General features: G+C 32.2%; 1 protein-coding gene across 1 annotated transcript; it reads right to left on the bottom strand.

Annotated features, from left to right (window-relative positions):
- Positions 1–18,147: 18,147 nt before the first annotated feature.
- Positions 18,148–85,298, bottom strand: LOC137923080 (uncharacterized). Its single transcript, XM_068766211.1, has 13 exons — positions 85,163–85,298; positions 65,392–66,526; positions 45,190–46,030; positions 44,907–45,037; positions 44,201–44,418; positions 41,922–43,351; positions 41,059–41,111; positions 39,856–40,119; positions 35,747–35,904; positions 34,487–34,773; positions 21,473–21,636; positions 20,513–20,591; positions 18,148–19,668 (listed from the first exon to the last, which is right to left on the bottom strand). Exons 2-13 carry the CDS (start codon positions 66,520–66,522, stop codon positions 18,833–18,835), a joined length of 5,592 nt encoding a protein of 1,863 aa, XP_068622312.1. The 5' UTR covers positions 66,523–66,526; positions 85,163–85,298; the 3' UTR covers positions 18,148–18,832.
- Positions 85,299–122,887: the final 37,589 nt, after the last annotated feature.

The following is a 122,887-nucleotide window of genomic DNA, read 5'->3' as shown; positions in this document are numbered from 1 at the left end:
ATAAAGCAGTTTAGGGTAACTTTGTCAAGTTGGTAATGGCAGAAGTTTTTCACTACCAACTTGACAGTGACAATAGTTATTTTAAAAGAAAATGTAGTTTTGATTAGTCATTTTATTTTTTCAGCACTGAAACGCTATTGATTCAGATGTTTAAGAATTTCGAAATTTATTTAACACAACCTGTCACTACGTATGTCTTATCTTAGCAATGTATATTTAAATCTAATCATAAATAAAGAAATGTTTATTTTAACATTGTTTCTTTTAATGCTGTATGATATACAACATTGTTCTGTTTATGCTGTGTAAATAAAAAATGTAGATGCTTTTTTAAAACGGGCACAGGCGACATAATTTAAGCAAAGAAGTATAAATTACATGAGATTAATCAGGTTCTGGCTTACTAACCCTTTGATTTGTATGTTACGTAGTCATCTATGGGGGGGATATACCATAGTCTGGAGAGGGTTATGCTCGGAGTTTTGCTGCGAGATCGAATCAGAAATGATGAGTTCCACAGAAAAACTAAGGTTTTCAATGTATCTCGAAGAATTGCTTGTCTGAAGTGGCAATTGGCAGAAAGGCACTTGAGTAGCGATCACGAGCCGGTAGACGTGGCGTGAGACGTGCCCAAGGTGCCACAAAATGCCACAAGATGCCACAAGGTGCCACAAGATGCCAAAAGGTGCCACAAGGTGGACCGACGAAATAGTTAAGGTCACAGGAAGTCGCTGAGATCGGTGATCGCGGCAATCTTTGGAATAATAGAAATTGTGAAGGATGAGAGAGGGAAGGTGAAAGTAGATGAGTGTAACCCTGTCCCGAAAACAAGAGAGGGAAAGAGTTTAAAAAAAAAAGACAAAAAAATGTTTGGAATACGGTCTAGGTCTTGTATTGGGCGTCGTCTATCGGTTGAAAAGAATCAACACATTTTTTTCTCATAAACAATTTTTAAACGCATTTTTAAACATTTTTATATATTTTATGGTAAAGTAAATAAATAATTTTGCTAATACAGTAAATATTGGTAACACACGAATAATCATTTTCCAAGACAGCTAAAGACAGCATGCAATCGGCCTTGTAAAAATATGGATTATCGAGATAGATGCCACAAACATTTAATGACTGTCCTTGCGTTATTTGTGGAAATTGTAAACGCAAGCCTTTGTGGAAATTTCAATAAGAACCTTCTACAATGTATAACTTAATGTAATAAGTTTAGATGGAAACATGTTATTGGTGTCAATTTATTAAAACATTGTCATTACTGTGTTGCCATAAAATAAATAATAAGTAAAATAAAAAACGTTAAGAAATCAGTTAAGCGCCGCTATCATTAATGGCGTGACGAATAGAAATGTATTCAATTTTATACACATACAGATAAATAAACAGAATTGTTTTTTTATACTTTAAATTATATATAATTTTAAAAATACATTTTATTCTATATTGAAGTAAATAAAACTTAGTTCGCATGATCGTTTGTCATCATGTATTTATAACTTATGACAACACAATATCTCTTTAAAAAACAAACAAAATGAATTTTGTAGGTTATAAAGGACAGATAATATATCTCTTAAATTGAGGAAAAGGATCGCAAGAAAAAAAATTATACGTATATATAATGACACAAAAATAAAGTTTTAAATACAGGCTGGCACCCAAAAACGAAGAAAATCGAACACAACTCGGATCGAAAGGTAAAAAAGTGAATAACAAAAACCATGCTTTTTGTGCAGCCCATTTCTTACAATGTTTATATTTTTTTATCAAATTTAAAATGATCAACACTGACGTTGCAGTACAGTTTAGCAAATGATAAAAAATACACGTTCAAATTGGATTAAAAAAATAATTGCTACATTTTTTTTTCGTTGTTCGGCCGTAATATGTTGTTGTCAACATGGTGGATGAACCATAGACACAACTTTAAAAAAAAAATTAATGAAAGTTTGACATTTAAAACTTTTCTTCGTAGAAGTGGCTGTTCTGGGTTGTCTTTATCGTGTTAACTGAAAAACGCTCACAGTAAGGCAAGGCTTCCCCCAAAAATTGTCACGATGTTCGGTCTAGCGCTGCCCGCATTCAGCGATTCCGCTCGACTTTATATGGTCGGTCCATTTAATGGAGGCCTCGTGGTCGCCACTTGAGAACCTTTCGGCCCCAACGACCATCGGTTACATGAGCGATGTGATCTGCCCAATGCCACTTCAGATGTGAAATACTTCGTACATAGCACACACAGTAGCCAGGCCATTGTGACCGAGCATAGCCGAGCATAGCCCTCTCCATGGTTACCTTGAATTATCGTTAATGAACACGTCTCAGATCCTTACGTCATCACCGGTAAAACACACTGGTCAAAGACCTTCATCAAATGCTGCCCATCCGAGTTGGATTCGGGGAGTGATCTCTGTCACAAAGCTGGACGTACCAAGCTGGATAGTTGGTTCCAGGTGTATATAGACGTCTACAACTACCTGCGTAGCCTCTACAACAACTAATTGAGTGAGAACGACGTGTACATTAGACAACAGCTTTATCTTGTCCATCTTTATTTTAAAATTTCCTTTATTTAATGGAATCAGGCGTTACCTCGCGGAAGTCCATCCTAAGTAAGAAAAGGACTAATATTTAGCCACTTCCGCACATGCAGTGGTAGTCATGCAATAAAGTAGACGTAGATATAGATTAGTTACATAGACTTTGTGTTTGGCACTAATCGGTGTAACATAACTCCTGAAGTGTGAGCGTGTTGAGTAATTTGGCGGTGGCGGTTGTATGATTCGCATTGTTTGCCGCATACGCATTCATCAGCGGGCTGGCGGGCGGTGAACTTTATTGCACGACTACCACTGCATGTGCAGAAGTGGCTAAATATCGGTCCCTTTCTTACTTAAAATCTCCTTGTCCAATACTCAATAAATCTGTGTATTTTCAATTGAAAGTTTGGCTACCAATTCTAGTATTTTCAGTCAGTCACCCAATAGATTTGTTCAAGGACATATCTAACAAAAGACCCGGAACCCAATAAAAGTCACCGTAAAAACTAGATACTATTGTGTATCACAAAAAATATACCATAGCTACTCTGTTTACATTTTTTTTGCACCCGAGCCTTTGTTAACGGGAATGAGAATTTGCTAGCAAAAAAAAGACAGCTTGCTTTTGGTTACTCTTAGATTTCAAATGACAAAACCAAAACAGTATATCATCGCCTTCATGTCAGCCGATATACGTCCACTACAAGGCATAGGTCTCCTCATAGATTGACACTATATCGGCTCTTGTATTGCCTCCATCTAGGTACATCAAGAATCTCGACTATGTTGTCGGTTCATCAAATATTGGCCTATCCACGTCGCACGAATGTGATGTAAATTAATGCATTGAGAATGATATAAAAGACGAAGAATGAAAGAGGGCAAGAAAGAGAGAAATTGTAAAGAATGAGAGAGAGAGAGAGAGAGAGAAAAATTGAAAGGTTAATATCCTTGTCTCAAAAATAAAATGGGGGAACAAGACGCCTGCAATGTCGGGGGTCTATAAAAATAACCTTCGTCGCATCTACCGATTAGTGGTCGCTACTCGAGAACCTTCAACGGTTTTGATATGTGTATTTTTAGAGCTACGTCGGCGACATTCTTCTGCGATCCTTCTTATTTCTACTTCGATCTCACAGCGTAATTCCTATCAGAGCCCTACCAATGTCGTCTGGGTGCTTTCTTATAAGTTTGATTGTCCATAGGTAATAATAGTTGCCGTAGATTTTGCTCTACACGGCACTTTAAGTAATTCGTGTCATCGTTATGGAGTATATAGCATGGGTGGCCAGCGAGCCACAGGCAGCGCATTGTAGAATTATTTCAATATTTAAATTTGTATTGGAAATTGAAACAAAGTACTTTTCTGAATTATAGTATTGTATATTATTATATAATATAATATATACTGTATATATATGTATATATATTACCATAAAATTCGTGAAATCAAAATATTGATCAGAATTAACTAATCAGCGTCTGAAATAAATACTGAGGAGTGCTGTCGTTACCATTCATCAAACTTGAAATAATAATCAGTGTCAATTTTTATATCTAAATTCAATACACGTATTTTGTTCTTTCGACTATAAAATTTCGGTAAAAAAATTATACCCTTTTCGATTTTAAATGCGTATTTAATTGCGGCTCGTAAAAATTTCGAGTAATGGCTCCGACTACCAAAGAACTTGGCCTCCTCTGGTATATAGCAAGACTGATTACAGGTGTAAGAGCTTTAACGGAGGTAAATGTATAAAGTGATCAACCAGAAATATGTAAATTTTTTTTCTTTTCGAATGAGACAGGCTAATAGCTTATGGTAGTACAGTCTGCAAGTACAGATTATAAACAATAATTAATCTTACACAGTAATCCGAATTAAAGAAAAAAAATCTTTTCTTTGTTATCATTACGTTATTTATTATTTCTCAAAATATACATAATTTGGATAGGGTTAACCATATATCCTTTATATACTATATTTCTTGTTTCATCTTTTTGATCTGTATAAGTTAATTATGACACAGTCTTAGAAGTAACATTTGTAATTTGTGCCATTTTTTAAAGATTAAAAAGAAGTTTCTTTTGTATAAATAAATTACTGTCAATTAGATGTTTAACATTAAAATTTATATTTCATCGTCCATTGTCAAGTTCTATATATGTAAAAAATTGTAATTAATTAAAAGTATGAAGTTACAGGAGTAAAATATTTAAAAATTTTACCTTTGCGTCATGTCGCGTCTTGCCGGAGAGGAGCCTGTTTTTCTCGATAATGGAAGCATATTTAGTCTCGGTCTGAAATAGAAACAAATATGTTAATAGATATAAAAACGAAATGTCAAACACGGTAAATTAAAAAAAAACCTATGTAGAGAGATGCGGGGTATTGGCACACATGCGTATATGATTTGTCGTCTCACTTGCACAAACAGTTATAGAAAACCAATTAACTAAGAAATTCCAGATTTTTTCAATTACAACATTCTTTTAAATATCAATTTGTTTGTATAAACGCCATCTATCGGTGACATTAACCTAATAGTAAATAGCAAACGACTACAATGTTTTAATATATATTTATTATATAGCGTTGACACCTATAAATAATGCCAATTATAGCTATATACATTGCTATACAACATTTAAACAATCAAATCACAATATAGATTATTAATTATAATTATTAAACGTAACAGTGACAAATGTAAACATATAAATTTTCTCGCTTGCAAAATCAATAAATTGTTATTTACTCAACGATATGCTTTGTCTAGAGGTCTTTGTGTCGAGTATAAAATAAACAGTAGGTACATATTTAATTGTGATAAATGTAATAAAAAGAAATAAGAGTCAATAATCTAAGAAAAGTGTAAGTAAAATAAAACAAATGCAAGCAAAATAATAAGTATATAAATAAATTATGATAAAAAAATTAAAACTGGGAAACGAGGTGATGGATGAAAGGCATGGGAAAAGGGGGAAAATTTAATGAAAGGGCAAGACAAATGAAATGTAGAATATTAGTAAAGAATGAAAAATCTTAAGACGCATGGAAGAGGAGCGCAATAATAAAATATAAGTGCAAAAAATATTAATAAGAAATAAATGTCCCTAACCCATAAATAAATTAGGGATACGAGAGGCCTCCAATAACGGCGGCCATAAAAAAATGGTACATATTAAACAAACCTTGGTAGAAGTCACTTATTTCTTTGTAATACTAAAAACAAAAAGGTTTTTAGTCTCAGCGGACAGAGTTTACCTACTCTTTCAACCGCACTTTTGCAAGCAAGTGAAAGAGACAGATAGTTTTAGCAGGCGTCTATAATTTTAATTAAATCTAAAGATGTGCTTACACGTAGCTACATTTTTAAAAGGTGTCCAAATGACTGTTTTAAATGTAATCGCAGAATTCGTCATTATCTGCTCTCTCGCTCTTTTAAAGTCATTTAGTTTCTGGATTTTCCTAGATTATTACTTAAGTTCAGTATTTGTTCCAACGTGTAGCCCTTTCATGAATTTTCATATTTTATCGTCCAATTGCGAATTTGCGAGACCCAAAGTACGGACATAAATTGTAAAATAAAATCTGAATTAAAAAATTATATAATCTATATAAAAGATATGCCATTTGGCGGCAGAGGATTTCAGGTGGATTTAAAAACAAAAGAAACTCGTGAATCCCGAAAGACGCCAGAACAACCATCTTGTTGATCGACGACGAACTTCGAGTAACAGCCAAAATGGAACAGGAGTATAGATGTAAGGCCGGTTTAAAACGAATTAAACCAATCGGTTTAAAACGAAAAAAACCGTTTAAAACCGAAAAAACCCATTTTTTTCGATTTTAAACGTTTAGTGTTGACGACTATGTTTTTCTTAAATATAAACACATTATCTATTCCAAGCATAGACATTACCTAGCTAAGTTGAAAAACTATTACCTAGTTAACTATATTGGTTATTTTGAAAAGATTTATCAATCAGTTTCATTCGGTTTAAAACCAAACTCACACACTTGCACTTCTCACGCGGAGAGACGTCAAGATGCAACGTTGCCAGCTCGCCTACTTCACACCACACACACACATACATAGCGTGTTGCGTGCGGACATGTCAGTGTTGCCAGTATTGTAAAAAAATGTACAAATTTGGATTCAATATAAAGGTACTCGTACCAAATATGCCAAACATTACTAAATAACTAAAATTAATAATAAATATAATGAGCTGTTATAAAATTAGATTATTAGGTACCCGACTTTTTCTTGAAAGGTAGCTACATATTTTAATCTATTGTATGTAATATTTAATATATATATAATTATAGTACTTTATATGAAATATACTTACCTACATAGGTATAAACTGCATAGGTAACTAACACAAGACCAAGTATTGTCGATAATGATGTGTAAAAACACTGTTCTTATATTTTAGTAGGCGAGTTTTAAACCGTTTAAAAAGATTTATTTGGGGTTTTAAACCGCCACTTTTGGTTTTAAACGTTTTAAATCGGCTTTTTTACATCTATAAACAGGAGTCATGCGCCGCGCGACTGCGCAGGGCAGAAGTGTAAGCCAGGAAACAAAAAGTCAATACAAGCAATCCGTAATAGCGTTCTGTATGGAACACATTACTTTATACATATATAGTCTCTTATATTTTAGTATAGCAACGTCTCTACATATAGTATTTTGTAGCCCAAAGCATGTTATGTTGGCAATAATTTCGTTTTAAGAATTTCAAAAAATGTTACATCCACAGATGAAAAATAAATACAAATACATTTAATACACTTTTAAGTTAAACGGTTTTTTGATACTCATATTGTGGTGGTTGTGGAAAAATATGTACCAAGTAAAATATGGCGGCATATTGGAACGGCGTCCATCTTGAATTTTAAATTTTGACATAATCATCGTGTTTTACTAGTGTAGCCCTTTCATTTGATACCCATATTGAGGGGGTTAAGGAAAAATACGTAATCCGCCATTGTGTTTCGGCGGCCATCTTAGATTTATAATGTTATTGATTTTATTATATTGTATTGTCATCTAAATTAAATGTGTGTACCAAATTTCAGATCAATCTAACAACGGGAAGGTGCTTAAATTTCAATTTCTAATTTTGATCCAAACAAATTCCGTACGGGTCGAACTAACCATTTAATAAAAATATTTCAAGTTGTATGTTTAAATCAAAATATCGCAAGAGAACGAGTTTTAAGCCTATATAAAGGTGCTTTGCTCATTATTCCCAACTAATGCGATTAAATGGACAATTTTCTGGTATTACATAGTTAATCCTGTTAACATATTATAATTATGACATTTCGTTGTCACTTCAAGCAATGTTCGAATAAAGAATATATATATTCTGTATTAGAATATACATGATAAATATTACAAAAATTAATTAATAATTTCTTACTTGAAACGATTGAAAAACACAAACCTACACTTTACTTTGATAATAAAATCATGGCTTTAAAAAGTCAAGTCCGCCATTTTTAATATTATCATCTTAAAGGATATAGATAAAAATTGTGAAATGTCATGTCATATTTTTATATAACTTATATATTTTCAATAAATTTTAGCAAAAAACATGTAGTTTTTTTTTCAATTAAGGCAAAAGTCACTACTATTTTCAGCCCAGTTTTCGAGAAGGAAAAGCGTAAAAACATCAAAAACTGTAAAGATTTAGACGCGGAATGTTAATAAATTCTTAATAACAGAACTATATGTATGAATATATAACATATATATGAGAAGACGCCGATCTGGTTAGGTTGTTAAGCCAAGTTACCGTCTGAGATAAATAGAGACGTATGTAAACAAACAGGTCCCTGCATAAATCAAATGTCTCTCAGACCTATCTAATCTCAGTATTTAATGTTTGCCTACATTTCTATTTGTTGCACATGTGCCAGAGAGAGATAAATTCCAGTATCAATGACGTAAGTTATGATACATACATAACTAGGTGTAACCATTCACGTGTTGATTTGATATGCATCTAATTAAAAATGTAATAAAAAAAGATTCTTCAAAATTAAAGTTATAAAAAAAACAATTGTTTAATAACCTACCCGGGGACATAGCTAATAATTTACTAAATTTTCACAGTGATTAGATGTATGGTTTTTGTATTTATAGACTATTTTGTATCTAGACAGACACGTATTCATTTTCACATATATAGACAAGGAGTTGCAATGTTATATAAAACTGTAGTCTAGTCTGTAAAGGTTGGTCATTTTAGATTCTGTCACTTTATGTAAGTTATCACAATCTCTCCTAAACGATGAAAGTAAACATCATTATTAAACGGATATTTTCTAAAACTAACAGTTCAAAAGATAACTGATTTTCAGATTTATTTTTATGTCTGTACGTATGCTGTTGCCTATTTACATTAACAGATTTTGTGGACTTTAGGAGACGGAACATAGAAATAATTAGTCTAAATCTCGTCTACATAACTAAGTTCGAAGGCCCTGTAAGAAAACATAAGAATTGCGTAAGTTTTCGCCATACAATATTGTTTTATAGTCATTATACACTCATTTATCTTTAGGCTTCGCATTCAAACGTCATATACTCTTTGTTATTACAATAAATAACTTATGTACACAAATATTAAATACTCAAATAAATAATTTAAACCTTATTTACAATTATCAAGTCTTAAATGACACTTAAAACATGTAATCAATAAATTTAAAATAAATAATGGAAACTAAAAACCGAAACACGAAAAAAAAAATTATATTTATCTATTCATATTTTAATAGTTAAACTTAACGTAAATTGTAAAAGTAATTAAGTTTATTGTGAAACTGTACTTGTGTAATAATGAGAGCTATATTACGTCATCGTCAGTCGCATCGAAAAGGGGGAATTCGACAGAAATATATTTTTTTATATACATCAGTTTGAATATGGGCAAAAGTCGAATAAATATAAACACTGTTACTTCGGATTTCGTGTTGTTATTACTGTAGTGTACGTGTATGCAGCGTAGACAAATAGGAAGGACAGACTTGGATGCTCTATGGCAGTGATTCCCAAAGTGGTCTATATCGACCCCCAGGGGTCTATGACAATCTGCAAGGGGTCTACGTCAGCGGAAAAAAAATTGGGGGTCCATGAAATGAAAATGGGGGTCCACGATAGTGGATCTCAACACATACACTGATAGTACCTATTTACTTACACCATACTATCTTATAATATCAAAACATTTACATTATTTATAAAAGTACCTATGAAGTAAAAAGTTTATTATATATGTTTATAAAATTGTGTAAGTTGTAGGATGTTGGTATTCGCTTTTTGGTCGCAATACATTTTGAACTTGTAAAATTAAAAATAAGTTAAATTCAATTAATAAATGTATAAATTAACTTGTGTTTTTACTTTAAGTTTTTAACACTAAACTTCACTATAGTTACAAATTTACAGGAAATCAATATCAGGTAAGTAGGGGGTCTACCCAACACGGGAAAACATGGCAAGGGGTCTACGACACAAAGTTTGGGGAACTCTGCTCTATGGCAAAGCGGCGCTCACAAGATGTCGATTCAGTGAGGTTGAGACAATTGTAAAACATATAATTAATAACGTAATGAAAGTTGTGTTACTCCGAGAAGTGTTTAATTAACATTACAATTACCTGCATGACTTACTGACCCTAGGAAGAATCCCAAAAATGTATCACTTTTTAATGTAAGTAAAGATCGTGTACTGTGCACAGTCGAGCTGGGCGGGTGTCTGGCACAAATGTTAGTGGGGCACGAGGGATCCTCAGAGTACCTGTATAGGTTTAAGCTCAAAATAAAGAATAAAAAAATGTACCAAGCCACCTAAGAGTAATAAGATGATGGAGGGAAGGCGATGAAAGCAAGAAGGAATGAAAGAACAAAATGAAAGATCTGAAAAACTTAATTGTAAACAAAGACCCTGATCTCAACTAATTAGGGGTACGAGAGGCCTCCAATAGCGGAGGACAAAAAAAAAAAGCTCAAACGGAGTCCCTAGTTCACCAGTGACCATGTGGTCCAGACTGTGGTGCATGCAATTACTTGCTGTCCCGTATATGGAGGGCTCAGAGTGGCTTGCGAATTGAAAATGGGTAGGATTTGGGGAAGCATCGCTTCCCTTTTGGAACAGGAAGAAAGTCGCTACACTTTCTTGCGGTTTTGTTGCAGGGTGGTGGGTGACGTAATCAGACAAAACAAAACCGTGTTACAGGAAGTGTGGTGAGGGATGGAAGGCGATGCGTAAATGTATGCTGTATGTATGTGTGAATGCTGTATGTTGAATGTATGCTGAATGATAGAAAATATAAAGGATGAAAGAGGGAAGAACAACAGATATTGTAAAGGACGAGAGTGTGTGTGTGTGTGTGTGTGTGTGAGAGAGAGAGAGAGAGACAGAGAGAGAGAGAGAGAGAGGGAGAGAGAGGGAGGGAGAGAGAGAGAAAGAGGGTGTATATTTCTGTCCCGAAAACAAGAAAAAATGTATGTAAAGATGTTAGTGAATGTGGGCACCAAAACAAACGAATAGTATAATAGTGCAATATTAAAAACTATGTTTTTCGTGAACTGAAATTAAATAAAAAAATCTCTAATTTTTATATGAATACATGCTGTTTCGATACAATAAACAATTTATGTTTTATTTCCAATACGCTGTGAATTACATATGAACTGTTAAACCTATATTTTCTTAATTATTTATTGCTTTGTTATAATTTCCCTGGTAAATTTCCAATGAAATTCACCCAATCTATTAATATTTCAGTTCATTACGTATATTTGTTTAGTGATAAGTTAGTCTTATCTCGGCACTCAATCTCATATAACAAGTTGTACTTTGTGTACTTATTTTAAATAACTATTCTTTATATAGTCGACTTAATAATTTACTGCGTAACAGCTCCTTGGACCCTAGACTGCTATATATTACTTAACACTAATTATACCAACACTTACTAGGCACTTATTTCTATCATAACGGGTAAAATGACTCGATTATACATTTCTTACTTGAATGTATGAAATATAGTTACTAGGAACGAAAGGAAAATAAAATTTATTATAGTTAAACAGAATAGTATAATGACAATTTCTATTACAAACGCAGAGAAATAAAAATTCTTGATACTGAGTTAAAATGGATCATTTGACCCGTTATGGTATGTTTAGTGTTAAATTCTGAACAGCAGTCCCTGACTGTCGACTTCTGACATCGTTCAAATAGAGGCGCCATGGAGTAACATATGCTGTTAGTACACGCTCAACTTTCCAGCATTTGCAGTAAATAAGCAATTCTTATGCATTTTAAAGTTAGTCGTGTTTATTACTCTCGAACCATTGCTATATGTCCTAGAGATAATGAAAGCCTTGCCGGTTAACATACGCAAAGACCTGACTGACGTATGTGAGGAGGGCTACGTAGAATGTAACTTTATTTGGCAGCGACATTTTGTAAACAGCATTTCATCAATATTATGGTGGCTGATATACGCCCACCGCAAGGCATGGACCTCCCAATGATCGCCACTATGACCAGTCTTGCGACAGTCCACCTAGTGGGAGGAGTACCCACATCTCCATTCTAGAACCTTCGGCTCCAACAGCTGTTGGTTGCATGAACAATATGCCTCACCCAATGTCACTTCGGCAAGTAATTCTCCGAGCGACGGTTACCTTCAAGGCATGGACCTCCCAAAGATCGCCACTATGACCAGTCTTGCGACAGTCCACCTAGTGGGAGGAGTACCCACATCTCCATTCTAGAACCTTCGGCTCCAACAGCTGTTGGTTGCATGAACAATATGCCTCACCCAATGTCACTTCGGCAAGTAATTCTCCGAGCGACGGTTACCTTCAAGGCATGGACCTCCCAAAGATCGCCACTATGACCAGTCTTGCGACAGTCCACCTAGTGGGAGGAGTACCCACATCTCCATTCTAGAACCTTCGGCTCCAACAGCTGTTGGTTGCATGAACAATATGCCTCACCCAATGTCACTTCGGCAAGTAATTCTCCGAGCGACGGTTACCTTCAAGGCATGGACCTCCCAAAGATCGCCACTATGACCAGTCTTGCGACAGTCCACCTAGTGGGAGGAGTACCCACATCTCCATTCTAGAACCTTCGGCTCCAACAGCTGTTGGTTGCATGAACAATATGTCTCACCCAATTTCACTTCAGACGAGTAATTCTCCGAGCTACATCGATTACCTTCATTCTCCTGCGAATATCTTTATTTCTGATCTAACAGCGTTTATCCAAAGAAGTCCTGATTATTTTACACACGTAAACTAAACTTACCCACACACGCTGTCGGTTCTCCAAGTTCGTGAGCCTCGTGTCCATGGTGGTCAGCTTCTCGCCGAAGTCCTTAGCGATACAGCGGCACAGGCTCAGGGATTCCCCGAATATAGTCATTTTGTTTTGCATCTCGTTGAAGTCGTCGCGGAATCTGTGAATATTAACCGTATAAATTGCATGGACGAAATCTACATCTTCTTCCACTCTAAATTTTCAACAGAACTGTTAAGAAGCAGCTGGTACGCTTAGTTTTTCGACGGCTTTAATGTAGTCTGTCCATGTTGCGCGATGACGTCATATGCTGCGCTGACAAGTCTGTAGTTTCCACCAGAGAGTTTACAACATTAACATTAACCAAGCCATCTGTATTGTGTCGTGTCCACTAGTATTTGAAGTTGCCAATATGTAGACGATCGAAATTAATCAATGTAGCTGAGTGAAATGATCTCATTTAAAACTATTTTGACTTTGACTTTTAATAAAATTCATCATCATCATTACAGCTGTAGGAGTTCCACTACGTGACATAGATCTCTACTGTAGATTTTCAACATGAGCGTTTGTAAGCGACTTGCATCCAGCGTTTTTCGACGTCTCCAATAAGGTTGTATGTCCAGCTTGCGTATGTACGTTCTATATTGCATTTGGTTTTAGGTTTCCATTCCAAAAACATAATGCCGTAGTGGTCATCAGTTATGAGCGCCACGTGTCATGCCCACTGCTTTCAACTAGCCAATCCGCTGAGCTATATGGGTCACTTTCGTTCGTCTACGGCAGTGATTCCCAAAGGGGTCTATATCGACCCCTAGGGGTCTATGACAATCTGAAAGGGATCTACGTCAGCGAAAAAAATTATGGGGGTCCATGAAATGAAAATGGGGGTCCACGATAGTGGATCTCAACACATACACTGATAGTACCTATTTACTTTCATCATACTACCTTATAATATGAAAACATTTACATTATTTATAAAAGTACCTATGAAGTAAAAAAATTATTATATATGTTTATAAAATTGTGTAAGTTGTAGGATTTTGGTATTCGCTTTGTAGTCGCAATACATTTTAAACTTGTAAAAACCTTAGAGTTTTTTCTAATTCAATTAACAAATGTAAAAATTAACATGTGTTTTTACTTTAAGTTTTTAACACTAAATTTCACTATAGTTACAAATTTACAGGAAATCAATATCAGGTAAGTAAGGTAATCTACCCAACACGGAAAAACATGGCAAGGGGTCTACGACACAAAAAAGTTTGGGGAACTCTGGTCTACGGGTTTCTTAATATAAAATAAGTGTAATTTAGATTTAAACATTGTATTTTAATACTTACCGTGTTATTGAGTGAGTAAGAAGGGTTCTTGATGGGCTGACGGATAAAATGTCAGTTGAAAGTCTTTTCTTGTAATAAGGGTCCCTCACTGACGATTCAATGTCTTCGAGACTGCTTGATGTTTCTGTGCTTTCTTCATCAGAGCTAAGGTCTTTCATAGCTTTGTATGGAATTTATAATTTTCCTGGAAATGTAAATAAGTCGACACTGTTGGATAAATTTTAGAAAATCTCCCACCATATAGTCCAGGCGTGAATTAAAAAAACAAAAACGTGTTTGTCATCAATACACAGTTTTAGATTTTTAACGAAGATAATATGGTTCTTTTACAAAAAAATTTCTTTATACGACTGTTTTTAATTTTAAACACGGATAACATTAAAATGATCGTTTATATATTATCATTAACTTTCTTGTCAATATTTAAAAGCATATTTAAATATTGACAAGAAGATTTTAGTTTGTTTAGCTAAAGGAATCTGACAGACTTTTGAGTTGGGTGATGATAGACAAAATATTAAGTACTGTGAAGGTTTGTTGGGTGTATATGTCGAATTTAAGAAAAAAACAATATTATTCAAAATAACGACAAAAGTTTATAACAGTGACATCTACAATTTACATGAAACAACATATGAATTTGTGCATCAAAATTGGCGGAATTTTTATTATTTTATGATAATTACAATAGATGGCGCTATAGTATATAAAATAATTTTTATTGTTCTCTTAATATTGTATTTATTTATTTATACAATGGTAGTATTTATTATAATTATTGTACAAATTTTAGAGCAGAAAGTGTTTTTAACTTATAATGCTGTTAATCTATTTTAGTTTTTGCTATCTTTCATTGTTGTAGAGTTATACGTAATATTATTTGTTACATCTTCTCCTCAGTTGTGTACTCGTTGATAAGAACACGGCACATGGAACATGAACATGACCACTCTGTTGAATGAATCGTTCGAGCCGAGGTGCCCCGAGTGTGGTTACAAGCTAAGTTATATAAGCATGGTGTAGGCATGGTTGCACAGACTGATTAAGACTAGGGGACACTCGGGCAAATCATGAACTGATGGCGGGCCGGCCGCCAGAAGTACAGGTAATTAAAATTTTTTGGTTTTATTCTGGAATAGAATCCAATATTTTTTGAATGTACGAGAGTATTATTTTTGCTGTCGGTGGGCCACCAGTATTCGACCGGCGGGCCGCAGTCTGTGTATCCATGATGTAGGTTAAGCGCCTTCCACGCTCTGTCTGTAAAACAAAATGCCTCTGAAATCCGTAAATAATGCGACAGTGTAGATGATTCTGCAAATAGCACCATCCATTGACTTATTGACTTTGTAGGAGCCAGGGGCGGCTCTAGCTCGTGTAGCGCCCGTATGCAATGAAACCCTGGCACCCCCTAGGCCTGACTCCCCCCCCCCCCCACGGCTATAACTATTAACTTTGCCGTCGGAATAAGAAAGTTTTTCATTTTTCAAATATTATTTTGATTATCTGGCCGCTTTTAAACTTTAAATACATTAAATAAGGTTTATTTCGAGTTGAAACAAAATGTTCGGAAAAGAAGCCGTCTATAGGGCGCTCGCGTTTGATAACTGCCGCCACCGCACTGGTTGGCCGCTTCTGTCATATCGTTGTTGTACCATGATGGTCCAAGACGATGCTCTTAGCTGTTTCAGGGGGCGACTCGGCGCCCGTGTGTATTGCACACCCTGCACTATAGGTTATGCCACCCCTGGTAGGTGCTACAACACGTCTTAATCAGCTGCGTATCGAGCAGGAGAATCCCACACCAGAGCGCTTTATATTTACGTCGGCCGAAAGAGAGCGCTCTACAAAACTTATTGCCTTGTAATTAACTGAGTGTTTTTATAAGTTGATAATTTTCATAGTTTTATGGATCAGTATAAATATAAGCTAAGTTTATTCAATATAGTTTCAACCTCGTGTAATATGTAGGCTCTGAAACACTATGCTTTAGTTTTTAGAATAGTTCACGGACCCTTCCGCTCATGTCAGACGAAGCTGTAAAAGCCTTGGTACTAGCAACATTAACATCTTCGAAACAGTACAGTCGTTATCAACACACGCACTTATACTTTGGACTTTGTGTAGTCATTACCTCCGCAACTCACCGGCTCTAGGAAGAATCCCACAACTTACTTATATATTAGCTATATTTAGCCTTGATAATAAAAATAATTTGTAATACTTGATATCGTGTGGTTCACTAACATCATTAGAACTTTGTAACTATAGGTGTGCATCAGTGTTTTAAGTAATGGACATCATAGCAAATGATAATAAAAAAGATAAAGGTTCTATTTGCATTTTATGGACATTTTTTATTAAAAAAAGAGATTACTTTAACCCTTAAACAAACACCGGCGATTTTGCATGATTTACGAAAAAAAACAGTAGATTCTGTGTAAATCAGTACTGTAGATTTCATTTTTCAGTGGAAAATCCGGAAAACGGAGAGGGAAATAGGAGTTTTCTCGGTGGTAAATATGTTACCATTATCCGTTAAGAAATTATTTAAGTGGTAAAATACTTACCATTGTCCATTAAAGTTATTTTTTTTTAACTGCACTAGTTATTTGCGGTGGCTTTACTTACTGAATTTTTATCTTATGTTGCTTATGAAAAACATAGTATAAAAGGGCTATAAATCACTTGTTCTTTTAGGTTCAAAAATAAGTTAGGGTATACATGGAGGTGGAAAAAAAACATGTGAAAATCAGTAGAAAGTTTTATTAAAAAAGATTAGAACTTACGATTATAATACTATTTTTATTTTTTAATTTTTATTTCCACGGTGTGGAAAAGCCTAAAGCAAGGATTGGCACAAAGTGTCACTTTGCACATTGTGCTGTAAATTTTTGTTCTCTTTTGAATTTTTTTTTGTACTGCAAAAGCGACATCTCTTATACGTCTCGCCCTCGTCAGGTAAATGCATTCCAGCATTAAGCAGGCGTATTTCGTCTGGTACACCAAAACACTCCCCTTTTTTATTTATAAAAATTTTTGCTTAATATTGTGCTAAACACAAACAGACGAAGGTAACTATTTTACCACTTCTTTAGACCACCAAATATTACATAAAAATATATTTAAATGCGGAACTGTTGAGAGGAAAATGCACCAAATTATGTTTAGTTATCATATCTGTATGTAAATATCACTTACCAAAATTTTTCTTGAACAATGTGCTACAATATTTTCAAAGTGGCCTAATTATTTGAATTTTTTCATATCGCCATTCGACCGGACGACTTTGACGTCGCCTAAAATTGACAGATGATGTCTCGAACTTAAATGTTGCCATCATTAACATTAAATATTTTTCTATTAATAGGTTTTCATTGATGCCATAAGTATCAACATTGCCATATGTAAAATATTGTACGTTTTTGGTAAGAAAACAAAGTGGTAAGTATTTTACCTTTATTTTATTAAGGGTTAAGACGTTGTATTCGATATTGTTTATACAGGGTGACTTGTTGATGATTTACAAAAACTTGTAAGGAATCCATAAAATGTACATGACATTTCATGGAGTCAGCATAATATGCGACGCGTGAACGGCGGATGGTCTAATTTTTTAATTAAACTATTTTCAAAAACTTTTATTCCGTTTTTCATGAATCTCTCTGTATGGAGCCAGTAAACATTCGAAACTCCTTTATCCTATAAACTCATTGTCAACGACAAAGTCAACATTACGAGGCAATGTAATGATCGGAATAAATCTGCACCGCTCTCAAGATGTTTCTGAGTGCATATATGTCGCGGAAATCCGAAACAGATAGGCAAACATTGTACGAGGTAAGATCGCTGACGACCTCCAGCGTTGGGAAAATGAAGCAAGGTAGAGAAAATGAATAAAAAACATTTTTTTAATTAAAATACCTTCATTTTATTTCGATCGTTTGATCCTAATTACAACAATTAGAAATTACATCAATACGCATATTGACTAAATACTTATTTTATATATAATATATGATACTTAAATACATAAAAATCTTATTTTTAAAACTATCCAATTGTATTAGAGAGTCGACCACATTGGTTCCTAATTATGCCCAAAATGGCCAAAAGTCTAATTTCATTTCAATCTTGAAAAATACCTTTCGTTTTATTATACGAATTAATATAAAAATCGTCTGTTATACCACAGATTACATATACTGAAATAGACAGATATAAAAAACTGGCAGTTTCAATTTAAAGCCATTTTATAAACGACTAACTGAAAAATAAAATCGTAGATTACATAGATTATGTAAACCGATAAAAATAAATGTACGAATAAAAAAAATATATTAAATAAATCCTATCTATTTACACATTTCGATATTTATAAATAGAGAAAAAAAATTGTTATTTTTTTTAAATTTCGAAGTGTGTGACATGGGCACGAAATAAGATAATCATTTTTAGGAACTGAATTAATTATGGTCTGGAATTTTCGATTTTAGTGAATTGTACTGCGAATGTTTTGAAAAGAAAATGTGTTATGGCACTGGTAGTCCATTTTGGGGTTGATATTGTTAATGGTGCTTCAGTTGTGTGATTATTTTCCGCTTTCGAGGCACTTGCATTGACTGTTGTGTTTGTGTTGGGCTCCAACCAGCTCCGAAAACGATGGGTTGAAGGTGACTCCAGGTGCAACGTACTGCGGATTAGTTCCACTGCCTGATGTTTCGTATGTAATGAACTGTGGTTTCGTCGTATATGTGATTATCTTGGGTTTAGTCGTATATGTAATTATTTTGGGTTTAGTCGTATATGTTACAATTTTAGGTTTGGTTGTGTAGGTGATAATCTTCGGTTTTGTGGTGTAGGTGTATATCTCCGGTTTGGTGGTATAGGTAACGATTTCTGGTTTGGTGGTGAATGTTACGATTTCTGGTTTGGTTGTGAACGTAACGTATTTCGGTTCGGTTTGGAAGTATTTCTTTTCGGTGTATGTTGCGCTGAAAGTGTTTGAAACAGGTCCTTTGATGTCTGTGCCGAGGTTGAGAGATCCTGTTCCGATTTGTTGTTTGTCTGTGTTGAATTGGCTGAAGTTGGCGGAAGTGAGACCCTGTTCCAAGAGTTTCTTGAGTTCAGCGACGGCGAGTTGTTCTTGACCTGCTGTGAGTTCGTTTTGACCGACTCCGAAATGGGTTTGTCCGATGTTGGTTTCACCTACACCGGTTTGTCCGACGACGGTGTAACCTTTCACACCGGTTGTGTACTTAGTGCCTTTAGTTCCTGTAATCACTCCTCCGGTGTACTTGGTTTGGGTGATGACGGTGCCGCGGGTGTACTGACTGTACTTGACGCTCTCCGATACTCCGATGGCCCACTCGTACCACTCGATGTCGAACTTGTAGAAAGCAGCGAGCTGGTTACCAGTTTGACAACCTAAACCACCAAAAATTTCTTTATTAATATTTTGTGAAAATGTTCCTTCCCCCCTAAGGACAAACACTCATCTTAAGGTCGTCGGAAGGCTCTGGTATTAAGCCACTTCCAACCGGATTAAGTGGAAAATAATGGGGGAGGTATTTGTCCAATAGTGGACGTTATACGGCTGAAATGACAATGATGATAATACGTAATAAAAAATGTAAATAGAATGGCGTCAGACGCGCCGTGGGCAAGTCCTTCGTTATGTAGACCAACGGCATAGTAAAGTACGCTGAATGTGGGCAACGTAAGACCCGTGAAGGCGATCTATGGAAGATGCATATGCCTATATAGTCATGCACTTGTATAATTCTTACAATTCTTAGGATTATTGACACTACTCATACAGATGAATTAGAAAACCTATAATAATCGAATAGTGGGTGAATGGCTTTCATTTAGATGTGTTTTAATATATCCTTCTTTAATGAGAATTTTTTTTTACCAGATCATCATTTACAATCCAGCACAAAACATATCTACATATGTGTTTAAACCTTTTTTGTATCATGCAACACCAAAGCTTTTCTAAAAGCCTTACGCCTCCCTTATCTAATTAGAAAGGATTAAACACGTGTCGAGTTTATTTTCGAATTGCACCCTTAACAATAATTTCGTTTGTAAATTCGTTAGTTACATAGATGATTTTATATTTATAAATAGAAAATACGTATTTTTTTTAACAATTAAATTGATTCTCTGTGGGGCGTGGGCTTACGTTGGGAAACAATGATCTAGATTGATCGAGAAATAATCAATTAGTTTTATGCCGCCATGACAAGTGATTGTATTTTCAGACCTGAGTCCCAGGAGTAGATGCCTTGCATTACGTAGTAGCCATCGCCGGTGTTGCAAGCCAGAGCGCTGCCAATGTCCACCTGGAGAAGCGGAATCAATTTTTTAAAACATTTAAAAATAAACAATATTTCATTATTAATTACAATAAAAATAAAGCTTATAACAGTCGTTATAATATGGACATTTTACTTTTTTCATTACAATATAATATTTAAATACATTTTAAAACAAAGTTTTAGTTATGGAAGTCATTAATACATTCATTAATGATCTTGATCATCATTATAATGATATCTTATCGGCGTTAAAGTTTTTCTAAGGGGCGAAAGTGAGTTCAAAAGTCTCTTGTCTTTATTTTATATTCCATTTATAACAATTGAACCGCCAGACTGATGTGTATTTAATTAATAAATATCACAGAAATGGTAAAACTTGGTCCAGCCGTTATAAATGATGTAACTAACACTTTGTTTTATACAGAGTGATTGATTATACGTGTACAAGGCTTTAAAGGAGATGTAAAGCTTCATCATACATAAATCAAATGGTTTTGGAAATAATTAACGTTTTTAAAACTCGTATTACTACATATAAAAATTAAAATTTATTTATTATCTGTCCCAGCAAACTTTGTACAGCTAGAAGATATCAGCCTGTCGCATTCCAATATCAACCTCTTTACAATTTTTACATTTAACTCATACCTTTAAAAAAATTACTTGATTTTCTATTTTAAATGTTAATAAATATAAGACAGGTGTTTAAATATAAATCATTGGTTTTATATTTTTTTTTGTTTATCATAAACAATACATTTGTGACGAGTCACTATGCAAGCGTCAGAGAAATAATTTTTTTTTATTTTAAAATTTTTGTACTTTTGCCATAATTTCATATGAAGACAGGCTATATATCTATTCTTGTCGTATTCAAACTTATCTGATAAACAATATAGGTTTACCTTGCAGACGTTGTTGAGAGGGTTGGTAGGTTGACCACACGCGCAGCTGTTCTGGTCGTAGTTGTCCAGGAGGTGAGGATAGTCCTGCTGGAGTTTAGCTTCGCATTCGTTCGGCTCAATAAGTGACATGTTCACGCTGTGCATGATGCTGCCAGAAATATGGGCTGGAAAAGAAATCATTGTTAGTAATTTTACTATTTAAAATTCACACGAAAAAATTCCAGGAACTGGAATGTAATATCGCTTTCTTAAGTTAAATTCACACGACTACATTTCTAACAAGTTTTTATTTCTAATCAATAATATATTCGCCTTCCTTATCAAGAAACTTTTGCCATCAGGTATACAAATTTTCATTCATACATTTGCGGAAAAATCTATAGGTTTTTCTATAAAATATATCGACAGAAACGATATTACTTTCCGGTATGTCCCATAGGGATGTTTTAAGTCCGACAATTTTGACTTTGAGCTAAACGTGTCAAGTGTCAGCATAAGTCGAGACTTATAAATCCGAGGATATCATCATCAATATTCCAGCTGTAAGACGCCCATTGCAGGGTCCAGGCCAACACCATTTATTTCCTATGAAACTGTTTGGAAGCATCCTGTATCTAGATGCAGGATGCTTTCAACGACCTTGTAGGATGTCCTACCCTGCGCTTGCCGATCCATGGTGTCTACTTCAAAATCTTAAGGCTCCAGCGACAATAATGACTAACATTGGGAATGAATGAATCTGACATCAGGTTAAAGTGGCACTACAAGCAAATGTGTATTCAAGTTTGTCATTAATTATATTATTTAAGAACAAAGCCTGAAGCCTATGTTTGATGTTTAACTATGTCGTGATTTTGTAGGCAGTTATTGTCTACACGTATCGCGACATCAACCTTAGTCATTGTTTTGTGCCTTTGATATTTATTAAAAAAAAAAAGAAAAACTGCTAAGCTATTCTAGTATGCGATTTTATGTTATAAATAATAATAAATATAAGTAATATATGCATGAGTTTTTAATGTAATAAATAAAATAAATTTATTCGATTTGACAACAGGGTCAATAGGTTAGAATTTAATGGAGGTAAAACTATGTAAGTTCGTGGCCTTCAGAGACCTCAATGGCGGATGGACGCACACATAACAGTATGATAACAAGTTATTAATAATTTATTGATTAAATTCCTACGTTTTATTCGACCTCATATCGGCCCGCGCTCACACCGAAGCATTGAATCGTGTAATAAAATTTGATAACGGTGTATATTGTACTAAAATAATAATTAACAATTTTTAATTAAAAAAAAAACTTTTGTTAGAATGCACATATTAAAACTAATAATAAAAAAAATGAAAAATGTTCTTTGGCAATTATAAAGGTAAGTTAATGTTAATTTACTGTATATTTTGCATATGACATTATCTTTATGTTTTGCTTCCAGTTTCTAGGATTAGGATAGTGTTTAATGTATCTATTTAAAAAGAAGTTGTGCACATTTGTCAGTAACGTATATATTAAAATCAGTTGTTATGGTTTTCCTATATATCACGGAAGAGATTGAATTATTTATATGGATGCTCTGTGAGTTGCTACAAAAATATCCATCGAAGGGATACAAATGGGTTAAAGTTTCACACAGCCCGGATTTTTTTAGAAGACGGGGTTATTTTTGTTTCGTTTTTTTTTATTTATTTACGCATAAGTTAGCAACCACATGAAAACTTCAAAGAGAAATCTTTTTTAATTATTACTATATTCCTAATATCATTAAATATTACTATTATTATTATCGTCATTTATGTAGGAATGAACAAAAATGCCATAAAAGTCTAATTTAATAGAAAGAAGAATCAATTTGAGCCATATTAGTAGCCAAATTTATGTCAATTAACTTAAAATAAAGGAAAGAGTTTTCAAATTATTTGACCAGCAAAGAGCACATGACAAACACAGTTGTGTTTTATGTGATTACTTTTTCAAAGATATCTATTATATTAAACAAATTTATTACAACAAATTCCTTTACACTATAATAGGACTTTTTTCTTTAATAATTTATCGCCTTTACAGAGTTGTATTAAATCGAATACATTTGCTCACAAACAGATAATGCGTAAAAAAGAATGTATTATCAATTCGGCTCTTAGCTGTATTTTCATGTATTTTTTTTAAGCGTACGTATTTATGTATACCCAGATATACGTAGTACGTATATATATATATATATATATATATATATATATTTTATGTATGTATATATAGATAAATATTAGTATGAAACAAAATATGCGAATGTTCGTACTTCTTTTTTACAGACGTCCCAAATATATTGCAAGTTTTATACACACGTACAAATATTGAATTCGTCAACGTTACGTTACGGTGTGATCGGCGGCCACGTCAACTCCGACCTTGCCAAATCCGTTGTATCGTTAGCGCTCACACGTGAATTAAGCTAAAGTATTGGACGCGCAGCTAAATGTCAACAATCCGACGTGAAAACGACAAGATGGCGGACGGGGTGTCGTAATAAATTCCGTTAGGATTTGAAAGTTGTCATAAATGCGTCGCATTCGTCGTAATAAATACTTTCATTGTTTAGTCATTATTAGCAAAATGTGTTTATTACGTAGCCAGATGCATACATGAGTTATTTATCGTAAATAATGCCTGTAAACTTTTAAAAATGAAGTTCTCAACATTTACGCGTCCTGCGTTCTTCAAATAATCTTCTCCTTCATTGTCCTTCTCACTGTACTGACTTTCTTCACTGTTCTTTTTTGTGAAATCTATTCTTCTATGGAATAAGCTACCTTTGTAGGTCAGGATGGTAAAAAGCCGTTACAGTTTCAAACGGAAACTTCGGGAACACATGCTTAAGAAATTAGCAGAATTTACACAACGTATTATATTATATGTATACATTATTTATGTATTGTAAATTAATATTTATACGATGTTTATATGTAACTATTATAGTTTTTTATATTTTATTATAGTTTAAGCATCTGACTCGATTATTTCCTCTCTGCCCTAAGGTTGACTGGTAGAGAACGCATATGGCGTAAGGTCCGCCATTGTACATTTTTTATGTGCATAAAAAAATAAAAAAAATAAAAAAAAATCATAATAAACATCGTCATTTTAGGTGTAGTAGGTAGCAGTCCGCATCCAAAGTCTTCCGACGTTCTTAACAATATCGTCTGTCTACGTCTGAACATCCTTCGCTGCGTTTGCCAATAATATCTTATGGTAATTACTCATCAATCACAAACTAATTAAAAGAAAATCATTGATCAAGTAGACATATTAAATAAGCATCTTAAAATATATTAAAGACAATGATAAATAAAAAAAGAATAGCTTAGTATAATAATCATGACTAGAAGACGTAATTTTGTAAATATATTAAAATTATAAATCTATATCAAGTCACTAATTATACGTACGATATTATTTAATAAAAAATGTTTATGAAGAATAAAAATTAACTTGAATAAAAAAGATTACAAAGGAGCTAGAGATACAACAGTGAAATCTCTCGATATCTTCAGAAGAATTTAGGCCTTTCAATAGCGAACATCAACACAATTATAGAAAGGTCTTTAAAAGTACTATAGGTAGGATCATTACAAATTGGCTTGGGTAGAGGACTTTGGTCATTGTATTAAAGCCTCCGGAAGGCTGCTTAGGGGTTGCCTTCCTTAAGTTCGCTATCTACCTGAAATACTTGTTAGTACAGAGGATACTGGTCTCACCACGCGTCTTGAGTGCCTATTAGATATTGATTTTAGACATTGTTTTCTCATAGGATATGCAGGTTTTATTACGATATATGCTATATTCTAGTGGAATGGGAAATTGAATTGACAGTTAACAGGTCACTTTTACTATTTCTTTCTTTCACTATTACTTGCAGAACAATCAGAACCTTTTTAAGGTTGTCTGAAGGCTCTGGATGCGGGCTGTATCTTACTGGCCTTATTGGAATGTTACAGATAATATATATCAATAAAGTTTACTGAATTGTTTTAAAACCGTCTGTGTAAATTATGAATAATATTTTATTAATCGAAATAGTTAAAAAATATATGACCTTTGTGTATAAATAAAATTAAATAAAAAATATGTAAATCGATATATTTGTAAGTCTAAGTTTAAGTTTTATTTTTATTTATAAATCCCGCACTTTGTCGGCACGCAAAGTAATAAATGTCAAACGTATATGTTTTATGTATTATTAGTTTAATAGTAAATTCCGAACGCAATCGAAGCTTTGGCCTTTTAGGATTAGAAAAAAAAAACTAGTCAAAAGACATCGAGTGGAACTGGTTTTGTACAAATTTGCATAAGAGTACATCGCGAGCTAGCACCAACTCAGTTTCGGGAAAACTTCAAATGAGTACACATTGTGGTGACCATGATATTTGCTAGATATAAAGTACATGTTATTTTCTGACGAATTTATTTTCCTATCATCGCAAATTCAATTTGAATTTTAATTCGAATCTTTAGGTGTGTATGTTTTGGAGATACCATTATATTACAAACTATTCAAGCTTTTGGCTTTTAAATCTCTTTGATTTAAACATATTATAGTAATTTTTTTTGCTACAAATTCGCATTTAAAAATCCTAAACAATTTCATATCTATGGCAATGTATATTATAATCAATCGGCTTTAAATTATTAATAATATTTTTTTTGTTAATTCTTTTATTAAAGCCGGACTGTATAACATCACAGTCATACTGAAGTGTTAATTGTTATCTATATAAGAGATTTTTTACTTATGTTCAGTACTCATCACGATATCTTTGAAACCATAATGATTAATGATATGAAATTTAAATGAAAATATTTATCTTAATAAGTAGATGTCAGCTAAGAGATTGATTTGAATTGATAGAAGATGATGGAGAAGAATGGTTTAACGAACTTCTACCCATGAGTACGATTGAAAGGGTGTTCATTTTATAAAAATGCAACTTTTTAAGTATGTTTCGTTTAGGTATAAAAATTGGACAGAATAATTTTTTGTATGTTAAAAATTACCTAATAATAACTAAGAATTGCGCGTCACGCAAAACGATAGATAGCTAGTTCATCAATATAATTCAAACAAATTTTATGAAAAGTTTTTTCGCTTCGTGATTCATTCATACATTAGCCAGAGCAAATTTTGCAGAAAAACCTTTATTTAGTTTTCAGAGGTTTATATTTATAACCTGTGTGAATAATATTACGCATATATTGTTTAAACACAAACAAAAATCACATCATTACTTGTATATTTAAAGATTTTCACTTCTTGCATGACACATATTCGCGATTACCAAATGGACAAGATTTCTAAATTCCCAAAACAGTTTATTAGCAAGTCATTTATTGCAAATGCTGCTCGTTACTGTACTTAGTTACCTATGTAGTTAAAAGCCACATCTTTTAGGTGTTTTAGTTTGTAAACCTATATTCTGTATCAATTTCTCTGAATCGTATTTGCCTTTTCCTTTTCTGTAATACTTTTGGTCTTTTTTTTAATTTTTGATTATATTTAATATTTTAGGTATATATTATAATTAACTATATTATGCATCGGTTCCCAGACAATTTTACAATAGCTACAATTCTATCATATTTACAAAATTAGAGAAAAACATATGTTGGTTACTATTTTCTGTTAAAAATACCTTATTTTCAAAATTTTTGTAATAAAAGTTGCTGAGTTTCTTAAAATACAACTAAGCCGACATTTTAGATCCACACTATCGAAAGCTGATAAATTTTCGTGGACCACCGTTTTTTTGTCATGTCAGTGTAGACCCTTGTCGAGTCCTGGATCACTTTAGGAACTAAGCGTTCATACGTTTTATTCATTTTTTTTATCGACATATGTCGACGTATGTATGCTGTTAATATTAAAAAATCCTTTTCAATCTTTTCAAAGTTATATAAGAAATCGCGGAATGCGATAAGAGAGTTAATCCTTCTGTATTGTTATTGTAATGTACAGTGAATATATTAAAAAATCAGAAATGATATTTATTTAATAAAAGAAAATGTCCATGGAAAATTTGGTCGTATGTTTACTGAAACTGTTTAGTATATTTATTTCTTTGGCGCCGTCTAGCATGCAGAAGTCTATTTCATAATATTAAAAGTCGTGGAACGTCTAAAAATAACGATTACTTAGCATTTCTAGATAAATTTAGTCGTCAATTGTCAAGTTGTTTTTTAATCAACATTGTTAGAGGACTTCGACTATTGTTTCTTATGGAATTTTAGGTTGGAAAGTTAAGTTTCGATAATGAAATAGAGTTAGGTATTTTCAAGATGGCCGCCTAGATGGATGACAACGACAAGTCTTTCAGGGTGCCAATAATAAATTCTTATAGAACGGGTAATAAAAGACCATCAACAATGGCGTCTATCAAAATTATATGTATAGAGATGAATATAAAAGATTATTGGTTATAGGTGTAAAAGAAGTGAATGCGTGGCGACTTTCTCGCATAATTAATATTGAACGTTTTATATTCGACGTCGTTCCCTCAGACACCCTATTTGTAGACATGATGTCTCTTGGAAATAGTGATCTGTTCGATTTTCTTGTGAATCTATGTCAGGAAACCAAGAGAGCAATGGAGAGGGCTATGCTCGGAATTTCGGTGCGAAATCAATCATAAATAGAATCTGCAGAAGAATCAATATTACCGACGTAGCTCAAAAAATTGCTAGTAGGCTTGTTTCTTAATATACTGTGTATTATACAACGAAAAATCAAGGGAGGTATATCGATATTTAGACAGTAACGATCAAGCTTTAACCTAGTTCAGAAGTTGGTTAAATATAACACTAAATATTACATAACCTCAAGTGAAGAGTTTGACAGTGGGCGTGTGCGGTCAACGCCGGGATTCCAAACCAGTTTGCGTTGGAGCGTTCGCAAAAAAAGCTTACAATTAAAAAAATAAATGACAAAATTTAACTGCGGAGAAAAATCATATTCTAAACTGACATGTAAGTATAATGTCAAATTTGGCGGGAACAAATATGTTTATTACGGGATACTGTTGGCTCTTGTTTTGTTTTTTAATAATTAGGAACGATGTAAAAAAGACATTCAGACATAAGGCCATTAGGCCATTATTTATTACACTAATTAATAACCTTCGAAAAAAAACTAGAATCTGTGGATTAACAGGGGTGTAAAAAATACGGCGGGAAAATATCCGCAATGATTCAGACTGTTTATTATAAAAGTATGTAAATAAGAGACGATTAAACAATTTGGTTTTCCTAACCTTGACAGCTGACGTGTTGACAGACGTACCGGTTTCACATAAATTGTGAAGGATGACGTAATTTTTTTGTATTATAATCATCGTTACTCACCATAATCTTATGGTATTCACAGGTTTTTTTTATGTCATATGTGACAAACAAGTAGAGAATAATCGAATCTGCATCCGGGTAATTAGCATAGGGAATACAAGAATGTATTTAAGATGTTTATTTTAGAATATTTATATGTATAAGGGATTTTACTTGAATTTTGAGAGAACGTTTATTTGAACTACATTAATATTAATCATGTATATGTTCCAAACATACGAAAGGCATTAATATTTTTAAGACTCTTGAGTTTCTTGTCAGATTTTTCTCGATAGAATCAATATTCCGATTCTGACAGTTATATATGTCAATGTTTCAGTCCAAAGACGTCCACTATAAGGCACAGGCCTCCCCCTAAAGATATCTATTGGATGATATGCTATAATCACCACACCTGTCTTGAAACTTGTTTCTTAACAGTGGCATTCCCATATAAATAATGCACGAATAAAACCAAAATAATGTAATATAGAATAAAAATAGAATATAAGTAAAAAATGTGATATAGAATATAAAAAAATGTAAAGGAAAGAGGAATGAATGAAAGGCGATACAGAGAGAAAGAGAAAAATAGTGGAATTGTGGAAAGAAAGAAATGAACGACAGATAATAGGAAGTATGAAAGAAGAGAAAGAAAATAAAAAATAAATAAAAAGTATGTGAAAAAAATAAAATAAATGTAAACAAAAAGTCCCTGTCCCACACCAGATAGGGGGTACGAGAGGCTCCCAATAACAGAAGCCATAAAAAAAATAATGCACGAAGTGTGAATTTAGCCACTGTTTCCCGGGAATTGAAACAGCTAGCTACAATCGCAAATCAAAGCAAGTGCTTACCGCCGGGCATCACTGCTCAATATTAGTTAGTAAAGTAATATATGTAAAATATAAATACATATTTAAACCTCTTGACCTGTCGATAGTCCTTAAAAAAGTCTGCCACAAAAGAATATAGTTATTTTATTGCTTTTCAGTATATTCCTAATTAATAAATGCTATGAGGAAAGTTTTGCGAAATATATTTAGTGTATTATTACAGAATTGTTTTGATGAATGTGTCAATATATAATAAAATTTAAATTTAAAGCCATCATCGTCTTTAATGCCAATGTTCCCTTAAAAATGTTCACATAATTTATTAAATAAAAATATCTTCTTTAAAATTTAAAATACATTCGTATAAATTTACAAAATTGTTTATTTATATCACTAAAAGCTTATAATAAATTATACGGGAATTCAATTATTAATTTGTTATTATTTGTGATTAATCTTTTATTAAACAAAAATGTTTTATGATTAAGTCGACCTTGTAGTTTGAAAATAATAATTCAAAATGGCCGCATATGAATAGTTCAAATAATTAAAATTCAATGTTGAGTATTATCTACGATTGAACAAATATATTTGACGAACAAAGAATATGTTTACATCGTAGGTTTTTAAAATGGTTAACACGGATGTGATTAATTTTTTTAAAATCATTGAAGCAGATTAGTTGGCTCGCCTAATGAAAATGGGTATTTGCGCGAAGCTTCTGAATTTGAAAATTGGCGGGAATTCGCGTAATTTTTTTCGTTATAAATTTATTTTATCTATGATCCTTATTTTCAGAGTAAATTTTTTCGATTTCGTGCTCTTTATTTTATGGTAGCATAAAATATAGTTAACCTTAAAATTTTAATATATCAGTTTATGATTCCGCTGTTAAACAATTTGAAAATAAGATTTAAAATTCTAGGAAATGTCAAAACATTCCTAATTTAAACTAGATATTATCAATTATATCTCATTGTTAATTTGGCAATATTGTTAGCTTCAGTTTACAATAAAAACTATATGAAGATGCAATTAAAAATTAAAATGCGCATGATTTTTTTATATAAAAACTAAGGTCAAACAAAAACCTTTGTGAAACACAAAATATAATTTAAACTGTAAATATACAAGGAAATACCAGATTTTGGACAACGTCCATCTTTTTGTTTAATTATTTAAATATTCCGCGAACGCTTCGAGACTTTTTTTTTATAAACGTTTTGAAATCAGCAGCTTAATTTTAGAACGTTAGCGATTAGATATGTTTGCAACAGGTTTCTTTAAGGCCGACTAATTGTTATCAAAGATAAATTGTATTCTTAAGAAAAATTTTTGGGTTTCGTAATAATACCGCGTCATTAAGTGATTTATGTCTGGCAATAAATAAGACGTTTGTTATTTTTAAATTGTATTCTTTAAAACGTTTTCCGTAAGTTTCTCTTCTAAATATACGATTTTATTTTTTTATTGCTCATAACAGCATATGGTGTAGAACTTCCATATACAGACAGACAATCTTATTAAAGCAGGTTGCTTCCAAATGGTTCTATTGGAAATCTATAGGCCAGACCTATATTCAGCAGTGGACTTCTCCCAGTTGAAATGAAGGCGACGTTGATGATGATGATTAATGTATAAAATACTTTTAATTTAAATATATTCATTTCTACCAGCTATATATAATCTGTGGGGACACATGAGGTTCGATAAGTGATTCCAAAATTATATTGAAAATGGCGGATATATTTTTTAGTTAAAACAGTTAACGTACATAGTGAAACTCTTACGGTAACTCTCTATTTATGACAATTTTCTAGAAACAGTACTAGGTATTTTTATAGCGAATATTGACAATAGCCAGACTTTAAGAGAAACGATAAAAATTATTAGGAGTAGGTATGTAGTAATCAAGTAAGGCTAAAAGTTTTGTTAAGGAATCCGGAACGAAAAAGGTTGAGAGCCACTGGACTAATTCATGACTTTTAGAGAAAATTCAAAATTCATGTGAAACTTTTAATTTTTTTGCCACTCAATGATGGTATATTTTTGTCAGTGGCCGTGATTATATAAGGTTTTTTACATCCCTTTCTAAATAGTAGAAATAGAGATAGATAGAAATATTTAGGAACAATTTAACTTTAGCCATGCTATCGCTACCACACCGGCAATGACCTCAAAATGGCCGACACTTAAGCGCGTACACTTTCCTTTTTCCATATCTCGTGTTTACGAGTTTTCGCTGGCTCAATAAGTATTTTATTAATTCAACAGGTTTATCGCTTTCGTTGCCAAATTAAAAAAAAAACTCAAAACTAACTATTTTGTTTACCACGTATTTTTTTGTTTAGCAAAAATTTGGAAACCATTTTCTTTACAATATATTTTGTGTATTTACCCTAATTTCTTAACTATTGTATTCTGTAGTCCAGACTATTAACGTCTTACGTGGCATTACATGTTGGCCGCCATATTGATTTATGTAAAAATCAATATCGACACCAATCTTACGATTTCGCCAAAAAATTTGGATGTCAAATATCAAAAAAAAAATCATATGTAGATATAAAGCATTTGGTGTTTTCTTAAATAAAAATATGAAAGTTTTTACGAATTACCAACATAACTTTTTGTATAGGAGATTTTAGACTAAATTTTTCGACGTAATTGGAAGAATATTTTACTTTTTTTTAACCCTGGATATATATATTTTAGAGGTTATGTAGATGTCTGTGTCAAAAATTACAAATAGTTTTTTTTTTAAATTTTATGTGTATGCAAAAGAATTTTTATTTTCGAACACACGGTTTTATCTAGTTATATAATATTAACTAATTTATTACAAAGAAACTTGCATTAAGCCTGCTATTCCGGGGTCACTGTGTCAATTTATATAAAATATGTTTAAGCGTTTAGCGAATCGTATGATACTGGGTCACGGCTATAGTTGTCACGTATTCATTGAAAATTTAAAAAATAATACTGTTTACTGAAATGTCTAAATATTATAATCTTTGTTATGAATTTTTTGTAAGGTTATTTTTAAAACATGCGTGATTTTATGGTTTGTAAAGTTTATACGACTTGTTAGATAAACTTTAACCAAATAATTACGACTTTTTTATATTATATGTTGTCATAAATTAAATTAATTATTAGGTGCTGTCATATGAAACAAGTTTAATGGAATCTTGTCTAACCATTTTTGGGATTTTAAGATCGTAAAAGTCACTAGAAATAATACATTATATAACACACATTTTTAGTGAGTGTTTTAAACATATCTCTTCCTAGCGATTAATTATTAGTTTAGACATACTATTATATTTATTTGTTATTCCATATACGGAAAGAAATTATTATAAATAATTACACTGCTTATGATTTAAAATTCATATTGAAAAAAAAATTACATCTTCATATATGGTCAATTTAAGTAAATTGGTGGATGTAAATTGAAATAATAATAAATTTTATAACAAGATTGACTTTTTTATCCTTTTATTACTGATATTTATGTCTATGAAAGCAATTTAATATTACTTTTAAATTAAAATTTTATTTTTTAGTCTTTTCCCTTTTTTAGTTTCGAGTATGCCTGTCACATAATTTCGCGGTTCTATAGATTGTGAGTTTGCATAATAACGTTAAGTTCCATCCTTCAAGTACATAAAGACCTTGTGATACACCAAAATATTCACGCATGTGTTTTAATAAAACCAATTCAAGGAAAAACTAGTTAGGTATGGTATCCCATGTATAAGGTTATTGCTCTGCGGTTACAGATGCGATAAATAAATGTTTGAATATTTTTAACATCACGTAACTCTGTACACCCCGATCGGACGGTGAAACTATATTTACATTCCAATTAGTAGATTCTCGGCTTTGACACTACAATGTAAGATTTTTTTTGTCTTCGCTAAATTGTTAGATTCGTGTTATATAAAAAAATGATTTTAGATTACATAATTTAAATAAAGAACACTAAAACGATGAAATAAGAATTTGGTTTAATTAAAAAATACACATATATAAAGGGTGATAGATTATAAGTTTAAAAGCTTAAAAGATGTGAATTTTTTTCACGTGTGAGCAAAGAACTTAATTTTTTTTTAAATCTATTTCCAATAATATATAATGTGACTCTGAAAAATGTTGTATTATTTTTCTTTATTGGATTGCCACAGACCAATAGCATCTAGCAGCTTAAGTATGTAGTTATTCTAATTTTAAATAACATTTTAGAATTACGTTATGTATTTTTTTTTAAATAATTGACGTTTAGATAAGATGTACCATACATTAGCGGTCAGCAAATGAAATACGCATTCATTTCTTTAAGGCTTTTACATCTATAATCAATGACCCGGTATAGAATGTTTTCAATAATTAAATTGAAAAAAAAATTATTAGAAATTGTTTGCAATGTGTTTAAGAGAAAACTACCTAAATACTGTTAACCTCATGTTAAAGAATTTTTAACCAAATTTTGGCAATGTGCCACGCGACAGAACCCCACGCCCAAAATATGACCGCATCGCGATCTTCACTGGTGTTTGAATTATGTTAATATAAGCTACTGAACGAAAAAAATTAGAGTCAAATATAAATAAGGTAAAGATGACTTTACAGGAACAGATTTTAGTTATTGATCGCACGACTAGATATATTTTAAATCAATGCCTAACATATTCTATACATTCCACAGATAAACAATATCTATATGAAATACGCTAAATAGTTTTCGTAATTATAGTCTATAAAGTGTGCTAGGTGTTGAGATAAATATTTTTTTTCTTACCTTGCAGAACCACTTTGCCCCAACCGGTAACTATACACTCTCCAGCTCCTCCGTAAAATTGGTTGATGGAGTCCGTGGACTCAGGCATGCAGATGGGTTGGATATTATTAGCAAAGCGCAGATTCTCGGAGAGGTAGAGTATTGCAACGTCGTCCTGAAGGCTGCCAGATTTGTAGCCTGGGTGGAAGATGATAGTCTTGACCTGGACAATCTGGAACGGCAAGGGTTCCTCGTCGATTCCGAGCTTCCATTCTCCACCTTTGACCAGGACATTCTTGGCATCCAAGCTGTAAATAAATGGTACTTATTGTTTCTGTGGATTTATGACTTAAAATTAAATATATAGACTGGTATATGTTCCTATTCTTCTAGGATTCAATGTACGAATCATAGCATGTACTTTTTTGTGCTACTGCAGGATATCCAGGTGGATACCATCATTGCGTCTACGTCTATCACCAAAGAGAACTTAATACACATGTTTCGGTTTCAGAACACTGAAGGACTAGTGCTTGTTTCTAGAAGAAGAGCATAGGTAGTTTTTAATAAGGAGGCTTGATTTATCACCTTCTAGTACATAGAAAAGCTTGGAGAAATATATTTCAGCTTCGAGTGAATGTTTCATGATCACATAGTTTTAGGATGATGAAGTAGAAAAAGATCAAGAATGATGGCCGATTGAGTGAAGAGTCATGCGATAATCAACATGACCACGGCTGCTTTGTACGAATACTGAACGATTAAAAAGAAAGTGTTTCAAAAAATATAAGTTTGATATTAGAATATTGACTGTTCTTTCTCAATATAAAAATATGTTGTACGTATACAAATATTTTAGTATAAGTTAGTAAGTAGTAAGTTTCCTCAGGAAATATGACATATACTATATAAATACCAGATGCAATAAAAAATTTTGTGTACCTAACATAAAATTTCTATGAACACTATAGACGCGTTTACAATAAGTTCCTAGATAATGTTCAGCAAGCTTCAAGCAAGATTGCTGGATTATTAAAATGACAAAGAACATTCGTATGTTAAGACTTCATTGAACATAGAACCTTGGAAATGATGTGTTTCTCTTTAGTCTATTTCAATGTTATATATACTTTGATATAATTTACGAAAAACACATAGTCCTATTGAATTTCTTTCACTTGTTCTTCTGAGAAGAGACAATGATGAACAAGAGATCATCTCCATAATATATTATTGAAAAATTGAATTTGTATCAATAGTTTGATAGAGTGTTAAATTTACCCGTCAACGCAGGAAGCTGATGTAAGGACGACATCGGGTCTGGTGATCACACCACCGCAGAGCAGACTCTTGTTCGTTTGCAGAAGTACCATGGCTTGCCAAGGGATTTCAGCGAAGTCCACCTCCAGTTTGTCGTGGTTTCCATACGGCCTTTGAGGCTGGATAAAAGAACATTATACATGAGCTAAGATATTATGTCTTGCTTTAGACTAAGTGCTCTGAAAATAATTGGTAAAGCCAAGCGGATTGACAGGTTGAAGTAGCAGAATACCACAGCGTGCAGAACAGGTGGCCGCTAGGGAATTAGGGTGTTTGATTGTCGCGGATAGACCGGCAAACAAAGGAGGTCATCGGAAGATATCGAATGGACGCCGCTTCCAACCGATGCTATTAAAAATAGGGAGAGGCTTATATTCACCAGTGGATATACTATGACTAAAATAATGACGAATGAAATATTTTTGCACAAAATTAAATCATATTTTTTAAAAAAAAATCGGTCACGAAATAACTTTAAGAATTTGTCTATATACTTTTTTTTTAAATTACTTTGTGATCCTATATTTAAGAATGACGAAACCAGAATAGCACTTCACTAGTAAACAGTTTTTAATATGCAAATTTAACTTTTAGTTATTGTTTAATATAAAAACATATACATATTATTTTAGTTTGCAAAATTCAAGATCACGTAAATTTAATTATCGACTTAAAATGCAAAACATTTGAATGAAACATTGGTCATATATCATAATTATTAAGAATTAACTTTTTTAACAGAGTACTGGTTGGTTTACACCCACTAATAATCATAAATTAAATATACCAGAATTTAATTTTTAAAAGCAACGTTTATGTATTCCATTAATATGTTAATATTAATTATTAATAAAACGAGATATATGATAAGGAAAACAGCATGGGATAATGATTGATCTTCAAAAAATCCTAACATAGAAACAAGTTTAATTACATTATGATATTTAAAAAAAAATTATGTAATATTAAAATTGTTTATGCTTCTTGAGTAGGCATATGTATTTTAACGTTCATCTGTTCCGCAAATAAGTCGGACTATTTATCAAAACTGTCAAACATTTTACACAAATTAGTTTTTTTTGTGTCGTTCTTTTAATAGTAAGCTTCTGTTGGTACAGGCTGTGTGTGATCATGTCAATATATTATGTTGTCTGATCATTTGTGCTTAAGACTTTTTTTTAAATCATACCACATTTTTTTTATTATGCCAAAATAAAATATATTTTTTTAACATCAAAGTAGGGGGTTGTCATTAATCTAGAAATATCTACAAAATCAAATCAAAGTCAAAATATCCTTTATCGGTAAAGGCTGTTACAAGCGCTTTCGATTCGTCAATCAACATAAAATATCGGCATTGTTGTGCCTATAGGAAGCTACCACCAGCTCGGAAGGCAGTTGTGTTAACAGCCAGCTAGAAACACAAGAGATGCTCTTTACAAATATATTTTTATAAAGAGTTCGCGACAAAAATTAGCTTCCTGAGTGAGCATTGACAATATTTAATTCCATGCATTAACATCAGTATAGTATTCTTGTATAGAATAATACAATATTTTCAATAATATTTTTTAAAAAAATTTGTTTAAATTTTTTTCAGTAGCAGATGTGAAATCGATTGTGTAATTTTATTGTACATATGTGCTTTTAACGCACTTTTTTTGAGAATCCGAAAAACAGAGGACGTCACGTTTTCAAATTTCATTGCATTAAAAAAATAAAGAAAGTCATAGAAAAAAATATGTAATTTTCTTTTTAATAATATTATAAGATTTTTTATATAAATCTATGTAGTAAATATATATATTTTTTTCTAATTTAAAGCTACGTTTAGGTATGTTGATAACTTTTTTCATAGAAAACATAAAGTTACTATCATCTCCGTCCGAACGCAACATAACAGAAGAAACAAGCATATTTGTGGTTCTTTAATTGATTTTTAATTTCAAATTAATAGTTTGGGAAAGTCCTGCGTTTCATTTGTCAGTTTGTGGTCTCTCGGAACATTGAAGTTCCAGCGGCTATCTGTTCTACGCGATTCGGTTTAAAATTACTGGCACATTATTGATATCACATCTCATGATAAACAAAAAAAAAACGTGAGAGTTGAAAAGTGAGAGAAAAACGTGAGAGTTTTCCATGTATCACGATTTTCATTACCTGATTGCAGGAAAATATTCAAATTAGTGAACATTTATTGAATATTTATATCGATGTATCTTTATTAGTCAATCGTCTTTCAAAGAATTTACCGGTTTGTATAGGCAATGAAATTTATTAAAGAATTTAATGTGTAGATGTTTCTTAATTTGAGGTTGACGGTTTTATTCAACACCGAAAAAATTGTTAATTAGATCATTTATAATTAATTGCTTATGCGTTGATTAAGCTGTAAAAATATTATTGATTTTTAATCGATCTATTTATATAAAGTTCATTGACCGATTGATTTTAAAAATAACTTAATGATATTTATTTTATATCTGTACATTATTAATTATAACTAATTGAAACAAAATTAACTTAATTTTTATTACGTTAAAACTTAATGTCATATTTAATCTATTATTGCTTACTTTTACTATATTAATCGGTTTTTTTTGGGAAATCTTGGGGGGAGGCCTATGTCAAGCAATCGCCGACCTATGACTGGTTTGATGGTGATGATGATGAATCTACTGTATTATGATAATAATAAACAAATATATATATGCAAAGAATTTTTATGATTTTTAATTTAGGTTATGTTTTACAATATTCGTCCGAGAGAGTTAACAGCGTGCAAACGGACTTTTGTCAGTAAATTAAAGTCACCGAAGAGATATTATTAAGAATTGTAAGTAAATGTAAAACCGTGTTTACATGCGGTTGTATTTAAAAAAAGTGTGCAATTACTATTAGTAAAAATGATACGAAATACGAAAATTATTGTAAATTAAATGTAAATTAATCATTTATGATAATTTTCAAATATTCCTTCATTCAATGTATCGATTTACATAAATTTATTAATTAACCAAAAAAGTATACACGTATGGCAATAAAGATAATCGTTATTCATGCGTCGTTTGCCAAACTTATGACCATAGATAATAAACGGAATAAATAATTGCTAGTTTAATAAGATTTTTTTCTTTTTAATTTACTTAAGACTATGCTACTATAATAGCTTGCCAAGCTATTATAAACTGTCTAAACCTCTATCTTTAATGATTTGTAATTATAACGATAAAATTTTTACTTGTGTTTTTGACTACTGTGAGTATTTGGATACATTATCAGTTTTTTACATATATATGCATATGTATGTAAATACAAATCTCATTATGTGGAAATATGCTAAAATATGTAATTTATATGAAATTCATTGAATGTAATCAATTAATCAAGGTGGATTGACTTTGAACCGTAAATCGATGTTGAAATCATTCGAGTTTCGAAATTTAAACAGATTTGTTTTTTTTTTATATTATTTGATTACAAGCTGTTTCTGTAGACTTTATGCTGTCAAAGGTTCATCATTTCGGCTATAGTAAGTCAATGAAAAGTTATTGTAAATAAATTAGAAAATATACCGAAGATAAATTTGAGACGACTTTTTCATTAACGTCAAATGTTTGACAGTTAACCACAGATTATATTATTTGTACATTAGCTGTAATGGTGGACTAAAGTGTGTCTTAACTTTTACTTTTTTCGTTAGTTATTGGTATTTTTAATTTTTAACTTTAATCCTTTAATACGACTGTGCTTTTTTATAATAAACAAATCGCATGGGCTTGACGAATATTTATTATATTCTTTAGGGTGTAGCCGCCTTCTCATTTCAATTTATGATTTATAGGAGAATAGAGAATTTTACTGCTTTTACTATTTTTCGAGCAAATTTTTCGGATATTGTGATAAACAAGTTTTCCAAATCGTCAGGGATGGCCCCTTTCGATTCGTAAAAACCGAGATTTACGCGTGGCAACATATATTTCGTTTCATATATAATATTTACTGACTTAATTACATTTACACACAGATGTCTAGATGTTAATTATCAAATAGCGATTTAAGATACTTACATGCTTAACACCACATTGTCCAGTACCATCGTACCGTTGCAAGTAGATTCTGTGAGTTGACTCGCTGGTCTCCCTGTCCACTGACGCTTGTGATCCGACGAAACCAATTCCTTGTTGTACACCAACGCCGCTACCCTGAATTATACCCTGTCCTACGCCCTGCTCAACATATTCTCCTTGTCCATTCTCAATCAGCTGGGTGATGCCTTGGGAGACGAGGCCGAATTTGTTTTTCTGCCCAACTCCTTGACTGACGTATGTTCCCTGGTAACAATTTTATAGATATTGACAACAAATATTGAATTCATACGTAGGTACAAGATAATGTATCAACTTTCGTGTTGTCATCAACATAACCAACTTAGTCGTAAGACTTCCAATGTCAGATATAGATTTCTTTCATATTTCCAAATGAACAAGCGGGAGGTAGTCTGCATCTATGCTAATCTCCCTTGTACTGCCTATGCATTATGATGCAATAAGTATAAAATTTTAATTAAACATAAACAACTACTAATATAAGGTTTACCTTGAGTAAGGTTAACCCTGATGCAAAATGAGTGTAGTGCCGTTTAGTTGCGGAAAATAGTCTGAAGAGGCAATACAAGACAAGATTACTAAAGTAAGTAAGTAAGAGCAATTCTTATTGATATAATACAACTAGAATTGCTGCAACAATTCACTTAAAGATTTTTGGAAGTGTTCACAAAAAAACCCGATTGAATTAGTTTGGGTCCCTCGTATTGTAAATTGAAAATGCCATAACAGGTGTAGCTATATTTGATTTCAATCTTTATTAAATTAGGTTCTGACATACATATTATATTCGTTTTATAAATGTAAAAGGCTGGGAAGGAACAAATAACATAAGTAAAGCTTGACACGGAGAAAACCTAACACAATCGTAAATAAGAAAGGGACTAATATATAGCTACTCAGTGTTTGGCACTGGTCGGTCTAACATCTCCTGAGGATGCCCCGTGGAGGGGTGAAAGAGGTGTAGAGTAGATTAACGGTGGTAGTTGTGTTCCGCATTGTTTACCGCACGCGCATTTATCAGCGGGTTGGCGGGCGGTGCACTTCATTGTACGACTACTGCTGCATAGCGGATGTAGCTATATATTAGTCCCATTATAAGTTAGGATGGACTTCCGCAAGGTAACGCCTGAATCTAGTAGAAAGAATCGTAAATATTAAACTTACCTCTCCCTGCTTGATACCAAATCCTTGCCCCTGGATGCCAACCTGTCTCTGTTCTGTAGGGACAAATAGTATATTAGAAGGTTGTTTTTTATCACATCATTCACTTTACAATCTGCACGATTTTGCTCACTGGATTTAGCATTAGAAGATTCATATAAGTTTTACTTTACAGGATATTTTGATAACTGTCTTAATTGCACTGTTTCCGTCACTGTACAGATTTTAAAACGTATTTTTGATAAGACTTACTTTATATTGTAATACTGGTCAACGGTAAGAAACTTATTATATCTTTAATGCTATTTCCATAATTGAGCCTCAGACTAAACACTTCTAAATTCATTTAAGTTATTTTTAAAAACTACGTATGTTAAGTTAATCCAAGTAAGTCACATTTATGTTAAACACAGAAGCACTTCGTAAGAACGTTTATCATTTTGGATTAGCACAAATTTTCAATCAAGCAACACATGTTACACACATAAAACATTTAAAGCTAATAACGATAAGTATGATATGGATTATAATCTGTTTAAAATACTAAAAAGATACCAAAAAGCATTATAAGCACAGAACAGCTTTTTTATCAATAATTGTTGCATGGCATTCAATATTTTTAGCCAAAAGCTAATTTGGATCGGTCTGCTGTTAGATCAGATCATACGGAATATATTAACAATAAATTATAGAAAAACAATACTAAAAAGGAATAAGTAAGTTATGAGCAAAAACAACACAACAAATCATTTTGAATTGACACGTTTGAAAGATTTTCATCTTGTTTAACCATTTTCGTAAGCAATATTGAAAGTTCTTTAAGTATTTTAATCAGATTATTGTAGTAATTGGTTAGTAAAGATTACCTTGACTACCAATTTGTCCTTGACCATATTGTCCAATTCCATTTTGTGTGTATTGTCCAATTCCATTCTGAGTATACTGTCCAGTTCCTCCCACTTCGTATTGCCCTACACCCACTACGCCCACTCCACCGATTCCTGTTTGGTCAATACCAGTTTGTCCTACTTGGCCGACACCAATTTCTCCTTGCTGACCAACGCCGACTTGTCCGATTTGACCAACACCAACTTCACCTCGTTGTCCAATGCCGACTTGTCCGATTTGACCAACACCAACTTCACCACGTTGTCCAACGCCTGTTTGGCCAACTTGTCCAACACCGAACTGTTCTCTTTGTCCAACTCCTACTAGGCCAATTTGTCCTACTCCTACTTGGCCCCTCTGTCCTACTCCTACTTGGCCCCTCTGTCCTACACCTACTTCTCCAGTTTGTCCTACACCAGTTTGTCCAATTAGTCCAACGCCTGTCTGGCCAACTTGTCCAACACCGACTTGTTCCCTTTGTCCAACACCAACTTGGCCTCTTTGTCCGACTCCGACTAGGCCTATTTGTCCCACTCCCACTTGGCCCCTTTGTCCTACACCGACTTCCCCGATTTGACCAACACCAGTTTGTTCTATCTGTCCGACACCTGTTTGACCTACTTGACCGACGCCTGTTTGGCCAACTAGCCCTACTCCGACTTGGCCTCTTTGTCCGACTCCGACTTGTTCTCTTTGTCCAACACCGAACTGTTCTCTTTGTCCAACTCCTACTAGGCCAATTTGTCCTACTCCTACTTGGCCCCTCTGTCCTACTCCTACTTGGCCCCTCTGTCCTACACCTACTTCACCAGTTTGTCCAATTAGACCGACACCTGTTTGTCCAACTTGTCCAACACCGAATTGTTCTCTTTGTCCAACACCCACTTGGCCTCTTTGTCCAACTCCGACTTGGCCTATTTGTCCCACTCCCACTTGGCCCCTTTGTCCTACACCGACTTCCCCGATTTGACCAACACCAGTTTGTCCTATCTGTCCCACACCTGTTTGTCCTACTTGACCGATGCCTGTTTGGCCAACTTGCCCCACACCGATTTGGCCTCTTTGTCCAACTCCCACTTGGCCTATTTGTCCCACTCCCACTTGGCCCCTTTGTCCTACACCGACTTCCCCGATTTGACCAACACCAGTTTGTCCTATCTGTCCCACACCTGTTTGTCCTACTTGACCGATGCCTGTTTGGCCAACTTGCCCCACACCGATTTGGCCTCTTTGTCCAACTCCCACTTGGCCTCTTTGTCCTACTCCGACTACACCAATTTGTCCAACGCCCGTTTGGCCAATTTGTCCAACACCGACTTGTCCTCTCTGTCCAACACCGACTTGGCCTCTCTGTCCAACACCTACTTGAGTTCTTTGATCGATACCAATTGGAGTTGGCTGTGTTGTCCTAGAAAAAACATTAAAATTTAAAAACGAAATGAAAAATATTATGTTATTAAGTACAGTTTATGTATATAAAAATTAAAATCGAAAAATTTGGGACTTACTTAAGTTTTATTTAATAAATACTGTTAAAAAACTACATCTGTGTTCGTTATCAATATTTCAGAATTAAAATTGAGGTCGTATTGTAACATCATAATTAAATCACTTATTGAAAGCGACATTAGGTTTCAAAATGATAAATTTGTATGCCATGCTATAGACCTTTATGCATTTAAAAATATCAATTTTTTTGTCTAATGCGTATGATATATTTTTAAACTTAAGCTAGATTTACTTTACTGTCATAAAGTTAAAAATTAAGGTATCTCTTACATGGACTACCTATGATATTATTGAAAATAAAAGTTTTATTATTTAAATAGATTTAAATTAATTTTGCGCGTTCGAATTCAAATTAGAACTCCGATTTGAATTTGAACTTCGGCAAAGAGATGGTAGCTGAAATTGTGTTGGGATCTAAATTGTACCGGCGAATATTTTACCCTCGTAATGTATAAGAAAATTTTAAATGTTCTATACTAGTTTCATTACATCTTGAAGTTACCTTATAAATTAATAATTTTTAAGTCTTAATCATCATTTATTTCTTTTTCCAGAATACCGATGTCACTGTCATTTTTTAAAAATCTGTTTAGCTCAACTAATTTATGCAAGATGTTTTTGATGTACCAGCTTATCGTATTATCTTTTTAAATCCCAAAAATGGAAATTTCATGAATTATTTTTTTTCGAACACGTATTTTAAAAACTGATAATGAGAATAGAGATAATAAACAATGAAAAGTTTTACCTGAAGTTATTTAAAATAGTGCTTCCACTGATAAAAGGTCGGTTTGAGACTTGAGTTTTTACATTGTTGGCGCTACCGCGGTTATCAGGAACGTATTTGCCATCGTTGCCAAAGGCACCGGGAATCCATTTGCCGAGCTGGTTAGTTGGCCAGGGGTCAGTGTAGAATGGATCACGGCAGCATTTTCCGATGCGGCCAGTTTCCAAATCTTTACAGTCCTGTTTTAAAATCAATTCATAGTGAGAATCAATGTATATTATAAAACAGATACATGATACAACAAATTAAAAAACACGCTTTAATTTCGTCTTGATAAAGGTAACAAATATCTAACGCGTCTTGTACGCAAATACCATAAAATTCCACAAGGTATCGTAGATCTTCTCTTTGTTTTAAATCTATAATTAAAAGTATACTATCAAATAAATTTTGTTATAGCATTCAAGAGTTTTTAATTGGTCGAAATGCGTGGAATTTAGTTTGTTGACTCATTTATATGGTTGATATTATAATGTACATATCAAACATTGTTAAACTTCATTTCAGAAGAGCAACAGAATTTTTGGCCGCTCTTCTTAGAAGATCAGAATTCCGAGCTGGTGGTAGTTTGCTCAGGGACAAACTACATGGACCTTTTAATAATGTTAAAAATAATAAATGGTTCAAAAGTAAAGAAAATGTAGAAATTGTTTAAGACTATACTTACAGTAAGAGGTACTCTGTAAGCATCTTGATCTCTGGAGAGGATGACGGTGGTGTTGGAGATAATGCCATCAGCGGTACAGAACTCGATGGGTGTGCATTTCAAAGCAGCAGCACAACCAGCAGGGATTTCGCCTGATAATGTAATGTTTTCTGCTTTAGCAATAATGTATTTACTTTAAAGATTTGTGTAAGTGCTAATAAGCAGTGATCATCATACATTTAAAATGATGACGATGATAGTAAATCTAAAAAAGGTTAAGTCAAAAGTGATAAAGGCAACTTACTTATAACAGGTACAGTTGGTCGACGAGTTGTGGATCCGAATCTTGATTCATCCAAAATGATTCCACCCTCATTGTAGTTAGGTGTAGGAACGAAAGTTTCCCTGTTGTTTGAAGGTTGACCGTCTGGTGGTAAGTAACCAGGGGCAGAGGTTGAGGTCACAGGTGGTAAGTAAGTCGGTCTGTAGGTGGTGAAAGGTCGGCGTGTGGTTACTGGACGCTGGGTGAAGTAAGGATTGGGGGTGGTTACTGGACGAGGGGTGGTTACTGGACGAGGGGTGGTTACTGGACGAGGAGTGCTGAATGGACGTGGAGTGGTGGCAAAAGTATTTGGTACTACAGTCGTGCTGACAATGTTTGTTCCACTGTTCACGTTATCAACGGGAGGTAGGTAAGGAATTCCGGGCTTGAGTCCAGATCCGACAGCGCCAGGCCTGTAGATGTTCGTGTTTTGACTTTGAGATGAGTACGCATCGGTGTCAACGAAATTGTTTCCTGACGGACGCAGTGTGGATCCGTATGAGCCGGTAGATCCTGTGCCGGCTACGAAACCACCGGTTGAGCCAACTGGTACTGGTGTTACGGTCGGTACGTAGCCCGCGCCAGTTACGCGATTGGCGTCGTAGCTCGAAGCACCGTTTAATTCGCTTTGTACACCGAAAGATCCTGTTGCAGCGCCGTAATTATTTTGTGCTCCGTACGCGTTTTGTGCGTCCCCAGCTGCGGTGTTGATAGCCAGGCCTGACCCTTGAGTGTTTGCACCAAAACCGCCCTGTGATATTCCGGCACCGGCAGAAGTATCCAATCTGCAGCAGACTTCGGTTCTGGTGTTGCAGTATTGTTTCTGTAACAAACGTGATAATGATTATTTCATAAAGTACACTCTTAAATTTACATTGTCTTCTAAATAACCCCTACTGTGTACATCTAACTATAGAGATCTGAATTTGTACATATAACTGATTACGTGAAATTTCTATATAATTATACACTGGAAGGAAGAAGTGATTCTTCCTTGTACTCTTTGCTTCAGTCCTCAGACGTCCACTCCAAGGCATAAGCTTCCAAAGACATTTATTATTGATGGTGATCACAGTGTATTATGTTACGCAGAGAACGCTACTGCAATTGAAACTTGTTTGTGACCAGTAACAATCTTATTTAATTAATGCACAAAGTGTGAATTATACAAGATCTGAATACTCTACCACTAGGCTACTACTACTCTACTTCATTGTACTACTAGAAGCTATTTATCCTTCGCATTTCAATATAAATTAACATAAATGTAATATATAGTGATACCGTTATTTATTAATTAAATGTGAAGTAAATATATTAATTTTCCCTGTGAAAGGCATATAAATGGGCAACGAGTAAACTGTTGTCTAAAATTTAAAGTTCGGCACACATACGTATAATCAAGCACTCTGTATATGTAGAAAAGGTATTTTTTAATGTTTTCAAAGACTATCCAATGTTTTTTTTAGTACTGTTAAATAATGTTTGCCCATTGGCATTTACAGTATTTTAAATATCAGGGTGCTGAAGTCGATCAGCCTTTTTAATAATAATAATATAAATTTATTGCACAAACAAAAAAAAAGTATATGCGTACATACGCATACATGTGTGTGTGGATGCGTGTTACGTTGTTTTGCTTATGTGTGCGAAGGGTGGAGACGCGCCAGTCATCCACAGGCCCGAGGTGTTTAATGCGTAGTTATGATTATAATATATATGTATCTGTGCTTTTAGAAAATTTTTATTGGTTTATTAACAAGAATTGCGACTTATTTTCTTACATTATTTATTGCACTGCATATTGCTAAGCTTTCGTCTAAAAGAGACACATACAGAGACTGGTCAATAGATTCCCCGATAAGGACTTTATGTAAATGACGGAATAATAAAGTGTTTTGCACATACACATTCGTACACTGCAATCGTGTATATTAAAATTCTTTTTGATCATTATCAAATTGGATAAATTTATAAATAAACTGGCATAATTACATTCATATAAATCATATTGACAGTAATCATTAATCACGTATTGTACTGGACGCAGTCATTGCTATATGTCGTCATATAGCATTCTATGTGACGACAGAAACGTTACATGCGTTGAGTACTATCAGTGTTGCTATTTCATAAAACTGATGTATACGGATAATGTTTTGTTAAACTGTTTCTTCATTGTTTAATAAACGAGTGTTGCCAATTTATGTTGACCTTATTATCGTTGATTCATTTCGAAAATTATTCCGGAATTTAATTATATGAAATTGTCAACGAAGATATTTGCAATTTGAATATTGGAAGACGAAGTGACCATTTGTGTATGTGAGGAGAACATTGTAAGAAGGTTTCAATTTGATTGAAACAATCAGATTGGTCTACCCTAAAAGGCCAACCTTCAATTTAGAAATAAGGTTATAAACGCACCAAGATTTGTAAAGAACCCACAACAAAATCAGACAATAAACATAAATATTTAATACTTTAATATTTTATTCAGGGATACTCAACATTTTATTTTCAGGACTAATTATGATATACAAGAAATGGATATTTTACCTCTATTCCATTTTTAAATTTGTCATTATCTCACGTTTCTTTCACATATTTGAAAAAAATTATCAATATTTGTATCTAGTAAGATTTTTCGTTTATTTTCTATAATAATTTGTATCGCAAGTGTGTTTTCCTAACAGCAAAGGATTGCCACTATTTGTTATGGGAAGAGAAGGCATTGAATTGACTCGACTTTCCCTCGGCTCAGGATCACAAATTATTAAATAAAAGTGAGTTTGCTTAGTACTTAAGGAATTTCCTTCAAACTTAATATATCCATGATCTAAAATTAGACAGCTCTGTAGAATATAAGTACCTTCTTCTTCTTTTTAGCCCATAAACTCTCACTGCAAGGCATAGACCTAGAGATATTTAAGGGGAGATAAACCATAATTGGCATGCATGGCAGGCGTGTTTTTTTTTTATGGTCCCCTGTATTTAGGAGTCTCTCGTTCTTCTATATATTTTTAGACAGGGCTTAATGCTTTCGATAATATTTTTTTCAATTTATTATTTATTGTCATTCTCTTTCTTTCATCATTCATAATTACTTTCACTTTTTTCTTCTTACATTCCTCACAATATTTTTCACAATCGCGACAACCTCGCGAGGTACGCAAAGGACGCATATACTTGGAATATAAGTATTTAAACGGAAAACTTGAAGACTTTGAGTACTTGTTTAGGTCTACCTAACAAGAAGCCTGAGTCTACCGGTTCGTGAACCTTTTGTCCCTAAAAGCCTTCCATTGAGAGATGTGAAGATAATATGTCGGTGATCTAGATCCATCTGCAGATATTATTTCTGATTCGATCTTAGAGAAGATATTAAAAATTAAATATGATATTATAGTTTTTAATTATCAAGACAAGAAGACATGTAATGAAAGAGTAGGAGATCGTATTCCCAGTAACTGCATTATTGAAGAGGTAATCTGGCAAGAACCCTGATGGCGTGAACCCGGCCCTCTTGCGTTGGGTCAACCACTATCCATCACTCATACTTCGGTTGCGCATGCGTACATTCGCGCACACAAGTATTAATGATTTATTTATTTTTTTATTCTATTTTTAAATTTATAATCTGGCACTGCATGAATCCTAATAAATAATTAAATATAAATAAAGAAAATCAGTTTATTTTGGCGGAATTAATGTTTTTGTATTACGATTTTGTACTCTAAACTATAGGTTAAATACTTAACAGATTAGTGTATTCTCTAGTGCTGATATAAATATATTATTTAAAAACTTGTTGATAAAAGCAAAACTTGAAAGTGGCTACACAAAATCGGCCAATTTTATTCCATATTTTAGTTAATACTAATCGTAAGGATACTTACTATGTACCTATTTCTATCATAGCCGGTCAAATGAACCGAATGTACGAAATATACTAGTTAGGAATAAAATAAAAATTAAATATGATATAATTAAACAAAATAGTATATTGATCATTTCTATTACGTACGCAAAAAATAGAATTTATTTGACATGTCAGAATTTATTGCATTTTTTTACATTTTCAACGCAAAAGTTTAAAATGGGTCATTTGATCCGCTTTGGTGTGTTTAATGTTAAAGTTCTTTTTTTTAATTTTACTACTGAACTACGCCATGCCTATAGCTTTTATATATATTAATTAAAACTTTATATTAAATTGTTAAGACTTGCATCTAAGATATTCTGTAGTCATTTGTTCTATTGTTCGTAGAAGGAGAAATAATTCATTAAAAACTGATTATTTTTGTTGAACTTATCATTGTCAAGGTAGACGGGTTGTAATTATATGTTCATTATATTGTTACCGAGGTACCGAGGAACTTAAATGGCATTGGATAATACAATCTTTTCTTTACAATCATCATCATTTTAGCTGTGGGGCGTCTACTGCTATTGCTCGTTGGTAAAACAATAAAAAAGAAAATAAAAAAAAATGTCACACTTTTTTATGCCGTACAATAAGGGATTTAAGTCGTGTTGTCCACAGATAATAAATAAGTTATTGCTCGTTTAAAAATATAACTATTTTGTCTATAGTTAGTTGTTGATTAAAATATTACCCGGCGATAAATATTGCACATCGATCTTTGGAAAGAGACAATCGCTACCTATGTGACGTTTTGTTGTGCGACAGAGATATCGCTCTACGAAGCCGAAATTAGCCCATTGTCTCTGTCCAAAGATCGACATGCAATATTTATCGCCAGGTACTGTAATTTGTATTTAGTTCACTTTATTTTTTGGTAAATATGATACTTGTTATAAGGGGCACTGTACGCGAATGTACCCAAAGTCAACAAGCGTCGATGTAACCCAAAAATGTGTGTCACCGTCCGACCTCTGTGTATTGGTTTTCTGCAAAGTAAACTTTAAACGCGTGCCGTTTAAAATTACATTCCGAAGTCGCGATGCAATTGCGAAACGGCTTATCTCTTTATCCTCTTCAGTGATACGCCGTGATGTTCTGTATTATAAGGATTACGGAAGATATATACGAACTTTTTTTGGGTTACGAATATCTCGCGTCGCAATTCGATTGTTGGACGAACTAAATGATCATGTGTCAAACGAAAATTGTAAAGATTAAAAAAAATATTTTGACAGCTGCAGATAACTTTAGTAATTGGCTTTATCGATTATTTTCCTTTGCCTAATTCATCAGAACACGTGAAAAAAATAACTGATTTCACGTTAAATATATTCCTAATATTTATCCATACATCATCATCATATCTGCCGATAGACGCCCCCCAGGATTGGCCTTCCCCAAGTTCTCCACGATGATTAGTTTTACGCTGTCCAATTCCAGTGATATCCTGCCATTTTAACTATATCGTCGATCTATTTCTACATAATTATTATTGTTTTTAATTAGGAATACATATTAATATCTGCCTTAGAAGGAACAGTAGAAGAAGTTCTTTTTAGGCGATATTTCTCGCCTCTTATTTCGTTCAAGATATACTTTCTCTTATTGACTCTCTGTAACTCCTTGTCGTCAGATATTCTACCTGTTCACGACGTCATAAATATCATCATCATTTTAGCCGGTCATTCAATGCTGGACACAAGCCTCCATGGATTCATCCACCGTCTTTCAAAGACCTTACTAAGGTTGTATAATACTAAAATTTTAATATACTTGTACATCCACAGTTGAAACGCCTTCAGATGTTTACTTATGGTTTTAACGAGTGTTCATGATAAAATTAGGGGAACAGGAAAGAAATGTCGTTCCTGTCGACGTATTTTACAGAAAAACCGATTGATTTCTACCGCTCCGGCATTGAAAATTTGTATAATAGACGGCAAAAGATTGTAGATAACGAAGATGAATATATTGTTGATTAGAAATAAAAACTTGTTAAAAATGTAGTCGTAACTTAAGAAAGAGACATTACTTTCCGGTCCCCCTAATATATTAAATGGCATCGTGTTAAATGTAAAGCCAGTGCTGCAAAATCAGTAAGTTTAAAATGGTACGCAAGATTATTTATTACAAAGTGTTTAGTTGGTGCATATGAAACGTGGAATTTTTAAGTGAATATATTAAACTGCATATTATTTTTCAAATCCTGATTATATAATTATAATATGCTTATTCTGCTTCAATACACTATTCTCAACGAGATTTGAAAGCATAGATAAAAAATATAGAAATTTTGTATATTTCGTAAAGACAGATGTAAATGTTTAAGAGATTCGGCTAATAGGCTGACTTTAGAGAAATTTCATGTAATATCTCACGTATTCTAATGATCTCTTAATAGAATTAAAATATATACAATTCAAGGGCAAAAGCCGCACAGATTAAAAAAAAACGTACATAATTTATTCAAACATTTGACCCTTGCGATAGGACGCTCTGATGAAAGAAAATCATTTCAAAATGGCGGCAAGTTAGAACGGAAAGAAACACGATGTTATTACGTTTCACGTTTATTGATTAGTGTTTGATAATTTTGCTTTTAAATAAATTTAAAATTTCACAACACGCAAGCAGAAGTTATTAATGTTTATTTACCGTTACAAGGTAATGGGTGATGAATAACATGTGTCTAAATTAACATGATGGATGCTTGTAAACAATCTTTGTTCACACAAAGTCTTAAAGATGTTAATTAGTTATTTAGAACTTGTGTTAGTATCTGGGTGGGTTCTTATAATTGTAAAATATTTGACATATGATCTATGGTCAATCCTTGACCACAATTCACTGGCGTTAAAGAAAAAAGATCACTGTTTATCATCTATCATAGTTGTTTTTTTTTCTTGAAAGATTTTTAGGTAATACGGAAAAATTAAAAAGGAAAATATCAGTGGTAGCACAGTGGTAGAGGACTGAAATTTACGATCGAGTACCGCGGATTCGATTCCCGGGACATCTAATATATAAAATTCTCGTGTCACGGTGTTCGAACTTGAACTCCTCTGAAACGGCTTGACCGATTTTTACCAAATTTTATATGCGTATTTAGTAGGTCTGAGAATCGGCTATTATTTATTTTTCATACCCCTAAGTGATAAGAGTTGTTCACCCTTAAAACTCTTTTTTTATTTTTTTTGACGAAATTTTTTGTTTTTATTTTTTTATGATACAACATACAAAAATACATACAACCCTAAATTTTCACCCCTCTACGATCAACCCTTATTTTTAAATTGAAAATTAAAAATATTTTTTTTTGCTAAACGTTTGCGGGATCAGCTAGTAGTCATATATAATTCTACATTGTGCATTAATTAAATAGAATTTCCACCTCTCACAAACAAGTTTCCAGGGGATGGGTACTAGCATCTTAATACGGGCGGTGATTATGGTATATAATCCATAAATATCTTTGGGCGAAGTATAAGCTTTGCAGAGGGCATCTATAGGGTGAAATGACGAATGAGGCAGATGATTTATCGAGGTTTTTGTGTACAATAATATGGCATATAAATACGTAAGTATATATTTATACCTTTAGTAATCTGTGTATGTACGTTGACTATAAAATATTGACAGTAATTGACTGTGTCAAAATAGATATTTTATTTTAATTAAATTTATATAGTCAACCTATAAAGCTGACGACAGTGGGAAGAGGAGCTGTCGTATTTAATTACATTGATAACGAATCGAATGCGGTTATTCAGAAGATTTATCTTAGCGATCCTTAGTGTAAACGAGCAATGAATTTTGTAGCATTTAGATGTCCATTGCTTCTTACATTTGTAAAACTATAACTAAGCTTTCTTTTTTAAGACGTCTTTATCATTATCATTTTAGACATAGGATAAGGAATATATTCTACCGAGCTTAAGGACTGCCAGGCTGTTTTCTTTTAAGCGAAGGCTCTATTGATTGACTCAATCCAAGGACCCAACTTTTCATATATGGTCTACCTACTCCCACTTTGACTTTGCTTATAATTACAACATACCTTACTTTCGTACGTCTACGGATAACCTCATCCTTGATTCGATATAATTAAGAACGAACGTCTTGTCTGCTAGATAAGACTTGCACTCTTATCTAACAGATGCTCATAGAAACAGAAGTAATGACTAAAATAACCTACAAACCGGTACGAAAATAAACAAACCTATTAAATAATCCATTAATACGATAAAATATACGATTTGCAAACTTGTAGTGTGCCAGCTTCGCTTTGCGACTGCTAATACGTTAGAATTTATATTGAATAATAATATGCATATATTAGATCTATCGCATGCTTCAAGATACACCAAAAATAGCTGCTATTTGTGCTAAAAATATAGAATGTTAAACATAAACTAAACACATGGTGTACTTGATCTATTCCTTTGTTAAATCTTGTCATAAATTACATGTAATTAATTATCATCTAGTTTGTAATTTTTTCATCATGGCTATTCAGCTAAATGTTGCCAAAATATTTTTATGGATCTCGAAAATTGAACTGCAATGGATTTGAATAAATTACAATGATAATCCGCAAAAGACATGGACCACGCGTGGGGGACGAGTGATAGATAGGCTCATTAATATATTTGCGTAAATGTAAGGTTTTAACTATTTAAAAAAATATAAACTATTTAAATGTAATAAAATGATCAAGTTCTTGAGACATTAACGTATTTATTTATTTATTTATTTACTAGAGGATCTCTAACGAGGATATACCACATACATACGAGTACAAAGGAGAGAAATTTTTAAACTTCCTTCTGTGACGTACTTCTATAAAGACAGTACGCAAATGTAAATATAACGATTAAAAAGAAAAATAAGCAAATTGATTCACAATTGAGATTAGATAATCATAAATTACGTAAATGTTTACGAAAAATCGAGTAGTGGTTGCTCAGCTGTAGAAAACTGAGACTTGCGAACCTAGGTTGCAGGTTCGAGGTTCCCGGGATACAGTCTTATAATTCACATTTTGTTCAATAAACAGGATTGCCACAAACAAGTTTTCAGAGGATGCGTACAATAATACCATTTTGATAGCCAACCCGCCTGCCAAACATGGCCATTATGGTATAAAATTCAAAATTCAAATGCGCTTTTATATCGTCGATTATTTTAACATTATAAATAGTAAGCTACCAATGGCACGGAACACTGATCTGTTGAAAAGAACCGCCTAAGAACTGTTATTAATTTTATTTTAAGCATCAGCGTTTTCTGTGTATCATAATACCACACAGCGATCGCCAACCCATCTGCCATGTGTAGCGATTATAATATATCATCGCATAGATATCTTTGGGAGAGCCCAAAAATATGTATCTCTTTTAATAATTTATAATAAAAATAGGAAAGTATTTTTTTATTGTCACTAATTACATTCATATTAATTAAGTACTAAGGCATATGTTCGTAATTAAAATAGAATGCCTAATAGCGTCGTAATTAAATAAATTTGTATAAATTTCTTATAAAATACCATAGAAAACATGGCTATAAATAAGAGGATGTATCTTTATTTAGAGACTGATTTTTCCTTTTAATTCGAGTTCAAAGTTTTTATGATTTCTTTAATCGGCATCAAATTACAATTTATACATGTATCTACGTCTAAATTCTTAAAAATATAAATCGCAATTCCTTTTTTAAATATAACATACTTATTTTTTAATTTAGGGAATCGTAAAGAATTTTTTGATATGTAAAAAATGGCGTCAGAATTTAATAAAAAACTGGTTTGGAACTATACAGCATGTTTAATTATATATGTAAAAGATTTAAAGGAATGAAAATATAGCTCATTTGCTATAGTTTAATATATGGTACTTTCCCCATGTAAATATATATATATACATATATATATTTACATATGTATATGTAAGTATTCATGTGTGAATGTCTGTATATATTTCTATGTATGTACACCCTCAACTGCCCTCTTTTTAATGTCTCTCATCTCCATCCAAAAATTGTCTAGTAGAGATCTTCCGAGCGATAACGCCACCTCTTGTACCATATGAATTGTTTCTTTATTTTTTCCTCTATTTATTGCCTATGGTGTTTTTTGTATATCATAGGCAATAAATTTTAGTAAATAAAGTAATAAAAATGGTACACCCTACCTAAAAATCCTGATGTAAAACCTTAAAAGGTTTTTGTTTACGAATAAGATACTTTCATGAATGTATATATTATGAAATATATTCAACACTTCAAAGATTTTACATCTATAATCAAAAATTGTAAATCGCATTTGCTATTTAATAATATTAAGAATAAGCCACAGATCATTGATCTATATATTTATATGAAAATTATACAAAATAGTCACTTCAAACAATTTATGAAATGAACTAATAATTTAGTTGAGAAATCTGTATGATATACTCGTTTATTTGCAAGACCATGTGAATTTTATTGTTTTCAATGCATTCAATTATTTATGGATAATTTATATGTTAATAAGTTTTATCTATATCGAAGATTTGCATCAAAATTAATCGTTTTACGATCGAGACATCGTTTAAATGTCACATTTAACCGTGACCGATATATTTGCATTCTAAAATTAAAAATTAAACTTTTATGTTAAATATATACACTTTTATTATCTGTTGTAAATGTATATAAAATATTATAGATACTTATACTTCAAAAACGAATGACCAATGCTAATTAAAACATAATTTAAATTTTTGGCGAGACATTGATGAATATATCAAATAATCAATAAAGACATTAGCATGAGAAAATTAATTGTATTTACGGTAAACGCACGCGGCATTTACGATAAATAATCGTAAATGCATATTTAATTGAAGATATTAATAATCTGTCTTCCTGTTATACCTGAGTAAACACAGATTATAATAATGAACCGGGAAGAGTTTTTTCTATTAACAGACAATAATTTAACTAAAATGTTTTTAAATAGCAGCTTTTACAGTCAATTAAGTCAATTCGTAAACTCACTGATATTATATAAGTCGTTCTCGAATGTTCCATTCTGTTCTAGACCTAATTCGAAAATGTAGTACGGTACTATCGGCAATAGAACGTATTAAGATTATTTTTAATAAATATTGAAACTTTATAAGTTTGTATAGGAATTTTAAGTTTTATTTTTTAGTAATATCGTATTTTTTTTTAAATCATACATATAGATTTTTCTTAAAAATTTGAAACATTAGGTTTTATTTTAGACAGGTCGAAAAATTGTTATTGTATACATTTATTTGCATAATTAAGCTGTTAAATTAATATATGTACATATAAAAGAGATTAGTATATTTTTGAGATAATTAAGTAAAAAAACGTTATGCTAAATCTATCTGATGTTTACAAATGCTTTTGCTAAATATTAAATTAAGCTATTTATGCTATTGCGTCGTATTTATAAATAGCTTTTAATTGATTATACTTTGTTTTGTAAATATTCCGAACATTCAGTCAAAGAACATTTCACATGTACGATTATATTAAACAAAGAAATTACGCAAATGGTCCTTTGAGCCAAAAGAATCGGTAAAATAATGAAAAATAAATCTACGTTTTGTAACAACGCAAACTAATAACATTAAATCAGGACAAATGTTATACTTGATTTCTAAAAATCTATTTTTAAAAAGCAATTGATAGTACATTAACACGAGATGCAAGCATTTTTCCATTTTCTAGGAAATCATATGACCATGGCATTGTATTAAGATGCCCTGGGAACTATTCTTATTGTAATCTAGTGTAATTAGGTAATTAAATCCGTTATTAATGAGCCGTCATGTTATTGAGGAAACCGTTACAGTTTTTACTGTAACATTACAACATAAATGCGATCTTATTACGTGTTTATTTAAATGTAGAAAATTAAATAAACCTATTCAGATTTATTAATGAATCTTTTTATTTATATTCTTATTAACTATATAAAACCTGTTCAGTGATAATTTTATTTAAAACCTTTAGGTTGTCATAAAAAGAATAGTTTTTTATTTCATTTTTAAATCCGGTATAAACGAGTGTAATAAATTCAACGATTAGCATTAATATATAGCCATTAGTGTGTTTGATTTGCGACAACATTTCGAAAACGATAATAATTTAAATTATTAAGTTTTAAATAATCTTTGACTTTAATAAAATTAAATTATATTTTGACATCAAAATGCGCGGGAAATCTGACATAAGTCAGATTTTCCGCACTATACCTTGTAAACATTATTTTCTTTTTGTGTATATATTAAAATATGTACATTTTTTATAACTTCGGAATGGAAATTAGCAAAAACATAAAGAAACACAAACGTATGTAGATATCTAATTACACATAACCTAACAATTATTTCTTTCGTGTGACACATTGTTAGACGCCATTGTCCTACGAGGATGTTTACTTTTTTTCTATTGATATTGCGTTTAGATGAAATATAATGTTCACATCGTAATACTATGAAATAGTTTGTTTACGTTTCAATATCCTGTTATAAAATACAATTAGAATGAATGTAATTGTTTTATAGTAAGAACTATTGGTACCAACGAATATAACTAATAGAGCACAGAGGATTAGTTAATTGAAGTGGCAATAGGCAGGTCTGGCCTGCGGTCCTGCGGTCTAGCGCGCAGAACATATGGTCCTGGAGTGAAGACCGCGAACTGGTCCTCGCATACGGTGTACTGATGACCTTGTCAAGGTCGTCATCATAGAAAATCTATGGGAAAGGTCTGCGTCTAGCATTGAACGTTATAAGACTGAAATTATGACTGATAAAAGATATAACATATATCTCAAAGCGACAAACAAATTCAAAGAAAGAATAGGATTTTGTTTTTTTTTTAAATCACAACTGGTTACTGTAAAGTTTGAATGCCTAACTGATCATCATAAACATTTCTTCACCGATACTGTTGGACAAAGGCCCTACCTCAAAGATTTCTAAAAGACAGGTTCGAAGCCATCTGCGTTCAGAGTCTTCTGACGGACTTAATAAAGTCTGTCCACCTTCTGGGTGCATGTGGCGCTTCGTTTGCTGGTCTATCGTGGTCTCTACATCCTTTACTTCCTTTACTTCAATTTGCTAATCCTCTGGACTACATCTTTACTTATATACGTACGGATAAAAACTTGTTTAGTGAGTAAGGTTAACAAAACTTTAAATTCGTTAAATATAGGTGGTCCGTGGATCATTCAGATTTTGATTTCAGAATGAAACCATAAATTTTTTCTGCAATTCAGTTCGTATGCGACATCCATTAATCTCTTGCATCTTACCGAAACTTTATTCATATGCAAATATTTCATGTTTGTTGCGAAGTGTTTTACGAGTGACAAACTTTGTTTTAACCGCCGTCGATTGCGTACCGTAAAGTACAAGCTAGTGATGTCTCTACATTGTGAGAAGGAAGAATCACATTGCTTTAAGTAATTTCAATTTTGAAATGACATGACAGCGTGTTCTTATTTCAAATTAAATAATAAAAAAAAGTAATTTCAATTTTGAAATGAAATGACAGCGTGTTCTTATTTCAAATTAAATAGCTTTCTATCAGGCGAGTCGGTAGTGAAAAGCGGACAATGAAAGTGTGAAATAAAATCACGCGAAGTAAATAAATTAAAAAAAGTACAAGAGAATAAATTCAAATCATATTTTATATTAATTTCTACATATTAGAACGTTAATAAATACAAAAAATATCGATAATGAGTTTAACATTAGAAATAAAGAAAATATGTTAAAACTTTCTCTAGGCTTCATAAAATTAATAATTCTTATATTTCCCACATAGGATGTACATATACTATGTACGGCGTTAAAATATACAACCTTGAAATATCATAAAAAGTGAAATTGAGAACAGAAGATGAATTAAAGATTTTAAAATACTTCTGAAAATGTAACAATGATAATTCTTAATTTTTTTTTAAATAATGGGAATGAATTGCTCTATTACTTAATTAATAATATAATAAGTTTCATAACTTTAACTTTGAGCAGTGGTAACTTAGAGCTAGAGTGCTGAGATTTGCGATTGTAGGTCGCGGATTTGATTCGCGTTATTTAATCTTGTATTATTCGCATTGTGCATTTATTATGTCGGATTTACACTATTTACAAACAAGTCTCCAGAAGATGGGCAGCAGTTCCTCCAACCTTTGGGTAATGCTTATGCCTAGCAATTTTAGTTTCTACCAAATTAAGCTCTTCTGGCATTCTTCACATGACGTGCACAAATAAATGATGTGATGTGTATAAATATTTAAAATTATTAACATAAACGTTCTATTCTAAATTTACATATAATCGATCACGAAGTTTTCTCGATTCAAAAATAAATAACATAGTAGTCAATTTATAAACTAAAACCAACAAATATCTCTATATTCAAAACATAAATTTCCGTGTTATTCGATAAAAAAAACGTGTTTCATGATAGCCAAAATTTAAATTTAATTTTATTTATTTTTTGTTATTTAATTAAATTTTTTAATTATCTTTTGTAATTCGATTTACGAAAATATAAGCGAAATAGCCATTAGGAATGCCGACAAGTGAAATATGCAATGTCTGCCAAAAGTTGTTGGCTCAACAACACTCTGCTCGGCCTGTCGCGAACCTGACTGCCTCTGCTGACAGGGATCCTAACTAATTATAGTATTTCCAACAAAAATCTGTTTACTGGTATTACGGATAGTGCTCTGTGCAGGGCTTGGAAGGGGACGAGACTGCTGCCCACGTACAACTTCAGTGTATGAGGGTAGAATCCTACAGGGCGATCTGGGATCACCGAGGAGCATCCCTAAAACCGCAGACGTTAAGGGTCTGCAGACTTTGCGAGGAGTTGGGTTGACTCGAGTAAGGTAAGTAAGTAAAGATTAACCTCGACACAAAATGAACGCAGTACCGCTTAGTTGCGGAAACCAGCCGGTCAAGACATAAAGACTTGCTAAACTTGAATATTCAGATTGTTTGCAATCCAGCTGGACAAGTTTGTGCAATCTTTAGCAGTTTAAAGTCTAGATCTAGACAAAACATCGTAATTTAGGTTTCCTTTATTACGCAGTCAGATGCATTATCATTCCTTCTTGAATGTCAAGGATAATTTAAATATTTTAGCATGACCAGGATGTCTATAAAGCAATGAATTTTTTATCCAATTTTTTTGGAAACATTAATATTACTGAATATTCATATTTTTTTTAACATCTACGTCGTGTTACTATAATTATATATTTATATTATTTTATTGAGAATTGTATGTTTTTAAACTGTTATTTCGTATTATATTTTATTTTTAGGTGATAGAAGACAATGCAGGCCGCTTCCAACCGGTCCTGTTGTTCCTATTGGTGACATTTAAAGGTTATGGTGATGATGATCATATTTTTATACATGTTATTGTCACTTGATATGAATATGCCTTCCAGTGGGCGTCGGTTGACGTGATGGTGAGATGTCAAGGAAGTCACTGGATGAAGGCAAGGCAAGACCGGCCATCATGGCGAACTTTTAGCCATTGGCGTGCATCGATTCACATGGTGATGATGGAATGACTATTATCATCTATGAGAGACGACAATTTTTACAAGTATACAATCCGTAATTAGCCTGGTAAATTCATTACTTGAGTTTCGAATTAAAACATGACATATGTGAGATGGTATTCACTTAGAAATTTATTTATGACGTCATACTATTTATATTATTATTGCTATTAGTCCCTCAAGGAAGCCCTTGCACTTAATCACTGTGATGAAATATATATAAGGTGCCGTCTATTTTGATCACTATAATCAAGGTTCGTGTTCGTGACAAAAAAGTCTTAAACAAGATTTATTTTCAGCACAATAATAATTATAAGGATGATTCTGAATTTACGACACTTCCAATATGTCCTATTGATTATAAGGTTTTAAACGTCTCTCATGAGTGTTGGAAGAGCATTTCAAGAAGCTATAAAAAAGTCCTTTTTAAAATCTATAGGGGAAGCCTATTTCTAAGAGTGGATATCTTACGACTAGAACGGTGATGATGATATTTATTTTTAAACAACACAACTAACAGAACTTAAAACTAGGAAAGACCATTTGTAAAGTTCTAAGAAATTATTCGATTTTAAAATCGATGTTTTTGTTTGACAAGGAGTGGAAAAGATTTCCATCTTAAAGGGCCTGCCGAAGTGTCGCTTAGGTCGACACTTAAATGCGTCTTTCGCAACCAGGATCAAAGGTGTGGCGAAATCATATGATCGCTTAGATAGAGAAACAAGCTGGGTGTGCTGTAATTGAGATTCAAATTTATGGCGACGTTTTACACTATTATATGTTGACGTCTAAACTGAAAATTTGAGAATAATATGCAAATAAGCGAGATGATATTTAAGTCGAATCAGACTAGAGCTGTAAATTCTCGGCATATTAGAATAAAGTCTGAAATATTAACTGAATATTATAGAATCAAAGTCACTGACGTAGCTAGAAAAATTGCTCGGCTGGAGAGTTAGTATTCGGGGCATGTCTGTAGTGACGGAAGTTTGGGTCGGAAGGTTTTCAAGTGGCAGCCACGAGCAGATAGACGCGGCGTAGTCGTATTTAAAAATGTATGACATAAACGGTATAAACACCAGTAAAAGTACCAATTTTGTGTACCAAAGACTTGACTTCTTTTTTCTTTTTTTCTTTTTTGGGTGACCTATTTCCAACAGTCCCACAGATTAAATTATGATGATAATAAAGATATTGTTTTCCAAAAGTTTTAAATATCGAATCTCCGCAATGACGCATCAGGATTGCGATGGTCGATTAAAAAAAGACTACACCGATTAATTCTATAATTAATATTTATCCATGACACAGATTGCGTTGTGAACTAAAATTAATTAGTTTTGATGTTTCAAAAAAATGATTAAACTCTTAAGAGATATTTTAATTTACGATTGAATCGTATATATTTGTCAAGAATCTATTAAACGCGTCAAGATGAAATATTTAAGTATCGATTTCATTTCAGTAATATTACGACATCACTATGAATGTTTTGATCAACTTATATCTTCACCTCTTAATAAATAAATGTATTAATTTCTTTCGGAATATGAAGCAATGATGCCGGTCATTATACTGACAGATGTTTTTACGCTTCACATTATTGCAATTTAAATAACAAAAGTTTTGATAATTATTTATATTATGTAAAATATATTTTCAATAAAAATACTTTAAGATCAAAAGTCTATCGCTTATCGCTATGTTTCTGTGATAACTTTTGATATTATATATATGTAAAGCAGAATAGTAATAGTCAAGATGAAAAACGAGAAAGATCTGCTAGTGTTTTAACTTTCATCATCATCAGGATATCCACTGTTGGACATACTCCCCCCACCATATATTACTAATAAGTTAAAAACATGCATTCAGCGTTTCTCGACGACTTTTACTAAGTTTTTTTTGTTTTTTTTTTGGTTCACCTTGTGGGTGGAAGAAACCACTATAGAACCCTAGAGTTAGTATTAGTTACCATCTATTCTGAGCAGTCTATGATCTTCCCACTGTCATTTAAACCAGCTAATCTCTAAAATTGCTGATTCGATTTCGAAAATGAATTCCGAGTAAAACTAGTCCGCGGTCCGATTTTATTGTTTAAGAATAACGTAAATAAATAATATAAATTTCACGATGAAACATCGATTTATTAATAAATATCGATAGACGTTAGGTTACCATGAACTTGGATTTATATGGGTTTTAAATTACTTCGGAAAATACACAGATAATTTCAATTTTAATTCTATGCCAAACCACCTTTGTTTCCATGTGAACTCCGGTTGGGAAATCCCCGGCCGAATGATTCTTAACAAAGCACGTGTTAGGAGAATTTTTCGTTACAAATTTACGTATCTTTTTTTGGCTAATAAATCGTGTTATCTATAATGTAATAATTTATAGTCAATTTTATTAAACTATACAAAATGGCGATGTTTGTCTGAATAAATTTAAATTTCGAATAAGAATTATTATTTCGATTTTCGAATGCATTTCTAAAAGTTAAGAAATTTGTTTTTATAATTATGCATCTATGTTGCAAATAGTATTAAAAATTTAGTTTTATTGTAATAAATCTAATTTGGCTTATAGTATATTTCGTATAAAAACTTATTATAAATGTTTAGCATTTTGACATTTAAATTTTGTTTTAATCTAAAATTAATGAATTCTTAAAAGGTTATTATATATATTAAATATGAATTATTAAAAAAGGAATTGATGATTTTCCTCGATTGTCATCTTTGAAAAAACACCACGACGCGGTTGCAGAAATCAGATATGTCAAGAAGTAACAATTTTAAGACGCCAAATCAAAGACGACGCATTTAAAGATGGCGACCTTTTCACGGTTGATTATGACATTTGTTAAGTCAAACACGAGTGACCTTTTGTATTGAAATGTATTTGTTTGATTTTTTAATACACATTACATCATAAAGGTTTAGGATTACAAGGACGGTTGACCACTATATATCAAAGACTATAGATTTTACGACTTGTCAATTTTAACAGATCACCGCAGAAATTAATTTTGTCAACTAGCCCGGAAGGTCATAGGTACACACGACTTCGTACATCAATATGGTGAGCATGGCATCATGTTACGTAGATTTAGAACGTAATTTTTTTTTCTTTGAGATTTACTCTTCTGGTATATATCTGAAGCCTAAAGGTTTTCAAGTCTTGAATACGAGCCTGAAGATACGACGTAGTTATCTTCCATTAGGTTGACCAGCGACAGCGTCTAGGTCATGGAAAGATGCAGCACAGAACTGGTCACCGAAGCGATTTTTAGCGGAGACCTATGCCTTGCAGTGAGCGTCTGACGGCTGACATTGTGATGAAAGATAAAAAACGTGAAAGGTCTAATTGTTGTCTTTCTTTATCATGATGTCCACTGCTGGACATAAGCACCTCCTACAGTTTACTAATAAGTTAAAAGCATGCATCCAGTATCTTCCGACAACCTCTACTAAGTCTTGTCCACATTGTGGGCATACGAAACCACTCCTAAATCTTAAAGTTCCAGTGACCACCTGTTCTAAGCAGTCTGTGATCTTCCTATGTGACTTTAAATAGCTAATCCGTTGGGCTATGTCGGTAACACATGTCGGATAATATATTTTTTGGAGTACTTTAAACTAATCAAAAAAACAAGGGGATGTCTGATACCTATATATAAATAAAATTGATATGCATGTGAAAAAGTAATTAAAATTTATTTTATATTTATAAAATTCCATCCTTATTTCCTATGAATTCGAAGACCGTGGGAATCAATTCTAATCCTTAAACAACAGTGAAGAAATTAATTTATTGGAGCAACGCAAAAACGAATTCATAATTAATGTAATCAGATAATATATTGAAATAATTGCCATAATTAAACAATGTATAATTACGTGTTCTATTACGTCTTGGGTTTTTTTTCGGACATTATAAAATTACTCATCGAAATATTTGGGGTATTTTTGTATCGTGTATAATTTTTCCATCTCCGGTTCGCGAAACTAGGATAAAAAAAGTTACTGTAACTGACGTAATCTCGATTCTTGACAGAAATAGATTAGTCGTTTAAAGTTGGTGATCGTAGTTCACGACTTTGGTCACGGGCAGTATTAGTCGTCGTCTTTTTAGCCCATAGACGATCACTGCAAGGCATATGCCTCCCGTTAATATATTTATGGGGGATATACCATAAAGTTTACGCTAGGCAAGCGGGTTGGAAATTGCAGTGTGGTATTATGGTACGCAGAGAGCGCTATTGCTAATCCTCTAGAAACTTGTTTGAACAGAGGCAATCTTATATAATTAATACAAAAAGTGCGAATTACATATGAGACTATTGCACGAACCGAACCCGCGACTTGTGATTGTAAGTCTAAGTCTACTTCTACTGACTAAGACTAGCTCATTATGTGCTCATTATGGTATATCTTCAAAAACTGATTACTTCGTTAGGTAACTGACGTGTGTTGATGAAAACTGAAATATTTGGAAAATCATTCAGAGTAGTACATTCACTCTATTTTTGCGATCTCTAATGTTTCTAGTTACTATCAAGTTGTGTTCTTCTGGCATTCTTCTCATAACTTAAACAAAGTGGTCACTTTAAATAGAAATAAAAGGTTCATAAAATTCTTACCGTATTTCTAGATTGGAGGATGCCGGCTCCGTTGGTGTTTACAACACCATTGCTGCACTGCGACCTCAGGACGCAGACAAGTCCCTGGCCGATGCACGTTTGCTGAAGATCACCGCCCTGGCTTTGAAGGTTCACATTCGATCCTCCCGCGAATACATCATCGCTTGACGATTGCTGTAACTGGAAGTCGTAATCGTTCGTTTTCTGTCCGTATCCGTTCTGAATAAGGTTCACGTTCGATCCAGTATTGGTGGCGAATGGACGTGGTGAGGAACCCGCGTAGCCTACTCCTCCGAAATTGCCAGCGGTACCACTGGTGTACAATGACTGGGAACCAGCGCCGAAAGCGCTTCCGAATGCTCCTGCAGTGTTGGAGGCTGCGTCACTAGATACGAACCCTTGTCCGCCCTGGAAACCAGGTTGGCCACGGTTGATATTGCCGTTTAGGAACGGGTTATTAGAGACGTCGATTTCTCCTTCCTTGTTAGATTGGAAAGAGGATGACGATGATTGGTAGTTCGACTGCCCGTTACCAGCAAAGCCGTTATAGTTCGAGTTTAAAAATGCATTGTTTGGTACGTTTTGGCCGCTTCCGTATCCGGCGCCAGCTGCTGCTCCGGAACTACTAGTGTAGCTCGAGCTGAATTTGCTCTGGTAACTCTGTGAGTTTTCGTTCTTGAAGGGAGAGTTGGGTCCCATCCACCAGAGAGGTTCCCCGGAGATTTTTCCATTGAGCACATTACTGCCGAAGTTTGAACCGGCTTGGAAGCTGTCCTCGCCGCCAAACGCTTTCAAGTTTCCGAACTTGTCAGTGACTTTTCCGTCTTGCAGTTTGATGCCTGCGCATCCTTTACCGCTGGAGCATCCTTCGAAGGATTGCTGAGTGTGGACTTCACCTCCAGGAAGAGTTTGAATCGCTGCAATGAGGTCCTTAGGTGACTTGAGATCCAGGCCTACGGTAGATGAGCATTTCGAACAGCGTTCTACCCTTGCCTGTGGCGCGGATTCCTGAGCCTCAAGCACGGGCTCTTGGCCCTGCGATAGCTCTTTAACTTCCTCGATGTTCTCCGGGTGTGCGTGTGTGGCGAGAAGCAGCCATACCGCCACCACCAAGCGTAGCAGTGGCTTCATTGTTCTGAAACAAAACAAACGTGGTTATTTCATTACATTCTTTATTTGTTAAAATATTATGATTTATTTATTTTGTTTATATATTCGTTTTTTTATTATTTATTTAATTCAAGCTCCTTTACAACTAAAAAACAAACAAAATCATACTAAACAAAATATAAACATGATTAGATGAACTACGCCATTTACGAACAAACATCATAATTTAAATTTCAGAAAGAGACCAAAAATAATAAGAAAAACGAAAAGGAAGATATTGCTTTCTATTATTCCAATATAATAGAATAGATTAATAAATCTCTCATACATTAATAAAATATATATACATAAATGAAAAAATAAAAGGAAATATTTTTAAAAATATATGATGGCTTGCTTGATATCAACTTTTATTAATTAGATCGAAAGCAATAAATATAACGATTTCTATTTTTTTTTCTAGCATAATTCAAATAGCTTTTGATTAAAAACATAGCAGAATAATAATGTTAACACACGTACGACTTTCGGAGATATCGCAATGTTTTACAGAAATAGGAAAAAAAAATTAATCATATGCAAATTCGACCATCTATAGTTCAAGGTTACAAGCTTTAATATTAATGTAACCGAAAAGTCTCCATCTGTTTGTTCGAAAAACATTTTAGTAAATAATACATATAACTTCGTTTTTTTTTAAAACTTTTTTTAAAATTATATGGCGCGTTTGTCTGGTGATTGAATAGCGATGTTATTCGAATTTTAAAATATGTAATTTTTTATTGAGCGTGTAATATTGAAATCGTGTTATAAAACGGATGAGTTAAATATTAATTTGTTTTTTATATGTTTTATATGGTTGATTAGAAGAGTTGATGTAAAATAATGTGTACTACACCCTATCAAAAATCAATGGTTTTAGACATAATATATGATGTAACAATAATATAAAAATAAAAAAAAAAAACAAAACTTGCATTAATTTATTATAAATTAATTATTGTTTATTATCCGTGCTTGCAGACTTTGAATATTAAAACACTCACTTTATACAGGATGTTTGGGAATTAGAACGTATTTTTTTTGAGCTCTTCATTCACCCCGATAAAGCTTCTACACATTTTTCCAATCAACCTGTGGTGTAAACATACCAATGTCAGATGGCCAGTGTGTTACTATTTTCTTTTGAAATAATAAACCTCCAATACTGGATATGCGTCCATTTTAAGGTATGTTTATAAAACTCGGTCTTATGCAAATTAAATACATCGTAAAACCATAAAGATAATCTAAAATTTGATTAATATTTAATATAAATTTTGTTTAATCTATCAATGTATTGCATGTTATTTTTAATCTGTGCTATTGGTCAATATCATCATGGCCGACCTCACGAGTTGGCGGGAAACATGACAGTTTGTATTAAGAAAGAAACGTGATACGATGAGCGGATTTTAGCAAGACTATGCGGCATTTTAAAATGATTGTGAATATAATGCAATAAGATTGGTATATCTTATTAAAAAATTTGAATTTTCGCAAGAAATGAAACGTAATTTATACTTGTAAACGTCTTACTTATTTCAACAACCACTTTTTTTTAAACTTATTGATAAGAATTGGCAAACCAATATAATTCTTGCACACAGTGTGAATTATTTAAGACTTTTATATAAAATTATTGATTTTAATTATTATTCGCAAGAACCATACTACGATCAAAACCATCAAAACTTCTCAAAGTTTTATCTGCTCTTGTCTGTGGTAGCTCTGAATTTACCACGGTGGAATATACATGTAAACCACATTTAATAAAACGTTTACTTAAGTAATTTTTATCAATGTCTCTTATTGCAGTTAGTAATCTAAATAATATCTGAACTTATTTAATCTATTTTATTTTACTGTTTTTAAAGATTACGACACAAGATTTGGACCTTTGACCTCTGTTTTTATATATTTAATCTGTATTCCACAGATATTAGCCTCTGCGCCTTTGTTTTTACAATTACAGTTAACATTTACGTATTTTTACTTATTTTTCTGCATGGCAATGTTTATTAAGGTAAGTTACTCTCTTAAACTATTTCCCAACTTATATCTTAAACTATCTTTAACCGAATTAAATGAAACCAATTATTATTATTTTAGTTATTTTGCCAACATTTTAAAAATGTTTGGGTCATCTGCAACTTATAATGTCGGGAAAAATTATTGAATATTCTGGCTGTATAATATTTAAAAAATAATAATAAGTAAGCACAACTGGTTAAAAACCTTCAGTAAATAAAGAGGCATTACAAGAAGTCGTAAATAATTTGTATTTTAAAATATCTAGTGATTCATACTACCTGTCACTAGTTGGCGCCAATCGGACGGAGGCGGTTACCGCCATTTTAGGATAAGATCATTTGACAGGTATATAAACGCTTGACTAACTTAAATAGATTATATATAGATATACATTACAAATGTTCAAGAAGTTACAACAGATAATATATAATAATGTTTAAAGTTTAAAAGGTTATGTGGTAATTTATCTAAAGCTTACGATAACAAATATAGATTAAAAATATTCACATATTTACTACAGTTCATCATCATCACGATAGCCGTTAGATTTCCATTGCTAGACATGGGTCTCTCGTTCATCCAGCATTCACTATAAGGCCCCAGCGGATATTCTGCGTGTTGTATGTAATGTATGCATGCATAGCATATATTACTATATTTATTAGCAAAAATGAACAAATTTCATATTTAATAAAAATCTTTTTCATATTGAAAATCTATCAAAGTACAAAATTAAAACTATAAGTTAATATGTGGTCCGGGAAAAAGTCTATTTATTACGTCATAGTTTTAATAAAGTTTACGCATCATGATAAGGAATTCATTTTAATTTATTCTCCTGCTTTAAAAGGAAAGGTATAATTTATGTATTATTTATACAAAAAAGTGGCTATTAACTATAAACCTGATGTAGGAATTTCGTGCGAAAATAAAAACCCGATTATCTACATATAAAATATAACATGGAGGTAAATCACCTAATAGAGATATAATCTCCGTTGCTAGGCGCTGCGATCTGCGATTGTCATCTGTCAATAACTCCATATTAAAGCGTTTAAACTGTTCAGAAGTGACTTAAGTGGGTTTAAACCGCGCGTGGGTTACACAAGGTTACCCAACGAAAGCGATGACATAAAGCAAAAGGTATGAGTGGGCGCCTAGAGTTAACATTGAACTATTGTTTGTTGCTAGCTCAAACAATTATATAAATCTACCATCGCACCAATCAAATATTTTAACATATGTCAAATTTTATTTTTAATCTGTTTCATGACACTTCAATGTCATTACGAAATAATTTTGACTTTTACGCCATTTAGTAGCACGTAGAATTATTTCATATATTACTTTTAATACAGAAATCTTTTGATGTCGTTCATTTAAAATACATGAGATTCTTTTAGAAAAAACTATATGTATGTTGATATTTTAATACATAGAACTATTGTTTGATACTAGCTCATGTATTTTTATAAATCTTATATCAATAATTAAATATTTTAACAAATGTCAATTTTTATTTTTAATCTGTTGTATGTCACTTGAAAATCATTTTGACTTTCCCGCCATTTATAAGTAGATAGAATTATTTCACATATTTGCTTTTACAAAGAAAACTATTGATGATATTAATTTAAAATACGTGAGGTTCTTTAAATAAAAACTATATGTATGTTGAAATTTTAAAACATTAAAATATTGTTTGATATTAGGTTGTGTATTTTTATAAATCTTATATCAATTATGAAATATTTTAATTAATGCCAAAGTTTATTTTTAATGTGTCTTCCCCGCCTTTTGTAAGTAAATAGAATTATTCGATATATTCTTTCTAAAAAATCTATTTACATTATTATTTTAAATAAACGAGAATCGTTAGAGAATAAAACTATACGCACACTGACATTTTAATAACAAAAAGTAGATAACATTTTACATGTAATGTGGCTTATACATATGATTTCAGACATAGTTTAAAAAAAAAAGATCACAATCTTTTTACAAGTACTAAATTAAAAAACGTTCATAAAACCTTGACATTTATTTGTTACTCGGTACTAAACATTACTTTGCACTTACAGTTAATAATGGGAATATAGCGTTCTAGAGATGTGCAAAAGTGGTTTGTGAAACTTTTTATTCAGGTTTTAAATTTTGACAATAACATACGGTTTTATTAGAAGTAAATAATATAGTACAATTTTATTTATTTTTACAACAAAGTCGTGATCTGGTCGCAAGTTAAACTGATTTTTTATTATGTACAAATTTTATATTTAATTTAATCTATGAACATCTTTTGCGACGAACATTCAAAAGGTCATAAAGATAATAAAATTATTATTATAATAGGCGTAATAAAAATTTGTAATAAAACTTATGGAAATTAGCCCATCACTAGTGAAAAATATTCGAATTACATTGAACACAAACAAGTTTAATATTAAATTGGAGAACCGATGGGCAGTTTCGACGTGCTTCTCCGTTACGCAATACAAGGCTAGTGTTGTGTTGTGTAATTATCGATAATGTTTGTTTCTTTGTAATTCATATTTATTTGTAATGGCCATTATTATATGCCGAATAAATTTTAGATATTTATCCGATATAATTACTCTTATGCAATCAAGTAGGTCATTGCTAAATGTATTACCTAACGAAAATAATTAATTTGAAAAGACATCATATAAAATTAATGAAAGGATTATGATACCCATAACAAACGATAACATTGAATTTACTGCTATAAATAGAATCGATAAGAATCTGATATATAATATCTAAAACTAAATAATTCCCTTTAAACATTATACCTAAACATTTTCATGAAATATTTATTCATATTTATTTTTTTATATCTTCTCTACATAGATTATGTGTGGCCGACTATATTTGTATCATTTAATATATATTTTATTCACATATTTTTTTAAAAATTTTACATAACGAATGTATTTATTGCTACTAAGCATTTTCTCTAAACTAAACCTATGTGAATTTTTTAAGCGGCACCGCGCACTGAAACAATCTTTAGTGGGTGTATATGAACAAGATATACATATACAGTTTTAAGCATATATGTATTATATATACCTTTATATGTAATATGAAAAGGATCCATCGTCTTTGATGCGAAGATAATTGCTCAAGTTAATGCTTTCAAAGTTATTAAATTGTGTAAACGTTCTAGAAAGTCAACAGCTATATTAAAACGTACGACACGTAATGGCGTAACTAAGATTTTTAAACCCATAAGTAAATTTTAACTATGAGCTATTAACATCGTGTTATTTCAAAAGATGCTAGAAGTTTTTTCGTAAAAGAACTGCAGAGATATTAAGGGCTTTCAAATAGGTTTAAGTGCGAAACATTTGTGGATATGAACAAGAAATATAAGAGACAATTTTGTTTACATGATATTATATACGTGTAAATGGTGAATGTGTAGTTCATTTCACAGCAAATGTTTTAAAACTTTTACACCTTTTTACAATCAATATGTATCAATAATAAAGATGAATTAAAATGAATAAAATGAAGATGAACCTATTTACAATCAATGACTCTTAAATAGGTTATATTTCTTCCTCAGTCAGATTAAAGAATAATTAATTTTAATATGTAATAATGCGTATTTTCAAAAACAGCGCTACTACTTTTACCATTGATTTTTAGATAGAGTCTACCATACATTAATTTTCACCAAATGAGTTAAACATTCTCTCTTTTAAAGCCTTTACACCTTAACAAATCATCTTGTAGTTATAAAAAGTAATATGATATATACAATTTTAATACGTGATGATTCGAATTTTGAAAATTCTTTTTCTTTTTATACTACCTTTGCGTTATTAATTAATGAGAAAACAAGCTAAAGATTCACAATTTTAAAACTATAACATCTTCAATTAATTATCTTGTATTTATAAAAAGTAATATATGATATTAATAAAAATTGCTTTTTATTATTGTCAAGGACAATGTTAAGGCTAAATACATTTTTGTGCTCCATTGTCCGCTATAACCTTTTCGGCGTCCTCATGGGCGGATGGTGTGTCAGATTGACATCTCTATTCAGTGGGCAGTCACTTACGTCACATCACGTGTCATGTCAAACACGTTCCAAAGATGCAGCCTACTAAGTTGTCAGCAATGTCAATGTCAAAGGTTTTGAGTTGAATCTGGTAACATTTTAAGATTTGTGACTTTTCTTTGTATTGCATATATATGTACAGAATAAGAAACTTTAAACAGCATAGCCCATTTGCTGATAATTAATATATGGTTTCATAAATAATGAGGACGTTGATAAATTGAAAATAAAAAAGTTTTGACGTATTTCTATATATTAAAATTTAATTATAGTTTACTATCTGTACCTGCAGACTTTGTACTAACAGAAGTTATCGCTCTATCGCGTTCGATTAGAGAAAATATGTATCTAATAGTGATTATTTTATACAGGGTGATTGGCAATAAGTGTAAAAACTTTTAAGCTTTTTGCTGAGAAATGAGCTATTCATTCACAACGTTAAAGTTTTTACAGCAATAACTAATCATTATATATATTTAAATGCACTTTCTTAGTTACAAGTATGTGCCTATTAAATGTTAATACCGATAGAAGTATTTTACGACTTACTAATTTTTTCAAATGATTTTTTTTATTTTCCTAAATCGTATAAGAATACTGGAATGGTTTCACGATAATTTTTATTTCAAGTTTGTCATCACTTACAATATTTTAAAGTCATGTTTCCATACGAAGTATGTATAAATTGTTGCAAAAATTATTTAATACGTAAAAAAATTTACAACCAATAAACATCGTATAAAAGTGTCACTATAACAAAACATTAGTACAATTCGTGGTTTTATCGCATTCAGTAGTTTCTTCCAATATAGCGGTATCAACTGATATACACAAAGAAAAATTATGTAATGAATAAAGAACTGTATAATATAATTTTACAGTTAATATCGTCTATTGTGTATTATTATTAGTATATTTATGTTATTATTAATCCTTCTATAATTTTTAACACATTACTTATTAACTAGGAATTGTTTAAATTAAAATAAAAGGAAATCACACTGTATACCAGAATTATGGTTTGAATCAAAACATGCGACCATCGTACGAGTGGCAGAACAAACAGCACGTCTTTCGCAAAGTTTTTTTTTAATCGTAAATATTAGTAATATTTGCACAGATTATAATTAGACAGATCCGCATCGGGCTTGGTTCAATAGCTCAGTATCATTTTACGTAATAATCATGGAAGCGATAAAAAATGAAGCTTTTGAATTGATTTGATTGGTTTGTGATTATTTGTATATAAATTGCAGTGGATTATGTCTTTTTAAGTTTTTTACCTATTCATATGTCATGTTCGTTGCCTTAACCAATAAAGCAATTGATTGATTTATATTCAACAACATTTATTTACTCTTTTTCAGGCGATAGAAGCTCATAGCTCCAAAGAACGCTACTATGACCGCTTTTGAGTTGCCCGTCTCCACCGACAATCTGCGACGTAACTATGTCGTTGGTATAATTGGGGGACTATGCCGCATCTACTAGCTGTCGTGTGTGGTCGTCTTTCGAGAACATTCCGACCTCATCAATAATTAGTTTCATGAGCGAATATATGCGTACTAATACATTTTTCAAAACAACTTCCCCAGTTATAGAAATATAAATAATTTTTAATTGAAATCATAGTGTAAACATTAAAAGCCACAACTAATAATATATTTTTTGTGCAGTGGTAGCGGTAAGAACTGAGACTTGCGATCCTAAGTTGCAGGTTCTATTCCCAGGATACAGCCTTATATATATTTCACACTTTGTGCATTAATTACAGGGTTTGCCATTGTTCACTAACAAGTTTCCTGAAGATGGACAGCAGTTTTCTTTGCTTACTATGATATATTTATGGTACATACCCCATAGATATCTTTAGGGGAGACCTGTTAGTGATAGTAATATGCCTTTAAATGATACATATGGACGGTGCGACGATAGAAATCCGAAAAGAAAAAAAATTTGAAATCATATTTTTTCGACCTATAAATAATGATTTATTTTTTTCAACATTAATAAAGTTTATTAATTTAAATATCTAGGTATATAGATATTATTTGGTGTGTAGAATGATATAAAAAGTATTTATATTAATATAGTATAGTAATAAATTAGCGTACGATATTATTTTAAGATAATTATTATATAATCCTAAAAATTAAAAATTATCCTACATTAAAAAGAATATTCTATCTGTCGGCCATCTTTAAAATGTCACTCTTGTTATGTATTATTATCGACACATTGAGTATGTTAATCTGACAGTAAAAAATAGTTTTTTTTTTAAATAATAAACGTTGACTATTACTGTCAAATTAATCTTATTTTTATGTTGGTATGTTATTGTATATCAGGTTAAGAATAAATAAAAAACATTTAAAATTAAAAAAAAAATAACGAGTCAAAGGTTATTATGGATAAAGCCAATTGCGTATTGCGTTCGCAAATGTTCGTATCATAGATTAAAACTGGAGCAGTGTCATCAACTGACCCGATGGGTCAAACCGCTGAAGGAACACAACTTTCGAATGTCGTCAATATGGGACAGTTTCGCAATGTGATTTATGGTAATATGTACGTTCGCAAAATCGGCCCACGGGTCGGGTCGATCGTTTATCTAACTCAATATTTGTGTTGTAAGTGCTTCAGATGAAACCAATTTGGTGTGGGTTATCTAAGTGGCCACAGCTTGCTGTGTTTAGGCAATATCTAGACATACGGCAATGGTTGGATAAAAAACTCAGTTACTTTATTTGTAATATTTGCATTTCGTTTGCCATTAATGTAATCATTTTTATAATACAGGTAACTTAGGATTTGTTAGGACATTATCATAACGAAAGAGTACCAAACAAGGCCCCCTTTTAGTGCTTTGGTATATATGAAATATATTCCGATATACAGTATGTCCAGTCGTCGATGGATCGATTTGTTATTATCCATTAGGGCAATAAATAGCCAACATGATACAGATTTTAAAATGTTTGACTACCTATTTTATTAAAACTTGTATAAATCAATACAATATTGCATTACATTTATATATGTATCATACATTCTTTATTATAAATATATACATATGTATATATGTTTATATACATTTGTTTGTATATATATATATATATATATATGTTTTGTAAACATTAACTACCCATTATTTATACTTCTACTGTTTTCATACTATAGTTGTCTGTAAGAGATTGCTTCGTGTGATAAGAACGTCGTTTGTACTTTTTTGTATATTATTGTGAGACTATTTAAATGTATCCTAACGTTTATTATAAATAATATTAAATGAATAAATAAATAAACCGATCTCTGTGAAATCGGTTACAATAATTTATTTTACTACTAAAACGCGATAGTTTTAGAAAGATACTGTAATGTTAATTTTATTGAAATTTAAAATTATCATCTGAGTCATTTGTGTTTTTGTATTTAATAACATCTGAGTAGTACATATTATAGCAATATTGTGTAATTTTTGTTAGAAGAAATAATCTGTCATAAAAAGAGTTTTTTAAGTTTAAATATAACCTCAATTACTTAATTTTAATTATTTAATTAATCTTTATAAAATTACAAACATGTAAATTCATCAATAAACTGAAGTATTTATTTTCTATCAATGAATTATTGCATCAAAAGAAATTTTGGTTCTTAGAACGAACACCAAGAATTTTGAATGTGTAATTTTTTTTTCATAAAATGTCAGCGAACGAAATATGTTTTTGTACACAGCCAGTATTTATTGGTGTTTAAATCAGTTCATTAATCAGCCATAAACAATATCAAACTTGTTTTTTTCATATAACTTATGTTCGAAAGTATTAAAAGTATTTATAATATTTAATTTGTATGTATTAACATAAATGTAATAAAAAACGTTTTTGGAATTTGATGTTTTTTTGGCTATTATCACATTGTACCGTATAGGGGACGAGAAAAGAATAAAATATTGAAGAGACATATTTAGTATAAATACACGATGTGTTTGAAGCTGTTTCATCTAAGTTATACATCACAATGCCAACTAAAGGTTTTTGATGTTCAGAGTACATATCATAGGCCAGCGGATTGGCAAGTTCAATTGGCAGTTGCCAGTATGGATAATAAATGGCACCTCAGGCCTTATTTCTGGAGTGAAGACCACGCACTGCCAAGCGAAACGCGGTCCACAAGGTGAATAGGGCCTGGTTTAACCATTCTTATTAGAAATGTATGGGAGAGGCTTATGAACAGAATGGACAACAGTTATATATTTGAAACATGAAATTCTCTTCCATACCGTACTTCTATGAGCTCGCCAACTAGATCCTTTACTGTGATAATTGAGGAGAGGATGAGAGGCAATTCAAAGAAGGAAATAAAGCATAAATGAGAATGTAAGAATTTTTTAAAGTATGATAGTTAGAGAATGAATGAATGATATTATGAAGATCGATACAAGAGAATGACAATAAAAAGAAATGTGAAAAAATTATTAATCATAAAAAATTCCTATTCCCAAAAATAAGATAGAGTGTATCAGTATTAAAAAAATATTTCCAATATTTCATTACCCTAAATCTACGGTACCCGATTACCCTAAGATAAAGCAATAATCTGCACTAACTTGAAATTTTCTGTTGTAATATAAATAAACTTAACATTTTATTAATGTCGTCATTCTTCAGGAGCCTTCAAACAAGCAATTCTTCCTTGTAATTTCTTTTTAAAATCTTAAAACAATCTGGCCAGTGCATAATAAATATGTCGCTGAAAATATATTTGTTCAGTTTAAAGTGAACCTTTTAACTGTTGCGGCTTCACAAGAATAAAAGTGGGTAAAATCGAATGTATAGCTACCATGATATTATCTCTATACATCGATACTATCATATCGATAACAGTGTCAATGTTACCGCATCCCATCACTATAGGTCCGGTTCGTACATCCTTTCGTAATAGCGTTTTGAAAGTTCACACTTTTACACGCATTTAGCCTCTGCTATATTGCTCTGTTATAACAAACATAATAAAAAAATAAATAACTTTTAAAATATTCGATATTTTATTACATTTATTACTTGTATTTTTAGAAGGTAGCACAAGCTTTGGGAAAAACAATAAATGTGTGGGATTGGATATGATAATTTGTAATTACATACGCATGAGTGTACGACGCAAGTGCAATTGGAGGTTTGTGTTAATAAGTTCCAATCGGAACAGGTTCTTGGTCGCGTCTTTGAGATGAAGTTGGAGGAATGTTAGGCCTTGTCCTCTTTTTAATGAGTTATAATCCATGGTGGGAAAGTTTTCCGTTGCGGAGAAAAAGACAAAGTTATACTGGCTTACGTAGAATGAAAATAATCGACGAACCCTCACTTACGCAAGTTGAAAACATCGTAACTTTGGACTTATTACACCCTTCTCTTACCCTCATAACATAACTTAGACAGAGATATTTAAAACTCTTTATAAAACTACATTTGTAAATACCAACTGTTGAATTTCTTGCTTTTCTCAACAGAACTGATTTCTAAGCCGGTGGTAGCTTCTTATAGGGACAACAATGCTAATATTTTATGTTGATTAACGCTATGAAAGTGCTTGTAAACGCCTATTTAAATAGAGAATATAATCTTTTTCTAGGATTATTAAAATCGAGGTCCTCGTTATTTCAGCCTGAAGCCACCAAAGATATCAATAGGGGGATAAATCGTAATCGCCACGCTTGGTAAGTGGGTTAGCGATTGCTGTGTGGTATGGTACTATCTGTGTGGGCTATATGCAGAGGACGCTGCTGCCTATCTTCTGAAAACTTGTTTGTTAGCATTGACAATTCTATATAATTAATGCACAAAGTGTGAATTATAAAATATTGTATCATGGGAATCGAACCCATGATAGCAAGTGTCATTTCTCTACCGCTCGGCTATCAATTCTCATTATCAAATTATATTATAACTATATAATATACCGTAGGACATCGTCTGTTCTACATATACCACTCCCATAGAATTGTAATAGGACTGAATGGAAGCCGAATAAAGAATATTTTTATTTTCGTTTTTTTGATTAAGTTAAACAATAACCTCTTGAAGCACAGTTGGTACATTACACGTTTTTGATTAAAAATATGTATTCAATATTATTTAAGTACGGTGCTGTTCAAAAGGTGTTAAAGTTAAACAGAAAACCTTATTTACGTCAAGGAACCTTATAATAAAAATATTAAAACCTTTTTATTTTCGTTTACATATATAATATAAATGTCTGATAAAATAAGAAAATTTTACATTAATTTGTATTTTATTTGTTATGTTGTTTCATTTGGAAACTTTCTTTAGATAGGAACCTCAGTTTTTGTTGTTGCACTTTTCTCTGTTTTTGGCTAGCTTAATCCACTTATGGATGCTATAGGTCGTGCATTGAATGTTCCAATGTATTGTAGTTTTTGTATCAGTGCTTTATTATTTACTGGAAGGTTTTGGTCAGCTGCCCCAACGGGGATCAGTCGGCTTGGGGGAAAGAATCTTAGTGGTTTGGGTATTAATTCATTCAGGAACAAGAGGGAAGCCTTCGCTCTATATTGAATCGATTCACAAGGAGAGTAATGTTGAATTTACGTTATTATGCGAAAGTGTACAAATGGTATCTAAAATACAAACAATCGAAAATCCTAAGCTGTTAAATGTCCGGCGACATGTATAAACCTCTCTCATAGTTTACTGATATGTCCGGTTGACGGACGACTTCAATAAGGTCGCATCTTATGTCCGCCTCTTTGGTGGACGTACCACGATATGTTGTTCTCCATGATATATCTGCCCTCTGCCATAAGTATATGCAGATTAAATCAAACGGATACAAGCGAAAACTATTTATAAATATAAAAGGCAACAAACAGATAGTAAAACGTTTTATTACATCGTAAAATGTTTGCTTATATTGCATTTGGAGAATCTAATTAATGAAACATCCATGTCGAGTTCCTATAACTCGTAAACGATTGACACGTAAATACTTAACATGTAATGAACATTGAAATAAATATTTCATTGCTCGTAGAAATGCATTGGTAAAAGATTTACAAAGAGGCTTTATGTGTATTCTAAAACTTATATTTTACTCATAACGAGCAAGAATGCGTTTACACGATAGCAAAATATCAATCTACGTCTATGTTGATTGTTTTTTTTTAATTTTCGATTTGACGTTTTTAATTGATTTTTAACTACAATAGAAAAATGTTATAGTCGTGGAAACAAAAATTAATGCTAATATCTTTTTTGTAAATTATATTTAAAGTAATACAAGATATTTATGTAAAATATTATCGTATTTTTCATTTATAAAGCGAAACAATTGTATTTTTTAAATGGTTTAAAATACGGAATTTATAATTTCTAAAATCTTTGTAAAATAACTAAAATAAACTGATGGTTCCCAAATTTCAGCACCTAATATATAATCAAATAAATAATGAGTCATTTACGTTTTACCAAGTTTTGTTTAGTACAAGGCATATAAACATTGAATTTTAATATTATTTCATTGTCAAAATATACAAAAATTCTGATCATACAGTCAAGAATTCTATTTAAGATGATTTGAATGACAACTAATTTTTTGTGCCGTTCCAAATATCTATATATATATATATATATATATATATATATATATATATATATATATGTACATATATATATAAATACATATATATATATATTGAATCGCGACATGTTTTAAAGTACTGCACATATAGATTACACACGCAGAAATATTTTAATTTATTATTGTTATTTATGTTGTCTATTGTAAATATAGATAGATATATTAGGGGAACCAAAAGTGTTTCTGTCTTGTATTGTTGTATTGTTGTTTCTGTCTTCATATTAAAAAAAAAAACCGATTGATTGTTACCGCTCTTATTGAAAATTTGTATACTAGATGGCAAAAGATTGTTCACAACAAAGGCGAATATATTGTTGATTAGAAATAAAAACTTGTTAAAAATTTAGTCGCGTGAATTTAAGTTAAGAAAGTGTCATTACTTTCCGGTCACCCTTATATATTAAGAACAGTAATTTATTTATATAAATTTAGAAATGTCGTTGGATTTTGAAGGAAACTGGTCTAGTCTAAAATATAATTAGTCATAGTACCGGCCTTTTGTTCTATGTAAAAGTCTTTGTTTCGTTTTAGGCCGAGAACACACGTGCGAAAGTCCACTTTCAGACAGCCGGTTGGCCCGGACGGGGGTCCGGTCATTCGGCCATCTGTCACGGTGTTCATTTGCATGCCGCCAGAAATATCCGGGTGACGCCACGAGTTTCACAACGTCTGCTCGGAATTCTCGTTGAATAACCGGCCGGGTCGTCACTTATGACTGTGTTATACAACTAGTGGCTCAGAAGTTGTCGCCTAATGGGTTTGGGTTGTAATATAATAAAAAAAATATTTAATATTTAAGCATTACCGAACTCTCTTTTTTGATTTGGTAAGATGAAAATATAGGAAAACATTAAACTTTGAAAATATCTATCTATCGGTATTACCTCCATCGATATAAATAATAATTTTAATATATAAGTATAAATATATAAGTGGGAATGTCAAGCAATTGCAAAAACCTGACTACTACTATCAGTTGTAAATGATAGTGCAAGGAATATAAATGAAGGAATTAAGGCAGTGTGCGAAAAGGGATCAAAATGTGATGAATGAAAGAAATCGTGAAGGATGCAAAGAATGTGAAAAATAAAAAAAAGAAAGAAAAATTAAAACATAAATACTGCAAAAATTAGCTAACTCGAAATTGTAAAGTCCCTACCTCACACAAAGAAATTAAAAAAAAAAACAGGGTCATGAAATAAATATCATAGTGCCAAAAACATTTGACAACGGTTTAAAAAACGAAACATTGTAATATATGAACACAGATTAGCGACTGTAATAATACAGTTTAGATACGAAATACATATAAATATGGTCTATAATTTATTCTATTGTTATTTAATAGATTCGATTATGGTCCAAAACTAAACTGAATTTAAAAAAAAAAACTTTTCTTAATAAAGCGCGTAACTAAGAAACATTACTTCTTCGTCATCATCATTATCGTTTTGGACATAGGATGTCCACTGCTAGAGATAGGCTGGGAACGGTTTCAAACGGCCTTCAGGGTGTTCAGACTACCTTGCTAATGTTGTTCTCGTCAAGGTATAAGTATGTACAATAAATTTTTACAATCAATTTCAGAACTGTCACTGGAGAAATTTAAAACCATTTATTAAAAATATTATCGAAAAAAGTATATTATTCTATCTAAGAATTGTATACTAATGTTAATGTGTGGAATTAAATGTTGTTAAACTATATTTGTAAAGAGCAACTGTCGAGTTTCTCGTCGGCTCTGGTGATTTTTTAATATTCAAAGCGATGCTTATCGATAACTAGATGTATCAACCAACATTTACCTATAGAGCCATCTATTGACAAACAGACATAATATAAAAGTACAAAGGTTAAAAAGTATATAAATAGTGATAATAATAAATAATTATATTTAAAAGGTATGTATATTCATTGACTGGTTGTACAAAAAACTATTATTTAAAACTTTTAAGTCTTTGTTAGTTCTTTTTGTAAATATAGACATCAGCAGCATTACGTGAGATTGGCGACGTATCGGCTGCTACCTTGGTAACCAAATATTATTTAACAAAAATGTTCTCAATATATCTCTGTTATAATATTTGATTTACAGGATGTCCCAACGTCACTTTGATTTCAAGTATTAAGTGAAATAGTGACTAAACCAAAATAAAAATATTTATGTAAATCGATACGAATATAAAATAATCAGTGAATGTATGATGCAGTCATTAGTTACGCGGTTTGATAGAAGCTTTTATTTTGTTGCAAAATCGGACTATTGCAAAATGTATTTTTATCATAGTAACATTAGAGCGAACAAAGTAAATATCTGTAGCCATACCAACGTTAAGAACGTCGTAGGATGTAAAAAATTTTTAAACACGAAAAAAAGTAATTTTGATTAATTTTTTTGAGTTAGGTTATTCTTGCTTTACCATCCGATTTTGGCTACAAATTGACGTTGAATTATGAGAACATAAAAATATTTTTATATGATACTTATAAAATTCGTAACCAGATGATGTATGATCTTGAGTTTAATAACTTAGCTATGATTAAACATAATGACAGCTAAGTCCATGGGATATTAAAACTAATAATGTTTTGCTATCTAAGAATGTGGCGAACAGAAACAGAGCACGGGAGAAATATGTTTAACAATAGATCTCACAGTGACTTGCTGTTCATTCTACGCTCACAACGACATAATTATATCATCCATCTTAGAGTTTAGACAACTAATACTTCATCGTTTCCTGCGTGAGCAAATGCGAATATATAATTTATTTAATGCGAATAAATAATTAAGAGATTTTTTTTTTCATTGTTAAACCATTTACAGCAACAATTTACATATTTATATATTTACAAATCGATGCAAAATACATTATTTTATTACAAAAAAATTACGAAAAACTTGTCTAGGAAAAACATAGCTTCTAGGTGTTATGCTTTTTGATAATCTATTATTTAAAGAAAATAAAATGATTAAAAGTTATTAATGACAATATATTTATTTACCAGTTTAGTAACTAAAGAAGATCTCAGTCAAGTCTTTTAATTCGGGTATTAGTAACAAGGTCACACTCGTTTAACGAGCCATAGACACATTGGATTTTCTAGAAATCCAATTCCTCAAGAATAAGAAGTTCCGCAAACGGACGAAAGTGACTGACATATCCTTGCGGATTGGTAAGTGACATTGGGAGGCGACAGAGTGCACAGATCCCCGACAGGCTATATGTTCTGAAAACCACAGACCCTCAAGCGCAGCCTTGGACATCTATCCACAAAATGGATATATGACCTTGTTTAGTTTGTACCAAACGTTAGATGCGGGTCAACCAGTCCTAATGAAGAGCGTGAAGTAAAATGTGAAGAATAGAAGAAGTAGAGTAATAGAAATTGTAAAGACGCATGAGGAGGGTGATAAGAAACATAAGTTATAAAAATATTTAAAATAAAATAGTCCCAGTTCTCAATATGATAGGTGGTACGAGAGGCCCCAAAAAGGTGCAATAAAAGCAGTCCTTTTAGCAATTGTGAGGAATATGCGGGGAAGCCTATTTAAATGTCCTACAATGAAATCTAGGAAGTCTTCTACGACTGTGGATGACCTACAATTGAAATGGTAATGATGAACTAAAAATAATAGTCATAAAAACATATAAAATTCAATAAAGAAATTATATTGTAAATAAAAATGTATCAATTGAATTAAAATGTTATATATAATATTTTCTATTTTATTACAAAGACAAGAACCTAATGAATTCACAGCCTTCACATCAGAAACTTATGTATTCAGCTATTCTTTAAAGTAATTTAAAAACATCATCTTAAAATGTTCGGAACGTAAATGAATAATCATAACTTATTTGCTGTTTTTTTAAAGTAATACGTACTCTGTGTCCTTCGTTTTAAAGTACACATTGTGTTTTATTGTATTTTCAATGTTACTCCTTATCACTTTTAGTTTAACCTTTTTTTGGAGAACCAAAAAATTAAAATTTATAAAAGGGAAGAAGGACTTAAATGTAATGTTTTTGACACATGTACTTCAGGATACCTTTGTCAAAGTTGCTGCCAACGGGTGATTGTTAGTTGACGTTAAGTGGGATTTTAAGTCAACTGTGTTAAGAAACACCAAACCAAATAATGCCGATCACTCAACATAAGTGACACTCACACGTAATGCAACTTCGATTATTGATTGATGAACAGATATTTTCATAATAACACATGAACAACTATTTGAAAGTGGGACATATGTTTGTAGCAATAAATAAAGTTTTTAGTGATTTCACATGGCCTAAATACGTAATAATTTGTAATGCTATATATTTTATTAAGTTATTTTCTTTAAAAAAAAAGATTTTTAAATGATTAACAATTTACTAAGAGCGAAAAACTCGTGAAAGTTGTTTCAGTTCTGAAAATTTTCCATCCGGTGAAAGTTTTTCATGACGAAATCAATTTTCATGATATATTTCATCATATATCTAAAGTCAGTAACAAACTTATTCTTTACTGTTTGAGACAAATAGTGGTTGATAATTTCAATAGAAATTAATTTTTTTTGTCCCCGAGCCGAAATATTTCATAAAAAAGACATCAACGAACACCCTAAATTTTGTAACGAAATTTTCTTTACGTAATTTTTAATTTAACCCTTTGATAGATAGTAATTATAATTTTAATGCAGAATTATGTAGATAATATAAATGTTAAAGAGTTTTTTAAAAAAAGCAAATTATTGAAATTTGGAACACCTTGAAAATATATAAAAAATTGCCACATAAAATTTATAGACGATATTAAAATAAATATAAAAAAAATAATAATAAAAGAACTCACAATAAAATTAAAAACTTCTCCGTAACCCCAACCACTCCACAATGTTAAGCACAACACACTGAAACCGTACCAGTGTCGATGTCAATATTTAAAACATCCGATGACACAACGGCTCCCCTCGACTCATTCGCGACTTTGTTTCTTTAACGTCGTACGGGCTGCGCACGCGCATGCTTTTATACAAACGTTTATGAAACGCCAACTTAAAGGTCAGTAAGCGATGACGTATTTATCTTAAACTATGCGCCTTCAGTGAGATATCGATGCGAAATTCACTGATTCATTATTGATACCGTGAAATAGAACAATAATAATGCAGCTGCCTTGTACTAAAATACTACATTTCCTATTTTATCACAACTGTTCATCAAATATACTTATTAATTCGACATAGTGTACAACAAAATTCTTAAAAATAGGACATCCATCAATCTCAATATTACAAACATTACGACGTCAACAACAACAAGTCGCTACTCTGTTGTCCTCGATTCGTTGCGTGCCAAAAATAATTACTTGAGAGTATTCTTTAGAATAATTATAATAGCTTGAGAGTATTATTTAGAATTTGTAGCTTTAGATCACTTCTCTACTTAAGAGTCGTAGTTATAGCCCATAAACGTCCACTACATGGCATAGGCTTTTCAAAAGATATTTATGAAGATACCATAATCGCCACGATTTACAGGCGGGTTGACGATTATAGTGTGGTATTATGGTACGCAGGTGGCGCTGCTGCCCATTTTCTGATTAATTGTTGTGTGAATTATAAATAAGACTGTATCCCGGGAATCGAATTCGCAGCCTATGATCGCAGGCCTCTCTCTCTCTCTCTCTCTCTCTCTATATATATATATATAGGGGGCATATACCATAATCGCCACGCTGGGCGGGTTGGCGATAGCATTGTGGTATTATGGTACACAGAGGACACTGCTGCTCATCCTTTTTTAAACTTGTTAATTAGCTATGGTAAATCTATATGTGTAATGCAAAAAGTGTGAATTATATAAGATCCTATCCCGGGAATCGAACTCGTGATCTCCTTTCACAAATCTCCATTCTTATAAATGTATGTTTAGCCCTGGAGTTTCACTACTTCGAAAGAGGCCCTGGGCAAGGGATCCACTGCGTCATGACACTTCAAACCAGCGGAATCTACAAATGCCATTTTGGAAGCAGTAGTGCGGGCGTTATGAGAAAACTCCAGGTCACCCAGGGAGCAGTGAAGAGGGTTATGTTCGGAGTTTTACTTCAAGTTCGAATAGAAATGAAGAGATACGAAGAAGAACGAAAATAACAGACGTAGCTTGAAAAATTTCTCGTCTGAAATGGCAGCGGGTGGTGTATATCGCTCATGCAACCGAAAGGTACCCAGTACCAGTAGGTAGACCCTTCATTGAGTGCGGGTAGCGCACGATCGATCATCGTGGTGGTCTTTAAGGAAGAGAGGAACTTATTGATTGTAGTGGGCGCCTATCGGCTGAATAGAAGAAGAACATAAAAAGTAGTCCTGCATATATATGAAAAAAGATATTCACGTGGTAACATGCCAAGGTTACGTGTCATATTTCATTCCTGGATATTTAAACGACATTAGATTAGTTTATATATATTAATAATATAAACGCTTACTCATCGGTTTCTTTTTATATTTACTTACAGCAAACAGGATGCTTGCTTTGTGTTTATTTAATGATCTTTTTACTTCATCAGTAGCACATTTTCATGTAATTGTGTATGTTACGTCAGTTAAGAGAACGCGATGTTTGAATTTCCTTTTACGTTTACGTTAGTTTTACGGTACTTCGCCGTGTTTATTATCCTTTTTTGTAACTGACCATTGCTTTTTGGCTGTTAGAATTTACTAGTTCACTATTTTTAAAGTGAAAGAATGCTGAAGGCGAGGCTAGACATATAAGCTGCTCCCAGGGTCCTTTACTGGGACCATTGCTTGAAATACAATACACAATTGGGTTTTGTACCTTATTGTGATGAAAATAGAACAAGTTTTCGATTGTAAGCAACATATATTATTATAAACAAAGTTTCAATTTTGATACCAATCTTTTAAACCGAATGTTCACATTACTATTAGTTTTTTTATAGGTTGGCTGTACGTATTTTATTATATAATATTTTTTCCAACGAAATTTAAAAAAAAGTATATTTTTCCCTTCATCTAGACCCTCAAGCAAACACAGTAATATTTTTAAAAAATCACTTTCGTAAATCAGGCTACTAAGGGTTACTAATTTGGTACACATCTTTCCTATTTCGTTATGGATTTTCCCAATTTTTTTTATGATTAATATGATATTTTTATATTTTCATTATCTTTATCACTCTATTAATGATTACCATATTATCCCGATTGTTAATCTGTACGTTCTGTAATGTCTAACATCGAATTGAGAGAAGCTGAAAAAGGAGGTTTTGCTTAATACAATCACGTAAAAACTGGTGAAGTCAGGCGTTTTTAAGGCACATACTAAAATAAATAGATCGTGGCTTGTAGCTTTCCAACTACGGTAAAGGTGTTAGACTGATATACGGTAGTCGGATGGAGGTAACAGTGTTTTTTCTGACTGAAATTACTCACGAAATTTAAAAATTAATGAATAAATTACTATAAAAAAAGCACTAATAAACTAAATAAACATATAAATGTCAAAAAAACACAGAACTCATAAATAAATTACGGATGTATAAATTATAGAAAAATAATATATCTTTCAACAAAAAAAAAAAACTTAGGAAAAACTAGAATTTCAGCTAATAATCTACCGACAATTTTGATATATAGGCAGACGGCGACCAGCTTTGAAGGTGATCGTACGTTCGTTTTTGCTCATGTACATCTTCTGCAAGGTATATGTCTTCCTTAAAGATATCTATGGGAGGATATACCACCATCGTCACGCTTGGCAATGGTTGGCAAACGCAGTTTGGTATTATGTTACGCAAAGGACGCTGATATCCATTCTCTAGAACCTTATTTGTGGGCATCAGTAATCTTATGTAATAAATATACAAAGTGTGAATTATATTAACATCTCGGGAATTGAACCCGCGATCAACGATCGCAAATCTCAGTCCACTATCACTGGGCTACAACAGCTCGATTATTCTCAATACGTTAATAAAAATGTACTGTACATAATACGCTATAGTGCACATATTTCTCTGTTCTAAAAATGTGATCTTAGATCTGTTTCTTCAAAACCAGCGACTACTCTGAAGGTGATGTCATGTATAGATTATTATCTACCATATACTATTTACATATACATATATATATATGTGTAAACATTAATTGAACAATAGAACCAAAATTTTCCGGTGACCCTAAGATAAATCATTTTACGTATTTTTGTAATAAATATGTAAAATATTAAAAAATAATAACATATAGGCGGTTTTCCGAAAATGAGATTAAATATTTTGATCAAAGAATTTTCATTAGTATCTTTTATGTAATTGACGTCTGTCAAAATGTTTTTCATTTCTTTCTTTTCAAGTTTTCTTACATATAGAAAAAAATCTTTTATTTAATTTATTTATATTTATAAAAGCGTAGTCCTTGTTGACAAACCCCATGTACAATGATTTTTAGAGAACATAGAATAATAATACGTTATTACGATCGGAACGAATTGCATATGGTTTACAGTTTTTTCAACCGCAAGAAACTTTAATCAAAGATAATAGTCACAAAAACATTCAAAATTGAAACATCTTATATTATTACATACTAAACTAATAAATTAGAACTTATTAATAATAAATATAATTAGTTCAATACATATCTTTTTATTTTTATATAAAAGATCAATGTTATTAGGAAAATAGAACACGAATCACGTTTTTAATTTTTTTATTAGCAGATGTTTTGCAGTCATAAGAATTTCATCATAATTCAATCCGTTAATATCATTTAGGAAATCCAATCAAAATATTGATGGTAATTTTTGGAATACGTCATTGTGTATAAAATTTGTTCACGGAATAAATATATTCATAAATTCTTTGATCGTTATATATTGACTAATAATATATTCTCTGGTTAGTTATTTACTGGCCGTCAAAAGGAATCATTTTGACTAGTTGTAAGCAATTTTTTCGTTGATTTTTTCGTTAATTTAAATTAAAATAATTTCTTATTACATAAACATAAATATAATAAAATTTTATATCATATATCATCATTTATTCCTATGTCCCCAAGATGGGACAGAGAGCATCCACACGCCATCCCGAGCGGTCTTGAGCCTCGCGCTTTACTTCGCTCCACGTCATTCCAAGTGCCTTCATATCTGCAGTAAAGGTCCGCCGCCAGGTTTGCTTTGGGCGGCCACGTCTTCGCGTTCCTTGAGGATTCCAGTCCAGGGTATGTAGTCAGGGTTCCTCCGGAGCATGTGGCCTATCCAGTTCCACTTGCAGCGTTTGATCTGCTGGTCGATCGGCATCTCACCGCAGCGTTTCCAGAGATCTACGTTGGAGACTTTCTCAGGCCAGTATAAACCGAGAATATGTCGAAGACAGTTGATAACGAAGACTTGGAGCAAACGCGAGATATCTTTGGTGAACTTATATTATATAATATATACTATGTTATATTTGTATATATTTTATGTATCAATGAACGCATTATCATCGTCATTTTAGCTGTATGTTCACGGCTGGAGTGGCCTCCATAGTTTGGCAATAAGACCGGTTTGAAGCGGTCTAAATGCTGCAAATTCCGGTAAACTTAAAAAGATTACTGTCCACCTGGTCACCCTACCTTGCCATCGCCAGTTCAAGGTCACCACTCCAGAAGCTAAAGGCTCCATCGGCTATCTATTTTTCGCTGTGGCCTTCTCACTGCTACTTCAACTTATCAATTCGCTTAGCTAGATGGGCTACTTTCATTCATATACTAATCTCCTCCTTACTGAACAATATGATACAGATATGTAAATAAAGCAGCGATAGTTCAGCGGGGGACTGAAAATCGCGATCAAAGATCGTGGATTCGATTCGGGTGGCGTCACTAGAATGGACAAAATACGGAACGAATATATGAGAGGTTCGTTTAAGGTAGCTCCGATCCCCAGCAAATTACAGGAAAAAAGATTACGATGGTATGGCCACATTCAACGGAAACCAGATAACCACGTAGTAAAAACTGCCTTAAGCCTCCCAGAATTCCCAAGAGGGAGAGGGCGTCCAAAAGCTACGTGGTGGTCTAATATCAGAAAGGAATTGGAAACCCTTCAACTTGATGCAGGGACAACCCAGGATAGAGTGGCCTGGCGCAAATTGATAAGGAGACCCGACCCCAAATAAAGGGAAAAGGGAAAGAAGAAGAAGAAGAAGAAGAAGAATATAATATAAGATAATATTATATAATATAATACAATATAATATAATAAAAATACTTAATGTTGAGAGCTCGCTCGGGTTATTACTGCGAAAAGAAACAGTAATTTATTAATATAAACTTTATTAAACCTTTTTTTATTTATTCTCAACATTGAGTTTAAATTCCTATTAAATAAACTACAATAACAAGCGACGTTCGTTATCCTGACAAATAAAAACATAAAAAAATCAATACATATTAATAATACTTATTTTTATCAAACATTTCATAAATTATCTGCTCGCGACTGTGGATTTACTTGAGGATTTTCATTTTCAAATAATCCTTTTTTATTAAGACATATGCATACTTTACACAGTACATTAATAAACATAAAAGAATAACAAAAACCTTAAGGTACATAGATAAAAAAATAAAGTACAATGGTCGTTTGTTTAGCAAAACGCGATCTATTCCAGACAACCACTGAATGGACTATTTAATAAGAAAAAATGTAGCGTGCAATCAACAAGCAATAGATTGTTTTTATGTGCCAGTTTTTATTTATGATGGTTTAAATTGATTGTTCATAGCTAAGACAGGACATCGTCAGTCGTGTCTACGAGTGGACCAATTAAAACTACTAGATATGATAATATGCGTTGGATTTCTGTGGTTATTAAAATGGAATGAGATATGACGAAGAAAAAATATAATTATCTTATATTATATTATATTATATTATATTATATTATATTACATTATATTATATTATATTATATTATATTATATTATATTATATTATATTATATTATATTATATTATATTATATTATATTATATTATATTATATTATATTATATTATATTATATTATATTATATTATATTATATTATATTATATTATATTATATTATATTATATTATATTACATCTAATATATAAAATTCTCGTGTCACGGTGTTCGAACTTGAACTCCTCTGAAACGGCTTGACTGATTTTTACCAAATTTAATATGCATATTCAGTAGGTCTGAGAATCGGCTACTATCTATTTTCTATACCCCTAAGTGATAAAGGTTGTTCACACTTAAAAAAAAATTATTTTTTTAACGAAATTTTTTGTTTTTATTTTTTTATGATACAGCATACAAGAATACATACAACCATAAATTTTCATCCCTCTACGATCAACCCTTATTTTTTATTTGTAAATTAAAATATCAATTTTTTTTTGCAAAACGTTTGCGTGGCAATCTTTATTGATGACTTATGTCTTACAGCGTCTATATACTGACATGATAAGATGATTGAAATGTACTCGAAGCTTGTTTTGGCGACAACGAGGAAAAGAATAATATTTTTGACCAAAAAATAAAGAAAAAAACTTGAAGATATGCGAGTAGATAAATTCGCAATTAAGAGCTTTAATGCGTTAAGTTTTTTTGAATCGGTGGATCTTCGGAGCCGGAAGTTTGCGTCGTTACTTTAAAGTTTTATGCGCCAGTGGTCCTTGGGCGTACTTAAGGATTTCCTCTGTGACTTGATGACTGTTTTTAGGAAAAAAAAAGTTATTCATGATATGAATTTATTCACCGTATACATTTCTGAACTCTACCGGAAGAGGACAATTGGAAGAGATGACATAATTACGGTATCATTTGTGAACGACATTTGAGCGGAAACATATGTAAAATTTAAAACAAATTAATTTGATTTACCCAAAAGGTAAACAGACGTTCCTCTCAAGGTCACCTGAAGACGCTGGATGTAGACCGCTTCCATCCAGTCCTATTAGAATTCTAAAAGACAGGTCTATATCGAACAGTGGGTGTCCTACGGTATATTGTATAGTGATAATATAATTTGATAATGGGAATTGGTAGCCGAGCGGTAGAGAACTGAGACTTGAGATCGTGGGTTTGATTCCCGTGATAGAATATTTTATAATTCACACTTTATGCATTAATTTATATAGAATTGTCACTCTCAAAAGAAGTTTTCAGAGGATGGGCAGCAGCGTCCTTTGCGTACTGGACCACACTACGATCACAAACCCACCTGCAAAGCGTGGCGATTATTGTATATCACCATAGATATCTATGGGGAGGTCTATGGCCTTATCGACGACGACAAATTTGATGATCTAAGAAATCTGATATTCGAAATCAAAATCAAAATATTCTTTCTAAGAAAGGGACTAATATATAGCTACTTCCGCTATGCAGCAGAAGTCGTGCAATGAAGTGCACCGCCCGCCTGCCCGCTGATAAATGTTCGTGCAGCAAACAATTTAATTTATGTTAATGTTTTATTATTAAATTTAATGTTAATTCACTCAACATGAGTTTCATCCCTCCACGGGGCATCATCAGGAGATGTTACACCGACCATTTGGTCACGGTTTATCAGCGGGTTGGCGTGCGGTGCACTTTATCGCACGACTACTGCTACATAGCGGAAGTAGCTATATATTAGTCCCTTTCTTAGTTAGGATGGACTTCCGCAAGGTTACGCCTGAATCTATTAGATATCTAAAATATTCTTACTCAAATAGGGTGCTACAAGCACTTTCGAATCATTAGTGAATATAAAATGTGGGAATTGACAGTCCAACAGCAGGCTACCACCGGCTCCAACGACAGTTCTGCAAAGAAAAACTGGCGAGAAACTTTACAGATGCTATTCACTATATTATACATACACTTTTTCTCTCTTCTAAAAGATAAGGTTGCCAATTGAAAACAAACAACAACAAGAAACAAGAAACAAACGCGAGTCAAGTCATGAAGCAATTACTGTAAAACAGACAATAGAACAAAAGGTTGAAGATGTTAAATTATGAAAAAAAATTATGATTTGTAACAAAAACAATTACTCAAAAAGACTGAAATTTTGAATTTAAATAGAATTACTCTTTTAGTGACGATCAATAACAAAAGTTCTTCGTCAAATATCTCTTTATTGTGAAGAAAAACAGGGGAATGGATGACTGACATTGTGTAGGAATAAAGGGGAGTAAAGGAAAATATAAACTGAACTAAAAAAAATTTTGAATTAGAAAAAACTCTGTACCTCACAAGATAAGCATGTAGGAGATATAAAAGAAGTCCCTTATTCACACTACTTTGAGAACGACTGATTATATTCGTCTTTTTTATCAGTGTCCTAATTGCAGCAGTAGATTCTAATAAAAAAATGAGAAAATTGCGCAGAAAATTTAAAAAAATATAACCTCTATGCAGCTTGAGTAGATGAATGTGACTGGTCAGTTATTTAACATCCGGATTTGTTAGTCTTTATTTTAGATTTTATAAATAAAATGTTGAAATATGTTATTATAGGGTCTCTGTTCATTATCGTCATTATTACTTCAGCTGACAGACAGACGCAGAGATCGCTGTGATGAACAGTCCTTAGCTGTCTGCATTTAGTGGCTTTCAACGATCTATGTCATCGGTATACCTTTTTTTTTTAAATTGCCCCCGCTATTGGGGACCTCTCCTTCCACCTCCTATTTGGGAACAGGGTTAATAATTTTTTCATTTGAATTTTTATTTTCGTTCTCGTCTTCCATAGGACACAATATCTTTTTTTCCTCCTTCTATCATTCTACAACTCCATCTTCCTTTCTCAATCATTCCATTCCTTTCGTACATCCTCAAACACTTCAGTTATCCACTTTTATTACAGTATCACAGTTTTAATTGGTTTAATTATTTTCTCGTGTACATCAATTTTATCGGATACCTATTGAGAGGCCTGCCGACACCACGTCTATCAGGTTATGGTTGCTACGATAATATTTTTGTACAAACGACCATTGGTTGCATGAACGATGTGCCCGCCTTCTACTACACCAGATAATTGATTGAGCAACTTTATGAGATATGATTTCTGATTCGAACTCGCAAGACAGCTTCATGCATATACCCCTCCATTGCTCTCTGGGTGACTTTGAGCCTTTTTTCATAGCCTGTTGTAGGCGTATATAGTCTATCGCATTAAAACCTCTACAGAAATAGTTTTATTCGGGAGGCTGGGAGTTATCAAACCTCCAAGAACTATAGCTCCGAAATGAGACCACCACACTCATGTCAAATGTCTAAGGCCTCTGTTGATTATATTTCTTTAAATAATTTCGATTCTACGATGGATGCCTTTATATGTGATTACGAGTATCAAAAAAGCGCGAGGCAATAGACTATTAGCACCATCTATCGACGCCGACCAAAATCTACATTTTTTTCCACATGGCTGTTGTCGTAAGTAGGATTTTTTTTTACAAAAAATTGGTCAAATGTTTGCTAAACATTTTTTTTCAACTTAAAATAAATTTCCTTGTAGAAATTGATATTCGTAGCTACCGCCTGGGTCTCTTTAATTCTAAAATGCATAATGATCACAAACTGGACCATTTAAATGTAAAACGAATACTACACTTAAAAGTAAATGCATAGTGTAGTATACCTGCAACATAAGGTTTTTCAATAAGTATAATTTTTTTATTAACATATATTTTTTAAAATTTTCCCTGCATTGTAGTGTACTTGTCTAAAAGATATATATATTTTTAAAGTATAAATAAAAATCATGTTTTTAAGGGTTAAGATTCCCTCCACTGTCAGTATCGGTTTTTTAAAAAATTTCAACAGGTTCATTAACACATAGCTTTGGAAATTTGTTCGGAGGTTATATTTTGTTCTTTGAGGATTTCTATTAAATTGTCACTGTCATCTTTTTCATTAGAAAGTTGCAATTCGGCAGAAAAAAGGAAATTAAAAAAATATATATTAATGACTTGTACCCAAAATAATGCTATTCCGAAAATCTTACTACGCACGTTAATAATTAGTACTAATTAAGAAGCAACGCAACTTCTAAAAAACGCAAAACGGAACAACACAAACAGATACCAATGTATATTGTAATCGTTGTTTTGAAAACGCTTTTTCATCATCACAACGTTTTTTTAATAATTGTGAAACCTTTGATTTACATGGAATATACCACCAAACTTGCTCTGCATGTTCACACCTATAACCATCCACCCTGTATATATTATGCTCATACATCTAACGTTTGAAGGGCAAAGCCAGTCATTTTGATATAAACCTGCAATTATTAATGCATACATGCATTATGATCCACTGAAGTCCGGATATATCTGAGCTATGCATCAACATCCGCCCTATAGCAATTATATTATTTATTATAACTTGATTAAGATTATGAATACCAGAGATAATCGGATCAAATGCCGGTTACGTACAATGTAATAAAACTCTGCATGAGACATCCGGGTTGATTTGTTCTGATAACGCGATTGTTGGATAGAAAATGGTATGCCTGTATTTACATCTACAAAATACCTTTTTTAAATAGATCGTCATAAAACCAAGAAAGGATTTTTTAGAGACAATAAAACGATTATCAGGTTCAGCAAAAAAGGCTCATATGGACAGGCTACTAGGAAAGAATGAACCACACCAGGACTGTTAATACCATTTTCAAGTGAACCCCGGAACAAAAAAGACACAGAGGAAGACACGGGTGGCTGCAATGTGCAGAGGAATATCTAAGAAGTATCGGAAGGACTTCTTGGTAAAGAACAGCGAAGGAGAGCGAGAGTTGTAGCAATAAGAAGAAGTAGACAGAGCGTTTAAAAAAATTCTAGCTGAACAGACTTGGAAATTTAGGTACAGGGAAACTTAGGGATAAAGATATGTCCTACATTCAAAATGTAATAATAGATAGTTGTGTGAAGTTAATCCCATGGTTATTCCATACGGAACGTCATCACGAAATTATTTAATTATTTGTTATTTATGTTGTTAACACAATCGTTTAAACTACTGTCGTTTATGTGGAGGGTGTTGATGTTAGCCTGGGAGCTTTTATTACTTCAACGGAACCAAGTTCACGGAACGGTAGGGTCTGTGCATTTTTCAAAAATTAATTTTACTGGGCACTCGTATTTCACTAGCACGATGATATTCGCACGTAGAAATTAGCTCTATCTTTGTAGAGGTGAAGTATAGTGTTGTGGATGCGTGATTATTTATAACTAAATGAAATATAAAAAAAATTAATAGAAGTGTAAATGTGTATCATATATAATTGTTAAAGGTAGACAAAGCTTTCATTAATTACACTTACCACTATTATTAAGAGATTAATATGGTTTACACCTGTGCAGGGGTGAGCAACCTTTTTATGTAATGAGTCAATTTTAATTTACAAACTTTTGTCGTGCCGCATATAGTGGGACAAATGTTAATAATATATAATTCTTTATTTATAATAAACATTAGGATTAACAAAAATTAAAGTAAATAATATAGGTTTTACATACAAATTTTAACGGAAAATGTAATAACAAGCAAGAAAAAGATGAAATTACTCCACCGCTTTTTCGCTAGCTGATTATTACAAATCGGAATTGATGGGAAAACTACATATATGCAGCTTTCTAATCGTGTCTCATTCAGTCTTGATCTGTAGTCATTTTTTATTAATTGTTTCGGTTTAGTACGTTCTACGTTTTAATTATAATTCATTTTAAAATAAAAATATTGATAAGAGATAATCGAGATGAATTCAATTTTAGAAATACTTTGCGGGCCGAATGTTGGTCATTCCTCCACAAGTGTAATAGTTTACGGAATGTGTATAATGTCGATAGATTTATTATAGTATTTAACTTGTAATATTTAAAAATTGGAAAGTAGAATTATTTGTGTTGACAAAGATTATTAGCAATACATACAGGAATAATATGATGTAGGGTTCCTGCAATCGCATGACGTTTATGTGGTTCATTTTAGTAAAGTTTGTCAACGCTGGTTGCACTAAAGCCATTACTTGAAGTTCCTCATCAGCGAACATGAGTATTATTCTCTATTTGGCGCGATAACATATGTTCCTGTAAATGTGGCAGCTATAGTATCTTTCATTTATGTAAAACTGTATTTGCGAATGCTTTCTGCATGATCAAAGAGGTTAAAGTTCTATTATGTAGAGATAATAGAACATATATTTTGGAAATAGGCTTCCAACATGCTCTCTGTGCTACTCTGTGCTAACCTAACTTGACCTTTGTTGTGAATTAGGACTTGTCTACCCTCAGATGCCTAGTGTATGGCTTAAGCCTGCCCTATATATTACGACAGTGTCCGATTTTGCGCTGACTACATCCAGTGACATTTCGCGACCTTAATTATATGCTGCCCACAACTCGTCTACCGGCTATAGGTCAACACTAGAGAACCTTTCGGCCCTAAAAGCCTTCGGTTCTACACGAGATATTTCCCGCCCACAGGCACTTCTGATAAGCAATTCTTCGAGACGTGTCGGTGAAATAGGTTCTTATGTCGAGCTATTTATTTTTGATTTGATTTTGCAGCGAAACTCCGACCAACCTTCTTTACTGCTCTCTGAGTGACCTTTTGCGTAAAAATACCTTGTTAAAAATATCTATTGTTAAACATACATGAATCAACTCGCTGTATAAAATAACAAACAACATTGTTTATATGCATTTCGGTGGCATCGTATTGCGCAAACCGAAGTATGTTATTGTTATGTTTAACTAAATTGCCGGCTCGAGTCGAGCAATGCGACCCGCCCACGGGGCGCTAGCTCCGGCTTCGGATCACTGAGAAGCCAAGTCGATATAGCCTAACTACATTTTGAACTTCTTTATGGCATAATTATTTTTATGTAGCTAAAAATAAATAAGCGACCGTAGTTAATAGTTGTCTATTCGTTTATTTCATTACCATCATCATATTAGTCGATAGACGCCCACAGCTGGACTAAAGCCTCGTCTATAGAACATCACAACGATCAATCTTGCACTACATCCAGCGACTTTCGTATCTTAGTGGAGGGCCGCGACAATCAACTCATGGTTGCCAATCGAGAAATTTTTTGGCAGCTTCGACAGGTATTATAGTACCCAGAAGACGCTGCTGCACATCCTCTGGAAACAAGTTTACCAGCAGTGGTAACCCTATGTAATTAATGCACAAAGTGTGAGATATATGTAAGATTGTATCCCGGGTTCGAATCCGCAACATACGATCGCAAGTTTCAATTCTTTGTCGCTGGGCAACCATTGCTCACTTTAAGATGATGTCTTAAATCCAATGCTTAGTGGACGTTATAATGATGATGGTGATGACCCATGTATGTTATAGTATGTTAAGCAAAAAACTTAAAAATAGTTTTACTGAGTTACTCTCGACTGTTTTTATCAGGCCTGAAACATGTTTTCGATCCATATTTTTAATAAAAAGGAAATTAAAATTTAAATTTGAATAAGGAACGGAATAATTAGTCGATGGTGTGAGATATTTAAAAAACGAATCTTTTTAAAACTGACCAAATTCCTATCGTCTTACTTAGCAGTCGAAGGTAGGCATACATGCCGGTATCACAATGACTGCATACGCATTAGTATATTCAATTCCTATGCAGTTTGCGTATTCTGATGTCAGAAACTAGGCCCGTTTAAGATCTCTGTGACGTGCTACCTTATATTCATTTATGTGCGTTCACTTTGTCCTTTGTTACGTAATTTAAAATCCTTTTATAGATTCACACAATCCACCCGTATATGACGTGATGAAATATTACCATGATTTGTATAGACTTTTCTAGAAACGTTTCATATCCGGTATTATGATCTAATTGGAAATTTGCGTAGAGGTCAAACTACATAATCATATGACTATGTGACACAATTATAAATAAGTTATAGTACCCGGCATTTGATTTGTCACAGAGGGAAAAGTAAGAAATACCCAAAAATAAATATAATTTATTTTTTTAGCATTAGTCTTTATCATACTGTACTCGGTAATTGCGTCAGTCAATAATAAAGGTTTACAAAATCAAACATAGCCGAATATCTAGCCCGATGTGCCAAATCAAGCGCCGCGTGCTATATCTATTATTTATCAGGTATATGTTATGGATAGAACTAATTGTCTCGTGATAGTAACGTCAAAATGACATGTCAGCAATTAGCATATTTTGATACTTATTATAATATAAATTTGAACATATTACTATAAAAGCTTTTTAATTTTTATTTAAATTATTTCACTTTAATGTACATACAAAGTAATTTTTAGTTCCTTATGTAATATTTACATCTACATTTTAGAAATTAAATTATAAAGTTTGTAATTAAAATATAAATTCTGGTGTTAATTTTGATCATTTTATTATAAATAATACAAAAATTCTTAATGTAAACACCTCAATGAAATTGTAATGGTTGCTTTTGACAATAGATAATTTAAACATGTAACGTTTTGTATCATGCCTCACCTTATTTCAAAATTCTTACCTTCCCTTATGTAACATGCATAATATTAAAACATTTATATACATTAAACACATTTTATAATGCCTTCTTAACAATGAAATTGTCATTCTGTGGGGACATGGGCTATAGTCTGACCGAAATCTGTGTACCGCGCCTTAAGAATCTGCGGCGAGGTGGGGGCGGAGGAAAAGAGAGCATAGGCGCTGCCGTCGTAAGCATTGCTGACGGTCTGTATAACTGAATGACCTATACTCGCAACAGTCTCGCCGGGGGAATATATTAGGCGCGGTACAGAGGTTTTGGTACAATAATTTTGGTTCTATATAAAGCTAATGTAAAGGATCTCGATGGAGCCTTCGAATTTAGTTCTTGTAAATAGGTTCTATACAGCTTCTCTTCTAAATACACTGCACTGCCACCTTATACCCAGTGGTTTAAATGTCAAGAAATAAACAGCATTTATCAATAGCAAAAAATGTACTGCTACAAACACAGGCATTTTAAGTTTAACGTGAACTTGAATGACATCGGTACCATTTGAGAGCATGTCGTGCTCCCTTCCTTGTATGGGGTAGTAACGTTACAAATTCGAAAAAAAAAATTTTTTAAATATTTATTTTACATTATCATTTGTTTATGGTATATCTATTCATATATATCTTTATAGGAGGCCTATATCTTGCAGCGTCTAAATAAAAACTAAAAAATCCGATCGTCGATACATTTCGAATGTTAATTTAAATTTCGATCGAAGGGTTATTTTAAAAAAAAGTTAAAACGAAACACCAGGATACGATCTCAAAAGATCCGGGACGAGACCGCAGACGCGCAGGTAATTGCGCCTCGATATAAACCTACTGAATTAATTCACCGATGCCACTGTATGTCTCTTTGAAATGCGCAGTGCAGTTAATAATTTATTTTTAACCACTGCCTACTAGACCGCTCGTATAATTTTATTTTATATTTGTTTTTCCACAATGTCAACAATGTCAGTTTAAACTTTGTTTGTTTTTTAAACTATAATAAAAAAGCTAATTTATTTTCAATTTGACCATCAACCACGATCAATATAAATGTGGATTATATATCGAAATGTATAAATACTTTAATATTTAATGGAATCAGGCGCTACCTTGCGGAAGTCCATCCTAAGTAAGAAAAGGACCAATATCTAGCCACTTCCGCACATGCAGTGGTAGTCATGCAACAAAGTGCACCGCCAGCCCGCTGATAAATGCGTATGCGGCAAACAATGCGAATCACACAACCGCCATCGTCAAATTACTCAACACGTGTTTCACCCCTCCACAGGGCATCTTCAGGAGTTTATTTTTATGTTACACCGATTAGTGCCCAACACAGAGATACACTACATGTGCGGAAGTGGCTAAATATTGATCCTTTTCTTACTTAGGATGGACTTCCGCAAGGTAACGCCTGATTCCATTAGATATTCCTTCGCTCTCCGAGTGCCTTTATACTCAGTTCTCTGGTGTTTTTGTGTGCCTTGATGTAGTACATATTAATACGCAAAGCACTCCGACACATTACTCATATATACTGACCTCTTTTAACTGTTAACATGACATAGTCATTTTAGAATCTTAGTTAGACACTTGTCTACATTCCAATTCATACCCTCTTCCTGGATTTCATCTCATTAAAAATGATTCAACGATAATCGGCGGTGGTGGTGTTGATATATATCCGCTCACACATTCATTATACTGTTATTAATACGTCTCCGCAACTTCATCAAACAAATGCTGATGAACATTTATTTCTCCAGGATAAGGCTGCGAGGGTCTGCGGCGCGTGTGGTGTGGCACTTGGGTTGTAGAAACTCTGAGATGGAAGACGACTTGATGCCTCTTCCTAGACTTGAGGACGGTGCAGGGGAAATAGCGAGATGCGTTCACTATAAGTGGATTGGGATGTGCAGAGGCTATCTTAAAGTAAGCCTAGGCAAGCTTAAAAAGGCAACTGCGGCTTTAAAGTTTTCGATAGAAGACCCAGGCTGTTAAGGTCGTCAGAATAAGTTGAGCTGGTTGTAAGCTGTTTCTAATCGTTCGTATTTGGAGTCCATAGGGTACGCCTATGCCCAACAGTGGACCTCTTACGGTTGAAATGATAGTAAACGTCTTATGAAATGGAAAATAACCAAAATATTAATCGTTGCGGTTACGGAGTAGGTACCATCATAAAGCATATTGATCTAATGGTCTGTAATTAAAATTTCACAATTCCCAATCATACCGCGCATGTAATTTGCTCAATCTTTTTCGTGTAATTAGAGAGGTAAATACGTTACACAATTACGCAAACTTCAAACTCAATCTTACACATCCGGGACTCCATATTTGAGTCAAATGACGAAATTTACATTACGATTGTATTATTCACCATGAAACAGTTCTGGGGATATTTTCAAGGTTAACTATTTGATAAGATGCTTAAATTGGTAGTCATCTGTCGTTGTGGTTTCATAAATTAACTTTGCATATCTGATTATGAGAGAGAAAAGTTTAATGAAGAAAAAATTATAATGGTATATATATGTTATTTTGTTCTTTAAGCATAGATACACACAGTAAGGAATAGGCGTCCAAATATATCTATGGGGAGATATACCATAATCGCCACGCTTGGAAGGCAGGTTGGCGATCCCAGGGTGGTATTATGATACGAAGAGGACGCTTTTGTCCATTCTCTGAAAAATATTTATGTTAGCAATGATAATTCTATATAATTAACGTATAAAATGTAAATTATATAAGATTTTATCTCGGAAATCGAACCCGCGACCTATGATCGCAATACCTTTAATCTTTTACAATTTTTCTTTTATCAAACAAAACTTTTATCAAAAATACACTTACATGTGTTTCTCTCATTAATTTTTTTTAAATTATTTTGTATTATATTGAAAAATCTTTACTTAAAAAAGATTAAAAAGCTAAGGAATGAATTTCTTTATTGAGGAAATTGTAAAAGTAACCTCAAAATCAAAACCACCCCTGCTTGCTTGATTTCAGTTGATGCTATTAGCCTAGAGGCTTTTACAGCTTCATCGGAACTTAGTTCACGGAGCGAAAGGGTTCATGAACTTAATAAAACAGAAGCTGGACAGACGCATTCCAGTTGTATGATGCAGTTCGCACGTAGTAAATCGCTCTACCCGAGTAGAGCTGTGTAGTGTTGATGTTGTGTATGCAGCTTGGGACGGCAGCGTGGACCACAGGCGAGCCTAGGATGGATCCTAATCCAACCTCGGTTCGCCCACGCATAAAGCCATCCTTCTAAGTTTGTTAGAGGCTCTTTTCATATCCTTCGTTACTTATAGTTATGCTATCTAATAGATTCAGGCTTTATACATAGGATATATACTAGAATACTTTCTGGTATATATCCGCTGCTGCGCTTGCTGGTCTGTAGTTTACTTCTTCTATATATATATATATATATATATATATATATATATATATATATATATATATATATATATATATATATATATATATATATATACATATATATATATATATATATTTACATATATATTACTACTTACATATATATTATTCTAGTTATCATCACATAATAAATCCTTATAAACTTTTTCAAATTTCGAATAGGGTCGAAAAGAAATAAGGTGTATTATCACTTATAAATTCCTTTATAATAATCCATATCTATCCGGGATTCCTGTGGCGATCGTTAAAAGTCATTTAAATAACTCTTTATAGCTTCTGCGAAACTATTTATAGCATCAATGGTATCTGTTAATTATTTTCGGTTTTGCCAGTGTGGTTTTCTGTTGGTTTTTACAAAATTATTATCCTTATAGAGTAGGTTTAAAGTTAAAAAAAAACTAGATCGAGAGAAGATATTTTTTAAACATTCTAGACTTATCCTCTGGTCTAATAGCGAATGTATTTTGTCACCTCTGAATGAAAAATTGGATTTGAATCTACCTTTCATCATCATCATCTTTTTAGACGTAGGACATCCACAGCTGGATATAGGGTTCCACCATTGATTTTGAATAGAACCTATTGGAAGCAACTTACATAAATAACAATGTAACAAAGCCTTCTATCTACCACTTGGACGGAAGTTCTGCACTGTGTTTACTGGTCCGTGGTCTCCCTTCAGAACCTTAAAACGACAGCGACTTTATGCGTCCTGTGATCTGCATACTGCCACTTTAAATTACGTAAACGATAAAAATAAAAAAAATCTTATTGCATATTTATCCAGATTAAAAAATAAGATCCTACCATTAATTTATTCTGTATACTTTCGTTACAAAAATTTTTCTTAAATTAAAAAGACCTGAACGTAAAGTAGCACCGAATGGCGATTGCAATAAGTATCAATAATCGAAGGTTATCTTGAAAAATAGCAAGGTAGTCACGACATACACATTGCCAGAATTGCCTTCATTTCGTCTGCATTGTGTAGCCGCCCTTGCTATGATCGATGCAATTGAGTATCTTTATGCATATTATAAATATTTGCACTAGTTAAACTCACAGTTGAAATTTGAGGTTTCTAAGCTTAAAAATAAATGTCGAGATAGTCCATTTTATTATTATTCGGCGTACCGTTTTGCATTGCGCATAATTGTTAAAAATTTATTGTTGAAATCGCTTGATTGTTGAAAATTTATTATTGTAAACGAATGATTGTTAAAAATTTATTATTGTTAATTCGCAATTGTTGAAAGTTTATTATTGTAAACGCCTAATTGTTGAAAATTTATTTTTGTATTCGCGTAACAGTTGAAAATGTAATATTGTAATCGCTTAATTATTGAAAGCTTATTATTGGAAATGTGCAATTGTTGAAAGTTTATTATAGTAATCGCGTGATTGCTGAAAATGTATTATTTTAATCTAGTAATTAATGAGAATATATTATTGTAATCGTGCGATTGTTGATAATATAAATATTATTGAAATATACAAGTATTTTCAGGAGATGGTCGAATATAATTAACAAACATATGTTGCTTGTAAATGATATAAATATCGACACGCTGGTGTCACATGGGTAGAGTTGGTTCGTGATGTCTAAAGACATTGTTACAATGTTTTTTTGAATATATAAATATTATCTGACACTGTTGAATTGAAAGTGTATTGTGTTCAACGTCAATCATGTTGTTTAAAAAAAAACCGTTAGTATTTCTCTAAGTTTTCTTTTATTTATTTATTTACTTTATTAGAGATAGTAACAAGAGGAGGCAGTAAGAAAGTACAAACTTAGAAGCCTAGAAATATAAAATTAGTTACAGTTGTTACCTTATAACTATCTCACTGAGTACATATAATGATTTATAGTCAAACAATGAAAAAACAAATAAAAATAAAAACATTACTAAACAGGGATCAAAGACTATGGTTTATATATTTATATTATGTTTGTTTATATATTTATATTATGGTTTAAATTGCATTGTATGTACTCAATAATTTCGAACGAAATTGTTTTTTAAAAGATACGAGAGAGCACTAGAATATATCAATATCACTAACATATGAATTGTGGAGGTCACACATTCTGTATAAGGGTGCACGTTTACCGATATTTGTCCTAGCCGTTGATAAAAAAGAGAGATCTAGACCGCGTTCTTGCTACAGGAATTCTAAAGTTTACCTCGGACAACAGTTCCGAACAGTTAACATTGCCACCACAAATATTTTTAAGTGTAGTGGCATCCATTAGAGAACGTCGATCCTTCAATGATAACATTCGGTATCTGTTTATATAGTCTCTGTTTCTGTCTGAATCTGTTTATAGTTATCTTGTATATAGAGATCCGCGTACCATAGCTATAAATACGGGAAAATTGAAATATGCTTTATTATCTATTATTTTCACAACCGGACGCTCGGAGAAGCAATCGAAATGCCGATCTCTAATTAGGTCCATTTGTCTGAAGCCATCTCAATAGGAATTACCCACAGGTTGAGGCTGATCTTGAGAAAATGGCATATTTATGTTAATGCAACAGTTTATCTTACACCAGATAACGTCCGACAACATAACTTTATGCATAACTCTTATGTACAACAATTGAAATTGAAATTATTATTCTTTGTTCACATATAATCACTTCTTGGAGTTGTGGGAGATTAAACTGCGGGCTATAAACTCCTATTATCAGATAATCTTAGGCCGATGATAGATGAATATAATAATGTGATAGCACCACCAGTTGAACTGCGGCGGAAAAAAGTTTTTAATGGCGTTAATGGAGTTCCTCAGACCGCACAAAGGTCTACTACCGAAGAGGTTTTAATAGGGGTTTATCCCTATAACCCTGCCCTCCTGTCATAGGCAGGGCATCTTGAAAATCTAGAAAATTTTCCCAACAATCACAGCACTTCAGGGGGGACTCTGCCACGCCCTCCTTCAATTCTAATAACATAACCATAGTGAAATGATGATGGGTTATTAACGGTCATCATAAGAATTGCTTACAGAAATCATAAGGATAGTATAAAAAATAAACTGCTTTCGATTTCATTTTAGGGCAATAATAGAGTGCAATGTGTTTCTCTACGTACCTAATATCAGTCATGGTACGTTGCAGTCGACATCCTTTGTGCATTAAAATCCTGGCCAGAATCTCTCATCTTTACAACATTAAGAAAATATTCTGTTCGCTTTAAAATTTTCAGAATTAAAAATAAACGCGTAGTGGAGTGGTACCGGCTTGTACGTTTAACGTATAAAAATCTATTTTGACTGCCAACCGGTTCTCCGCACTATTTGTACATAACAAGTTGCTTCACTGCAAATGGACGTGAATAAAATATTTATAAATCTTAGTTAAATTATTAATTTATTTATATGATTAATAATAAAACTAATCGCTATTTATATAGAACATTTTTATAATGGCATACAAGACATATTTTTTTATACATAAAAACGTCTAACAACGTTTACGCAGCCATAATTTATATTACTGGTCATTTTTAAATAGACATGTCTTCACGAGATTAATTCACAGCAATTAAAAACAAAATTAGTAATCAAAAATAATATGCCAAATAGCATTATTACCAGTTCCCGCCAAAACTAATGTCAGACATGCGCATTTTATTATTATATGTTTCCTTAGCAACAGTCTTTTCGGCCAGTGTCAATGTTTACAAAACATATTTTTTAATTTATATTCGCACAGGTGTAGACACAGGTCACGTTGGTGTAAGTCCAATTAGTAAAGGAAACCAGTTTGAACATGTAATCTGGCAAAGTCATACGAAACGTGCCAACGGACGTCATTGGCTAATTTGACTGTCAAATATTGCTCTAAATTCGGACATCTTCATTAAAATCGTTTAGTTCAAGATGAGGTATGAGAAGAAATTCGTTATTCTGATTTTGAATTTAAACTTGATTTTGAATTTAATTGAAATGATCTATTTTGATTATTTTATCAATTTTGATTTACCATCAGCTCAGGATCGGGAGGTTGTAAAAATCGTAAAGAAATTGCTTTTTGGTATTAATGAATCTAATAATTTAATAATCAAACTAAAGACTAGTTTCATTATTGAGAAACACATAGACTGTTTTAACTTTTTTTTTTCTCATGATCGTATAGTAAAATGAATAGTTGGCTACAGATATTTTCATCATCAATTTAGCCGTAATATGTCCACCGCTGGACATGGGCCTTCTCAAGAGATTTCAGTGTCCGACGACCTTAACAAAGTTGTTCATCTACCTTGTGGATGGAGGACCAGGGAGGAGGTGGGTCTGTGGATTTCAGAACTCTACGTCCTATGTGGCCTGCCCATTGCTACTACAACGATCTGTTAAACGCTAACAAATTATAGAAGCGGCTTTAGTGAGTAACTAATAGAGAAATTAACAAAAAATATTATTATATTTATTGGTTACGTATCTCATTTTACACAAACAGTTCATCTGTCTTTTCGTTCCGTCTACTGTAGACAGCGGCTCTAGCTCGTGTGTAATGAAACCCTGGTGCTCCCTAAGCCTGACCCCTCCCCCCAGTTTTAATTATTAACTTTGCCGTCGTAACAAGAAAGTTTCTTCATATTCCAACAAGTTATTTTATAAGTAGCTATAGCTTACAGTAAGGTATTAGTTACAGCCTTTCTTCTTATGACGGCAGAAAAACACTCATTGATTTTAGAACATCTCTGTTGCCGTCCCTGAGACGGCGTATAGGTTAAGCCGCCCTGGAATGTAGATACAAAAGTTCTCTCCATAACAAGCCAACATTTCCAATTCAGGTTTTTTATTTATTATCTATTACTATTAATAGTATACGAGAAATTATTATCAATCCTAATATTATCTTTATAAATAAATTTTCAATTCTAATAATTATCTCTATATAAATTAATAATTGTTTTGGTTAATTGATTAAATTTTTTTATTTATTTATTTATCGCATACACTTATTGTACATCAAATTATTCATCAGTATTTCTGAGTGGCGGTTGAATTAAAATAAAAACAAACATTGTATTAAAGTCGATCGCTAAAAGTGTGTGCTTAATATTATTTTGTAAAGTTATAAAGGCTATGATGTACAATAAAATATGATTAGCGTGTATTATTTGCTGTTTATTTAGATAAAGCCTTAAATTTGTAGAATGACTAATTTTATAATTTTGCACAACTTACCAATCTTTAAGGTCAAATGGATTATTCACCGAACTAAGGTTTTTGATAGTATGATGTGACGTGGTAAGTATCACGTTCTCCTTTTGGTATTCCTAACGACCCATCTAAGAAGGCGTTGTTATATAAAATGTAAGAATAAAAATAATAATTTTGTTGTTTGTAAACTTCCAGAAGAAATAAGTATTCCCAAAATGATATTTACGCTTTGATTTAAGTTTTGATTTTAGTTGTGATTTCAGTTTTGTTTTTTCAAATTCTCAAATTAAAGTCCTACTTTATTGATTGATAATTATAGATCACAAAATGGCAGTCATTTTTAATGTTACTTAAGAAACGAAAATTAAATGTTACTTTTGATCTTAAATGCGTGCCGCAATGGTAAATATATATAATATATTATATATATTTACCATCGCCTATATATATACCTAAGACTACATATATAATTGACATGTATATATATAGTCTTAGGAATCCCTGTATATATATAGAGAGAGAGAGAGACAGAAAGAGAAATGTTATATTGTAAAAAACCACAGGTAGAATCAAAGCTTGGTTAAAGTTTTAATTAAGTGCCTTTAAGTTGTGCTCTAAATCCGCACCCGGAGTAGTAGGCGGGGCAAACACCATTCGTTGATAACAATATAATATATAAAAATAAAACCTAGCGTCAATCAATAATCCTAAAAAATATAGGAATAGCTGGAATTACACATTGTTCTATTTTTAAAGTTCATCTTTCAAGGGTGTTGCCAACAATCATTTATTAGCATGTGACATAAATTATTCAAATCTGCCAACGGCTGCGGTTACAATACTTGTCCAATGAATATTAAGTCCTTATGCGCTAATCTTTTCGATGTATATAACCTTAATAAATGGCTTATTTTTAGTTGAAAGTACCTCAGACTATTTTCTGTCCCTTAAAATGTTTATTAATAATGTTTTTTTTTCACTCGCTTACCTGACAGATGTAATGTCATAAAGTTACTGGCCAGCCGCAGTGTAATAGAAAAAAAATCATCTAATTTTTTTTTAATAAAAAAAGTATGTCTTAATTTTTTAAATCTTACATAACAATGCTTTAGTAACATTTCGATTATATTTTAATTATAATACTATAAGGTATATGATATTTTCTGGTCAATTTTTTACGCTTCTTTTTTTTGTTTTTATTTAAGTCCTCATTTTGACTGCTTGAAACGGATGTGTTAATTTACTACATATGTTAAAATGTTCCCATGATCAATCTGTCATATACTGTGATCAAAAAGTAAGGCGAAATTGTAATACGACGATAACACCGACGACAGCCATTTCAACAAATCAAATATTTGGGGCTTGAATCATCGATTGACAATAAGAGACCTCGTTGATAGTATTGGAAGATCATTTAACTTAGCACAAATCATTTTGACGGATATTTTGTATCTCAAACGTTTCAAGTCTCGATTGCTCGATGTCATACTGCATTGGTTCTTCCCGACTTATGTAAACTCGACTCATATCGTCTTCAACCACTGTATTCGCCTGATATGGCTCTGTACGACTTTTGGCTATTCAGCAAACTCAATGTTCAACGCGGGACACCTTGACATAATTGATAAAATAAAACCTAAATCGAAGAAGCTCTTGAAGGATGTTCCGGAAAAAGACTATTCTGACTCCAGGGCTGAAAAAAAGGGCTAGCAAATGTGCGTTTTGTCAGACGAAAATTACTTTATAGAGGATGAAACCTCATTTTTCACTTCATTTTTTATCACAGTATTAAGTTACATTATTTTTTTTATTGAAGTGCGTAGAACGTCTATTTCTGCACATATATATCCTCCTTGGAGTTCTAATAATTTGAAAGCAGCTTGCATAATGCAACTTCTGACTTTAACAAAGTTATATATCCATGTTGTAGGGACATACTACACTGCGCTTGCCCGTACGTGGTCTTCGCGTCTTACCTTAGGACAGTGATTCCCAAAGAGGACCCCTAGGGGTCTATGATAACCTGCATGGGGTCTACGTCAGCGAAAAAAAATTTGGGGGTCTGCTTATGTTCTTTTATTTTTAGTTTATTTCATGTTTATTTAATGTTACATATATTTTACATCACAGATACAAAATTTTATTTTGAGTAGTTTTAATTTAAATTCAATTAATAAATGTATAAATTAACATGTGTTTTTACTTTTAGTTTTTAACACTAAACTTCACTACAGTTAGAAATTTACAGGAAATCAATATCAGGTAAGTAGGGGGTCTACCCAACACGGAAAAACATGGCAAGAGGTCTACGACACAAAAAAGTTAGGGGAACTCTGCCTTAGGATCTCAGTTTCTATCTGTTAGCGCGCTATTTAACCTGCTTACTGCCTCTATCAATCTCGTAAATAAATCTCTAGCGTTCTCTCCGTGGCTCGTTCAATAACTGTGTTTTAATTTAAAAAGCACAATGCGACTGGCTAGTAACATCTAAAAGTACATAATACGTCAAGACAGCCAGTATTCAATAATCATGAATTTATTAATGCCTCTTTAATTTCGTTTCTTTAAATGCCTAAAATATAAATCATAATTTTAAATGACAAATGACTTTTAAAACTCCTTGACACTTCAAGACAGACGCCATGATGGTGCGGCTTTACGATGTTGAACATTAATAAAACAAATGTATATTACAAAGTGTATGCTCCATTTGAGCGAAAAGTATTTACCCTTTAACTGAATCGATTCGTCACGACGCCTTGCGTAACCGTAACATATCATTTATTTATATTTAAACGGTGAAATTGTGTCTTTTGTTACTTTGTTTAAATTTGGAACGTATAATTTTTTGTTTTACGTATAAGGGACCCTTATCACTCTCGCCCTTATTAAGACAAGGTCGTGTCTTGTCGGGCTTACACATATTTTTATGAAGTTTTTGAACATCCTTATTAATAATCTTAAAGTTTTAACAATGATATGACGAATATTGTAATTTTCTCTCTCTTTGCAGTTTTTAAAAGCTCCTTCTATTCAGACTGACATGCAACAGTCGCATTAGCAATTTGACTCTTGAAAATAAGATTTGTTTCCATAGACGGATTAATGTTCGTAAAGAAATCGCAAAGGTTATTTGCCATTCTTAAACCTTTACTAAGATTTTTCAAACTAAATGTCACATTGCTTATTAAAGTTTTATCTTCAATATGCTGTGAATTAACCATTTTTACATAACTTTTTTATTAGTCCATTGGACAGTATTTACAAAGGATACCTATGGATTGGATACCTATTGGAATACCATTTGGGATACCATACCCAATTGGGATACCTATTGGGGTTGGATACCTATTGGAATCTATTATGTATGTACTTATTAGATCCGCAAATTAACCTGCGAATATGAGAATTGGATCATTTTATTGATCCACGAATAGCGAAAAGGCGAATGAAGGAAGAGCGAATAAGGAAGCTTTTACTAAATTCTAAAGTAGATAAAATTATGAAATATTAAACAAATCTAATTGTTCCGAAAATGAAATGATCATGTGTGTGTTTCTTGCAGCTCTGATAGTGAATACAGATGCAAATGCAAGTGAGAAATGTCTTCAGAAAAAATAGAATAAAAATCTCTTCAACAATGAATTGGAGTATAAATAAAAGTCCTGTGAAAAAAAGAGTTATTACTTTATTTAAAAAGAAATTGTCGGAAATTATTTCTTCAACAGACTAGACTTTTGCATATTATTTGTAACATTTCTTTTAAATCGTGTGTTCGTGCCTGAGGATCGTTGAACATTTTATTGCATTTACTCGCCATTTCTTTCTCACGAAGGCATATTGTAAGCAATTTTTTTTTTGTGAAGATTTATGGCTCGATCCGTACTTAAGTACAGTATCTAAATCTTGTCTAATAGATTATTAACTGATTAAATATATGCAAAGTAATTTATATATATGTGTTTGTGTATATATATATATATATATATATATATATATATATATATATATATATATATATATATATATATTATTTGTAATATTGAGATATAGTGATCTACATTACCTATAGATCTCTATATCTTTGTTACCATAAGATTTATACATGAAATTTTGGTAGAAATATTCCTTTCGCCGAATAGAGGACAGCTTAAAATACTTTTTCGAAAAAACATTCGCAATGGAGATAAGGGGGTTGCATTGACTTTACCAAGCGTGCATAGGATACCACCTAGTTACACAGAGTGATTGAATATAAAAACGTAATTATAATATAATAAAAAAGTATTTTCTTATATTCAAATTTCTGGACATTAAAACTAACTATTGTTTACTATCTCTCCCTGCAGAATTTGTACTGACAGAAATTATTAGCGGATAAAATAACAAAATAAAAATAAATTTGTCATATATATAAGGCACATTTTAAAAAAAATTAACACTGTTTTTGAAAATAATTTTCTATGAGTTTAATAGGGATTAGTTATAATTTGGTGTAATGTCTATTGGGTCAGCTATTAGTTCATCATCAGCTCGACATCGACATCGACATTCATTGCAAGGCATAATTTTTCCTTTCCCGAAGATGGCCGATCTGGCGATGTCTCCATCCAGTGACTTTTCCTCACTTAACTTCGGTCGGATCGCATAAGTAATATAATATTTAATTACAATATTTTTATAAATTTTACCGGCAATAAATAAAAATATAATATTATACATATAGTATTGGCATTTTCAACTTTTGTTTTTCAATAAGAGAACCGTAATTATAATTAACCATTCAAAAGTAATGCAATCTCGGCAAGTCGACTATCAATATCAACATTACATTAACACCACTCCCTTCCCCGTAGATTTAAGATTTGACCGATAGTAAAAGGTCATTTAAATTTGTTAAAAATAAAATTTGTAAGATCGATCTGTGAGTTGTCGATCACTTTAATCAACGTAAATCGTTCACTACCGAACATAGGTTTTTATAATAAATTTACCACAGGACCTGTTGGAAACAGCTTCCTTGCAAAGTATTCCGTCGATTAAGTAAACTGACCTCGTGGGAGGGTCCTAAGTTACACTTGAGGTCTTAACTCCAGAGGTCATCTGCGAGAAATGTTAAGATGAATATATTCACTTAATATTACGAATATTCCAATGGAATGCATAAATCATACGAGATGCAATTACTGACGTCACAATAACGGAGCGCGTACTCGACTTAGATTTATTCATATCTGTTGGCATATTGACATCCTGCGACCTCTTTGGTACAGCCTTGGCATGTTTTAGGTGAATCATGCTACCTCTGTTGTATTCACCTCCAATTTCCTTTGTCTTCGTATTACGATTGACTATATTATTTACATTAAAAGTACGTGGTCGAAATTATATATATATATTTAATTAGATGTAACAAAATTGATAATATTCATAATATTCAGTAGGATTGTAATTGAATTTTTACAAATTTATGTTAAAAAAACTTCTAAAAATTATTGCATGTGATATTCTAATACCTATATATATTTGGGTGTGTATATATATATATATATATATATATATATATATATATATATATATATATATATATAGGTAGGTAATAAGTACTATAGTAGGTAGTGTATAAAGTCGCCCACAAAAGAGTATTTAATTTTATAAAACCTAAGTAAAGTTATGACTTGAGCTTGACTGAACTTATCTTGATTTCTGGTACTAACTTTATTGACATTAACATTTTTTTAATGTATATTATTATTGTTATGCTTTTTAAAAAATATAAACATAAAATGCACTTCTGATTTTTTACCAAGTACGGAAATATTTACATTAATTAAACTAATTGACTTAAATAATAGATAAAAATTCCAGTCACATTACATTAACTTTTTAATCTATATTTTTTTTTCTTTTATAAGTATATTATTTCACGTGTGGCGTTCTAGTGAAAATACTCCTTAATACTGGCCACTACGGCTATCAATACTTTTTACTGTGAATTTTTCGAATTCAAATTTGTTGACAGTAAGATATTCTTACAATATACACTACATAAAGTAAATCATAAATGCTTTCATTTTCTTCGCCAAGGAAAAAAAAGAAAATTTCGCACAGATGGATTTGACGTTTCCAACATCTATATTTGTATACTTGGAAAATTAAAAAAGATGTGCAAGCTATTCCATTTCTGTCCTTTCACCATTAAAGACTTTTCAAGCACCCTCTGAGCATTAAACCTTACACGATCGCCTATACAAAGGCGATTAAACCTGCGGTAATGATGATTATGTTTGTAAATTAGGCATACCTAATTTTACTGTATCTGATCATATTCAATGATAAATAAAAATGCATTTAAGTTTCAAAGTTTAACTTAAGTTTGTGTTTAATGTTATAATGGTACTTGAAACCATTACATATACAATGTAACATTTTACAGTATGTTATGAGCACAAATAGAAATATAATAAAAATGCAGTACGTATTTTCTTTATTAATTAATATTTCAAGTTTTTGTCATGTTTTATCTACATATTGTGTCTTTTTTTCACTGGTTACAATGCTGCTAGATGTTAAGTAAATCGCTGATTTCCTCCGGAGTTTTGTAATGCATTCTCTTCGTCGTTATATTTTTTAATAAAATAAAACTATTTAGAACTGCAGTATTTAGTAAAAGTTCAACAGCCAGTTTCTTATACCATTTCAGATACCTTCTTAGTGGATTATTATAACTATACATCTTATTAGATAAGTCCACAGCAGCCTTTCCTTGATTAAAGTTCACTATAATTTCGGGGTTCAAATTGATCCCTGATTTTCCACTATTGCTCTCACCATTATCGCTCAACGTATAGCAGTTACAGATGCCACTATACGTGAATTCAATTTGAATCCAGTTTCAAACAAACCGATGATTTCATGTATTCCTCGCATAATGAACTACAGCTATATTATCATATAATTATTATTAAAACGATACATATTTAAACTTATTACGCAGTTATTTTAAATTTATTGCATAACTATATATAGATATTATTATACGTAAGTAATGTTAGAAAGTCCAGCACGGATAGCGGATAAAACACTAACGGCGTCGCATTGTCTAGTCTTACGCATGCTATCCGTATGCGGATCTTAACATAATATATCACAAGAGGAAATTGCAATAATGAGATAATGAACTGTACTTATTATTGCAAATTATCTAGGGCGTGATTTTTCATACTTCGTTAAATCACTTATAATTATAAATTACAATGTAAAGAATCTATAGAGTGATTTGGAATAGATGTAAAATTTTTATGGGATGAATAATTTTTTTGAAACATTTTTTCTGAGAACCTACTAGATGGCGATGGCCAGTAAACCTCTTAGACTTTATCGACGTTTTATCCTCTTTAAAATCACTCTATATGTGTGTAGTACGTGCTCTGAAAAATGAATAATTATGTGTTATAAAAATTATGTTTCTGTCTTCCCGGATCTTGAAGAACAGCCTACCATCGTCTGCGCCTGCTCATAACTGTCAATTAATATAGCTTCAGAGATAATAAATAATGTAATATCTGAAAAGCGTAATCGAAATTCGAGTGACAAAATATTAAAATGATCATTTGCATCTGCTGACTTTATGCCAGAAGTTGAAGACTGTAGTATTGCTATAGATAAAATTTATTAATATAACATTTTTAAGAGCTAGAAATTTATAAAGTATGATTTGAAATAGATGTAAAAGTTTCAAAGCTTTTGCTAACAAGAGGCATACATTCTTCACTTTAAAGTTTTTATATCAACTCAGCCTGTATATTTATATGAATAATTAATAAAAGAAAATATGTAAAAAATTAAATCACTTTGTTGCAAGACTTTACCCGTTACGAGAATATTGTTCAAATGATAACATCACAATATGAAGAATATATCACAATATCACATTATCATCATATCAACTATATAGCATCCAGTACTGAACATAGGCTTTCCCCATAGTTGTGCATAAGCTGTATAAGAAAAAAGAATTAACAATAAAATAAGATAAACATTAAAATCAAACAAATAAAATAATAAAAGTAAACGTAGAATCCAGGAGAGAAACCGAGAGTGAGGCGATGTATGTACGGAAAAGAATGAAGAAGAGAACGAATGAAAAATAATGTTAAGTGAAGAAATAAGAACGAATGATAGACATTAGGAAGAATGTATGTTGAGAATGAAAAAAAAGGTTGCGTGAAAAAATTATTTTTGTAAAAAGATCCTTGTTCACACATGGTAGAGAAATACTGAGGCTTCAAAAGCAAATGATGATGACATGAATATAATCTAATGTATAAATCATTAGTTGATTGGAAAAATACACTCATGTAAGAGAGGCAAGGTGATTCTTGAATTAAATATATTATTGTATCAAGTAAAAATTATATTCGACTTTTAACTTTAAGGAGCTTATTCATAACAGGCTACGAAGGCTAACAAGCGTTAATTTATAATTGATTAGGCTAATTATTTCTCGCCTACATCTGATGGGCATGACTCACGTCTGTGTGCGTCAACAGACGGACATGCAAGGCCGGTGCGTTCGTGATGAAGGTCGAAAAGTGAAATTGCTTGAAGCTAACTTCTTAAACGGAACCGTTTGGCAGTTACCCTGGTGAATAATCCGTGGACCTTCAAAATTATGATCTGGTGCAACATTACGTAAAATATCTTAGTCATGCTTAAAAAGTAAAACAGTGACTTTATTTTAGTTTCAAATTATTATTTATTTATCAAGGTCGTCGGAAGAAACTGAATACAAGCCATCTCCAATCAGTCTTATTGTTTCTTGAATTTTGTAAAATAAACTGGTACAAATTACAATAAATAGGAATTAGACTCAAGCCTAAATACTAAAGATCGATAAGACTCGCAGGAAATATACAAAACTGTGATAAAAATCATATAAAAAGCAATACAGGCGAAATAATCATTTACAAAAAGAATGGTGTGTAACTCTACATATAAAACTAGAAATAAAATGTGTTATACACGATCAGGGAATGTAAAAAGGCGATGCACGGAAGATTTGCAAATGAGGAAAGATAGAACAAGTGAATGACAAATTAAAGCATAAAATATATCGTGAAGGAGTATGTACAAAAATTTAAAAAAAAACCTGAAAAAGTCATATACCCGAAATATATCTTCCCTGTCACACACATGGCAAAGAGATGCGAGATGTTTTCAAAAACGGAAATCATAAACAGTCCGTTTAGAAATTTTTAGGCAAAACCTATCCATATGTTTCGCAATTGAGACTACTGTCTACGGAGTCTCCTTAATGATTTCAAATGATGAAACTACATTTACTTCTGTTCATCATTTATCACTATCGTGTGTAGTTATTATTAACTTTATTTTTACTTCGATCACTTTAATTGTAATTATTTATTGTTCATAATTAATGTAGCTCTATCTGTTATTTATTTAATTATTTTGTATCTATATTAAATGTCATGTAATCAACATTTTATCTATACATTACGAAATTTGTTTTTCGCGTTTTTATGGCCCATGTTTATTTATAGAAACCTCTAGTTCTCGTTATCACATTGTAGGGACAGGTACTTTACATTTTCGTGTACAGTAATTTTTACATCTATTTCTTTATTTACAGTTTTCTTCCTTCACAGTAACTTTCGTTCTTTTTCTTTCTGTTATAAAATTTCCAATTATTTGGCATTTATGATATTCTTTCACGCGTGGCCTTTCATTCTTCTACTCCGTCCCCAAAATATAACAGTTTCTACCCTAGTATTATTATCACAGCTTTCTCATCACATTTACTAATTTTCTATATTTTGGTTTTTGCGTTTTAATTTTTGTGTTATTTGACTAGTTATTGGTTTACCTTTAATTCAGTTCTACTTTTACGTTACTGTGATCATTACTTTTTTTTTCATTTCAATAACCTCCATAACAATTACTGCCATCTAGTTTAGATATATATAGTTATCTTTTTAAATACTGAGTGCTCAAGAAAACAGAGCCTCTAATAAATTAAAAAGTTAGTTCAAGGATGCTTATGCCTTACTTGAAAATAGAATATTTCTCTCACTTTATAGCTCTACCTCTCCATCTCTCTCACTCTTATGTGTAAATATGAGACACAATGGGATAGCAGTAAATATAATTAAAATTTTCTAGAACATCAACATTGACAACTGAAGGTTAAACCTTGGATGGTTAACGCGTTGGGACGCCATCGTAAACGCTGGAATGAGATGATATGATTGTAGCAATAACAATTAGTGATTGTAATTTTAATAATTAATGCCATTACATTACAAACAATGAACGACAAATGCTCTTTGCTAACCAGAGCGGCTGTAACAATGTTGCCACCTCAATAATGTGTAAATGATTTAAATACAGATGACATCAGTTTTTGAATCATCCGATTATTGCTAATCTGTACTTTAATGACAATTACATTTTTCTTATGTTGATTTTACCATCATCATAGGCACCCCATATAATTCACCACTATCGTGGTTATATATTCGTCTTGTGCTGCCCGCTGCGGTTCATGGTTGCCACTCGAAAATCTTTCGATATGTAATGGAATCAGGCTTTACCTTGCGGAAGTCCATCCTAAGTAAGAAAAGGAACAATATTTAACCACTTCCACACATGCAGTGGTAGTCGTGCAACAAAGTGCACCGCCCGCCAGCCCGTTGATAAATGCGTATGCGGCAAACAATGCGAATCACACAATCGCCACCGCCAAATTACTTAACACGTGTTTCACTCCTCCACGGCGCATCTTCAGGAGCTATGTTACACCGATTAGTGCCAAACACAGAGTCACTGTCACAATCTTTCGACCCCAACGGCCATCTGTTGCTTGAGCAATGTCTACTGCCATTTCAAACGAGCATTTTTACAACGTTGCATCAGAGACCTTGATTCTTCTCTTCTTCTCCTCATTTAAAATTTAATATCGAAGTGAAAATTATAGCACTCTCCATTGCTCTCTAAGTGACCTTGTGGTTGATTACGATGAAAAATTGTTCGTCAGAATTGGCAGTGGACGGTGTACATCGCTCGTGAAACCGTAAGCTGTTGGATCGAAAAGTTCTCTAATGACGACTACCAGTCCGTGAAAGGCCTATGCCTTGCAGTGAACGTTTTCATTAATCCTTGGATTCATAATCAAGCTGCATTTTCAATAAAAAAAATACTTTAAACTGTTGTAGGAATCTTATTGAACAAGCGAAAATAAAATAAAAAAGAGCCACAATACTACTTCCTTTTTAAATATTAATCAATATTATAATTTCACGGTACAAGTATCAAGAATATGAAAATATAAGACAAGTCTATCAATGTATTAAAAAGTTCAAATCCAAACAAATCTGTGATATCAAAAGATAAAGATAAAGATTGGAATATAAAAATGTACCTAGCCACCTAAGAGTAAAAAAGATGAGGAAAGGAAGGCGATGAAAGCAAGAAGGAATTTAAAAAATTGCAAGATATTGTGAAGGATAAAAGGAAAGAATAAAAGAAATTGAGAAGTATGAAAGTGAGTGTCGAATAAAGATAAAACTCTGAAAAAATTATGTGTAAATAAAGTCCCTGTCCCAAAATGGATAAGGGTACGAGAGGCTCCCAATATCGGGGCCATAAAAAAAGTATCAAGAATATTTAGACATACCCGTATTACAATCGTGATTATTTTCGACAATAGCAAATGTTTACTGAAGTGAATGTTATCTGTATAATATATGTTTTGGCTATTCGTCTAGCACGGTGGGTGGGCTTCGCGTGTGCGTGTCTATCAACGCAATTATCTACAACGATATAAATATAGAGATAATGAATAACAAGTGCGATGTAATGCTAGGAATTCTAGTTATGTTTGACGGGAATGAAAACGATGGAAACAAAGGTTGTGAGAAAGATCTTAACGCTGATATCTATATCTTAAGGTTTATTTAATATGTGAATGTTAGAAGTTATGTCAAATTATGTTTACATTAGACTCGACTTCTAATAAGTCTATTTAAGGCTTTTACCATAGGATCCGTGATTATATTCAGAAAGCTTCTATGGCTATTTTTAAAAAAATTGTAAAAGAACAAATTACATTTATATATTATTGGTTACTACACTGTGTAGTAGACGTAATGCTGTAAAAGTAAGATGATTTAGTTTATAAAAGGTAAATATTTTGTTTATTCATCCAAATCAATTTCATCTCCTTTAACATAAACTTTGTCCGTCAAAACGCACTTTTGCCGACGTTTTCTATAGTCGTCAAAACAGTCAGAATAGTCTTTTCCGGTACAGCCTTCAAGACATTCAATTCGGTTTTTATCTCCTTACCTTATCAAAACGTTTCTTCGCACTGGCCAGTTTTTTTTCTAGGCAGAAATCGTACGGAAGCAAATCAGACAAATGCGATGCGATTTTTTAAATGACATGATGCGTTTGAGATACAAAACATATTTCAAAATGGTTCAGGCTGTGCCAAATGATATTCCGAGTTTTTACAAACAGATGCTTGGCAAATGTTAAAATTGCCTGCCTTCCCAGTGCCCGGGAATTTTAAATGATAATTTCATCTTACTTTCTGCTAACAATGTATTGCCCGTCTGTGTCTTTTTTTGTCCATTATATTGGGCATTACCCAGGTGTGCTATCTTCTATACTTTATCATATAAAAGAAATTGATGTGTTCGCTTTTAGGCCATTCGAATTTTTATTAAATATGTAATTCTTTATATCTTAGAGGACAGATAAAAACAATATTTAATTTTTATATTTATCAAACTCAATATTATAAAACTTGTTTTTCTTACTAAGTTATCGTTACTTTATTTATTATTTCTGAAACCATTGATTTTTAGATAAACTGCGGTATGTTAAACATTTTAAAGCCTTTACACATTTAACCAATCACCTGTATAATGTAGTGCAGTGATTCCCAAAGTGGTCTATATCGACTCCTAGGGGTCTATGACAACCTGCAAGGGGTCTACGTTAGCGAAAAAAAATTTGGGGGTCCATGAAATGAAAATTGGGGTCCAAGATAGTCGATCTCAACACATACACTGATAGTACCTATTTACTTACATCATACTATCTTATAATATCAAAACATTTACATTATTTATAAAAGTGTTAATAAAATGTTTATAAAATTGTGTAAGTTGTAGGATGTTGGTATTCGCTTTGTGGTCGCAATACAATTTGAACTTGTAAAAACCTGAGAGTCGCAGTCTCGTGTTTATTTAATGTTACGTAAATTTTACATAACAGATACAAAATTTTATTTTGAGTAGTTTTAATTTAAATTCAATTAATAAATGTAAAAATTAACATGTGTTTTTATTTTAAGTTTTTAACACTAAACTTCACTACAGTTAGAAATTTAAAGGAAATCAATATCAGGTAAGTAGGGGGTCTACCCGACATGAAAAAACATGGCATGGCATGGTCTACGACACAAAAAAGTTTGGGGAACTCTGGTGTAGTGGATATATTATTAATATATGATAAAATTATAACATATTACTTACAATAACAAGTTAAGAACGTGTTTAAATGAAAAATAATATTTAATAAATAATGCAAATCGCATAAAACGCTCCCATTAAATAATAACATTAAAGATCAAGTTAATTAGTTGTGATAATTTATTTTAAATTATTTATTAATCATTTATTTTTAATTCTTTTTCCTACGTGCTAAAATACTGTAATAAAAAAATCGTTGTATTATTAAAGTCCTATTTAACTTTGAATTTCTATTAACTCCGAAAAAATCTTATTTTTAAATTCCTGTGAAAGTGATTACAAAAAAAATCTCTTACTAGATCAGGATGCGTTTGAAACTTTCGTAGTTTTAAGTTGAAGTTTATTATTTTAAATAAATAAAATCAATTGTTTTTATTACAGGAAGTTTCAAATATTTGTGATACAATTGTGATCCATATTATTATTTAAATGATTATCAGAAATTATGATTAAAATTAAAATAGGTCTAGTGAAAACTAAATAAAAAATAATGCAATATAATTAAATAAATAATGACATAAATATTTATTTGCCATTCACACTCCTGTCTAAGTAAGAAAATCAATATTTAACCACTTCCGCACATGCAGAGGTAGTCTTGCAACAAAGTGCACCGCCCACCAGCCCGCTGATAAATGCGTATGCGGCAAACAATGCGAATTACACAACTGCCACCGTTAATTCACTCAACACGTGATTCACCCCTCCACGGGGCATTTTCAGGAGTTATGTTACACCGATTAGTGCCAAACACAGACTGCACTCTTGTCTAGTTGTAGTCAGTGGTGACAGAAAGCACTTTCTTACACATCACGCGCAACCACAGT

Source organism: Battus philenor, unplaced genomic scaffold (genome assembly GCF_028537555.1).
Source record: "Battus philenor isolate CCGP_79_NKW_IND1 unplaced genomic scaffold, ilBatPhil1.0.hap1 SCAF_20, whole genome shotgun sequence".
In the NCBI taxonomy this organism is placed as follows: Eukaryota; Metazoa; Arthropoda; class Insecta; order Lepidoptera; family Papilionidae; genus Battus; species Battus philenor.
Note: the sequence above shows the minus strand (reverse complement) of the source record. Positions and strands in the feature narration are given on the sequence as shown.

What these genes read in the sequence shown, in the direction of transcription:
- LOC137923080 (XM_068766211.1), bottom strand. Translation starts at nt 66,522, where the DNA reads ATGAAGCCACTGCTACGCTTGGTGGTGGCGGTATGGCTGCTTCTCGCC. An exon ending in ACCAACTGTACCTGTTATAA is followed by an intron (nt 45,038 to 45,189) that starts GTAAGTTGCCTT and finishes TTACATTATCAG; the next exon opens with GCGAAATCCCTGCTGGTTGT. An exon ending in TCAGCTTCCTGCGTTGACGG is followed by an intron (nt 34,774 to 35,746) that starts GTAAATTTAACA and finishes ATTTATTTACAG; the next exon opens with CTTGGATGCCAAGAATGTCC.